This window comes from Saccostrea cucullata, unplaced genomic scaffold (genome assembly GCF_032062105.1).
Source record: "Saccostrea cucullata isolate Sc308-1 unplaced genomic scaffold, CSIRO_AGI_Scuc_v1 ctg938, whole genome shotgun sequence".
Taxonomy (NCBI): Eukaryota; Metazoa; Mollusca; class Bivalvia; order Ostreida; family Ostreidae; genus Saccostrea; species Saccostrea cuccullata.
In genome coordinates this window covers 285411-429589 of record NW_026931372.1, presented here as the reverse complement: position 1 = coordinate 429589, position 144179 = coordinate 285411, and the positions used below count along the sequence as shown (strand labels likewise).

General features: G+C 34.2%; 11 protein-coding genes across 16 annotated transcripts; 4 read left to right on the top strand and 7 right to left on the bottom strand.

Moving 5' to 3' along the window:
- Positions 1 to 11609: 11609 nt before the first annotated feature.
- LOC134232361 (piggyBac transposable element-derived protein 4-like) lies at positions 11610 to 13407 on the top strand. The gene is made up of 2 exons (XM_062714302.1): positions 11610 to 12927; positions 13058 to 13407. The coding sequence occupies exons 1-2, from the start codon at positions 11610 to 11612 to the stop codon at positions 13405 to 13407; spliced, it is 1668 nt and encodes a 555-aa protein (XP_062570286.1).
- A 30457-nt stretch (positions 13408 to 43864) lies between these two features.
- LOC134232374 (protein cereblon-like) lies at positions 43865 to 54009 on the bottom strand. Its single transcript, XM_062714320.1, has 9 exons — positions 53772 to 54009; positions 49862 to 49974; positions 49083 to 49285; positions 48703 to 48870; positions 48165 to 48348; positions 47879 to 47944; positions 47304 to 47504; positions 46418 to 46611; positions 43865 to 46094 (listed from the first exon to the last, which is right to left on the bottom strand). The coding sequence occupies exons 1-9, from the start codon at positions 54007 to 54009 to the stop codon at positions 45923 to 45925; spliced, it is 1539 nt and encodes a 512-aa protein (XP_062570304.1). The 3' UTR covers positions 43865 to 45922.
- Positions 53989 to 57756, top strand: LOC134232376 (dnaJ homolog subfamily B member 9-like). The gene is made up of 5 exons (XM_062714322.1): positions 53989 to 54059; positions 54814 to 54987; positions 55061 to 55130; positions 56345 to 56866; positions 57301 to 57756. The coding sequence occupies exons 2-5, from the start codon at positions 54841 to 54843 to the stop codon at positions 57369 to 57371; spliced, it is 810 nt and encodes a 269-aa protein (XP_062570306.1). The 5' UTR covers positions 53989 to 54059; positions 54814 to 54840; the 3' UTR covers positions 57372 to 57756.
- A 7329-nt stretch (positions 57757 to 65085) lies between these two features.
- Positions 65086 to 80699, bottom strand: LOC134232372 (proton myo-inositol cotransporter-like). Its single transcript, XM_062714319.1, has 10 exons — positions 80595 to 80699; positions 72506 to 72899; positions 69452 to 69611; positions 68952 to 69160; positions 68525 to 68636; positions 68224 to 68384; positions 67659 to 67770; positions 67095 to 67366; positions 66724 to 66876; positions 65086 to 65406 (listed from the first exon to the last, which is right to left on the bottom strand). The coding sequence occupies exons 1-10, from the start codon at positions 80661 to 80663 to the stop codon at positions 65204 to 65206; spliced, it is 1845 nt and encodes a 614-aa protein (XP_062570303.1). The 5' UTR covers positions 80664 to 80699; the 3' UTR covers positions 65086 to 65203.
- A 3483-nt stretch (positions 80700 to 84182) lies between these two features.
- On the bottom strand, positions 84183 to 88302 carry LOC134232371 (glutathione S-transferase Y1-like). Its single transcript, XM_062714318.1, has 7 exons — positions 88106 to 88302; positions 87604 to 87679; positions 87387 to 87451; positions 86702 to 86783; positions 86059 to 86159; positions 85349 to 85444; positions 84183 to 85019 (listed from the first exon to the last, which is right to left on the bottom strand). Exons 1-7 carry the CDS (start codon positions 88136 to 88138, stop codon positions 84825 to 84827), a joined length of 648 nt encoding a protein of 215 aa, XP_062570302.1. The 5' UTR covers positions 88139 to 88302; the 3' UTR covers positions 84183 to 84824.
- A 1915-nt stretch (positions 88303 to 90217) lies between these two features.
- LOC134232370 (proton myo-inositol cotransporter-like) lies at positions 90218 to 97294 on the top strand. The gene is made up of 9 exons (XM_062714317.1): positions 90218 to 90731; positions 91491 to 91650; positions 91996 to 92204; positions 92899 to 93010; positions 93554 to 93714; positions 94558 to 94669; positions 95580 to 95854; positions 96610 to 96762; positions 96966 to 97294. The coding sequence occupies exons 1-9, from the start codon at positions 90359 to 90361 to the stop codon at positions 97151 to 97153; spliced, it is 1743 nt and encodes a 580-aa protein (XP_062570301.1). The 5' UTR covers positions 90218 to 90358; the 3' UTR covers positions 97154 to 97294.
- Positions 97295 to 97365: 71 nt separating this feature from the next.
- Positions 97366 to 109618, bottom strand: LOC134232369 (striatin-interacting protein 1 homolog). Of its 2 annotated transcripts, XM_062714315.1 has the most exons (20): positions 109494 to 109618; positions 109236 to 109305; positions 108597 to 108674; positions 108249 to 108380; positions 107685 to 107805; positions 107407 to 107475; positions 107065 to 107171; positions 106762 to 106889; positions 106373 to 106561; positions 105111 to 105140; positions 104003 to 104175; positions 103715 to 103844; positions 103405 to 103476; positions 101981 to 102153; positions 101609 to 101735; positions 101154 to 101254; positions 100983 to 101049; positions 100574 to 100678; positions 98643 to 98847; positions 97366 to 97699 (listed from the first exon to the last, which is right to left on the bottom strand). In XM_062714315.1, the coding sequence occupies exons 1-20, from the start codon at positions 109572 to 109574 to the stop codon at positions 97449 to 97451; spliced, it is 2409 nt and encodes an 802-aa protein (XP_062570299.1). In that variant the 5' UTR covers positions 109575 to 109618; the 3' UTR covers positions 97366 to 97448. The 2 variants fall into 2 exon arrangements, with proteins under 2 accessions (XP_062570299.1, XP_062570300.1); XM_062714316.1 differs by lacking the exon at positions 105111 to 105140.
- A 2058-nt stretch (positions 109619 to 111676) lies between these two features.
- On the bottom strand, positions 111677 to 118513 carry LOC134232378 (BTB/POZ domain-containing protein 6-like). Its single transcript, XM_062714325.1, has 3 exons — positions 118495 to 118513; positions 113376 to 113636; positions 111677 to 113134 (listed from the first exon to the last, which is right to left on the bottom strand). Exons 2-3 carry the CDS (start codon positions 113630 to 113632, stop codon positions 112003 to 112005), a joined length of 1389 nt encoding a protein of 462 aa, XP_062570309.1. The 5' UTR covers positions 113633 to 113636; positions 118495 to 118513; the 3' UTR covers positions 111677 to 112002.
- A 263-nt stretch (positions 118514 to 118776) lies between these two features.
- Positions 118777 to 121334, top strand: LOC134232375 (alanine aminotransferase 2-like). The gene is made up of 3 exons (XM_062714321.1): positions 118777 to 118890; positions 119000 to 120565; positions 120958 to 121334. Exon 2 carries the CDS (start codon positions 119111 to 119113, stop codon positions 120554 to 120556), a length of 1446 nt encoding a protein of 481 aa, XP_062570305.1. The 5' UTR covers positions 118777 to 118890; positions 119000 to 119110; the 3' UTR covers positions 120557 to 120565; positions 120958 to 121334.
- A 4309-nt stretch (positions 121335 to 125643) lies between these two features.
- LOC134232368 (uncharacterized) lies at positions 125644 to 130889 on the bottom strand. The gene is made up of 5 exons (XM_062714314.1): positions 130761 to 130889; positions 129598 to 129692; positions 128283 to 129482; positions 126621 to 126663; positions 125644 to 126539 (listed from the first exon to the last, which is right to left on the bottom strand). Exons 3-5 carry the CDS (start codon positions 128961 to 128963, stop codon positions 126100 to 126102), a joined length of 1164 nt encoding a protein of 387 aa, XP_062570298.1. The 5' UTR covers positions 128964 to 129482; positions 129598 to 129692; positions 130761 to 130889; the 3' UTR covers positions 125644 to 126099.
- A 9-nt stretch (positions 130890 to 130898) lies between these two features.
- LOC134232367 (uncharacterized) lies at positions 130899 to 139724 on the bottom strand. Of its 5 annotated transcripts, none has more exons than XM_062714310.1 (9): positions 139632 to 139724; positions 134755 to 134817; positions 134558 to 134686; positions 134237 to 134421; positions 133799 to 134006; positions 133122 to 133164; positions 132331 to 132804; positions 131964 to 132213; positions 130899 to 131264 (listed from the first exon to the last, which is right to left on the bottom strand). In XM_062714310.1, exons 2-8 carry the CDS (start codon positions 134809 to 134811, stop codon positions 132116 to 132118), a joined length of 1194 nt encoding a protein of 397 aa, XP_062570294.1. In that variant the 5' UTR covers positions 134812 to 134817; positions 139632 to 139724; the 3' UTR covers positions 130899 to 131264; positions 131964 to 132115. The 5 variants fall into 5 exon arrangements, with proteins under 5 accessions (XP_062570294.1, XP_062570295.1, XP_062570297.1 ...); XM_062714311.1 differs by lacking the exon at positions 139632 to 139724 and adding an exon at positions 136483 to 136551; XM_062714313.1 differs by lacking the exon at positions 139632 to 139724 and adding an exon at positions 136434 to 136502.
- Positions 139725 to 144179: the final 4455 nt, after the last annotated feature.

Genomic DNA, 144179 nt, shown 5'->3' with positions numbered 1-144179 from the left:
CGTTGACTTGAAATTAAAGAAGTGGGAGGGTTCAACCTCATTGAGTTACTGGACGAGAAAAATAATGAGGAAGAAGGAGAAGACCATGTCCTTTGTTGAAGTTATAAAGAAGGAAAATGTTGTAGAAGATATTCATTAACACATATTGGTCGGCGTACTACTGCAGTCGTACTTTACCTTATTGATCGGGCCACTACTACAGTGGTAGTATACAAACATCGTCACTTTGATGCTTCGTATTATAGAAATGTAAGGGATACAGTATGTATTGAAAGAAAACCTTTGTATGACTAAGATTTAGTATATTTCCACTGCCCATGTGCATTGTATAGTGAAACTAGATATCTATTTATGAGGGGAAAATCCCAATTGAAACAAAGAAACTGAAGAATGCAAACAAAATATGGGAATAATGAGATTACCTACAAAAAACGATTATTGGAGAGAGTCCAAGTGGATGTTCACCACACAGTTTGGCAGAGTTATGCCCAGGGATAGATTTACCCAAATTTGCACGTACCTACATCTTCAAAACAATGAAGAACAGCCTCAACAACCTGACAAACTATGGAAAATAAGATGGTTTATTGAATTTCTTAACACAAAGTTTAAGGAACTCTATGTGCCACATTAAAATGTAACTATAGACAAAAGTATGATCAAGTTCAAGGGACGACTTGCCTTCCGACAATATCTGCCAGCCAAACCTATCAAGTGGGGCGTAAAAATCTGGACAATGGCAGAAAGTGAAACAGAATACATGCACAATTTCCAGATTTACACGGGTAAAGAAAATAATACTGAAAAAGGTCTTGTGCACAGAGTGGTTATGGATCTGTGTAGACAAATGTTTGGCACAAACTTAAATGTGTACATGGACAATTTCTATACCAGTCCTCAATTACTTCTGGACCTTCACGTCCGTGGAATTTTGGCTTTTGGTACTGTAAGATCAAACCGGAAAGGACTGCCAAAGGAACTCTTGCCAGCTAGAATCAATCTTGAATAAAGTGCCCCGCTACAGCATGATACGCCCGTCAAATATATTGTTAAATAATCATAAATTGGTTAAGCTAGGTGCAAGAAAATCAGATAACCTTGATTAACAGATTGACACAGATTTCAATGATCTAATTTCCATTTCTTATCATTTTTATAAAGTATTGTACATACATCTCTAAAAGACTTACAGTGTAGGGATTAATTATTACAAATAATACATCATATAATTCTAAACTGGTTGTGTTAGAACTTAACAAATATCCATCTGCAGCTTTAAATTGTTTATTGCATATTTTATGGAATAATGGAAATGCTACAGTCTAATAAAAAAATCAAAAATAAATCATTCTTTAGACTATAAAATTCTAAGTGAGACATGACTGCAATTTATTGCAAATATATAAAAATTGAAATGTAATTTTTTTTTCAATGAACACATGTATAATTAGTTTTAATTATATTATACAATACTAATTTAGTTTTAATCATACACTAAAACATAAATTTGTTTTAATTACATTACACAAACACAGACTACCAGTTACCTCCTGACAATAAACTCATTAATTTCTCTCTAATTTGACATGCAAATTTCTGCTATCAAAATTCTTCTTGACCAGTGCTTGATAATTATGCCCATGGGACAAACTGAATTCCTCTCAAAACATTAACATTTGTTACAGATTGCTGTTAAAGTATATGATGAAAAAATAAGTTTTTACTTAATTCACCATTTTTTTTATAAGGTTTACTTTTAATTATATTATACAATATTAATTAAGTTTTTATCATACACTGTATTTTAAAGCATCAATTTGTTTTAATTACATTACACCAATTGAAAGATCTTTTTCTGAACTAGCCATCATGAACTCTTAATTAACACAAGCAACTATGAGGCCATTTCTTTTTGCCCAACTCCCAAGAGATTAAAGATAAAGATAACAGCTGCATTATCAGAGATTTGCTCTACCAGTTTGCTCCTGACAATAAACTCATTAATTTCTCTCTAATTTGACATGCAAATTTCTGCTATCAAAATTCTTCTTGACCAGTGCTTGATAATTATGCCCATGGGACAAACTGAATTCCTCTCAAAACATTAACATTTGTTACAGATTGCTGTAAAGTATATGATGAAAAAATAAGTTTTTACTTGATTTAACATTTTTAAATAAGGATAAAACTATATTTTTACATTTTTTAGGATTATGAAATTTTTAAAAATTTTTAAAAACTTAGTTTTTTTTAAAAATTCACTTAAATTAAAGGTCACAGTGACCTTGAAATAGGCCGCGACACACCTTCTACCTAAGATGTATAATTTTGCCAAGTTTGAAAGCTCTAGGTCTAACAGTTTTCTAGTTATGAGCCGGACAGGATTTTTCCATATTTGGCCATAGCAGCTTTATTAAAGGTCAGAGCGACCTACTTTTTGTGCGCAACACACCGTCTACCCAAGAAGTATCAACTGTCAAAGTTTGATAATCCTAGGTCTAATAGTATTCAAGTTATGAGCCGGACATGAATGGACAGACGGACAGACGGATGGACGGACATGAAGCCTATAACATAATACGTCCCGTCTTAAGACGGGCGTATAAAAACGTCTATGAAGTGGCCCAAAATGACAGCCTCACTTTCTGTGTTTGGAAGGATACCAAGCCAGTCCTTGTCCTGTCAAATTTCCACGATTCGCAACACACTTGCCAAGTGACCCGCCAGGCAGCCACTGATACCATTGTGGAAGTTCCTTGTCTTCTTTCTGATTACCAGAAATATATGAAAGGTGTCGACTTGTGTGATCAAATGATCGGATAATATATACTTCACCACAGATCCAAGAAATGGTGGCGGCGCATATTTTTCTATTTGATGATGGTATCCGCACATAATGCCTATTTCATTGCGAAGGATACCCATCCGGAAATGAGCAAGGACAGGTGGCAAATATTCCAGGATTTTGTGGAGGAATTTCTCAAAAACTTGATTGGAGACACAAGATCTGGTCGTGAAGCTCCATAATTTGACTGTGGGGGACAGCAACGGAACACAGTATCAATCAAAGTACTGAAAGTACTCATGGGAGTTGAACAGTGTGTAAAATAAAATCTTTGATCGGGAGGTTAAGTGAGTGAACAATATTATATTTTTTCAAATACAGACAACTGTTTCAGATTTTTTGTGTTGCAACAATCTTGAGAAAGACATTCAGAGACATTGAATAGCAAAAAAAAAATGCATGGGCCATAATGCTTGCCTGCCTACAAAAGTCCTTTTTTTTAATACCCCCCTGCTTCACCCCTACTAATGTTATTGTGATTTAAATTCAAGACACGTGGTTTAGGTTGATCTATTCAAGAGTTATAGGATAGAACCGGTTTTATAAATAAAATTGGCAGTAAACAGGATATTGCTACAGCCTGTTTCTTTTGAAATGATGTCCTGTAATAAATGTTTCCAGACCTTTCTGAAAGACTTTCATGATTTTCAACAGAAAGGGGGTGGCTAAAGATGGGGGTGTTAAAATAACAATATCTTATACTTTTCGGCGAAAATAAGAGCTCACTAGTGACCGATTCGCTAGTAAAAAAATGTGTTTTATCATCTACACTGACAAACCTTTGTTTGCCTTATATGGCTATTGTTATAAATGCACACAGAGGATCTTAGAGCAACTGACCAATCGTTGGAATGAATAGCAAAGTTTACGCCAAATACATGTTTACATTTTACTTCGAACACGTGGTTCAGGTCAATCTATGATCATGTCAATGGAATACAAAATAATAAAAAAAATGTTCTTAAATACAAAATACAAAGATAAGAAACTATTAAAGATGTTACGGGCGTTTTTAATTTATTGTTTACTGGAAAAAATAGTTTGTGTCTAGTTCAGAACACCAGCGCTTCAAGGGTAAGGATCTCTTATGCATTTAAATGGACAAAACTTTGTTTAAGTTCGTGATCACGTGTTTGGCCAGGGAATCCACCTGGCAATTGTATTCACCGATAGTACAACAAAGGAATTAATACAAACGCAAATCGCTTTTGCAGTATGACTTTCAGAAACCTAGACCTCCACCGTTTATTGAACAAATGAATTGCTTATCATTATGAGCATGAACATAATATTTTTAAAAATGCTTTTTTATTTTAAATTTACAATAAGATATTCCTTTTTTTCAAGCGTAAAATTCCTGTAGTATTCGTAGTAACCCATAATGCAATACTCATTCAGCTGATTGGTCAGTTAAAATCATGCTGGTGCCTCATTTGCTAATCTGACGCCAAAAAATATAGTCCCGGTTCCCATGCAAAAATATTTTTCCAAAAAGAAATTTTAATTCATGACTGCAGAAAATTTTATTGTAGAGAATACTTATTTAAGTTTGAATGAATGTAAGAGAGATCGATTGATTGAAGTGCATTTCTACAGACATTATCAGCTGATTCTAGGGTGGTAAAAACTGAAACGCAACATAACTTTTCTGTTTACCATGTCTCCACGTGCTAGTCACTTCCTAGCCACATTTCCGTGAATAATTTACCCTATCTCGCTGAAGTCTTGCTAACTCTCGCCAGAACCACTGCCAGAGCTACTCTGAACTCATCGGGTCTTATAATTTGCAGAACACCGATAAATAAAAGGTTCCGAACGCATTACTAGGGCTGTGCTTGAAAAGCAGGAGGGTATTTATTAATCGGGATGTCCATCCATCTGTTTGTTACGGTTTAGGTATACCCATCTCTTATCCGCAACTCTTCTTACCCCACTGACTGAATTTTTCAAAGAATCTTTATTACATATCGCCATTGTGCATCTTCTATCACTTTTTCATCCTACACATATTTTGGGTTTCCCATTGCAAAACATGGACACTGTCATTATATTCATATTAGAGGCGGTTGATCATTTATATAATTCATTGCTCTTAGTACCTCTAGTTCATCTTCAAATTTGTAATATATTTTTCCTTGGCACCTTTACCCATGTGTTATTAAAATTTCAGTTTCACAGGAATAATATCAATGTTGATAAAATGTGGATTTCCAAACAGCATCCTTTTAAGAGCTACAAGGTTTGTTATATATAACTTCTGTGTGAATGTAAATGTATTTCAATTACACGAACATTATACACGTCAGAACTTATTGTGAAGAAAAAAAATCAATACAAAGTTAAAAACAAATATTTTTAAAATGACCAATCATTAAAACAGTGGTAGATGTGAGAGTTTGTGTGCGTACAAGTTATCTGGTATGTAAATGAGATTTTCTTTTTATTAAAAACTAGAACTGTCCAATAGGGACGAATACCCCCCGCTGGGTTTTTCAGAGAATGTGCCAATTCAAAAATACTTTATGGATCTAGAGGTGTTCACAATTTACTTACAAAAATTTGCAGTGAAATATAATTGCTCATGTTTCTTAATGAATAAAACAAAGGTGCAACCAAATGAAACATCAATACTAATACATTGTAATTCCATTGTAACATTATTTTTTTTTATTTAATTTGTTTATTTCTGCATTAAAAAAATATATCGCAATTATGTGTTATGTCACGCTGCAAACTGATTGTTGAAAAAAAATCATATTATACAAAATCAAATTAATCTTGATAACTTTATATCAAATTCATTTGAAAATAAAGAGCTGGTCATCCAGTAATGAAGTGCTTTGACAGACAATAAATTACAATTAAGAGAATAAGAGAAGAGAGATCTTTAATTCTTGTGCCTGATTCCCAGAAGATTACACATGGTTGATAATGAGATGCCCTAATGTTCAACTTCCCACACCAAACTCATTAATTTATCTTTAACTGGATGCATGTCCAGTCATTATTCCCAAGAGACAAATGAAATATTACATTATCCTCTGTGCAATGTAAAAACTGTTTTTAACACTTGATGATGTTTTTTTTTTTAAGTTTTATTATATGAGTAGTTTTAAGCTGTTAGTATTTTTGTACAGATATTCTAGATTCTATGTCTCAAACCTTATACATGAGCCCAAAATTAACAAGTCAATTAAAATAAAAAATAAAACCTGTAAAATGCAAAAAAATGAACAAAAAGAGTTGAAAATTCCAAATGCACACCTTCATATGGTGAATAATAAGTGTACAAATTTTCAGATTAATCCTTGCAATAGTTCCTGAGAAACGGTCCGGACAAAACCACAAAATAAAAATGAAAAAACACCTGTAAAATTCAAACTAATAATCGAATCAAGATGAAAATATCAGGTGCACAACTTCATATGGTGAATTATATTTGTACAAATTTTCAGACAAATCCTTCCAATAGTTTCTGAGTAATGGTCCGGACAAAATCTCGTCTACAGACAGACGGACATGGTGATTCCAATATACCCCCCCTAAACTTCGTTTACGGGGGGTATAAAAATATATATACTTCATTTTGTTGTTTTTAATCACGATTCTACGAAAACATCGGTATATTCATAAAAATGAGTTCCATTACCAAAAAAAACTTTTGAGGTTCTTTACAATTTAGTTTTTACTTTGAAAGAAATTCAATATTCAAAATAGGATTACTTTATTATTACATTTACTTACATTTCATATTATAAAAATTAGATCAATTCTGGAGAAAATGACATGAACTATTTGTGGCGGATGTTTATGCATGTTTTCTGTTATCATCGGAGTAAATTGGTTGACTCAGTAGCCTCGCTTTCGGCTCTATATAATCAACACAAATTACAGCACAGGCAAAATGTGTGATGACCATGGGCGATTGAACATAGTTCAATTCCCAAAAAACTGTATGAGAAAAATAAAGTGTGTCGCGAGTGTTCTTTGTCTGGGACTCCTGGACAAAGGAAAGGAGTTACTAAATTCGGATGCACCCAGTGCAATGTCCCAGTGCACCTTGAGTGCCAATCCAACCATATTATGAGGATGCTCAGAGAATAGGGACTTTAAATTAGTGAAAATTGATGTTATTACCATATAAGGTAAATATGGACTTTTCTTGAATTATCAAATGGGGAATAAAAGTATGGACAATGGCCAAAAGCGAGACAGGCTACATGCAGAGTTTTCAAGTGTACACTGGAAAAGAAAATCAACAGGAAAAGGGACTATCACTAGGGCTGTGTATTTAGCCAAAAATTTCGATACGATACGATACAATATTTTGTAAAGCGATATGCGATATATTGGATTCTAGAACAAGTCCATCGAAAAAGGCTTAGAAATCATTTTAATGCATAATTTTCATAACAACTAAGTGTTTTATTACCCATTTTAAAGTTCTTGTCTCATTGTTATTACAAATAACACTTCAAATTAAAACTTTTTGTGGCATTAAAATCAACATGTTCAAATTCAATTGTCTTTGTATTTTGTAACAGTTATAAAAACTGTGTTATTTCCTACAAATTATATTATTATTGAACAGTTTTATTTCAAAAAAGTGAAATATAATCTTTGGTGATTGAAATTCCCATCTTTTTAACAGAAATAGAAGAAAAACTATTTGTCCGATACGTATTGGAAGTTATTTTTCGATACGACATTTTTCTTGAATATCGATACGTATCGATATATCGATATATTGATACAGCCCTAACTATCACATAGAGTTGTCATGGACCTCAGTACCCCAATGTTTGGATCAAATCTCTCTGTGTACATGGATAACTTTTATAGGGGCCCAGATCTTCTTAGGGACCTGCACGTTCATGGGATAATGGCATGCGAAACTGTTTCGGGCCAACAGAAAAGGTCTTCCTAAAGACCTTCTTCCAAAACAAATACGACTGGAAAAACATGAGTACAGAGTCGCTCAGAATGATGTTCTTTCATTCTCTGTTTGGCAGGACACAAAACCTGTGCTAGTCCTGTCAAACTTTCATGATCCACAGCACACTGGACGGGTGACGAGAAGGACGGCTGAGGACAACGTAGTAGAGGTTCCACTTCAACTTGCTGATTGTCAGAAGTACATTAAGGGAGTGGACACTTGTGATCAAATGATTGGTTATTACATGCTGCATCATCGATCAAAGAAATGGTGGTGTAGACTTTTTTTTCTACATGATGATGGTTTCGGCACATAATTCTTATATACTTGCCAAAGACACTCATCCTGAAGTAACAAAGGATCGTTGCCCCAACTTTCAGGATTTTTTAGAGGAGATTGTGGAGGATTTAATCAGTGAAATTCGCTCTTCAAGAGAGCCACCCAAAGTTGATGTTGCAGGCAGGGCAACCGAGCATACAATTGAGAAACTATTTGAGAAAAACAATGTGTGCCGTGAATGTTCTTTAGGAGGAGCACCAGGACAAAGAAAAGGTGTAACAAAGTTTGGATGTACCAAGTGTAATGTACCAGTCCACTTAGAATGCCAATCAAAGGACATTATGTGAATGATACGACAGTAATTATAAAATTTGAGACTTCAGTAAATCTTTTTTTTTATATGATTTAACCATCATAATCATGACTACAGTTATTATTTTTTTCAACAAAGAGTGTGTAGGAGTCATACCCTCAAGGTCCGATATATGACCTATGCCACTGTACGATAACTCCTGCACATCTCCTCTCATGAGAAGTGCCTTTAGCACTCTCTACCTGGATCATGATTCTTGTGCCATAGCTTTTGTTCTCTGGTCAGGGATCATCAGGCTAGAGCTGACAAGCTGGAACAGGAGCTTGAAGCTTTGTAATCTTAATAAATTAACAGTTATGAAAAGTCTGTTTTATAAAATATTCGAGAGTCATAATAGGCATATTATTAATCAATCCTTTTTCTGTTTACAGATGAGAAAAGTTTCCCAGCCTTTGGCTCAAGGACAAGCACTGCATCAGTTGCACCCTGTGGAAGTTCGACAATGGCAGCATACACAGGTACAATTACATTAAAAATAATGAGCATCCTTAATTTTATCTTTCACCATTTTGCTAGTTAATACATATTAAACTACAATTCATTTTCTTTTTACAGATGAAACATTTCGTACTATGATTAAGCCAGGGATGACAGCTGGTAAGTTCAACCCTGGTACCCTAATGTGGCTCAAAATGACAGAATTCCAGAAGTCAGGAGTCACTGATCAGTTGATTTCAGGATAATTCTTAGGATTTTTATACTTCCTGAAATATTCCTGAGGTCAGGATAATGCATGAAATTATGATCTCAGGAACATCAAGAAATCTTGGGATTTTTACTCTTTAAAATCAAGTTCCTAAGGCCAGGATTAGGTCAGGATTCCTATGGCCAGGATTATGTCAGGATTGTAATCCCAGGAAATGTCATGACATTTCAGAATTTTTATACTACTGTGAAATATTCCTGAGGTCAGGACAAGGACAGGAATTCTGTATTCCCAGGAAATATCAGGATTTTTTGCTTTACCAGGATGTCCTGTGAAATCCTGAAAAATCCTTGTTCCAATTCCTCAGGTACCAGGATAATCTTGAGATTTCCTGGGATTTTTCACCAAGATATCTTGAGAAAATCTCAGGAAATCTTGGGATATCCTGGTCTTTTATCACAAGAAATAGTATAGAAAGGAATTTCTCATTAAATTTATTAGACACATTTACCCTTTAATTTTTATATTTGCATAACTCCCAATTCACAATGAGTTTTACTATTCTTTTACAAAGGAGAGGTTGTGAAACAGGGGAAATGTCATACAAGAGTGTATCCATTCAAAAATGTGCATGAATGGACCATTAGAACAACTACAGGTAGAGTACAATAATATAGTTCAATTTTTATTTTACACATTTGAGAAACAAAACAAGTAACATTGAAGTCGTTTATTTTGTTTATGGTTTTTAGAGTACATTTGTTAAATATCAAAATTTTATTTACTGAATAGGTCTCCTACAGAATGGACTGTTATCTATGGAGAGCGGAAATGTCGAAATGGGTATTAAAGGAGTATCTCCCTTACTTGGATTAGATTGGTTTGACATGGTACATGGAAATGTGCCTGATTACATGCACGGTTTGCTACTTGGAGTGACCAAAAAATTACTTTACTCTTCTGTTTTCTCTGTCAAATTCTAGCAAACCATACTTTGTTGGCAAAAACATCAAAAGTACAGACAAAATTTTTTAAAATATGAAACCAACGGATCATATTTCTCGCTTACCCAGAAAAGTTGAGAAAAATCTTCAACATTTTAAAGCTTCTGAACTACAAATGTGGCTGCTTTATTATTCATTACCATCTCTAATCAACTTTCTACCTCGGGAATACTTGCAACACTTGGGACTCCTTGTAGAGGGCAGCTATCTTCTTCTATCAGACAAGATAACAGACCGAGATTTGGACAGAGCTGACTGTCCTTGCCGAGATTTACAGGGAATTTGTAGTTTTATATGGTACAAACAATTGCATCTTTAATGTACATAATGTTGGCTGTCATCTAACAACCTATGTTCGAAAGTTTGGACCATTGTGGGCATGGTCCTGTATTCAATTTAAAGACATGAATGACTTCATCCTGGATTCCGTTCACAGTACAGGGGATGTTTGCTTGCAAAAAATGTGGATGGTGCAAGCCCAAAAATGACTTTCTGTGGATGCCTCACACATATCAAATCCTAGTTTCAAAACTTTTGTGGAGGACACGACGCATTCTAGTAGGAAGACAGTTACCATCAAGCAAAGAGCAGAGAATTGCCAAATAGTTGGGGGATTACAGACATTTCTATCGAAAATCTTCGCTTAGAAAATTATATCCGTGCATTGTTGGATATTGAAGGTGATTTAGGAAGGTTGTCAAAAGCAATCAGGATTGTTAGTGAAGATGTGGTGTTTTATAGAGTACATTACTTTCGCATGAAAAAGAGGATTGCATACACTGTATGTCGTCACAACAGACCCTGAAGCCTCTGGAATAAATCTTGCAGCAATTCAGTTTTTCATTCTCCACCATACAACTAAGAAAAGTCTTGCTGTTGTTCACCCTCTTCATATCCTTGAAGACAGTCCATATGTACATGGTGAAGTTCACCATCTCATTCGAGTTGAGAAGAGAGCCACCCAAGAGAAAGTGATCCTTGTCGAAAGCATTTGTGAAAAAGTGCTGTTTCTTAATGGAAACAAAGATTATGTTTGCATAGCCCGATTGCAAAATTTATATGGATTATGCTCTTAAAGAACTTCTATTTTTAAACGAGTATACTTTAAAGTAAAACTGTCTCTTGTGTTGTTAGTTGCTTGTTTTAAAGCATTGTAAGACATAAGTGTTCTTTATTCCAGAATATATGTACATGGAATTTGGCATTCTTAACCCTTGTAGTGCCGGTACGCGATAAAGCGACGACCCAGATAACACCATCACAGTGCCGGTCGTCGATATAGTGCAGTACGCCATGTTTTCCGTTCAGTGCCGGTCGTTGATATTTCGACTTTAGACACATGACGTTTTATTTCGTATTTTAGCCAATGAAAACTTGGGAATCCCTTCAGTTCATATAGAAATTCTAATAATAGAGACATTGAAGTTTGTTTCTAGGTATTTGATTGGTTAATTGGGGGAAATACTAATATTTATTATTGGAAAACAAAACTTGAAACGAGTTCTTTGTTACGATATGAAAACAATATGGAGGTTGTAGATGATGTGGTAGAAGGAAATGCGGTTTTAGACCAAGTAGATCCCGAGAACAGAGACCTATTTAGAGAAATTTTTCTCAATGAAAATTCGGACGATGAATTTGTCGGCTTTGATGCCGAAGATTTGGAAAATGACGAAGGAACAGTCGAGTTTGAAGACAAGTGGATTCAGGACGACCTCATAGTACACGCTCCTGTCTTCCGAGGCGAGAAGAAAATCAACGTGGATTTAGACGATGACTGTGAGATGATTGATTTTTTTAAATTGATAGTAACAGAACAGTTTCTAGAAGAAGTTTTAGTGCAAGAAACAAACAAATATGCGGCAGATTTCTTCAACTCGCCCCAAGGTAGGAACCTCAAGCCTCAATCGCGTTTCCGGAAATGGTCCGATGTTGATCTTGACAACATGAAAAGATTCATAGCTATTGTAATAGGAATGGGCCTAGTACAACATCAGGACTTACAAGATTATTGGAGTACAGATGAAATGTTGAGGACACCATTCTTCGGAAACACCATGACCAAGAACAGATTTCTCATGATCATGTCCTTATTCCATCTAAACAACAACGACAATCATGTGCCTCGTGGTCAAGATGGACATGATCCAATTTTTAAAGTCAGGAGGGCTTATGATCATTTTCGACTGAAATTTGAAGACCTTTATTCGCCAGGGGAAAATATTGCAATTGATGAAGGGATGATTGCTTGGAGAGGCAATTATTCCTTCCGTGTCTACATGCCGGACAAACCTGACAAGTTTGGAGTCAAACTATTTATGCTGTGTGACTCATCAAATGGATACTGTTCTCGTTTTGAGATGTATCATGGTACCCAGGAAAATGTGTCAAACAAAGGAAAAATATATGACCTGGTGATGAGACTTATGAATCCCTATCTAGGAAAAGGCCATAAACTTTACGTAGATAACTTCTACACATCACCTATTCTTTTTCACGACTTATTTCAGCGCCGGACAGGAGCCTGCGGAACCATGCGTGTCAACAGAAAGGGGGTCCCTGCAGATCTAAAAACAGTTAAACTCAAGAAGGGTGAAAGTGTGGCCATGACAAATTGGACCCTTCAACTGCTAAATTGCAAGAGGGATGTACACATGTGTACCACAGTGCACAATGCAGAGTTCATCAACGTTCCTGGCAGAGTAGACAGAACCACAGGACAGCCAATTCAACACCCCCGCTGCATCGTGGATTACGATAAATACATGGGAGCAGTTGACAGATGTGACCAAATAATCGCATATCCGGCTTTCAAACGAAGAACCTTGAAGTGGTGGATAAAAGGTTTTTTTCCACCTTCTTATGATGGCAACCCTAAATGCGTACTTGCTTTACAAGGAGCATTGCCTGCGACTTCGGAAAAAAACTGTGTTACATCGAGTCTTCAGAAGAGAAATCATAAAATCACTCGTAGGTGAGACCACCCCTCAACCCACTGTAGTCCGTGGAGCTGCCAATCCCAGAGACGTTGAGCGTTTAACTGGCCGTCACTTCCTATCAAAGATCGCGCAAAAGGAGGGACAGAAGTCAAAACCTCTTAGGACTTGTCCTGTATGTTCTACAACCACAGGAAAGCGAAAAACTGTGGGAGATGGGAGAAAAACTGTAAGATCGACATATGAATGCAAGGTTTGTGACTTTGGACTTTGTGTACATCCTTGCTTCATGCTTAACCACACAAAAAAGGACTATAAACAGGCCCACCAGCGTCTACAGGACCAAAATGAGACAGTAGTGACTCAGACTAAATTGAACATTCTTTGATGTATACTATTGACAATTATTGAAAGTGAATTTGAATTTGAAATATTATTGTTGTTGCTCTAACACAGGATGAAGAGTTTGCATTTTTTCTTGTTTATACCACTCTGTGTTTAATGTGTTTTATGGAAAGAATTATTCACTTTATGAAGGTAATTTATATAGAAATATCAGTTATAATGAATTAATGAAAATAATTCAAAATGGAAATGAAAATTTAAACAGAAATATTTAATTATGAATAAATGATTTGTATTTTAATTTTTTTTTTTAACAGAATTTGTATAGTTTTGCTCTATATCTTTTTAACAAAGCAATATATCAGAAAAAATTTCTTCACAGTCTTGTTCTTTGTTTCTTTCTGAAAAAAAGTTGCACAGATTGTTATCAGCAAAAAAGATAAGAAAACGGTGATAATTGAGATAATCTGCAGCATGTGTAATTTGAGAGAAATTTGCAAATCAGCCTGGCACAGTCAGCGGCTGGAGCTCCTTATCAGCTCGGCACTCACAGATGCTGTTATCTAAAGCATCACTGGCACTACAAGGGTTAATTTATAAGAATTGTTTTGACATCCATAATTTTTTCCAGTGTGCGAAATTAACGGTGGACCTGGACCGGTAGACAATGTCTATAGAAAATCTAGTCAGTCTATACCGATCGAAATATTAATAGACCGACTTGTCTATAGGAATTCTGAGTAAGAAACTGGTTCCCTGCTTGTCTCTAATAAACAAACCACAAAAAGGAGGACCAGTTTAAATAAAACGTCTGTATTACACTGATGTATTCCGTTCACCCCTTAGTTATAATAGTTTGTTCCACGATGTATGCAGAAATAATTCGAATCGGAATATTTTATTTTTAACATGAGGGGAGGTTAAGTTGTGATTACTTAATGGCAGCGGACACCAAAACAGTGCAGAAGAAACATGTCCTTCTTCGACCGTTTAAAGGATGTTGAGGGTGCACGCCCGGAAATTATTATTAAGCGGAAGGTAGCGAAGACAGCGAGTTCCAGCAAGACAGAAAAAGATGCTGAGTATGACAAAGTAAAGCGTAGTAGAAGCTTTCAATGTATGAACAAGTTTTCATGTATTATTTATTTTAATTTCAATATTTTAGCATTGAATGTAGTATTCTTAATTTCGGTCCATAGGAAGTTGCTGTGGTCTATAGAAAATGAGATGTCTATGGACCGAAAGTCTATAGGACTTTGAAGTTAGTTTCGCACACTGTTTTTCATGACAGTATTTGGAGAAATATACCATTTTCATACAAATTAATGATTTTTGCTTTGTAAGAAGTGTTTTGAGCCTGAAACAATATATGTCTCTGAATTTCAGATAAAGTCCTGAAAAGCAGAAGAAAGTCCTGCAAAAACCTGCAGCTGTGACAGTGGGATTTTACAGGGTGTTTGGGTAATGAACATGTCCTACAAATTTCTGTACAGTCACACTTGATGTAAGTGGGTTATTCCAGGACAAATGCAGGAGCATTAAGTCCTGTATTATCCCTTTTCATTAAGACATGGGAGAAGTTTCTAGGGATATCTTCAATCATTCCCAAAAGTGGGATTAGTTTTTTAGGTGCATTTAAAGTAAATTATTTAAATATTAATAATAATTACCATATTATCAAGTTCTTATGTTTAAACTATTTTTTTCTTATAGTGTAAGCACTAACTCCATATTATCCAGTTCTTATGTTTAAATTAATTTTTTCTTATAGTGTTAGCACTAACTTCTCATCAAAATGTGAGGATACACCCAAAAAAGAGAGATAAGCAATCATCTTCCTCATCATCACCAGAAAGGTAAATAATTCATTAAAATTACACCCTAAATTTCAAGCCAAAATTCATGTTTTCCTACAGAATGATCATGCGCACCATATTACCATTCAGATTGATTTTTTCCATTATTAAGAAAGAGGCATTTAATACAAGAATAAATTTCTTGACAATTCTTTATTTTATTTATATTTATTTTTAGTTTGAAAAGAATGGGACATGTTCAACCAAATAGATTGAACAAGTGTTCTACAAAAATCTCTAGATTGAATGACTCTTTCATTCTTTTTTCATGTTTTTAAAGGAAGAAGAGGTAGAGAATATTGTCTGCAAAGCACCTTGCTTGACATCTGCAGTAAGCAGGTGTTTTTGTACACACTCTCTATTCAGGAGTTACTAAACTCCTCCGTAATGGGACACAAGAATGTCAAGTCAGGAGACAAGAGAGGCCCCGACTCTACAAGGAGCTTCCAAATTGAAAGTAAGTTATTTACATCTCCATTCCATGTGTTTATACTTGTTTTCTTCTGAATCAGAAATTTTGCTTTTTTGGGGGCATCTTGGGTCAATTTTATCTCACAGCTGAAGTCTCATGGCTCAATGAAATTTTCTGATCAAAATTTGTCTGTTGTTGTAATTGTTCTAAATATTTCACAATTTCATCATCTTCTCCAGAAGTGAAATTGTCCCCCCCCCCCCTGGCAATTCTTTTAAGTAACCTTCACTGTAGTGTAAATGCCTGGCAGTTCATGGATATTGTTCATTCATCATAAGTTATACAAATGATAACTGATTGTCCATATTTTCTTCAAAGAACTCTATAAATGCAAGTTATGTAGAGTAATTGAAAATTAGTCCTTCATTTAATTTTTAAATGCAGAAAGTCTTAATTTTTTTTCCATTGTAGAGAGAATGCTTAACTGAAGAAGCTTTGTTTTATTTCACTTTATAGAAGCTCTGTGCAAACATTTCCATAAAGATTTGGCTGTGGTGAGGGGGAAAATAAGGGATAGACTAAAGTTAATTAGAAGGGCTTATAGTGGACTGGAGCAAGAGAAAGCCAATGTGTCTGTGTTCAACTGACTGTTGAAATATGATATATATTGATTATAATGAGATACAAATAGATTTTCCTTGCCTTACCTAAAGCCCTACATTTGTTTAGGCAATGGCAAAATATTCGTTTTGTTCTGTTCAGGACACTGCACCAACAAGGGAGGAAAAACAGAGGTTATTTGATGCAGGATTGGGTGAAAAGAAAATCAAATTCCCCCCAAAAAGGCAACCCTGTCTCTTTCAAAGACATCCTACTCTGTAGGGCAGAGGTGCGCTCTGTAGGGCAACATTCATGGCAGTTACTGTATAAGGGATTAAAAGTTCCGTCTTCTCTGATTACCTATGTTTTACCCAACAGTTCACTGTACACTATATATATTTTGTTGATTTGGATCAAAATATTACCAATGTTCAAGGACAGATTCTTGAAATATGATAATAAAATGGAAAGTTTATAAAATCTAGTTTTATTATGGTACATGTATATTGCTTTAGTTACTTTGATGCTAATTCACTGTATACAATAATCATAAAGATTAAAGGCTGCAAAGAATGAAAAGAAAGAAAAGCAACAAGAAGCAATCATAGAAACTATCAAAATGATGTCTGAAAGAATTGCTTGAGTCAACTTTTTTAACCCTTGTCCTGCCGGTACTCCCAGATAACACCATTACAGTGCCATCATCAATGCAGTGCAGTCTGCCATATTATCCATCACAAGACGAAAGACCACCTTTAAGCAATCGCTTAATGGTAGCTTAATGGTGGCTTAAAGAAGTTAATTCCTTTAAGCCACCATTAAGCCACCATTAAGCTAGACTTACAGGTGCTTAATGTCCAAACTTCATTAAGCTACCATTAAGCCACCATTAAGCTGAGCTTAATGGTGACTTAATGGTCAACCCTCATTAAACTTTTACGCATCTTATATAGAATCTTTGAACTAAGTTTTAGTTATTTTAATATCATTTACGCAAAATCTATTCCATCTCATAATTCTGTCTCGATCATAATTTCTACGAGTTTTTTGTCAACATGCATAAACTTGATCACTGGGAACGAAGTTAGCTAATAGCCACAGGGGCTTGCTCGAGGTGTCTAATCTTTTCTTAAAATCATTTACAATGATAATAAAACAAGACATCCTGTAACAGAACTGTATATTATTTTTATTTTTTAAATTAACCATTATTACATGCGTTGTTTTTATTTTTAGTGTATATGATTTTAAAAAATAAATAATTATTACACACCGTGAGCAAGTCCTTGTGAAATATCTTAAATTTACAATACCAAAAATCAGTTTGTTTTTAGAATTATCTATATTCATGAACACAAAATATATATTACTTTTTAAAAACAAAAGTGTCATTTTATTTCATATGTTAAAAGAAACATTCCGCTACAGAATTCACAGGAATATAACTATATAATCTCATGAAAAAAATCTTTGTCCTTTTTTTTTCGGGGGGGGGGGGGGCTACTGGTATACAAATGTTTAGTTTTCAAAGATTGACTTTTACCATGAAAAACTTTTTAATGGCTTTTACATCATGAATAATTCTAATTAATTAATTATATTTTTTTTTTTTAATAATGCAGCGGTAAGTATCTGTCAAAATCTAGTCGGTCTTCAATGTTTGTTATTTCAAAATCGATTTTCAGGGGAACGGCCGATCAGATTAAACATGACATCCGACCAGATGTATACACATTGAGAAACGGGGTAAGATTAACAGATAATCCGTGTACAGTAAACCGACTGGTCAGACAATAGACCTTAATTAGGTGTCCCCCTGTCCCCGGTTAACTAACAGGAAACTACACATACACAACACTGACAGATTTTAATGATCAATTATTTTAAAAAAAATTAAATTTGACGCAAGCATATAACAAATTAAAAATTATGATTCATCGTAAAAAGTCAATTATTTTGATACCCATTATGATACAAAAAGAATCTAAAAAAGGTTTTTGTAAACGTAATTAACCAGGTAACTCAAGATTACGCGAGGATTGTTACTAAATTGTTGACACAGAAACCGTTAATATCCGCAGTATATTAAAAAAAATAGTAGAATCTGTTTTTTTTCCCTCTTTCTTTTTCGATGTTAGACTTTTTTGTTTTATCTATAATTAATTTATCTTCAATCATGATTTTAATTCTTACATTTCGAAAATTTTCGAAGAACACTAACAGAGCAAAGAACTTAATCACATTACATCAAACTAAAATCCGAACTCAGTGTAGAAATATATATATTAATGTGTTAAGATCCACACATAAAATTGTTTATATTTTGTTTAATAAATCAATTCAAGACTTTTGGAAATGTTCAAAAAAATTCTAGTAAAAACCTTTACAAGTCCAAACAAATTTTGAAAAAAATAAAGGTTAAATATTTAATATTTTCCCTTATTACTTAGGAGCGGCGATAGCGTAATGGTTAAGGCGTTCGCCTTCCAAATCTAAGGTTATGGGTTCGCGCCCCCACTGAGGCGAATTTTTTTTTTTTTTTTTGGATTTTGAATTTCGTTCTTTTTCATTATTTTTACCAAATCAAGATACAAGCGAACTCTACATTTATAATAATGATAACAAATCACTATAAAAATAATTTTTCAACCATATAAACGATATAATCGACTGCGTAATGTGACTTAATGGTGGCTTAATGGTGGCTTAATGGTAGCTTAATGGAGTTTGGACATTAAGCACCTGTAAGTCTAGCTTAATGGTAGCTTAATGGTAGCTTAATGGTGACTTAATGGTGGTCTAAAAGTTACCATTAAGGATCTGTAAGCCACCATTAAGCTACCATGAAGCTACATTTAAGCACCCATTAAGGACTTGGAGTTGGCTTAATGGCAACTTAATGGTGGTGTAAATGTTACTTAAAGGTGCTTAATGGTGACTTAATGGTGACTTAAAGACAACCATTAAACCACCATTAAGGACCTATAAGCCACCATTAAGCCGGACTTAAAAGGGTGTGTTTCATCTTGTGCATTTATTGCCAATTGTAGATTAACTTTTTTTAACCCTAGTCCTGCAGGTCGTCGCTTTATCGACGACCCAGATAACACCATCACAGTGCCGGTCGTCGATAAAGTGAGAGCCGCCATGTTTTCCGTTCTGAGCCAGTCGTCACTATATCGACTTTGCACACATGACTTTTTCTTTCGTATTTTAACCAATGAAATAAAGGGAATCCATTCATTTCAATGTTATTTACTAAAAATAGATAGATTTTCCAGTAGTTTAATGATATGATTTGCTCTTGATGGGAAATTCCTTTATGTATTCTTAGAAAATGAAACACGTTGATCGCGTGCTTTGGGGAAAGTTTGAATACAAGATGGAGGTCGCGGAGAAGATGCTCGATTGAAATAAGCTTTTATAGTAATAGCAGGCAGATATAAATGGTTTATTTGGTAACATATATCAAAATTGAGCTTCCGATGAAGAATTCTAATGATTTGATTCCATGGACATGAATATTACGTTGGAGCAATGACTTTTTCGAGGACGCGTGGATCTAAAAACATTGATGCGGGTCACCAGTTTCAAAGGTGAAAAAAATCGATACAACTGTGTCAAATGATCGCACACTGATTGACAACTTAAGTTTATTATTTTTAATACCTGTTTTGAAGACGTTTTGGTTAAAAAAAAAAACTTTACGGCAGATATATTCAAGAAAGAAACGGAGCCACAAAATTGGATTTCCATGTCCATTAAACGGGTGTCAATAAAGGACTTGTAGCAGTCCTAATTTTATGTTTTAAAAATCTGAAAGTATAGCCAGTAGTTACATAAAGGACTCTCACAATATAGTAGTTGTAAAAAGCTAATTTGAAATGAATATTGACATTAAAATACCAATATTTTCTCATTTTAAATATTTTAAATGTAAAATTTTAGTTTAAAGCTTTTGTAGTTTTTTACTGAGTTGAAATATTAAAAAAATTTCTTCACAATTCTCTTCTTTTGTTTTTTATGAAAAAAAGTTGTTTAGATTGTTATCAGGAAAGTCAGTTATAAAATGGTGATAATTAAGATAATCTACAGCATATGCAATTTGAGAGAAATTTATAAATCAGCGTGGCACAGTCAGCGGCTGGAGCTCCTTATCAGGTCGGCACTCAGAGATGCTGTTATCTATAGAATCCCTGGCAGGACAAGGGTTAAATTGATAGTCATAGAACAGTTTTTAGAAGAAATTTTGCTGCAAAAAAAAAACTAATAGGCAGCAGATTTCTTTAACTTGTCCCAAGAACGAAACCTAAAGCCTCAATCGTGTTTCCCATAGTGGCCTGATGTTGATTTTGATAACATGAAAAGATTCTTAGCTATTGTTATAGGAATGGGACTATTTCAACATCAGGACTTACAAGATTATTGGATTAAGGACGAAATGTTAAGAACACCATTCTACGGAAACACCAAGACTAAGAACAGATTTCTCATGATCATGGCGTTATTCCATCTAAATAACAATGACAATCATATGCCCTGTGGTCAAGATGGACATGACCCAATTTTTTAAAATTTGGAGGGCTTTTGATCATTTAATTTGACAGAAACTTGAAGAGCTGTAATCAGATACATCTTTAGGAGTTTAATTAATTATCAGATATCGAGACCAAAGAAAAAATGACCCAAACTTCAAAGAAAAAGAAAGGCTTAGAAAAAAAATTGCCTGGCACCAAAGAACAGTTGAGCAGAAAGAAATGAACAGAGAACAGAATAGAAAGAATCAGCAAAGGTAAACTGAAGAAAGAGACTTTAAATAAGCTTAGATTACATCTTCAAATGTTTTGGGATTAATTTGTTTAAGTTTAATTTACATGTCATTATGAAATTCAATTCTAACAAATGTATCATATAATTGAAATTTAAAGAACAATTTTGAAAATTATAGATACCGTGAACGACAGAGAGAGAAGGGGGTTGACTTGAAAAGAAAGTCTCTAAAGTAATGACTAGAAATGAGAGAGAAAAGCTACAACAATTTTGGAGGGTAAAACAAAAAGAATCTTGAGATAGAAGGCATCCACGGAAAATTAGAAGAAAGAAGGAAAAAGACAGAGAGAGGCAAAGGAAGAAAAGACTAAATAATAAACTGAAAGCTATGGAAAAAAAGATTGAAAAGTCTCCACAAATAAAATCAAAATTAAACAAACAATTCTTGACAGCATCAAAGATAATGCAATAGCAAGAAAAAAAGCTGAAAAAAGCTAGCCTTTTTTAAAAAGTCACACTTAAACAAATATGCTAGTACATTTCTAGGAATCAGTCAGTACTACTTGAGCAAACTCTCTAGAACTGAAGAAAGCCCTACAGTAAAACTTGTTTATTACGAACACGGATACAACGAATTCACGGATATGGAAGTTTTCTGGAGTCCCGGCAGCTTCTTTAACATTTCCTTGTAAAATTTTGCGGTTATAGCAAATTCGGTTTTAAGGTATTTACGGATATAACGAATCATTTTTGTGTCCCGCAGCGGTAAAAAATAACGAAATTTACTATTTTTATAACAAATTCACTTTGGTCGAAGTTATTTAAAATTTAGAACATTTGATTTTTTTTTTCTAAAATTTAATACGTACATGCATTTTTTATAAACTTGTTTTATATGTGTAATACGTTTTTAATGTTTGATATCGTTATTTTATTCATCTTGTGTTTCTTTCCAAGTTTCTAGTAATTAAAATCAATTTAAAATTGGTATGTGTTAGGGTTTTTTGTTATGATTGTGAGTCTTTATTCACTGAACGATATGTAATCACTGAGCTGTCCTGATAATCAGTCTTGGTGGTAACGATGGATTCGCCATCATGCAAGAGAAAAGCGATTTCTCTTGAGACTAAATTTGAAATTATTAAATGTGAGGAGTCGAATATACCTAAAAAGGATGTGGCTGCCAAATTTGGGATTCTACCAAACACCCTCAGCACTATCTTAACAAGCAAATTCAAGGAATTGTGGTCCCCCGCTTTCGGTGTCATTGTGGGTGAGATGTCATTTTTATGACGTATTGTGTGTAATATGAACACCCTATCATATGTCATTTATTTAGAAATCATCACTGAACTCAAGGTCAAAGGGTTAAAGTACTTGGTATCCAATGGAAAGTCTTCTAATAAGGATTACATATTTGAAGCATGAAAGTCCTAGTCCTTACCATTCAAAAGTTATAGTCAAGATTTAAGTTTTATATTAGTACAAAAATGTCCAAGGTCAAGGTCAAAAAGTCAAGGTCGTTGGTATCAAATGAAAGGTCTTGCCAAAAAGAATGCATATGTGAAATATGAAAGTCCCAGTATCTACTGTTCCAAAATTGTGGCCAAGGTCAAAGTTTTAGAAAAGTAGGTCAAACTCCAAGGTCAAGGTCAAAGGATCAAAGGTCTTGGTATTTAATAAAAGGTCTTTTCACAAGGATTACAAATGTGAAGTATGAAAGCCCTAGCCCCTACCACTGAAAAGTTTTTGGTCAAGGTTAAAGTTTTTTCGTAAGTACACAAATCTCCAAGGTCAAGGTCAAAAGGTCCAAATTGTTGGTATCCAATGAAAGGTCTTGCCACAAAGAATACATATGTGAAATGTGAAAGTCCTAGTATCCATCGTTCAAAAGTTGTAACCAAGGTTATAGTTTTTAAAAAGTAGGTCAAACTCCAAGGTCAAGGTCAAAGGATCAAAGTTCTTGGTATTTAATGAAAGGTCTTCTCACAAGGATTACATATGTGTAGTATGAAAGCCCTAGCCCCTACCATTCAAAAGTTTTGGTCAAAGTTAAAGTTTTTTCATAAGTACATAAATCTCCAAGGTCAAGGTCAAAAGGTCAAAGTTGTTGGTATCCAATGAAAGGATGTGCTACAAACAATACATATATGAAATATAAAAGTCCTAGTACCTACCATTCAAAAGTTATGACCAACGTAAAAGTTTGGAATTTTTGTGTAAAGGTGGGTCAAACTCCAAGGTCAAGGTCAAAAGATCAAATTTATTGGTACCCAAAGAAAGGTCTTGTCACAAGGTTTACACATGTGAAATATGAAAGTCATAGCTCCACTAAATCAAAAGTTATGGGCAAGGTTAAAGTTTTTGTGACGGACGGACAGACTGACAGACAGACAGACGGAGAGATGGACAGACGAATGAGATTTAATGTCCCCTCGCTTTCGCGAAAGCGGGGGACAAAAAAGAGGGATGAAATATGCAAGAACTATGAAACATCAGACCTCAGCCCATCCAGAAAGCGGCACCGGTCTGGTAAACATGACGTTGACAGTGCGCTATTTAAGTGGTTCACTGAAAAGCGTGTCCACAATGTCCCCATCAGTGGCCCCATTCTTCTTAAAAAAGCTGAAGAATTTGTTGTAAAACTCGGCGATTCCGAGTTTACGGCCAACACAGGTTGGTTAGACCGATTTAAATCCCGTCACGGCATTGTGTGTCGATCAATTTGTGGTGAGAGTGGAGAAGTGGACGTAAACCTTGAACAAGACTGGAAAACAAATAAACTTCCGAAATTAATCAAAGGTTATAAACCTTGAGACATATTTAACGCGGACGAGACGGGTCTCTTCTATAAATTAACCCCAGAGAAAACTCTCCAATTGAAAGGCGTAAAATGTTCTGGAGGCAAAAAATCAAAGGATAGGTTGACTCTTTTAGTTGCCTCAAATATGGACGGCACTGAAAAATTGAAACTTCTTGTGATTGGCAAGTTTGAAAACCCACGTTGCTTTAAGGGTGTACATTCCCTACCAGTCACTTATCGCGCAAATAAAAAATCCTGGATGACCAGAAATCTATTTATGGAATGGATCAAATCTCTTGATAAAAAGTTCAGTGCTCAAAAAAGACAAGTACTTATGTTTGTTGACAATTGCTCAGCGCACCCCAAACTGCAAAACCTCAAATCAATCAATCTACATTTTTTTCCCCCAAACACAACCAGTGTACTTCAACCCATGAATCAGGGAGTCATCTTCAATCTTAAGACGAAATACAGGAATGATTGATTAAGTACATTCTTAAAGTAATTATGTGTTTCTCTTTTTTAAAATGTTTCTATTCATGTAATTAATTCTGGTAAATAATTTTGATAATTTTCCTCAATCTATTAAAAATAATTGAATTTAGTGCTAGACCTATCAATATTCGCCCGGAGGCTACACGACCTTCTACTGTAATAACACCCATGCTTTACAAGTGCATGTATAGGTGTGAACTCTATTAAAAACCCATTATATTTCAGTGCGATGACAGCAAGGTTGAGCCCCAGGTAAACATACTGAAAGCAATACGTACCATCTCTGCCGCATGGAATGACGTCAGCAGCTCCTGTATTGCTCATTGTTTTGGAAAGGCTGGATTTTACATGTCCGATTCAGATGATGTTTTTAATGCAGAAGATGACCTATCGCTATCAACTCCTATATCAACAGCAACACAAGCGGACGATTCTGATGATGATGATATACCGCTCTCATTACTTGCCGACAGAATGACCAAAGCATTAAATCATTTAATGTGTGTTGATTCATCGTTAAGAATTTACATATTTTTGTTACTTTTTGTATTTTAATCTTTGCATAATCCGGAAGATATAAGTTCTCCAATGTAGATTTGAACTTTTACATTTCAATGAGCATATCCGGTAGTCTTAAAGAGGAGGTTAAGAAAACATGTTTACTGCGAATTCGTTATATATTTTCTTACAAATTCGTTATACGGATATAACGAATTATGGATATAGCGAATTAAATTCTAAGGTCCCCAGGACTTCGCTATAACCGAGTTTTACTGTACAAGGAAGACAAGGAAAGACAAAACCTCAGCTGAGACTACAAAAAACATAGAAAATTTCTTAAGACAAGGAGATATCTCGACCAACTTACCAGATTCCAAAAGAATTAATTCCAATCTTGAGGAGAGAAGGGTGTTCAATAAAACTTTAAAAGAAACCTATAGAGAATTCAGAGAAAGCAACTTAGATGCGGTAAGTTTTGCCACATTCGCCAGGTTAAACCCTCCAATGTAGAAACCACTTGTAAAAGAAAATGGAATGCATGTTTGTGCGAGATGTGTACTAATGTTGACATGAAAATCAATGCCTTATCACAGTTGGCAGCAAAATTTAAAAGTAACATAAACATTGACAGCAAATACGAAGCAGTAGAAAAGACACTATGTGAAAGGGGCAATGACCAAAAAAAATCAAATTTATTAAGGGGATGAAGGACCTTTAGCTGAAAAAATACCTGTCATTTAATTTTTTTCATATTTTGTATATATCTTATTTTGTATGTCCTACATACTATAAAGCAGACATATCAATAGGTTTCTAGACTTATTTCCGAGATATTGAGTGACAAATACCATACCCCATAGTGTCTGAGCAGAGTTTTTATTCTCCGTGTTTCTGGGTCCAATACTCGGTTGATAATTCAAATTTTTCACCAAAGATAAAAAATATACCAGCGGAAATGTGTCTTTTAAAATATTTTAGAGTATGAATAGGGTTAAAAATCCGAAATAGCAAGATTTTTTTTTAACACCACATCTGGAGATGGAAATTTACGACTTTTTTAGGACAACTTAAACCATAAAAAAATTAATTTACAAAAAATCCTATCATTCAATATTTGAAAATTTACTTCAAAGTTCAAGGTCGTCATTGTATTGATTAACTGTAAAAATATCAATTGGTGAAGCTGAGCTCAATATTGCAAGGGGCAAAGTTAAACAGGTCTGGACGACTTCTAAATATGGAAGTCAAGAGAGATAACCGTGAATTGCTATTAATACAAAAAAATAAACAAGGCGCTAGCCCTTTTGACCAATCAGATAACAGCATTTAGACAAACCCATGAGAAAATATATAAAACACGTGGTTATTAAGTTTTTTGCTTAAAAGATTTTTTTAGAACAAACTTTTTGTAAACTTAAAGCGCATTTGGGAATAAAATGATATTTATGACAATTCTACCGTGAACAAACACGACTTGAAAGCTTAGAATACGTTTTAAGTGGGATAAAAAATTTGTCACTAGTGGGTAGCAATCCTAAAAGTTTAACGTACGTTAAAAGTTTGATATATATACGGAAAAATTTAGTTTTTATAGACTGACATAAAATCTTATCGAAATTATATCAGTCTTTATTATTTCCGAGTGTTTTGTTTAACAAAATAGTCCATGCTTTTTCTGATATGCAAGGTAAGATATTGGGATAAAACGCATTCATGTACATATTTACATTTTCTCCACTTTTTAAGCCTTTTCCTATATCCATTGAAAGTCTGCATAGCTTAGTATTCGGCGCTCATGAAACCGGTGATAATTTAAAACTGCATGTATAGCCCATATGAAAACATTTGTGTGAGTTGATCTAAACACATGCTATTTAAGTAAATATCCATGAAAATCGGATGGATAAGCAAAATTATATTTACCAACATATGTATTCTGGTAAATGTTATAATTGAACTTGATAGGAACTTGCTGGTGCGATCTTTACCTGCGTACTAAACGATTAGATTCTATCATACATTATTTTTTCTTTACCGAAAAAAAAATGTCTAGGTTGTTCACGGTAAAAATGTGGGGAATACTTTATTCTTCAAAAATTTCATCTTACTTCTACAGATGTTTTGTTGAAAAATCTTTTTGAGGAAAAAAACAGAAGCACGTGTTATCTTTTTGTTCTTTTAAAATATGCTTTGGGGTGTGTAAAAATGCTGTTGTCTGATTGGACAGAAAAATAACTACGTGTACGTGATGTCCATTTATAGCAACTTTCGGTTATCGTTCTTGACTTCCATAATTAGAAATTGTCCAGACCTGTTAAACGAGTCATGATCATGAGGAAAACGTGTCATGTTTACATTTCTCGAGTACGGGAAAACACAACTATGACGTCACACATTCCTGAAATAAGCGAAATAAGACAAACCCACAGAACTTTTCCGTCAACAACCATGTAAAAATATTTTTTGCGTTCTGAAATTTACAAAATACCCTACCATGTACATATTATGATTTTATGATTTTATACTACCCGTTTTTACCGTGTATGATCTTATTGAACTAAGAGATCCACTATGACGTCAAAGACGCACTGGACGCGCAGAGTAGGGAAACGGCAGAGTGAATCAATCTATTCCGCAATTTGATAATATTTGCAAGAAATTTTGAATGTTTTTAGATATTTTTATACTAGATGGTGAACACAAACAAACAGTCCAAAAAATTATACAAGTACTGTGCTTTCAATCTCGTTTTGTACATATTTTATCAGAGATTATGACGTAAATCAACTGAGTCACGTGACCATACATCCTTCATCCCCTTAAGTGGGAAAGAATGTCAAAAAAAAATCAAAGGCCTGAAGGGCCTGCGAGTTGACTTGCCGGTGTTAATTTAGCTTTTTCATACATCTGGACACCATACTTTATATTCATTTTATTTTGCATCTGAAGCGCTTGAATATTATAAGTCTCCATGTTTGGTTCAAAAATAAAATGTATACTGCATTTCCTTTATATATACAGGTTGGCACTAATGGGCTTCCATACATATTTTATACTTTGAAAAGCAGCACTACAAACCTGGATTTTATAACATTTGAATTTAAGCACACTAGCTGCAGTGGTCAGTGTTATGGAGTAATTAGTTTAGATTCCCACAGCAAATCTGGGTTCTAAAAATAGATTTTTCAAGCACACTATAGCTGCAGCTAATGAGAACAGCAGGTGTTTGTGTAAGGGAGTATTCTTGGTCAATTATAAATAAACTTCAGATGGGAAGATTAAATCCGCCTAACATGAACATATATTCATACGCAGTAATTGTACATTGTACAGATATTTAACATATTTAATCAAAAATTTCTTTAAAAGCATGAACACATAAATAATGTAACAGTATGAAATTTTCTACATCCTTTACATCTTAAGTTTATACAACAGCTCAAGCAAAAGCAATTTTTGCTAGAACTTTAATATTTGGCATATGGATCACCTTGATTAATGTGTGAAAAATTTTACTGCTCTGAAATGCCGGTGTTAACAGGGAGTAGCTCCCTACGCGAGCCAACTCAAAAACTGTAAACTAGTAACACAGATTATCCTAAAAACGCATGAAAAAAGTCCCACTGAGGTTTTCGAAAATCTGGCTGAAGAGCTGGAAAAACTAGCAGCTCATTTGTTTGTTGCTTCATGGCAGCAACATCAATTTTCGCAACTTTTAAAGAAAGTGCCGCCAAAATGGGCCATTCTTAACCTGGATTTCGCAGAAATCTATGCATGTATTAACCAAAATGAAGTCCAAAGTGCCCACTGGGGTCATAATAATATCACCATACACCCAGAAGTGTCGTATTATAAATGTCAGAAAGAAATCTGCGATGATGTTCTTCCGGAAGCCCTTATATTTGTTTCAGATGATCTCTTACACCATGCACATGCGGTTGCCACATTTATCAATAGAGCAAATAATGAACATTTGCAAAATGAAACAGGATTAGTCATAGAAAAAGAGATCCAGTTTACAGATGGCTGTGCAGCACAATACAAGTCAAAAACACCTTTTACAGACATAACGTTCAGTAAGGGGGACTATGGATTTAACGTCGAAAGGCATTATTATGGTTCACGCCATGGGAAAGGGCCTTCTGATGGGGCAGGTGCTGTTGTCAAAACTGTTGCAAAGAGAGCAGTGATGGGTATGAAGTCCATAAATAAAAATGAGAGAAATTTAACATCAATGTAACAGGCATCATTTTTTTAACACTCAACTTTAAAGATGAATAATTTTATAAATGTGCTTGAAATTATCTTTTCCTTGCAATTTTCATAAAATTAAGGTTTTCTTTTATTGCAAACAAGCATAATAAGATTAATCTGTGGTCATTTAAATTAAAAAAAAAAAATTCCTGATATCTGAGAGAAACCCATATTTACATTCAAAGATTTTAGGCTGTAGCATCACATTCAAGTTATAAATTTTAAAAAAAATTACATGCCAACAGACGTTACAGGAAAAAAGATGGGTCAGCACCCAGAGGGAAAGGGAGGAGGATGCGTGGCCGCAATGACGTCAGTGCACAATTTAATGAGAGACGGGCTAAAATTACCCAGAAAAGGACATTTAATACAAGAAAGAAGACATTTCTTGATAATTCTTTATTTATCATTTGTTTTTGCTTTAATGGAACACATTCAACACTGCAGTACCTTAAACCATATTGGTCAGTGTACTACTGCAGTCCTACCTTATTGATCGTGCCACTACTACAGTGGTAGTATAAAAACATCGTCACTTTGACGCTTCGTATTATAGAAAAGTAAGGGTTATGAAAGAAAACTTTTGTGTGACTAAGATCTAGTATATTTCCACTGCCCATGTGCATTGTCAAGTGAAAATAGATATCTATTTATAAGGGGAGAATCCCCATTGAAACAAAAAAACCGAAGCTTGAAAACTACGAATGCAAACTAAATTGCGACGAAAGATGTGGAGTTCAGTGATTGAAGTGATATTGAGGCAGATAATGACGATGTAGGGAAGAAGAAAATGAAGAGAATGGAGACATATTAGGAGGAATAGATGGAGAAGTACAACATGGCAATGTAAATGACTGGATTTGGGATATATTCGATGAAGATTCAGGCGACGAAGAGGAGTTCCTCGGATTTCAAAATTGCTTGGTGACCGAGAATTTTACTGGCTACATTCGTCCACGCTACAAAAATGTAGGCGGTTCCACGATAGAGCATCCAGAAGAAGCTTCTGCTGGTCAATATTTTGAACTGATTTGGACCGACGAAATGCAAGATAAACTGGCCCAGGAAACTAATACCAATGCGGAACAAGAACGGAAAAAAAATCCATCACCCCCATATGCCCCAAAATGGACGCAGGTCACCAAAGCAGATTTGAAAGCATTCATTGGACTTAGCTTCGCCATGAGAATGATGAGATTACCTACAAAAAAAAGATTATTGGAGACAGTTTAAGTGTTTGGCAGAGGTATGCCCAGGGATAAAGACTTTACCCAAATCTGGAGATACCTACATCATCAAAACAATGAAGAACAGCCTCAACAACCTGACATATTATTGAAAATAAGATGGTTTATTAAATTTATTAAAACAAAGTTTAAGAAACTCTATGTTCCACATGAAAATGTAACTATAGACGAAAGCAATGGGTTAATGTGGTTCAAAATGACAGAATTCCAGAAGTCAGGAGTCAGTGACAACAGGAATATATATAACTTCAATTATTTATACTTTTGGTTGTTTTTGAGAGGAAATGCCTCCAACGACGATTCTAATAAGGCGACATTCATTGGTTGGGAAGAATATCTTACTGGTATTGAAACAAGAGGCCCACGGGCCTTACAGGTCACCTGAGCATCATGCAACAACTTTCAAATGATTGAATTTGTTTCATGTTTTAAGCTAGATGCTAATAGGCATTCACAATTTTGGAAGAGGCACTCTTGCTCAACATAACTATGTACTTAGTTAGTTTATTTAAAACCTAGGAGCAGAGAAGAAGATTTTCAAAGAAATAATGCATTTTCACTATATAATCAATAGAGCCCCACCCTAACACCAGAACCCCTGACCCTGGGGCCATAAAATTCACAATTTTGGTAGAGGCACTCTTGCTCATCATAACTATGTACTTAGTTAGTTAATTTAAAACCTAGGAGCAGAGAAGAAGATTTTCAAAGAAATAATGCATTTTCACTATATAATCAATAGAGCCCCGCCCTAACACCAGAACCCCTGACCCTGGGGCCATGAGTTTCACAATTTTGGTAGAGGCACTCTTGTTCATCATAACTATTTACTTACTTAGTTTATTTAAAACCTAGGAGCAGAGAAGAAGATTTTCAAATATTTAATACATTTTCACTATATAAACAATAGAGCCCCGCCCTAACACCAGAACCCCTGACCCTGGGGCCATGAATTTCACAATTTTGGTAGAGGCACTCTTGTTCATCATAACTATTTACTGAATTAGTGTATTTAATACCTAGGAGCAGAGAAGAAGATTTTCAAAGATTTAATGCATTTTCATTATATAATCAATATAGAGCCCCGCCCTAACACCAGAACCCCTGACCCTGGGGCCATAAAATTCACAATTTATGTAGAGACACTCTTGCTCATTATAACTATGTGCTTAATTAGTTTATTTAATACTCGGGAACAGAGAAGAAGATTTTCAAAGAAATAATGCATTTTCACTATATAATCAATAGAGCCCCGCCTTAACACCAGAACCCCTTACCCTGGGGCCATGAATTACACAATTTTGGTAGAGGACTCAATGCTGATTACAATCATACCAACAGTTTGACTGCTTGATGTCCGGGAGTAAAGAAGAAGATTTTTAAAGATTGCACTAATTTTAGTGGTTTTTGCCCCACCCCCCAGGCCCCAGGGGGGCGGGGACCACGAAATTCACAATTTTTGTTCCCCTTCACCCATAGATGCTATATGCCAAATTTGGTTGAAATTGGTTCAGTGGTTTCAGAGAAGAAGCTGAAAATGTTTAAATGTTAACGCACGACGGACGACGGACGACAGACGACGGACGACGACGGACAAAAACGGATAGCAATAGGTCACCTGAGTTTACTCAGGTGACCTAAAAAGTAAAAAATCATGCTGGTCAAAGACTGCACTGGGCGAAACTCAATAATGCCAAAGCTGAATATGCACAAAAAATCAAACATTTGACAAACGAGAAGGCCGCTCATATACTGGAGCTGACCTTAAAAGAGATCTCCACAGAGAATGCAAAAGCAAATTTTCTTTTGTTTAAAATTAAGGTGAAAAAATAAATATTATGTATAACTAAACTTTCAAGGGTCCTTTACATCTTAAGGTTACTTATTTTTTCCCAATTGAAGCACATCCTTGAAAATGACAGCCAGGATCCTTTACAAAAATAAGTTAAAATTTTCCCCAATTATAGAACATCCTTGAAAATGACGGCAAGGTACCCTCAGTTTATACCGAGGTGATTGAGGGACAACCCTCCTGGTGCCAATTCCCTAGTTAAGTGACACCCAGTGGACTTTCAAAAAAAAACCAAATCCTGTGCTTTCAAATTGATGCTGAATGGGGCTTTCCAACCACAGGATGTGTTGAATTAAATCAATTTAGCCCTAATGACAAAGAACAGGGAAGAACTGAAGCAGTTTACTGCTGGGAGTAATTTTGTATTAAATGAAAATTGTAAGCTTGAGGCCGAGGCTAAAGATTTAAATGAAAAAAATGACAACCATCAATAGATGGAAATATGCATTTCTTATAAATTTTTCATATTACTTTTAAAGACATCTAGAGAGGACAACCAAATCGGTGCTGTATACAGCCATTTAGGTTGTAGCATCACATTCAAGTTTTTAAAGTTTACAAAAATTACATGCTTAACGGTTTCCTTAAAACTTTTATAAGTGTCAAGTTATTCAAGTTAATGTATTTGTAAAACCTTCACTGAAGACTGTTACCTTCCCAGTGATTCAAATCAGTTGTTCATTGAATTGATAAAAGTTGGCCTTTTTCATTTTATAGGTTAACTGAAAGTCGGTACAAATTTATATTCAGAAAGTGTGTAGAAGGTATATGTGCAATACAAATGATAAATTACTAGGTACTTGAGTTGTGTAGAATGAATTTGATTTTTACAACCACTCAATGATTTCTTCAAGTTATTATTTCAGCCATCATACAAGAAAAGTTTCCAGAAATGGCATTAAAAGATATAAGAAACAAGATGAGGGATAGGCTGAAGCTATTTTGCAGGAGCCACCTTCCCCCACCAACAGATAAGACCAGACCAACTGATAAGACCAGACCAACAGATAAGACTAACTAAATCTTGGACATTCTATTAACACGTACTGTATATATTTAAAACAGTTTTTTGCTGTTTATTTGTGGTGCCTTTTACCACTATTTTCAGAATATGTGTTGCCGCACATATGCTTCATGCAGATTGGAGAGAACACAACATTTTTTGTATAGCAAATTGTGATGTTATATCATTAGCATTCTGGATTTGTTGTGTGAACAGTTACTGTGGAACAGCTTCTGTGCTGCCAACCTTAGGCTTTATAATCAGACTCAAACGATCACATCATCACCATCAATGTCATGCTCCAAGAACAGAGTTAAACTATGGACGGTGAACATTTCTGGCCTCAAAGAAGCTTCTGGAAAGATATGACATTCCTATGCCATAACCCATAACAAGGTACATCTCTAATACCCTTCATAGATCAATGTCTGCTTTATGCTATGTTTACTTTAAGGGGTTCATTTAAGAGGTTCAGTTTGCATAATATTATGACAAAGATTTTTGTGTTCATCATTGATCATCTAGATCACACTATTAACATGCAGCATTACCGGCAGATATCAGACATTCTAGAGAGAATTAAAGAAGCAAAACTACTTTTGATACAAGATCTGAACAAGTGGTTCACAAATATAAGGGAAAACAACTAAAAGACATCCAAATCAATGGTTAGAACATGTAATAAGTTCGAACAAAATCAAGACATCAATATCGTCATACAATAAATTAAAACATAAGCTTTAACAAGAGGCCCATGGGCCACATCGCTCACCTGAGAAGCCTTGACCATTTTGTTCTTTACCAGATTTCCCCCTTGTAATACATATTCCAACCCCACCCTACCCACTGATCATAATTTAGACATTTTGAAATCTATACTACCCCAGAATGCTTTCATGTGCACAAGTTTCAGCTTTTCAGGCCAAGTGTTCTTGAGAAGATTTTCAAAGATTTTTCCTATATATTTCTATGTAAAACTTTGATTCCCCATTGTGGCCCTACCCTACCCCAGGGGTCGTGAATTGAACAATTTAAAATCTACACTACCCCAGGATGCTTCCAGGTAAGTTTCAGCTTTTCTGGCCCATTGGTTCTTGAGTGGAAGATTTTTTAATGACCCCACCATATTTTTGTCTTTTCTTGATTATCTTCCCTTGTAAGGGGACTCGGTCCTTCATCTTAACAATTTAAATTCCCCTTCACCCAAGGATGCTTTGTGTCAATTTGGTCAAAATTGGCCTAGTGGTTCTTGAGAAGAAGTCAAAAATGTGAAACGGACGGACAGACAGACGGACGACGGACAAAATGTGATCAGAAAAGCTCACTTGAGCCTTCGGCTCAGGTGAGCTAAAAATCAGCATTTTCATTAAAAAAAAAATGTATTGTACTTTTTTAAAAAAAAAAATTTAGTACTGTAAGAGACATTTAACTCCTGCCTTCTCCTGAGAATGAGGAAGACATTCCAGACCTTACTTACTGTAAAATCACATATTTACGTGTGGTCAAATTTTTGTGCTTTGAGGAAAAACCTTTTGTTCCTGGGAATTTGATTTCATGGATGAAGAATTCTTCAGTAGTGTTTTATGTAACATTTTATATTTTGTGATGGACTTAAAGGAGTATATATGGTAAGGGCCAATTTTGGCCCCCTAAAAATCAACATTTTAGAATGACATTCAGATATGTTTAATTGATATTTATTTTGAAGAAGAGATTATATTAGAACTATTTCTAATATATTTTTTCACATTTGTATGCACTCTCTAGCTGTAAATGACATGAGAAATGATGCTATTTTTGCTATCTAACAAAAAAGCCCAAAATATACCTTTTTCTTGAAGTTTTTTCTTATGGGAAACATAGAGCGCAATGTAGAACATGAATAATTTTTCTGTCACTTATCAGTATTGGATAGCTACATCTTTGGTAAAAATATAAATCTTGTTCTAGGCTGAGCTCTATATTTTCTGGAAGAAAAACTGCTTGAAAATGAGCATTTTTAAGGTCTTCCGTTTCCAACGGAAGACCTTCTACTGATTCTGATGATTAACCCATTTCCTTCGTGGTACGACTGTTATCGTCATGTGTGCTATCTTCGGCGTACCACTACAGTCGTTGTTTTCATACAAGCGTCTTAGAGGCCCTTGAATTACTATGTAAAAGCCCCGTATGAATAAAACGTTTGCATGATTTAGACAGTGGGAATTTCCCTTGCTCATGCGCATTAAAAATGAAACTAGATACCTCTTTTTTGGGGGAAATTTTGGTTAAAACAAAGGAAATCCGAGTCACTGACGCGATCGTAGTTTCAAAATGGCGGACAGAGAAGAAGGACTGAGCGATGGTAGTGATATTGAGGGAGATTATGAGGAACAAGAGGAGAATATTGCAGATGTAGAAAGAGAGATCATTCGTGGAGATGTTGATGATTGGATACACAACATTTTTCAGGAGGACAGCAATGACGAAGCCGATTTTTTAGGCTTTCAGAGCGAGTGGACATATGAAAATTTTCATCCACGTATTGGAAATGTCTTCAGAAAAATCGGTGGCGCAACAGTTGAACATCCGGAAGAGGCGTCAGCCGGCCAGTACTTCGAGTTATTTTGGACTAACGAACTTCTAGACAGGTTAGTTCAAGAAACGAACAATTATGCACAACAAGAGCGCGAGAAAACCCCACCCCCTCCGTTTGCTCCAAAATGGACGCCCGTTGACAAGTCAGACATCAAGGCGTTTTTAGCCCTATGTTTTGCTATGGGCATCCTCAGATTGCCAGCCAAAGCTGACTACTGGAGGCAAAACAAATGGATGTTTGTAACAAATTTCAACAGAGTGATGTCCAGGGACAGATTTTTTTTGATCTGGAGATACCTCCATGTACAGAATAACGAAATTCAGCCAGACACACCCGACAAATTGTGGAAGATCCGTTATTTACTGTAAACCAATTATTATACGCGTCATTTTTTATTCGCGAATGACCGCCAGAGAACATATCCGCGACGATTTATTTCCGCGAATGAGTGGTCACATTTTTTTTTCAAAGAGTCTTTTTGAATCAAAGAAAAATTTTTATATCCGCCCATAAACTAGGTAAAATGATAGCCTGGGGTCTGCTTACGCATTATTCAAGACATTCTGTGCATTAGGTCCATTTAAAATCTTATATCCGCCCCTAAAGTAGGTAAAATGTTTACCATGAGTATACTTTATACGCATTTTCACAACGCTTGAACAAAAATCGGGGAAAAATCTAGGAGATTAAATTGTTTTTAAACTCTCAATTGTAAAAGTGCTTCATACTAATTGAATAATTGACGCTTTCTTAGATATACACAGCCAATGGGCAATTATTATAAATGGTTGGGACAGAGCAGGACTTGGCCATAATTAGCCATAATTAACCAGGCTATCTCTGACTCGTCTGTAACAATAAATGAACAATAATAACACAAGCTGAAATGATTATTGACATTTTAATCATTTTTAGAAAAATGGTTTTAGATTTGCCATTCGTTTTTATTATTTTTTTTTTGAATGTTTTTAATGAAATTTCAACTGCTTCTTGTGTACACTAAATGTCAAGTTCTTCCGTGATTGCTTGTTGAACCGTCGGGATCGGTATTTTAAAAAGGGCAAATAACTCTAAATAAATCATGAGTTGGGAATATAATGCACAACTGGTTCGCGACGATAAATATCCGCGAGCAGAGGTTACTCGCGGAACTCGCGGATATTTATCGCTCGCGTATAATACTTGGTTTACAGTATTGGACTTTCTAAATAAAAAGTTTGAAGAAATGTATGTGCCCTATGGGAATGCGACGGTAAATGAAAGTATGATCAAATTTAAGGGCAGATTATCGTTTCGGCAATACCTACCCGCAAAGCCAGTAAAATGGGGAGTGAAAGTCTGGGCACTTGCTGAAAGCGATACCGGATACTTGAGCAAGTTTCAAGTATACACAGGGAAAGAAAATAACCAAGAAAAAGGACTTACTCATAGAGTTGTAATGGACCTGTGCCATCATTATTTTGGATCCAACTTGTGTGTCTACATGGACAATTTTTACACAAGTCCTGAACTTCTGAACGACCTTCACATCAGGGGAATCATGGCTTGTGGAACAGTACGTGTGAATAGAAAAGGTCTTCCTAAACACCTACTACCAAGCAAAGTTGGTCTTCAGAAACATGAATTCAAGGTTGCCCAGAAAGACAACCTGACTTACTGTGTATGGCAGGACACTAAACCAGTGACGGTACTTTCCAACTTCCATGATCCAACCCACCGTGGTCAAGTTTCAAGGAGAGCAGCTGAGAATCGTGTCGTTCAAGTCCCACTCATGCTGGCTGATTATCAAAAGAACATGAAAGGAGTGGATCTCTGTGATCAAATGGTGGGGTATTACCAGCTAAACCACAGGTCAAAGAAATGGTGGCGCCGCATATTTTTTTACTTGATGATGGCATCGGCCCATAACGCATACATTGTCGCCAAGGACATTCACACCCACGCCGCGAGGGAGAGGTGGCCAGGATTCCAGGACTTTATCGAGGAACTGGTGGAAGATCTGATTGGTGACACCAGGGCTAGAAGGGAGCCACCAAAAGTTGACTGTGGGGGCAGGGCTACTGCCCACGACATTGTGAAAATGTTCCCAAAGAACAAGGTGTGCCGTGAGTGTTCACTTTCTGGGCCGCAGGGACAGAGAAAAGGAGTAACAAAATTTGGGTGCCAGCAGTGTGGTGTTCCAGTGCACTTAGAGTGCAGCTCAAAACATATTATGAGAATGTTGAACAAGTGAATTGTGCTTAGGAATGTTTGTTCAAATGGATAATTCTGAGGACTTAGTGTTGTTTTTTTTTTCATAAATTTTATGTAAGTACATTGAAGTTTGAACTTTTTAAAATAGATATTTCTTTTTATTCATTATCTTACAATATAAATACTTTAAAAACAGATTGTTATAGTTAAAATTTGTTGTTAAAATAATTTTTTTCTTGGCTATAGTAAATTTGAAGCAAAGCAAATAAATGATGTTTATGTCAAGAAATACTCCATTTTCAAGAAATGTAATAACTTTTTTATTTTTCAAGATATTTTTATTCTGTGAACTGTATTTGAAGCAGAAATATTTGTTTTATGAATTTATGCAAAAAAAATGTGCTGTTTACATTCACTTTATTTGAGTAAAATGCATGTAAATAAAAATAATTTAAAACAAAAAATTGTGTTTACAAATTTTCTTTTATTTACTCAAAGTATTATTGAGGATAATATTGCTTCTGCATTCTGAAATTTATATTGTAAGAAGCAGAATTTTAAGAGCTTTTAGAAAATATATACTTTATTATGTCTTTATACAGTAGTCATCTAATTATCCGGCAGAATGTAAGCATGGTGCTTAAATTGACTTAGCATTCTCAGCAGCAGCTCTGTTATCCTCCGTACTACTGATAAGCCCAGCTGAATTGGCTGCAGAAGGAAATGGGTTAAGATTATTCTTATTATTCTTTTTTTTTTCCTTTTCCTAGATGCCAACTTTGAGGCCTCATATTTCACTCATTTCTCGATGGATTTTGCTCAAATTTTCAGAGTTGATAGACGTTACTAAATTCTTTCAAAATGCTATCTAAAATTTCAAAAAGTCACTTCCGGTTTTGAGTTATTTCCCTTTAAACGAAAATTTATAGGCTTTCGTTTCCAGACAAAGGCTCAGAGACGGCTAAAGCTGGAGCAAAAATTCTACTGATTTTAGATAATAGAAGGATTGAAGTTGTGCATAGTGGTTTTTGTTTTTCGATTTCTCTATTCAAAATGGTGCTATATAGGGGTAAAAAATTAGAACGCCTTAAAGAGCGAAAATTTACACATATTTTTCTTTTTATATTATAAACTAAAAATATTTTGTTAAAACATATAGAACAAAATTTGTGCAGAATTACAAGATCTTTTAAATGATATCTCGAAAAAAGGGCTGACCCCTAAATAAAGGGATCTTGAGGGACCAAAAGTATTTTTCAGATATCTCAAAAAGTATTGAGAATTTGTAATACATCCAAGAAGCAATGTTGTTCAAAATGTCAAGCTTAATCTAATGAAGTCGTCAAAATGCGTCTGACGATGCACTTCCGGTCAAACCGGAAGTAGTCAGAAAATGCATATTTTTGCTGTTATTGACAAGTTTTGGGTAACATATCTCACAGGAAGCACAAAACTTAATTTTCCGTCCATCGACATCACTTCCGGCTTTTCAGAGAATGAAGTAGAATCAGATTTTGAAAGTCAATCTAAACTGCACAAGAGATGTTTGTAAAACTCTTATGCCCCCTCCACAAAATTGGAATATTTCCAAGTCCAAGGGGCATAACTCTATCAAAATTGGCCCAAACATACCCAAAAAAGAACTTCACCTAGATATTCAACTGATAAATCTTTAAATACCAAATTTCATTTCAGTATGTGCAACTTCTACTAGAGCTGGGTATCGCGGCTGAAAATGTATCGGATATATTGCAATATTATATTTTGTATTGCAATATATCACAATATAAAATTTTTAATAAATTTTGCTTTTCATCAATGTTAAAAGAAAACAAAAACTCAAATTCCATGTATTCTCAGTTATATTACAACTGCCTGATCGCGTTGTGTGTACGCAAGTGGCAAGCTAAGTTTTTGTGGCACAACTTTAAGAATCAAAATGTAATATTCAAATTCTGCTTTAACATGAAGGGCTTTCATGTAGCAGTTGCCGTCTTGTCGTTTCTGATAGACATGTCTCTGGTTTCATCAAACTTCACGTTGTGCATATTTTACCTTGAAAGGGGCAAAAACTTGTAACAATTTATAGGATATTTACCGGTATTCACAAAAAAATACCGCGATACGTATTGTGAAGAATGAAATCGTGATACACCGGTTAACCGGTAATATCGCACAGCACTAACTTCTACGAAGAAAATGAAGGGAAACTGCAAATAAGTGGAATTTTTTTTAAGTCCAAGGGGCATAACTCTAACAAAAATGGTGCAATCATACCCAAAACAGAACTTGACCTAGATATTCTTATGATAAATATTGTATGGAGTATACCAAATTTCATTTCGAAATGTGCAATCTCTGCGAAGATAATGAAGGGAAACTGCAAATAATTGGAACTTTTCTCAGTCAAAGGGGCATAACTCTGTCCAAAATGGCATCAGCAAAGCAAATGCCCTCCTATTCATCTGATATATCTGTATACCAAATTTCATTTCAGTATGTGCAATGGTTGTGAAGAAAATATGTGTAAAAAAAAATGAAAAAAAATTTAGGAACAGACAAGCAGCAAAGCAATATGCCCTTCCTTCTCAAGGGGGTAATCAAATACATGTATTGGTACATGTGCTAAAAAAAAATTGATAAAAAAAAATATTAAGATTACAAGATAAACGTCTAGCATATCAAGTTCAATTTGGTAATCAAATACATGTATTTTCTTATTTCTAGATGCCTCCTCGGACTGTCTTAAAGCAAAGACACCCTCTGCAGCAGAAAGATTTGTTCCCCATCATCAAAGAGCTGAGAGGGTTACAACAGCCGGTGAAGCAGTTTGCGCGTTACAAAATCAACACGCCGCTTGAAGACATGGACTAGGAGGAAGCGATTAACACCTTTAGGGAGCTGACCGGGGAATATGAAAAAGAGTGCTGATGGCTGGTAAAGAGATGACAGAACAAAACCTAAAGATGCTTCATCATCTTGTGATCTTAATGTAAAATGAGACTTACCAGCTGGCCAAGATGGTGAAAACATCCAGGGCCAGAGCAAATTAATGTAATTATTCCTCCCCAGCCTCCCAGGCAGCAAAAATCTGCAGAGAAATTCTCTTGGAGTTGAAGAACATGAATCCCACCACCATCCCCAGCAAATTGTAGTGTACATTTTAAATTATCAGTAATTTCATGCCCAGGATTACCTGTGTACTGAGACAACCAGTGATGCTTCACCAGACTTGGGGGAATTTTCACCACCAAACATTGATGCAGGTTCAAGCATGTCTGCAGGAGATGTGGAGGCAAGTACCCAGCTAAAAGCTGATCAACCAACAAGTCATCTTCATAAATTGATCATGACGTTTATTAAATTAGACAAAATTATTCTCTATGCACAAAATTAACCAGATCATCTTTTTTGAAGGGAAGGTTTTCAACATGGTTTTAAACTACAATATTCTGGTCTTAGAACACCTAGGTTTTCAATCAACAACATCTGGCTCACCAAGTTCTCCGATGCTGTACTACACTCGGCCCGAAACAGACAAAGATAGAGCTGACATTAGGAGATAAAAGACCCTAGATCAAATAAGAATTCAACTATTAGAGAGTTTACACAGGCTTTACAAAAGCACAATTATGAATTTTTTTGTAGACATAGACAAGAGCTAGATTTATACGAGCGCGACATTATAGATATGGCCATCTTATATGCAGGCTCTGTGTTTTACGAGTACCACGAACAGTTCAGTGCTAGGGCAGCTGCTTACCCTAAGTACCAGAACATACCAATAGACTGGTCAGTCCGTAACAACACTTTATTCTGTAACATCTTTGCTAATGAAAAGCCGGTCACATGCACTCCCTGCAACAGTATCAGTTAGGCTATCTAAATTTAATTCCCTGGTTCTCAGGCCAATTTTCTCCAAAACAGATGCGGGAGGGCGGCATTTTATTTTTCATTTTATTGGCAATAAAGTAGATGAGGGAGGTATTTTTTTTAATTTTAATTTCCGAATTTTCTTTAACATAAAGATAATTTTTTTAATCACAGATATACTTTCCATTTCTGGTCAAAATTTCTGCTTTATCCATTGCTTAACAGGGTGTAAACATCGTAGGTAATGTCCTCGAATGTATTTTCAAACGAAGTAGCCAAAATCTCATTGTAAATGGCTACCGGAAGTGATATTTGAATACTAAACTACGAAACAAATGAGGTCGGAATTTTTTTTCCCGGATTGGTCTCCGCAACTCCAACTTTTTATTTTATCAAAAATACAATAAAATCGGCAATGCGGCCACCTCAAAACGGATGCGCGCGGGCCTGAGAACCAAGATTTCAATTTTAAATGGCCTTATACTGCTCCCTTCTGTCATAAAAACCTAGAGAAAGGTGCCAAGCCTTACCACTCATCTCAAACTTACCGTCAATATTCAAACGCATTACAAAGCGGGTTTAGAAATAGTTAGCAATTATAATGACATAGGACGCAATCGAAAAAGATGTAACAACTTGCATGTTTGTAAGACTCATAAACAAACTGGGCATCCACAATCTCAGTGCCATTTAAAAAAATGAAGTAAAGCCCCGGAGGAAAGGGTCACCAGAGCGGGAGAACCAGTGAATAGTATAACCATTTCAAGTTTTACCAGTTAACATAGTACAGTTAATTCTCAATAAAGCGCCACCTTTTGTAATTTAGAAATCATGGCGGTATAACGAATTTGGCGATGAATTGAATTTTCCATCTTTTAGGAAATAAGACATTATAGAGTTATCGTTCTTAGAAATACCATTTAGCGTTTCTATTCTTATTATCACATGTACATGTGTATATATAAACATATTTCTATATTTGAAAATACTTCAAGTAAGTTTTTTAATGTACAATTTTGCTAAAACAAAATATTCAGTTATGAAATTAAGACAAGTACATGTGTGTGTATGTAAATCTGCACGTTTGATATTGAAAAAAAAAAATGCTGGGTCGATCGTCGTGATATATTGCCTATAGTACGCAAAATAAGTTCTTGAATAAATTCATTGTTTATGAAATCATTGTTAATGAAACGTTCACAATTTCTGACTTATAATTATTTTTTTAAGCAAACTTTGAATTGTTTTTAAAAGCAGAGATCATCAAAATGATATCGTTATCGGCGTACTTTGCAACGACCGCTTTCTTGGCGAAGCGTTGAATTATAAATGATTTTATTAAACAGAAAACAAAATTATTCTAACAGTTCATGTTAAAATTATTGTTTATTTAATTAATTTACTTAATTGCATGAACCTTGACTGGCTTTGCATGCTTTACAACAGGGATAGCGTCAACCAATTAGTCGCGCTTCACTGACCACATGCACCTGTGGCGGTATTATCGAGATAATTGACACTTAAAAATAAACGTTTGTTGTGAAAACAGGGTGGCGGATGGCGGTATGCGAATTTGGCGTTATAAAGAGAATTTTATATAGCAGGAAAAACGTTCTTGGGAAATCATGGCGGTATTGCGAAAATGGCGATGAATCGAATGGCGATAATTCGAGAATTGACTGTACTCTTTGTATGAGAAAAACAACTTTAAGTCTATCGCGAGTGTTCTCAGTCTGGGACTCCTGGACAAAGAAAAGGTGTCACCAAGTTTGGATGCACCCAATGCAATATGCTAGTTCATCTTGAGTGTCAATCAAATCATATAATAAGGATGCTGAGACAGTAGGGGCTTTAAATCAGTGAAGTTTGATTTGGTCAAAATCGTCTGATAATTTTTCTCCAATGTGTGGTAATAATGGCAGAAAATGGAGTTTAAGAGGTTATCATTTATTACATCTTAAACTAGGTAAGAAGAAAAGAACAGGGACCGGAAAAGAATTTTAAGATTTAGAAGCAAGACTTGCCAGTCAAGAAGAGGAAATAGTGGAGTATTTGTTCTTTTTTTCTTTTAAAGGTTTTCATTGCAAATGCATTCATTCTGATCTGTGAATTACCAGATCACATACCGAGGACAAAGCCAAACAAACCAGGGCATATTTTAGACATGACGAACGGAGCTGATGGAATAGCTCTTTACCCAAGATATTTTTTCAACATTCTAAGATGTAATCCACCTATACAACAGCTAAATATGTCTAATCTGACTGGGAAACACATTTTGTGTCACAATAGGTAGGATTACAGTGTAAACCACATGGGAATATACTACCAAACGGGACTGATCACTGAAAATAAATGTCAGAAATCACAGTGAAATAGCTTGCACAGGTCGCAGATTACAACCTAATCCTGTACATATATATACTTTTATGCTTACTTTTTTTTATTAACAGTGTATCCTTTCCAGTTTTTCTTCCTATATATTAGGGATTTTTTTTATAAAAAATTTCTCTCTTTCTACAACTTAGAACAGTGCAATGTTATAATTTTATTTTTATTATTTATTTTGTGATATTTTCAATTGTACTGTTTAATTACAGTAATTATAAATCAGTTTACATGAGTTCAAATGAATTCTCACTTTTAAATAACTGGGTTTAAATGATGGTTGATGAATATTGGTGTTTTACAAATTCATGATGAAGATGAAATATTTACAAGAAAACTTTTATGCAATCAAAAACTTGAAAATATGCCTACAGTAAATTATTCCTCAAATAAACATGTTCTCAGTTCAAAGTTCTAGCATACTGAATGTGGTGAAGGTAATTTGAGGAGAATGCCACTGAATTTTTTTTTTTTTTACAATTTCAATGGCATCATACCCATATGCAGGCATTTCTGTTTTAAAATAGCCCATTCTTTAAAAGAATATATATATACATTATGTTTTATATACACATGGTTCTTGATGCTTGTCCTTAGTGTGATGATCGAAACTTTTCGGGAGAAATTGGCATTGAAAATTTTAAACTTTCAATGGTCACCCACATACATACACAGTGTACCCATTTTTTAATATATACTGTATACAAAGTTATATTGCCATGTGTTAGATTTGCCCTTTTCCACTAGAGAACAAATTTCCCCATTTTAAATTCACCCTGTCAAAGTTCAGTTTAAGATTTTATGCTGTGTTCATTGAATTCATTCCATTTTTAAATTCTCAAAACCTTGAAATGGGCAAAAAGGGCGAAAATAAAACAGGGACAAACATTTCCCTGTATACAGTATATAAACATATGTATGTTTAAAGTTATAATTTAAGCAAAATAAATTTGAAGATTCAGACTGCTCAGATGACAGAATGAATCGTCAAATCTTCTAAGATAACATGTCATGTGTATACTCAACTGTAACTCGGAATTCAAGACATGAAATATAGCATAAAGAAGAAAATCAAAAAGAAAAGGTTTAGCAAAAAAAAAATGTGAGTTCAAAATCTCAATATTCTGAGAAATTATCTTTCAAATTTCTCAGCAAATGTTTATAATTTCAAGAAAATATGCACAATTTTGCTTTTTAGTGACCTAAAGTTATAGTTGAGTACTTATGCATATAATGTGACTTTTCTTAATAGTCTACCTATAAATAATATTATACTTGATTTTTGAAAGACAAAAAGCAAGCACTTGGCACAAGACATGAATGTAAAAATAAAAGTTCGAAAGCCGACAATTGTCAACTTTCGGAGAACAATATAATCCTTATACAAGTGTACATGTATGATTTAATAGCTTTGTTGATGTTGACAAGTTGCTTGCTTTCACTTCATGAAAATTAATACATGTCTGATGTTTAAGAATTACATCATTCTTAGTGGTTGATGCAAGATTTTTTTCCAAAATTAGGTACTTTGGAAAATTTGCATAATCTTAAATACAAATCCATACACAAACTCACTTAAATTTAACATGATTAAAACATCCACTCACTCGTACTATTTTTGTACATTTAAATAAAATTTATCACATGCAATGAGAACTTGGCACAATAAAATGGAATTCAGTATTAATGGAAATATTGCTGAAATAATCACAGACCAGGAACAGGAAGTGACATCACATGACTGGTACCCATCCCTCATTCTCCTCTGTTTGGTGCAGACCTGGTATAACAGATGCTCTAGTCAGGCCAAAAAATTTCTGAGGAGTTAGCTCTTTACGTGTTGCTGTAAATTTCCAGCCAATGTGAAAAGCACACCTCCTGCACTGGGCTATAGTCCAAGCATAGCTGAAAAATAAGATTTCATTAAAGGTTCACATCACATTGTCAGAAAAAAATGTCATTGAATACCGAAATGTCACATACATTACACTTTAATAAAGCTTGTAGCATTTTGGATTTTGCAAATTCTCAACAGGACAAAACATATCATATTGTCAGAAAACATTTTAGTGAACACTAATATTTTTATTTTTTATATTTTTATCAAACTAAAAGACTTAAGTTGCAAAGAACTTTCAAAACGCTAGTAATTTTAAACACGCATACTCTTTTCTTGACCTTTTCAATTTAAACAAGACATAAAAATAACCCCCTGACAGGATCCATACCCTGGGAACCAGCTATGTTCTTTTGTGGCTCTTCCAATGAGATTCAGATTCTGGGCCTTGTAGACGGTCATGGTCTCATGGACATACCCCTGGGGGTTCACGTACGCCCCCAGGGGCCCCTCAACAGAGAGACAGAAGACATCATTCTTGTTGGCTATGTTTGTGTTACACTCTTTACAACACAGGGTTGAACACTGAAATAGAAAGATACTCAGGAGTTATAAAACAAGGCAATGTATCTTACAAGTGGTAAAAAGAATACAAAGAGAAAGTCAAGTAAAACCAATCATTTCTACATTGTCTTCAAATATCACGTTTATAATTCCTCTACATAAACAAACATTTAAAACCTCAGAATTTCTCTGTTTTTCAAATAGAATGGAAAAATATGCGATACAAAATCAGATATAAATTTTCCAATTTTATAGACAAGTGGTTGTCAATGTCTAAGGTGCATCTTTTCTAAAGCATCATATGATTCCACTAAATGTCTGTAGAGATTACCTACACATTTTATCCTGTATTCGTTGTTTGGTAATGTATGTCTACAGGGCTAATATATATCTGTACATTCTCAGTTTTTGAACGATACTCAGTGAACACCTCAGTCTCTGTATCACACTGTCTATTGTTTGTACATTCTCTGTATCGCTGTGTCTATTGTTTGTACATTCTTACCTTCTGTACTCGGTGAACACCTCAGTTTCTGTATCACGCTGTCTATTGTTTGTACATTCTCTGTATCGCTGTGTCTATTGTTTGTACATTCTTACCTTCTGTACTCGGTGAACACCTCAGTCTCTGTATCACGCTGTCTATTGTTTGTACATTCTCTGTATTGCTGTGTCTATTGTTTGTACGCTGTCTATTGTTTGTACATTCTTACCTTTTGTACGATACTCAGTGAACACCTCAGTCTTTGTATCGCGCTGTCTATTCCCAGCAGATTGAGTCGGAGGTTGTCATCGAGCGGAAGGTTTTGTATTAACCAGTAGGATAACTCCACAGGGTGACTAGGTAACTTCTCAGGCGTGTAAGACGTGTTCCACTTAAACAACTCCCTCTTCACATTTTTGACCACCAATTCCTGTTCATAAGAAAAGATTCATATGAATGTATAACAAGGACTCAAATTGGATGGCTCCATCTTCTGGGAATGTAATGAATGAAGATTCTAAATGAGTGGCATTGATCCCTAAATTTGTCAATGAACTGTAGATTACTTTATTTTCGCGACATCTTGTTTTCGAGAGATAGTCATTGACTCTTGATTAGCGAGACAAAATTTTCACGAATTGTGGTTTTTGCTCTATATAATCTTAAGGAATACTATTATATGTGAGAATAAAATTTTCACGAGCACACTGTCTCGCATAATTATGCGAAAAAAAAGTTCTCGCAGATAAAAAATGATTTACAGTATTGTATTTGGAAATAGGGGTTATTAGTTAGGATACATACAGGATCATACATCTTGTATACCCACGGAGGCCACCACGTCAAGTATGCTGCAGAAAAACGGTTCACCTGCAAAACAAAATATTTATTTTCATGATTCTTTCTGTATTAAGGATTTCTACCCGTAATAGGACAAAATTCTCTACCCTTAAATATACGTCGCTTTAAATAAATCAGAAGTTCACATTGATTAATCCGATATGGAAGACTTTTGCATAAAATTTTGTCAGTCTTGCATTAAAATTACATTACTGCAGTACTGCACAATACAATACTTTGATATCATTACCTGTGGAGTATTGAACATGGTTACACTGGACAGTATGTTTCCCTGTCTGTCTACAGCGGTCTTTGTAGATGTACCCTGGTCCAGAGGCTCACAACAAAACTTACAATGGGAGCTGGGCCGAGCGTCGCTCAATATGTCCCCCAGAACTCTCTCCTCCAGGATCTTCACTGTGCACATCAAAATCCTACAATGGATGAAGTAGAAAATATGTAATCCTACAATGGATGAAGTAGAATATGCAATCTTATATAGGAAGAAAAATAATGAATGACCCTACACTCCACTTACATGTACACTGAAGATAATCAACTTAACCTTTGCATTAACTGCAACATAGATCCAAATATCTGGACTATTCACTCTTTAACTCGCCAGTCATATCTGTAAAGTGTATTTCTTCTGAACTTGTTACATTCACTTGGGAGGGGGAGGGGAATGCTTTGAAGAAATTTGACTTTCAGTAAAATAAAAGTTGAACAACTCTTAAAAATTTTACCTATTGAGATAAAATAGAAAAGCCTGATAACTCTGACTTTACCCAGTTGCTGTTCTTCTGGACTCCATGACCTTGAACCTCTGACGACCTTTGGCCTTTACTCTGATGGAAGCTAGTCCGGTTCTATCATCAGTCTCGTCTTTGACAGAGAATATTTCTGCTGTGGTTCCAATGTTTGCAATAATATGGCCACCATCATCTTCAGAGAACCTGACAATTTAGAAATTTCAAATGTTGCTTGTAATTATAATAATGTAACACCTGTTTAAATTATTATCTATAGATTTAATGTCAGATAATTGACAAACTGTTACATTTTATCATAACATATGATAGAAATATCTCCTTTGTATTAAAACTATTATGAAGTATATTTAAAGTAGTAAAGTTTTAACATTGTTGAGTTTTAATCTGTTTTGAACCTGTAAGCTACAATGCCGAATGTGTTGTCTTTATCCATCACTCCTTTCAGCATGGCTACTGTGTGCTGGTGGAACAGGTGTAGAGGAATGGTTTGATCGGGGACCAGCACCATCCCTGGGAGTTGAATGACAGGGATAGAAATCGTGGACCCCTCCTCGTAAAACGTACGGCCTCGCACATCCTCCAAATCATCCCCCAGGTACTAGAAAATACAAGGTTAGGATGAGTGCATACATCTTTATGAACACAACCAAACCAGTACTGTAAAGAAGCTGCAATATTTGTAAATGGGCCTAAATTTGGGCAAAAATTGTCTTTGGTAACAAAAATACACATATCTTCCAATAATCTCTGAATGAAATAAAACCTATTATTTCTGCAATTAAAAATTATGGACTTTATATAAATTTTACAAGTAGCCATAGACTTGATCATATTAAAGCTATATTTTTGATAAATTATACTCATGATATGGTATCATAAACTATCTTTTTGTGAAGCTTGAACTTCCAATAGAGATCAGTCTAGAACTTGAGCCTTTTCCCTGCCAGTGACCTTGAACTTGTCAGAATTAACATGATCAAGGTCAAGATATAACAAAGGCTTATCTTAATTAGATAAAATACCAAAATGAATCTATTTAAAACATTTTTTTTTTCTAGTGTGAGAGAGAGAGGAAGTGATCAAATTTAATGGATTCTTGACTTATCAACCAACTAACCAAGTGAGACAGGTAGTGACTCATCAAATGTAATGGACACCTGTGTTTATGACTTACTGAGTGAGAAATGGGTAGTGACTGATCAAATGTAATGGACTCTTGTCTTATCAGTTGACTGCTGTCAGTTTCCTCTTCAGAACTCTCACTTTCCTCGCTACCACTTGAGGAATCTGTAGAAAAACATTGAACCCAGTTAGTATATTATTGGCCTTCTGAACAATGGTTTCAGTACTTTAATAAATTTAAATTTTCTTCCTCACTAAATAATAACTAATAAATATACATTGACATGTTCAGATGTTTAAGATGAAAAAAAGCATGAAGAAACAGTAAAAATTATGAGATTGAGATGTTTCCTGTCCATTTTAGCACAGAACATCCTGATGAAAATATTAAGTCACCACAAAACCATTTCAAGGTGAAACAGAACTGGGGTGAAACATCCCAGGTTCTAGGTTTCCTCCTTGTTCATCCCTCTGTCCATGTGTCATTGTCACTTAATTTTCCGCATTTTCCAATGCTTGCAGAAATTGCACCTCTTTGCTGAGCTAGTGTGTCTTGCAAGGACTTGTCGAAATTTTTTAATCACTGTCAGACATTTGGTCTGACAAAGTTGAAAGTTCTGTCGGACCAGTCAAACTTTTGTCAGACCAGATGCTTGTACCTTACTTTGGCGCTGAGAAAGTCAAATCAATAACAGCACCAAAATGCCCCTTCAATCTAACAAGTTTCCTTTCTTGGGATAGAGAGTCTTTAACATAGACATAAATGACATGTTTTATGACTTTGTTATTGCCTGACGTCACGGCGTCAGGCTGTATAAGGATTGATATTTCCGAGGTGCGAAGAGAAGAGGTCAGAGTTAGCCAGCAAAATTTTGTGCATGCTGATTATCACTGGAATTTGTTACCTCCGTTTCAACAAAACATTTAGCAGAAAAAAATAACAGTCTAATACTGATACAATATATTGATGTGTTTATTTCCTTTACTTTTTTTGCATGCAGCTGTTTATTTCATGCGATTTCATATACAGAGATGTCCGTTTAACCTTTTTTCTGCGTTTCTGTACTATTGGATGAGTCCATTAATCTGTCTTCTAGGTAAGGGGTGTCACAATCATTTTGCGCCAAATGTCACGTGTATATCTTCGCGCCCTTTTCCTGAATGATTCTACTGCACTGAATGGAAATGAAAACTTCAAGTCTGTTCTTTTCATCGGAATTTCGAACTTTGGGAAAAAACATATCAGTGATATTGTGAAAGAAGTTAGAAGTTACATCATTTAAAGTAAATAAAACGAAACGGAAAAAAATGTTCTTAAGAGGAAAACTTGCCAAATATACATTGTATTTCTGATCATATCTCGCCCGAACTCGCAGCCCCCCCTCCCTCCCAGTTTTCAGAGATAAAATTCTTCCTCCTATGAAACACAGAAAATAGACTTCCTAAAGGAAAAGTGTCCCTCCTATTCCAGGAATGATGAATAGAATGTAAGGAATTACCGTCAAGTTCGCTGGGTCATTTATGCATAACGGGCTGTTTCCAACAATCGTTGATGCTCTGGCATACCCAATGCATGTTTAATCATAACGATTCATTTATTTCTTGTAGTTATCATATTCTCAGCTGTCTTCCTGGTAGTCTATGCAGTTGAATCTAATTCTAAATTTTAATTTTAAAATTAATTTATAACCGGACCTTTACATAGGTACGGCTTTCCAGCATAATATTAATTCATTAGTTCATTTCCCTTATTTAATTACTACATCTAAAACCATTTATATAAATAAATTATAATGATTATAGGTTCCATAGATATTGATTGCATTAGTCAGGCAAGCTTTTTTGAAAAGCTATTACTTGTAACAAATTTACTTGGCTCAGTGCTCCAAGTTGCGACTAAAACGGTCGCATATGCGACCAAAAAATTAGTTTTGCGACTAGAAATTAAAACTAAGTCGCATTTTCGCGACTGAGAAAATTTGGGCTGGGAACGTCCATCTTTTTATGATCGGGATCGAGATTTACGTTTTCAAGATTCTCTATCAAGACAATTAATGTTTGAAGATATATACTTAAACACACTTTATAAAGCGTCGTATGGAATTGGATCACGTAATGTTATGACAGCATGCTGTAATAGTAAAGTTTGATAGAACCAGAAACATATATACATAACGTCTCTGAGAGAATGGCATCCAAACGTCGTAAACTTTCTAGAGTTTCTCTTTATTAAAGTATTTGATCAATGGTTTGCATATCACAATTAATTAAGTGTGTTTTGGCGGCATTGATAACGACTGCGACATGGGTAAGATACGTAGTAGTAAGTAAACAAGTAAACATGATAAACAATTGGCAAAGTCCTGTCTCAACAACTGTCAAAGTTTTATTTTCTTTTGATTATACTTTAATTCTTAAGGATCAGATTATGTGTGTTCTTCTGTATACCATACAAAGGGTGGTTGTATTTAATAAAAATATATCCTTCAACTAGCAAAAGATTTCTAGTCACAGTAATCAATAATCTTTGATTTAATAAAAACATAACACAAGTGGATGTTAGTTCATTGTTTTAATTGTTATTCACGTTTTCATCATGGCGAGTGAAAAATTTGTTAATGGCGACCAGAAATTCTGAAATGGCGACCAAAAAAAGTTTTAGGTCGCCATTTAGCGACCTAAAAGTAAGTGCGACTTGGAGCACTGTGGCTGTCGTCAACACGCCGCGTATGCAGCCATTTTTTCTGTGTCTGTGACCTTTAACTACGCATCCCGATCCCGACCTTTATTAAATTTTGATTACGCTCAAGTATTTTTCAAAAGGTCATCTGGACCGATGTTTTCTTAAATGTTATCGGTCAAGAAAAATTTTTACCGGCCTTGCCGACAGGACAGACAGATTTCGACAAGTCTGCTTGCAGTTTGCACTTTATTCCACTTTAATAAATTCCCCCTTTACATTTTTATTGGGGAACCAGATCACATTTGTTGATAAAGGTCTATTACATGTGTAACTTTTCCGTAATTTTGCAAAACTCTCATAAATGTTTGCTTAACTCCCCCCTTGACTAAATCCTGGTTTAAAGGTTGATTATTTTTTAAAGAAAATATTTTTTGTTAATTGTTTAAGTGCTTCTTCTTCATACTTGTATCTTCTACCAACCCAGTCTATTTTGAATCTGTAGAGTAATAACTTCAAAGTTTTCTGAGTAATAATAATTTGAACTGTTGAATTTTAAAACTGTGACTTTACTTCACTTTCTTTTGTGTGTTTGTTGTTAATGTCTGACTCTCTGTCTTGACACATGACGATGCCAACACTTGAAGGTGTAGTGCTGCAAATATTGACCTTTGCTTCGCAATCAGGTTAATTGAGCAGTGAGGGATCTTTTACTTGCTAGCACCAACTGCAACATGGACCTTGTTTCATACAGTCTCATATGAACATGATGAAGGACCTGTGTCTCCACGTTTCACAGTGGGATTCGCACCTGCGACGCAATGATCAACTCCTTACTCCATGATTCTTAATATAGACACTCTACCTCTGTGGCATGTGAGCAACCCACTTCCCTTTGAAAGAAGAAATTACAACAGACAACAAATACACATGTAACGTTAACGTTACACTTTTTATGCTGGAGGTATCACTCAAGAAACTTCATTTAAAAAAATAAATATTTACTTTCATGCACAATGTTCAGATACATTGAAATTTATTAATCTTTTCTTAATGTTCGACAGTGTTTTCAATCATTAACATGTATCAGACCCATTCTCCTTAGAATGCCCAGCCTTGAATATTGTAATGGCGATGAGCGCCAAAACAACAGGCTCTGCAATCTCAGATGCTGGGCCTATATGGAGATAGTCGAGAAAATTCAGATTACCCACAATTGTGTGCATTTTTTCATGGTCTTACTTTAAAATGCAATGTTGCATCATTTTAAAACTATACACACCATCCTCTTCCCCATCTGGTTCAACAATGCCAATGCCTAAAAGAGGTAGCAAGTCATCATCCATTTCGCGGTTCTTCGCATCAGAAATATTCGGAATCAATTGATCTTCAGAAGATTCCAGAGGATTTACGAAAATAAAAGTAAGTTGCACGTGACATGAATTCACCAATGAAAAACCATGTCGTGTCTTTTGCTGAATTTTGTACTTCCGGTTCACAAAATACGAGTCATCTGTCATAAATATTCAGCACATTTAGTACGTCTTAGAGCGAAAACGAAAACAGAAAGGTAGGTAAATGAAACGTTTTTCTATTTCTTTTGACCTATGGTTATGGACATTTTACTTAATTTAGGTGAAATTTTGTCATTGAAAGAATACGGTTAATCTAAAGATTTTTACCTAATCATGCTGTTGTGGTCCAAAATTCATGGCCATCATCTCCTCAAGTTTCAGTATTAGGACTTAATTCTGGAGACATATACAATGCAGTGGGTTTTTTAATTTAATGTTTTATATATTGCTAAGGGTATGATAATCCAATTTAATTTTTGATTTAACTTTCACTGTCAGATTTTTTGAAAAGGTAACTTATGATGCAATATTTTGTAAATATAGCAGGTGAAAAAGTTACAACAGCTGTTTTCTTCAAATGGACTAAAAATTATAATCTCTTCTGTCCCTGAAAGTAAACTTTCAAGATAAACCAACTATGATCTCATTCTCTTGATCTCTTAATAAATGTAAAGACATCCCTTTGTGTGGACGTCTTGCACTTTGTTTATTTATACATATATTTCCCTGTTCCCTCATCAAAAGATGTGTCAGAAAAGATAGGTGGGGAAAAGCTTTCACCCAGACAGTCATACTGACAAGACGAGCATCATGCACATTATAATGCTATAACATTGCAAGCTGACTTCCTCTGATGCATCCTATTTAATAGACATTAAGAAAATATGATGTGAGGTTTGCATTACTTACACTGAAAACATTCGTCGAGGTGAGCTTCGTAATCTTTGATTACCTATGTTTTATTTCCAGATCGAGTAGAGTTACTTCTGTGAGGATATGAATTGTGATAACCTCATTTTACTGACTGCCCTATGTGGCATCTGGACAGTGAGCATATCACTGGCAAAGAAGGACTATTATGAGATTCTGGGGGTTAAGAAGAACGCCACAGACAAACAGATCAAGAGGGCCTTCACATTGCAAGCTGACTTCACTCTGATGCATCCTATTTAATAGACATTAAGAAAATATGATGTGAGGTTTGCATTACTTACAGGCCGTTAAATACCACCCTGATAAAAACAAAGACAAGGATGCACAGGAAAAATTTGTAGAAATAGCTAAAGGTTAGTCTAAAAATAGTGGGCAGGATAATTTGTAAATTAATAGAAGAAAAGAAACATCAACATTTCAAATACTAGTGATGGAACGATTGTCACCGACAATCGATTGTCGGCCGTCAGAAGCTCTTCGGTGCTACTAATCGATTATAAAATAAATGTCGCCAACATCGCTAACAAAAAATAAAATTGTCATGCTTTAATTTTATTACCAAATCCAAGTGTAAAAAGCATAAAAGTAGTGATGAATGTTCAAAACAAGGAAGGATTCCTTGTCTTGTTGATACTTTTACCGCCATGATTAAATATGGGGTCAGACTAAAACCAGGAAACGGTGATTTTGCAAGGTTTTTACTATACAAAGGAAAACATGATTAGTCTAGTCAATCTTTAAACGTAATTATAATCAGAAATACAAGTCTTACTTCTGGAGAACTACTTTTAAAACTTGCAATTTTAACTAATTAAAACTAATTTTAAGAAATAAATTTTATACATTTATTAAATGAAAGGTGGGACTAATATTAGTAAAATACCCATTGCATATTAAAAAAAAATTCCATTCTGTTTTTAATAGTCCTATATTGTTTAAAGTAAACAAATTATTATTTTCCACTTTTTAAAAAAGAAATTTCAATTAACATTTAAAATATTTAATGTAAGTAAATGATTTTTTTGTAAAAGTCTGACAGAAATCTGAATAAGTTTCAACCTTTCTATATTAATTTCATTCAAGTTCAAAATTTCGATTATAATCGATTATTAATCGATTATGCTCAGCCAATTATTACCGATAATCGATTCTGATTTTTTTCCGATTCCCCATCACTATCAAATACCGTAGAGCAAGGATAATTAAATTGTTTTAATTGATTATGTTGATTGATAAATTTCATATTTTCAATATTGTTTTAAATGATCTATCTACTTCCTCAGTTAAGGAAATGTATCGTCCATTCATTAGAAATGTGAGTATCCTTCAATGCCCTTTGACAATCAAGGATATTGGCATTTTTTATATAATGAACAAAATTTGTCTAAATTGAGGAAGTAAAAAAAATCATTAATTTTGAAACAATTAAAATTATGTGAATTTCATTCAACATTCAAAAGTCAGGTAATTCTTTTTAAGTTAAACCACATTTTCAAGACTGAAAATTGTCAATAATGTGACATAAATTGATATTTTGATGCTAACAAAATTTCAATTTAATTTACAGCCTATGAAACCTTGAGTGATCCTGAGAAGAGGAAGAAATATGATCAGTTTGGTGACGAAGCAGAAAACCTCAATGGAGGAGGAGGAGGGGGCGGTCAACCGTTCACGTTCAACATGAATGACTTTTTCCGTGGATTCGACGAAGCGTTCAATGCTCACCAGGATGGGCACCATCGTCATCAGGAAGGATTTAAATTTCACTTTGGAGGAAATGGTGGACAGCAAAACACCAGATTTTTTAATTTTGATGATTTATTTGAGGACGATGATGATGACGATGGTGATTTCTTCTCCTTTGGTGGGAGTCCATTCGGTCATCACAGCATGTTCTCCTTTGACGACGACGAAGAGGACATGTTCGGACATCAAGGTCAAGGTCATTATTCCCGCTCCCACAACCACAATCACCGCGCTCACCACACACACCACAGAAACCTACACCATAACTTACATCACATGCACAACAACATGCATGGTAACTTTGGTAACATGAGAATGCACTCTTCTGGTTTTCATAGTACAGGTAACAGCCTCTGCTTGCTTCTCTGATCTCTCTTTTATTATAGATCTTTAACGTATTGTGGATTTTTTTTAATGCTAGTTTTCAATTCAAATCTTTTGCAATGTTTCTCTTGTTTTATCACAGATCCAAGGTACTGTTTTCTATTTATTTATTTCATTTTTATTTATTTCAAATTATCTTCTTTTTTTTTTTTGGAAAATAAAAAAAATGAATGTCTGCAAATATATATTATTTTTCTTTTTCTTAAAGTTGCACTAATGCTTGCACACTCTGAGTCTCTTACTCAACCATTGTCTTGCAACTTATTATACTTTAAACACAACCTTAGCCTAGCTGATACCCAATGTCCCATAAAATATTCAGGGACTGTTTTAGTGTCAGTTGTGTACCGGTATTTGTTATCACGACTTAATATGATTTATTTTATTTTACAGGAGGTCGGACGTGTCGCACTGTGACTCAAAGAGTAGGAAACATGGTAACGACCCACACGGAGTGTTCATAATGTGTACCCCTAAACTGATAACCTTTACTGTGATATTATTCGCGACCTCGTGGTGCTTGGATTATCTATATTTAACTCCCCCTGACAAAGTCGGGAGGAGCCTATATCAGCAGGTGATTGTTAATCGTAATTTTCCGTAATTTATAAACAGACCTCGCACAGTTTCATAAAAACATTTGTTGGATCCTGTGGGGTGGCTGTTTTTTGATCCTCAGACACAAGGAATGAAAGTGTACATACAAGTGTTTAGACTGCTTGTTGGTAATATCAAAAAGTGCTGTGTGAAAGTTGATTGCTGATGACAGAAAATTATTGTTGAAATTAAGCACACAAATGACAAATTAATTTTCACTTTTGTTTTCCTGTTTTTTTTTTTTCAATGTTTGATTTTAAAAGTAGATATGATAAGAGATTTCCATATTGTGTTTTGTAAATTTTTTTTTGTTTCAAAAATCCGTTCAAGAATTTCAGTCTGTCTCTTAGCATAGATTAATTATGGTACATGGATGGCAGTAGCGGATAGAGTACCATGGATAGCATTATTTAGCAATATTTAATTTTTCATGGATAAATGTTCTTGATTACGGACATTCTGTGTTAGGCCATAATAAATAAATTGCTAGATTCTCATCCGAATTTTTTTAAAAATGGAGGCGGGCGGGCGGCTTTTATTTTATATTTTTTATTCAATTTTGTAGATTTTTTATTGACCTGGTCAATCGGTGTAATTTTATCTACAATGCCCGAATAAAAGTCATAGTAAAGAGTCAATTATCTCTTACTTCACATCTTCACCGATCAACCAATGACCCCTGTTTAAAATATATAGGCATGTATTACAGCAATTACCGTCTTTTCAGCTGTCAAAATCAAACTGTTTAAAACGAAAGTAGAATGGTATTACCGGACATTAAGACTAAAAAAAATCGTGTTATATTTTTATTATGGCCTTATTGAAATCAGAATGTAAGTAAAAACTGTGTTCATTGTAATATTATTTGTTCATGATGTTTTAAATTCATGTACTTTGTGTTGAAATGAATCATAGTTTTTCCCATGCCTACAGCAATTTTACTTATATTTGAACATTATTCATTTAATTCTTCAAGAAAGAATTCTTCTTTTTCCCAGATCATTAGATGCCTTCTACCTGGTATATATGTTCGATTTTATGAATAATGCTCAATTAATGACACTGTCTATAAAGATAGTATAATTTGCAGAATGTAAAATCAGAAATTTCGTAGAAAACATAGCAGGTTTTTCAGTACCAGAATGCTTTCTAGGTTGATATTGTTTGTATTTGTTGATTTGCTTTAATTTCAAGCCAAACAAATAAGAATGAATAGATAATTTCCCACAAGAATTTTATATACCTCTATGTTAACCTCTACAAGTATATTTTGATCTTCATTAAGATGATGTGTGAACTTTTTGGACTGAAAAAAAAAATATTCATAATATTTTAAATAGTCATATGAAAATCTTTCACTTCAGTAAAATGGAAAACACTTTGGAAAAATATTTTTGTATTCCTTCCTTATATCTGTAGTAAAAATATCAGTAGCTATCAATGATCAGAATTTTTTTTTTTAAGTTTAAAATTGATGAAAGCTTTGAATATTCATATTGGTTATAGATGTTTCATTCAAATTGCTATTCAGTAATTGTAGATGTAAATCATAATATTTGGGTATTGTATGTAATATTATAAGTGCAAGACTTTAAAACCTCTCTTCCTCATTCTAGAGGAAATGGTCCCTTGTGGCTTCAAGATTAAACAGTATATGCATTATTAATATTAAGTACAGGTTTAAGTTGTTATTGAATATTGTTATCATTAATATTTTGTTGATTGAATTACCCACTGTCTTTCAATTATGGGAAATAAAGTTTTGTGCTCATAAGGATTTTGTCTTCTTCGTGTATGTTGGAGTTGAAAGATTATACAACACATATATACATTGGATATTTTGATTATTTTCTCCTTTATTTTTTAAAAAAACCACTGCCGTTTATCTGTTCATGAATAACACTAGGCAAATCATCTGTACATATTTTTTGTCCCCTCTTTCGTGAAAGGGAGAGGAAATTAAATCTCATTCGTCTGTCCATCTGTCAGTCCGTCCGTCACAAAAACTTTAACCTTGCCCATAACTTTTGATTCTGTGGAGCTATGATATCTTAGGTTTATTCCTTAAGACAAGACCTTTCTTTGGGTACCACCAAATTTGACCTTGACCTTAGAGTTTGACCCACTTTTACACAACAATTTTTAACTTTTAACTTGGCCATAACTTTTTAACGGTAGATCTATGCTGGGACTTTTATATTTCACACTTATTCTTTGTGGCAAGACTTTTCATTGGTTACCAACAACTTTGACCTTGAAGATTTCCCTACTTAGGAAAACTTTGGCCATTACTTTTGAACGGTAAGGGCTAGGGCTTCCATACATCACATACGTAATCCGTGTGAAAAGACCTTTTATTGGATACCAAGAACTTTGACCTTAACCTTGGAGTTTGACCTACTTTCAAAAAACAAACATTGACCTTAATTTTTGAAGGGCTAGGGCTTTCATACTTCATATATTTTATCCTTATGACAAGACCTTTCATTGGATATTAAGAACTTAGAATCTTTGACCATGACCTTGGAGTTTGACCTACTTTTTTGAAAAACTTTAACCTTGGCAATAACTTTTGAACGGTTAGGGCTAGGGCTTTCATACTTCACATATGTAATACTTGTGACAAGATTTTTCTTAAGAAACCAAACACTTAGACCCTTTGACCTTGGAGTTTGAATAATCTTTCATAAACTTATCCTTGGCCATAACCTTTGAACAGGTGGTGCTAGTACTTTTATGTTTCACAATCGCATTCCTTGTGAGAATACCCTACTTTGGGTACCAAAGTTTGGGTATAATTAATTTGCATTTAAGAAAAGTTTAATTTTCGCTATGTTGCCATACGGGGGCATCAGTGTCTCACAAACACATCTTGTTTCTTACCCCCCGTTCACACATAGACGCCGCTTTTACTAAGATCAAAGCGTTGCAGAAAGCGTGGCCGATCGTGAAAAATCGCAAGAGAAACGTCGTGGAGTCGTCATAAGCGTAGTATGATCGCAGTAGGGTCTTCATGATCGGAGAGCTCCACGCTCTCACCACGCTTATTTTGAACATGTTCAAAACAAGCGTAGCGGGATCGTGGCCAACAAGAATCGGGGTTAAGTCGTAAAAGGAGCGTAGTAGAAGCGCCATAATCGTACAAGCAGCGCGGAAACATCTTAGAGAGATCTTTGTGATCACAGTAAAAGCGCCGTAAGAGCGTAGGAACTTAAAAGCACGCTCATACAATGCTCCCTCTACGTTTGTACTACGTTCTCAATACGATCTCTCTACGTTCCTGAAGATCCTACGATGACCTTCAATGACCTTACGCCGATCATATCACGACCTATCAGACAGGCGTTTGTTCTTATAGCGGTAATATTTGACCAATCATCATCTGTAAACTACATGTAAAGGGTGACACTATACTTGACGATCATTTGCAATTGAGAATTTTCACATCTTGTTACAGTTAAAATTGAAAATGCCCTTAAACCATATGGTAAAGACCGCAAAAAAAAAATGCGGTCGCAAGATATGTATCATCGCTAAAGTCGTGGTACAAAAATCTGCGGTTGCAAGATATATAGATTTACATCATTGTCAAAATCGTACTAGAAGCGTAATGCAATCGTAATATGATCGGCACCACCGTAGCGACATCGCCGTGCAGTCATCTAGGTCTGCATAGCGTCGTAGTATGGTCTTAATGTCGTAGTGGCAGCGTAGCGTAAACGCAGTAAACACGGCCGCTTGTCGGCAACGGTCTGCGTAACATCGTACTAGAAGCGTGTTAGCATCGCGTTTGACGTAGCGACATCGTAGTACGGTCGTCGCGAAGACCATAATTTGCGAAAATTGCTCTATTTAGACGCCGATCGGTTGCGATCTGCCCCGATCCAGAAAAAATTCAGATCGTGGCTTGGTCGGGATGATCGCCGTAGAGTCGCAGCTCTGTGTGAACGGGGGCTTACAGCTTTTGATTGAGAAGAGATAGTCACTTCTTACCAAACATTAACATTTTGAAAAGATGTACGAAAAGTTATATGTGTTTCATGTCAACAATTTAGCCCTTTTTTAGCTCCCCTGAGCTAGTTGAAAGCACAAAAGAGCTATAATGATCTCAATTTGTCTATAGTCCGTCTAGCTCTAGCTGTCTGTTTGTCCGTCCGTTTGTCTATAAACTTTTCAACTTCTTCTCCACAAAAACTGGGCCAATTTCAACCAGCCTATTCCAAATTGTGGACTTCATGGACCCAAGGTTAGGGGTTCTGTGTCATAAGCGATTATTATGTCATTTTTTAATGCGTCCGTCGTCCGTCCGTCTGTCTGTCCGTCTGTAAACAATTTTTCAAAATGCTACTCCTCCTACAGTTTTGGTCTGATTTCAATATAACTTGGCACACAAGTAGAATACACTAAGATACATAATTCTGACAATTGATGTGAAATTTCGATGAACGGTGTCGCCGTGGTTACTAAAAATAGATTTTTTGTAAAATACTTTTAAAATGCTACTCCTCCTTCAGTTTTGGTCTGATTTCAATATAACTTGGCACACAAGTAGACTACATTAAGATACAAAATTCTGTATATCGGTTTTTTTTATTTCGATGAACGGTGTTGCCATGGTTACTAAAAATAGAACTTTTTGTAAAATACTTTTAAAATGCTACTCCTCTTACAGTTTTGGTCTGATTTCAATATAACTTCACACACAAGTAGACTACGCTATGATACATAATTCTGTGTATCGGTTTTTAATTTCGATGAATGGTGTTGCCATGGTTACTAAAAAATAGAAATTTCTTTGAAATACTTTCAAAATGCTACTCCAAATACAGTTTTAGTCTGATTATAATATAATTTGGCATGCAAGTAGACTACACTGAGATACATAGTTATCAGCTTTGTGTTTTGATTTTCGATGAACGATGTTGCCATGGTAACTAAAATTGAAAATTCTGTAAAATTTTATTTAAAAAAGGCTACTCCCACAGTTGTAGTCTTATTGCAATCTTACCACAAAAAGAGACTTAATCAAGGATCATTATTCTATTTATTGCTTTTGTAAAGTTTATGTCCAAACTGCTGCTTTTCTCTTCCTTTATTATAAGTACAAACCAGTAGAGCTACAGTCTCGACAGAGACTTCTGGTTACACATTGGAATGTCTATGGACTTGTCCTTTTAACCATGACAGCAGCATACCATCGACAGGGTGTTTTTACTCCCTCAGGGCACTAAACTTGCCACAAAGTATCCTTCCGTGAAAGGGATTTAAGTTTGTTCAAATGAAGGGCCACGCCCTCAATCAAGGGGAGATAGTTAGAAATAGTGAAAATTTGGTGGCATGTTTTAAAAATGTTCTCAAAAACCACTTAGTCGAGAAAGATGAAGCTAATGTGGAAGGATCCTCAGGTAGTGTAGATTCAAGTTTGTTCAAATCCTGACCCGGCCCCGGGTATGGTGGGGACACAATGAACGATCAAAATTTTAGATAGCAATATATGGAGAAAAAAATCTTTAAAAATCTTTTCAAGAATAACAAAGCCATGATTAGTGATATTTATATAGAAGCATCCTCATGTAGTGTAGATTCAAGTTTGTACAAATCATGACCCCCGGGGGTAGGGTGGGGGCACAATGGACGATCAAAGTTTATCATACAAATATATAGGGTTTTTTTTTTTAAATCTTCTCAAGAACAACAAAGTCATGATTGTTCATATTTATATAGAAGCATCCTCAGGTAGTGTAGATTCAAGTTTGTTCATATCAGTATCCTCGAGGGTAGCTATAGGGTGGGGCCAAAATTAAAGTTCAAACTTATAGGGAAAAAAAGCCACATAAAGTCAAAGAAATATGTCATCCTTAGTAAGGGCCACATCGCTCACCTGAGCAACTAGCTAGGTATAAGCAAAAATTTTCCTATATATTTCTATGTAAAACTTTGGTCGGCCATTTTGGCCCCGCCCTACCCCCGGGTATCATAATTTTAACAAACTTTAATCTATACTACCAGAGGATGCTCCCATATAACTATGAACAATCACAACTTTGCTGTTCTCAAGGGAAGATTTTAAAAGATTTTTTTCCCCATATATTGCTATCTAAAATTTTGATCGCTTATTATGGCCTTACCATATCCGGGGGTCAGGATTTGAACAAACTTGAATCTACAGTACCTTTCTATGTAATCCTACTTTGATCACCCATAATGGCCCCAGCCTTGCCCCAGGGGTCATAATTTGAACAAACTTGAATCCTCATTACGAGAGTTTCATCCTTCTTGCCCCAGTGGTTCTGAGAAGATTTTTTAAAGATTTTGGATATGTATTCCTATGTTAAACTTTGAAACCACATTGTAGCCCCACCCTACACCCGGGGTGCAAAATTTCAATATACTTGAATCTTCACTACCAGAGGATGCTTTGCTGGCCCAGTGGTTCTTGAAAAGGAAGATTTTCAAAAGGTACCATTAATTTATCACTAATTCATAATTATCTCCCCTTGGAAGAGGGCGTGGCCCTTCATTTGAACATTTAAATCCCCTTCACCCATGTCACTTTGTGGCAAGTTTGGTTGAAATTGGCCCAGTGGTTCGTGAGAAGATGAAAATATGAAAAGTTTACGACAACGACGACAACAACCGTTACGACGACAACGACGAAGACAGACAAAGGACAAATTTTGATCAGAAAAGCTCACTTGAGCCTTCGGCTCAGGTGAGCTAAAAATTAGTGAGTTTAAAAATTAAATTCCAGTGTTAAATATTGCAGTGAGTATAAGAAATTGCTAAGGTGTGATTTTTCTTGAAAACATTAAACGACGTTTAATCGATGTAATTTTAGAATTTAAACCAATCAATGCGGGATTAGCACATACCGTTTCATGGTTGACTTCAACTTTTCCACTTGGCAAGCAGAGTTTTGATGCTGTTTACAGATACTATAGAAAATAAAGACAAGCATCTCCTTTTGAAGAGGATAAATGAGCTATAAGAAATTTCAAATTTAATCAGAAGTGTTGATAAAATCCTTGAAAAATAGAAATACTAGAAAACTGATTCAAAATATTTAAGTTGTACAAACACTATCGAAACTATGATACGGGAACAACCCTATCCTAGATAAATATTTCAAAGCACATCATTTTATTTGATTATTATGGATTTTATTCGGTATATTCATAATATAAAACACTTTCTATTCTATGTAATTATATACAAAACAATATAACAACTTGATTATGCATACCTATATATTTCTACATATATCGACATATTTCGATAATTATGCTAAGAACAGTACGTTGTATATAAAGGAACGTTATCTCCATCGTTGTGAAAGACAACTCAGATTGTCCCAATATTAGGTAATTTCAGAATGAAAAAATAGTTATGATGTAAACAGTAAATATTCTTTTATGATGTAATTTTCAAGAAGATACTAATTCGAAGAATGCAACTACTAACGCATATTTACACAAATTTTCCTCGTAAAGCAATGCATATGTATATTATTTTTAAAATCGTTCTTTTTTTTAAAGAAATATAAATATATAATAGTTCATACGTTAGTGACAATATACAATGTATACTAATATTAAAGAAATAGTGAAATTCAGCAGTCAAAAGATCGGAAGTATAATTATTCTCAAAATTAATGCCATCTGAAAGACATAACTTCCGGTCCAAAGCATTTCCGGTTCGGCTACATTTTAGAGTTCTCTGCCATGTAGCCATTGTTGTCTACGGCGTATTTCTCTTTGTGTTCTCGATCCCGTTTTTCTTTGTACTCTTTAGACATGAAGAGTTCTTCCACTTCCTCTAGCGTCTTATTTTTGGTTTCCGGCAAGATGAAGAACAGGATGACCAGACCCAGGAAGGAGATTCCACAGAAAAGGTAAAAGGTACCTGAAATAGATAGCGATGGTGTATAAGCTTATTACAAACTTTTATATGAAAGAAAATGTGTTCTGATCCAAATTTTAAAAAAGGCTATTTAATTCTATTCATTTATTCACAGTGAATATCTCTGTTTTCGCTTTATCCTGCATGGATTTTAAAGATCAGTAAACTGTAGATATATAAATGCCCCTTTGGTTTATTAGGTAAACAGAAGAAATCCAATCGACAATATGCAGGCAAAAAAAACCCAACAAACAAACAAACAAAAAAAAACCAAACAAATTAAAAAAAATAATTAAAGTTATAGTTTTGGTGCCATAACAGACATTTTAATATAATTACGGCAATAATTAGTTGGTTCTCCATCTTATCGTTATATTCCAATAACACTGTGGATTCGAGTGCTCGTGAAAGAAACGTGATCACAGCAGGCTACCTGTACACGTCACAGACAGACGGTATGGCGATCACGTTTCTTTCACGATCATGCACCTGGTTCTAGATTTGCCAGTGTCCGTGACCGCTCAAAAGCCACCCAAAAGTGTTTCCTGATCAACTTATTGGAACCTTGGTTGTATCACCAGTTTTGTTGGAATCTTGAAACAGAGTAAACCACAAGTCAGCTAATGTAGCCTTGGAATGTGTTCAATGAATTGGTGAAAACAATCCACAGCTCAGGTAATATTAATTCTTCAGAAATGTTCAGAATCTCTTGCAAACATTTTAACCGTAAGTGGCTTTCAACATGTTATTAATCACTGTACGACGACAGGCAAATTCAAGATTTGGCCTTGGAAAAGCACTGTTTGTAGTTCCAGCACCAGATTTAGAATGTGACAATTTTATTTGTTTACAAATTAATATTGTAAGTTACAGTTCAGTCTTATTGGACCTGTTGATAAAAATGTCAAGGATTGTTCATTTGTCTTGCATTAGTATTGACAACAATCCATTAAATCTCTCCAATTTTTACATTTGATAGGCATTGTGGACACTAACAGAAAAACCTTCCAAATCATTTGACCAATGCCTAATTTCTAAGTAAAAGAATCCTCATGAGTTTGACAAGGAAATCTCCCTGTCCATTGCTTTCGAAAAAGCATGGTGCTATTTATATAGATTTTATATACAAAAAAGTCAGAATTTTACATTTATTAGAAGAACGGAAAAGTTTTATTATTGTTCATTTAGGCAAAATTTCCTGGAAAGAAAAAGTATGCTGCTACTTATATAGAGTTTATATACAACGTATAGTATTGTGTCAAATTGATTCAAATTGTTACGTAAAATACAATCAGATATTGGGACCAAGGACCAACTTACCGTACGTTGTTATATTTTTTAACAGTATAAGGAAGGTGAATGACACTATGAGGTTCCCAATCCAGTTGACACAGGTTGCTAGTGATGTGCCCGTCCCCCGGGCCCAGAGGGGATAAATCTCTGAATTAATGGTCCATGGATTGGGCCCAAGACCTGTAATAAATTATATATCATCATCAAAGAACAATTAAGAACATAAATGCCTTTTCTCCTTTACTCCCCATACATTCGTGCAATTTCAAGAAGCATGAAATTCTGAGACAAATAAAAGGTTTTTCTAGATCTTTTGAAAGTGTTGTCCAGATGGTACAAGTTTCTGCATTCAGTAATATAACAAATTAACAATACTTATTTTTACTCTGCATACATACCTGGTGCGAATGCGATGACGAACAGTGCTAGTCCGAGTACGGCCATCCAAGAGTAGTCGGTGGGACAGAAGTCGTTGGCCCAGTCGTATTTTTCCGTGTCGTAGTTTGTCGCGTTACAGAAGGACTCGTTATAGTGCGTGGTATTTACCTCGGGCACGGCATACCGTTCTGGGTGGTCCTTGTACACGTGCAGGCACTTCCCGGTGGTGGCCTCCTTTCCATCTTCCCAACAGAACCCACAATTGTCATCCTTTATACATCCATTACAAGAGCTGGAATGAGAGAAAGAGTGGGTTTCACATGTATTAAACATGATTGTAAATATGTTACCCAAACTATCATCTCTGACCAGTATTTTTTATTAGTAGGAAAAAGTTTATGAGGAAATATTACTTTTTTTGCCAAATTTAATTTAATTTTAATAGAATCTATAACATATATTTACATGTATATTTACTAGACGTATTTAATATATCTAGATACATGAACATGATTGGATGACATCTCTACATGCTTTCCTACTTTAACAACTATTTTCTTCACTTAAAAATTTAAGTTTCTTACTCATATTTAACATGGCATGATGAGGAATTGTCAAGATGTAGAGAGACCGGTGGCGAGTTTTTCTCCGACAACTGAAATCCAGCACCAAGTACAATCAGGGCGATGATGATACCTTTATAATAGAGAAAAATCATTTGCGTAATTTAAAGCACTGTTTACAAAAAATCGCCATGAAGAGTAAAGACTGAGCAAGTCATTTCGATTATTAGTTTTGTGATTGGCTACTTCGCACTTTTTTATTAACAAACAAAACAATTAAAGAAGTCATTAAAAGTTATTTTAGAAAAAATATCTTTGTTATTAATACTACAATGTATTTATCGGTAAATTTATATTAGTTTTATAATTAGTTATGCTAATTCTGTTTTGGAATTAAAAAAAAAATACTTAAAATACATGGGAACACAAAGCTTATGTCAAAATATAACAACAAATACAAATAACCCTATCGTTTTACTGATCAAGTTCCTGAAAGAGATCATGATTTCATTCGTTTACTTTTTTCATATTTGTGTTTTTAAAAACCAGTAAACCGCGTAAGCTATACATATGTACGACTACTCACCTACAAAACTAAGTAATGTTAGAACCCTTCTTCCTGCTTTCTCTACTGCGTAGATTCCAATAAAGGTACACAGGAAGTTCACCGAAAACGGAATACAGGACAACCAGATAGCCAGACTTGATGGAAAACCGGAAACACGGAGAATACTTCCGCTGTAGTAACTATAAATAGAAACAAGTATTCGATTATTATCTCTCTGTTTCTTAAGTTCTCTATTTAATTTTACTTACTTTTCGGGCAATTCAAAAGGAATAAAATTTTATAATAGATATTGGTACTTAACGCCATTAAATTATCTTACATGACAGTGTTTATTCCGCAGAGTTGTTGGAATAATTGAAGAAGACATCCCAAAACTAAAGCTCGCCTGACAGGCTGTGTCTTCAACATTAAAACAAAACACTGGAACATGTCTAAAATAAAAGTAAACAGATAGCATTATTGATCGAAAATGGGGTTAAACAAAATTTGACTGATTTTCAATGAAAAGTTCTTGTGAATAAACAAAACTCTGACAGTTTGAAAGACGTGCACAACAGTCAGGGCTCTTTTTTCCCTATAATTTGGGCCTTTCAAAAACCCCATTCCCAATTGAAAAAAGGTACCCTTTCCCCAATTGAACATGTTAATTTTCCCAATTTGTCACTTCCTAAAATATTTAAGAACATTTAGTAAAATATGTACTTAGTGAACTTCATGAATTACTAACTCAAAACATGTAACCTTACTATATTTGTTTTCCTCCCTAGTTTCCTCCACTGACTTCTCGATCTCTGACAACTCGACGTCGACATTGTCCAGTTCTCTGATCTTCTGTAGCGCCTTCCTGGCCTCCTCTACTCTACCCTTCCCCACCAGCCACCTGGGACTCTCAGGTAAGAAGAAGAATCCAAAGAACTGAATGACACTGGGGACACCGGCGATCCCTAACATGTACCTATGTACAAGTGAAAAGGTACTGGTAGAAGCATTAACACTGACGATTTTCTATTTAATATATGCTATGATAAGTTATAAAATCATGTGTAGTACAAACAGAAAAAGAAACCCCTTAAATAGACGAGAAAAAGATGAATAATACTTTTAATTTTTTTAATGAAATATATTTGTAATTCCTCACTATACACTGTGTAGTGTGTACAAGTAGTTTTCAACACAAGAACATATTGCTCTACTGGTGGTCATCCACCTGTTACTCTAACTCTCCATCATTGTATTATTTACTAACCTCCACCCATTTTCTTTGTCAGTGCTGAATGCACCGGCGATGATACTAGACAGAAGGATTCCTACGGTAATGAAGAGCTGATTGACGGTGACTAGAGATCCACGGATGTGAGAAGGAGCTGCCTCAGCAACATAAACAGGAACGGACATAGAGGCAAACCCTGTAGGACACCAGTAATATAATTAGTAACAAAATTAAGAAAAATGTATTAGATTGACATTTTTAAAAGTATTTTAGATGAAGCATCATTTTGTAAACAAATTCTACAAAATTAATTAATACCAGGATCGTTTCTAGTTGTTGTTGAACTTTAGCAAAACAAATATTTCTGAACATTTTCACATGCTAGCATTTACAACAAACCCGTAATAACAATGAAAGAAACCAAGTTTAAACGTATAATAATTATTAGATTCATAAACATCATGACAATTTATCTACATGTCTCATGTAGATAATTTAATATTAAAATGATGCTTAAAAAGGTTTTTGTTTTTCTCATCAAAATCAGTGTCGAAGAATCGATAATTGACAAGATAAGAAAATATACAACAAAATTTTCTACATTTTAAGAAACAATGAATGGATATAGATGACGGCCCCGCAGTAAATATTAGTATATGACAATTTTGTTTTATTATTATTTTTTGAAAGTACGGTTTGTTAAAAATTGGTTTCGTGAAAGGTTATGCTTTGACTAACAATATGTAAAGAACCAATAAAAAGCCGAATACTAACACCTCCCTACAAAAATCCGAAGAATTTTATTGTACCCTATTTCATTTTTCCCGCTGCATTAAATCAACAAAATTATTTATTGGATATTAAGAAACAAAAACATGAATTCTGTATGTGTGAAGTCTTTTAATCGTGAATACATCAATCTCTTTGGGTTGACGTTTTAATAAGATAAAAGTAAGTAATTTATCTGTCAAATAGGTACTCTACTTGACGTTCAAAATTTATTTTGCTAATTTGGCATACTTCTGTATCTAAGTGGACAATGCTTCCTCAGCGATATTCTCTGTTAAGTTTGTTTACACGTACTTTAAATTAAACTCTTACCTATATAAATCTCAGAGTTTATTTTTTCAAAGTACATGTACATAAATACATGAGATGGTAATATATATGGCTAAAATAATTTTCAATATTTCTTATAAATGCTTCTATTCCTTTAATTGTCGTCTTTGATTATTACATATTTATATCTAAATCATGATATTAGCAAGGTGACACAGAACAAAAAAAGTTTTCTCAAGATTTTTAAAAATCCGTATCATGCAATTAGAAACAGGACTGAACAAGAAAAAGACATGCCTTCTTTGATTATAGGACATACTTTGGTAACCTATCACCATTCCCCTGTCGTTTTTGATGTATTTACTTATAAAACAAACGGTATTTTCCATCCACCGGTATTTAGACAGAGAGATCCGCGAGTTTCAGGCATTCAACTGAAGTTCTCAGTCCAAAACGATAAGACAGTCATGATGTTCTAATCCACGATAGACGGTCACTTTGTATAAGCATGCAGGAAAAATGAAATATTCCCTTGAAATAAAGCGAAATACCAGCTACATGTATTTACGAGGCTTAAGTTTAATTTCAAAGATCTGATTGGTTTCGGAAGGTCAAATTCATTTCGTCTGATTTTTAAAATTAAAAGAATTTTTTTTAATTTTTATCATATAAGGATACTTTGGAATGTAGCACTGTCAATATCATTAAATATAATTAATCATAAAGTACTTCTTTCTTCTTAGCTTAATTAGGTTTGACAGAAGATCAATATCAATGGAATCATAGGAAAATTATTAAATGGTTTATCATAAAGACTTAATGTTGAAGGGAAATAATGAACCCTCTAAATCGTATAATATTTTACAGAGGTAATTAAGAAGTAGTTGTGCAGTTCACTGGTCAATACCTATAAATAGAATACCGATATTAGTACTTTCTTTTCAGATCTTGCATCATCTCTTTCCCTTGACATATTTAATGTTTCGGTTCAGTCACATTTGTCGTTATGAATGTCCTTCATTATACATTTTTGGGGGTGGTAAAAATGAGTTTATTTCTTCATCTTTCAAATAATTAGGTGGATTATTAGTTTTCTTATCGTCACAGCTGGGGATACGTGTTCGAGTGGTTTTCGTGATGACAGCTGTTATCTATAAATAATAATCTCTGTACACAGTAAATTATAGGGGATACTGATAAGCACATCCCCCCACTTAACGACGGCTTTGCTTACACAGTTGGGACTCTGTGGCTCTTTTAATCCCGTCTTTGATAATCCAACCAAGATACGAGCAGTGCCATAGAAAACAAAGATGTGTGTTAGTAGAGCAATGAAGAATTCTGACATAACGATGCTTCTTCGAACACTTGTTTTTTTCTAATTTTGAAAGGTTATTTGATAGAAAACTAAAAGAACTTCCTTAATACTCCTACCCAATGTTAAATGTTATAATTAATGTTATACTAGTAATTAGCAAAAGTTTTTTGTGAAAATAGGAGAAAATAAGTAGGAAACCTTTTTAATTTTTTTTTATGTGGAAGTCTTCTGAATTTCTTTTTTTTTCATATTTAGTAATATATTACTACTGGTATTCATTGTTTTTATTTATAAAATTGTCTACACCGTAAAGTGTGGTCAAATAAAGGTTGTGTATGGAAAAATGGTTATGAAAGAAGTCGAAACCTACCACCAAACACCCTAAAATGTTCCTTTTCCGACTCTCCCTTTTGAAAAACGATACTTAGTCCTGGAGTATGCGTTTCCTAATTATCCAAATAACTTTAATAAAAAAACAACCTGTTTGCGGGCAAAATCTTTGCGTTTTTGAACGAAAAATTGTTACAAGTCGAACATGTTTTTCTTGTCTTTTCAGAGAAGGGATTGACATACTTTCTTTCAAATGTACATGTAGTGTCTTATTTAGAAATTAACATGGGGAAAACGTTGCCAACTTCTGATTTTAATGTTTGCAAAGGGGAAAAATAGCAACAAAAAAAAATAAATAAATAAAATTCAAAGAGCTTGATTACCAATTCCGGCACCCACAATTAACCGTCCCACAAGTAGAACTTCCTTTTTATCAACAGGAGAAATGGCCATTACGACTGCTCCGATAGTGAACACAAAGCTAGCCAGCATGATGACCTTCTTTCGGCCAATTTTGTCCACAAGGACTCCGGCAATGAGGGCGAACACGGCTGCTGCACCAATTGTAGAACTGACAATCGCACTCTGCCAAATTTCAGTTAATTGAAAATCATCCCGAATGAGAAGCATAGATCCGGAAATAATTCCCGTATCATATCCGAATAATAGTCCTCCAATGGTTGCAAAAACAGTTAGAACTATTACATAAAATTTGGAACCCGATTCGTCAGGTCGTTTTTCCTCCAGTGAGAAGTCCTCTGCCATTTTTGTTTTAGTCTGAAAGAAATTGATTTCGTTGTATGTTTTTGTTTTTGTTCGTAAAAAAAAAAATATGCAGAAATAAAAACAATAAAAACACAACTAGAAAACCCAAACTTTTTGGATCCCAAATTATTAGAAGTCTTCCTTAATCCATTAACTCGGCGGCACTGTCAAGAATTTTAGTTCTTCCTGTCAAAACTTGGTGGCTTTAAAAAAGAGCAGGAATCGGAAAAGATCGATAATAATATCCGAAGAACTCCTACAAAAAATGCCTATATCAGGAGATGAAATTAAGCCCAGAAACAATCCCCCTGATGCCGAGTCGAATGGGGTCATCTCATAAGAAAACGGGTCTTTTATCTGTGACGGGTTTACTTATATACCCAAATGTGATACCCGTTATCTATAAGTTTACTAGATCAGCCGCAATGTAAAATTTACTTTACCGAATTAACTGTTTGCTTTAGATTTAATTTTCTAACTTACTTTTAATCTTTTGTTTCACCTTAATCTAATTATCTAATTCTAATTATTTTTCCTCCTTAAAAAGTTGTTTTAATGTTTTTGCGTATGAAACTTAAATATTTTCATAACTGAATTTATGGTTTTATATTTCAGAATTTCAGAGTTGAATTTTATTCATATCTCAGAGTAAGAGAATTTTATCTTTTTAACAGTAAATGCAAATGGAACAACGCTTAACTTCGAGATGGACCCTTTTCACTTTCATTCATGAATATGATACTTCCTCCATCAATGATGCATGGATATTACCTGAAAATTACTAAATATAGATAAGGATAACAAAATAATTAATAAAAATTATAAAGGTGTGAACATGTTACATGTACGTTTCGTGAAGGAAGTGTGGCGTGTTGTAGATTTGTACTTTGGTTGATCGTCTGTATCGGTTTCGTCACTGAGTTTTTCGTTATCTCGATGCTTTTTAAGTGCAATTTTGTGACTAATATGTCAATATTAAAACTGCATGGTACTCACTGCACAAATGTCATCAATGATTAAAATGACGTGTTTCATGGACGTAATTTGGAGACAAAACATCATGTCAGTTATACCCTAAGACTAAAAAAAAGTACTTTAATTTAATATAAAAAAAAGTACATGTACAACTTGTAAGATTTTGCTCGCAAACGAAAGTTTTACACACAAATTTTAAACTTATCATGCAAAAGGATTTTTTTTTGGCTGTGGGAATCTGGTGTAAAATTGCTTATGAAAGACCTCTGAAGAAATCATTTGAAAATGAAGTTATCACACAGAAACAGAATCATGATTATATATGGATTTGTTTTTGACTTTTGAGGTCTTTTATAGGTCATAGTGAGTTGTGGTATAAAATGTAAATGAAAAGCTCTAATGCACTGGTGATATCGCACAGAAAAGAAAGTGTACAGTGTAACAGACAGACAGAAATCCAGCTAGACAGACCCGGATTTTTCTTTGTTTTGTTTTTGTTTTTTGTTTTTAATCTCGGTACATAAACAAAGTCAAATAAAATAAAAGACAACAGACATGGAAACAAACAAACGAACACAATAATTTCCAGAGAAGAAATTATATATCAATGTGCAAAGAATACAGGTACATTTGTATGTGTAAATGCTCTCATTATAGATTTTTACCACATATTTTATTAAAAAAAAATATTGAAATGTTTTCCAATTTGAAGGACAGCTATTTTGCTTAATTATCACATCTTCTCAGTCTGAGTGTATTGTCAACATCAAAGGTTTTTACGAAATCTGAAATTCCTATTTGTTGAGTGTTCTTTAACAATTAAACTCAATTTGAATTTCAAAACACAGTTTGTATCAACCAGCAGGTACGCAACAATTTTGACTACCGAGTTTTTTTCCTGTCAAAGCAAACCAACAAAAATTATGTAATGTGGTACATTTTAAAACATATACAGGACGTCTCTTACATGGAATTAATCCACGAAACATGTCAATCAAATGGAACACGACGGGTCGGTTTCAGGGACCCAAACGGTTTAAAGACTCGTAACTGGGTCAGCCAGTGTAAACGAGAGTCGGGGTGAGATATCTCAGAAAAAGGACCCCGATAAACACTCCAGCAACGGAAGTATTTTCTCTCTCCCCCGGTTGTCTGTATATAAATTTTTGGGACCGGTCTTACAAAAGCTAAGTATAAACCTGAAATTCTTGCACCAGGAAGTAATAGGCTGACCTCTGTATCAGTGATGACTGACCAATCAGAACACAGGTATCCACCGAGTTATCAGGGTCAACTGACCAATCAAAATTCAGGTATACACTAAGTTAGCAAGGTCAACTGGCCAATTAAAATTCAGGTTTACTGAGATGTTATCAAGAGCAACTTTTCAATTAATATATCAAACTTTAAACAATGATGAAGTTTTCCAGGTCAGCCGACGATAAAAAAAAAACAAGGGGCCCATGGGCCACATCGCTCACCTGAGAAGCTTTGACCATTCTGCTTTTTACCAGACTTCCCCCTTGTAATACATAATGCATCCCCACTCTACCCAACTGATCATAATTAAGACATTTTGAAATCTACACTACCAAAGGATCCTTCCATGTGCACATAAGTTTCAGCTTTTCTTGCCAAGTGGCTCTTGAGAAGAAGATTTTCAAAGATTTTCCCTACATATTTCGATGTAAAACTTTGATTCCCCATTGTGGGCCCGGCCTTCCCCCGGGGGTCATGATTTTAATAATTTAGAATATACACTATACCAGGATGCTTCCACATAAGTTTCAGCTTTTCTGGTCCAGTGGTTCTTGAGAAGAAGATTTTCAAAGATTTTTCCTATATATTTCTATGTAAAACTTTGATTCCCCATTGTGGGCCCGGCCTTCCCCCGGGGGTCATGATTTTAACAATTTAGAATATACACTTTACCAGGATGCTTCCACGTAAGTTTCAGCTTTTCTGGTCTAGTGGGTCTTGAGAAGAAGATTTTCAAAGATTTTTCCTATATATTTCTATGTAAAACTTTGATTCCCCATTGTGGCCCCACCCTTCCCCCGGGGGTCATGATTTTAACAATTTAGAATATACACTATACCAGGATGCTTCCACATAAGTTTCAGCTTTTCTGGTCTAGTGGTTCTTGAGAAGAAGATTTTCAAAGATTTTTCCTATATATTTCTATGTAAAACTTTGATTCCCCATTGTGGCCCCGCCCTTCCCCCGGGGGTCATGATTTTAACAAATTAGAATCTACACTATACCAGGATGCTTCCACATAAGTTTCAGCATTTCTGGCCCAGTGGTTCTTGAGAAGAAGATTTTCAAAGATTTTTCCTATATATTTCTATGTAAAACTTTGATTCCCCATTGTGGGCCCGCCCTTCCCCCGGGGGTCATGATTTTAACAATTTAGAATCTACACTATACCAGGATGCTTCCACATAAGTTTCAGCTTTTCTGGTCCAGTGGTTCTTGAGAAGAAGATTTTCAAAGATTTTTCCTATATTTCTATGTAAAACTTTGATTCCCCATTGTGGGCCCGCCCTTCCCCAGGGGGTCATGATTTTAACAATTTAGAATATACACTATACCAGGATGCTTCCACGTAAGTTTCAGCTTTTCTGGCCCAGGGTTCTTGAGAAGAAGATTTTCAAAGATTTTCCCTATATAATTCTATGTAAAACTTTGATTCCCTATTGTGGCCCCGCCCTACCCCGGGGGTCATGATTTTAACAATTTAGAATCTACACTACCCTAGGATGCTTCCACATAAGCTTCAGCTTTTCTGACCCAATGGTTCTTGAGAAGAAGATTTTTTAATGACCCCACCCTATTTTTGTCTTTTCTTGATTATCTCCCCTTGTGAGAGGACTTGGCCCTTTATTTTAACAATTTAAATTCCCCTTCACCCAAGGATGCTTTGTACCAAGTTTGGTCAAAATTGGTCCAGTGGTTCTTGAGAAGAAGTCGAAAATATGAAAAGTTTACAGACGGACAGACAGACAGACAGACAGACGGACAGACGGACGGACGACGGACAAAATGTGATCAGAAAAGCTCACTAGAGCCTTCGGCTCAGGTGAGCTAAAAATAGTTATGGTATTCTACTGATTGGTGCGAGGATGAAATTATTGATTAGTGTACAGATAAAGATCTTTTTTAATCTCTTAACTTCTTTTACTCATTAAGAAAACTAAAGTGAAATGATAAAAATTGGGAATATGCTTAATCCAACTCATAATTTTGATAATCTTGAGGAAGAGGTTGTTCAAAATTGTAAAACCTGTTTTTAACTTTTGTTCCCATTAATGTTTTTTGATGCCTTTAAAACCACAAAGCTTGTGCATGTAGTATATTGCAGGGTTTTGTTGAGGGGCAGAAGCAAACAGGTCGTGACAACAAAAAAATAGGTAGATAGGTTTTATTGAAATTCTTTTCGAAGTGTATCATACTGTTTCCTAACTTTGTGCATGGTAACGAAGATGAATGGGAAGATAAAGGGGGCGGATTGCCGTCAAGTTTTTAGGTTTCCATCGAACAAAGATACGTCTAATTTTGATACAACTGTGTGAAAAAGAATTAAATCAGTGAATGACCTTCTCATCAATTTTGTTCTCTCCTACATTAACTGTCATTTACAATGAAGCGCATTGAAGTGGTAAAATTTTCCGTTCGAATGGAAAAAGAACGTTTATTGTCATCTTATGACACGCCCATTTCTTTAGAAATGGATTAAACGGTCATTTTTATTCCAATACCTGTAGAATTTTCCATAAATATAATAGCCAATCAAATTGACGGTCTAAATAAACGCCGAGTAAAAACATGTGTTGTCGTAACTTCAATAGACATGATAAGTTCAAAGATATGTACATATTCCAATTTACCGCATTGAAGTGGTAAATTTTTTCCTGGAACGTTTTGAGCTATCTTTAGAACGCTGATTGTCATACAATGACACGCCCATATCCTTAGAAAAGAAAACATCGGTCAAATTGATCATTCGAATACCTGTAGAACAGGTATTCCATAAATATAGTAGCCAATCAAATTGACGGTCTGCATAAACACCGAATAAGCACGTGTTCGACCGATACATGTGCTATGGCAACTCCAATAAACATGATAAATTCATAATTTTGGACAAAACCGTTGCAGTATATTTTTTTACAGAAGCGGGAACTCTCTAACTCTCTCTTTCTCATATCTTTAGAAGTCTCCATTTTGGTGTAATCCATGTTGCTTGTCACGAAGAGTGGAGTGTTATCAACACTACGACGTTTCGTTTCTAACGAAATGGGCGTGTCATTATGTTATAATTGGCGTTCAAAATATGACTCAGAACGTTTCATTCAAACGAAAAATTTTACCACTTCAATGCGCTTCATTGTATGTTTTACAGAAGCGGGGAGTCTTTAACTCTCTCTTCTTATTTTTTTCAAGCTCCATTTCAGTGTAACTCATATTGCTTGTCGCGAAGATTGGGGTGTCCTAAAACATTACGACGAATATTTCTTTCTCGTTTCTAAAAATATGGGCGTGTCATTATGTTTTAATTGACGTTCAAAACATGACTCAGAACGTTTCGTCCAAACGGAAAATTTTTACCACTTCAGTGCGCTTCATTGTACATGCATGAAGGCTTGAAAAATTTGGAAATTAAATCATTTTAATGAAATATTTAGTAATAAATAGTCAAAAAAAAAAAAATCGACCCCCCCCCCCCCGAAAAAAAAGGAAAAAGAAAATAAAAATCTGCATGCGCAGCAGGGCTCCTGAAATTTTAATGGTGGGATCAGGTGCCCAGGGGATGAAAGCACCCCCTGTCGACCGGTACATCTGATATGAGCTATTTGACTCAAAATACTTACAAGAATATTATAAAGACCATAGAATTTCCGAAATGCTGACTTGAAATCCATGTATCATCAACTAAGTTGTCAATAGGCAACATCAGTTTAATTGTATATACTCAGATCGAGCATTATCTAGAATATCGATTAGGTTGGGAGACATAAAAGCCATAAACAGGTGAATGCGAATTTTTACTTCATTAATAAATTTGATAATGGAAAAGCTGAAATATCATCTCGCTTGTCATATACATGTAGTTTAGTTGTAAGTTGGTTCTAAAAGAGTAACTTCCATCGATTCCAATCTTGGGGTATGTCATTAAGTTATTGACGGCGAATACCACAAAATAAAAATAATGAAGGATTCCTTTCTTGATATTAAATCCGTAAACTTTGAATTTGCTACTGTGTCAATACAAATCTTTAACTAGAGGGATTGTTTCCAAGCAGAATGTGTATGAGAAAACGATTCATTTATCAAACTCATAGTCTGAAAGCCAAGGTAGTCATAATGCTTAAGATGTCGGTATTGGTAGAGTAGGACAGACTTTTTGCTCTGCCTATTTATAAATGAAACATACCTTAAACTAACTTTTAGTCGCGGCGATTTTATTTCGCGATTTACCGGGACTAATTCGATTAATTTTCGCGATCAAGCCTTTTCGGATCTGTTGTTGATAGACACAGAATCTGTGAGGACCGGTTCGCGGCGAGAAACATTCGCGGTGACGAAGCTCTCACGCAAATTTCTCGCACGCGAATAAATGTTGGTTTATATACACTGTATACAGGGAAATTCTCGCCTCCGTACTTTCGCCATTGACGCAAGTGGGCAAATGTAAGACATGGCGAATTCAAAGAAAATAGTAAAATGTCTTAAAAACAGAACTGTGACTGGACGACTTTAAAACGAGACAAAACTGTTTGCAGGAGTGAAAGGGCGTAAATTGCACGGGGCGAAAATAACCCTGCATATATACAGTAGTGTAGTGTAAAATGTGAAGATAAAGAACAATGATTAGTCTTACAGAACAAGTAAAGAAAAACGAATCCAGAACTAGGGCAAAACATGAAGAGATGATCAGGTGCCTATAGAGGAAGAAACATCCTCCGCTGGCCGGACAACCTCGCCGTAATTAGCCTTGTGTATTAATTGATTAGGTACACCTTGTTAATCAGTGATTTTATATAAATATAGATATCACGAATATTGTCTTCTAGAATTGCAAAGTGTCCAAAGTCCCACATTAAAATTAATCATATGGTGTTATGCCACATCCATGCAAGCTATGGTTCAAATAGTTCTTTTAAGTTACTTAGGAATGGACCTAGCTACTCTAAAACTTTATGCCGGTCGTTCATCAAGAATGTGTAAAGGTCAGATCCAGCATATGTGGAAAGTTTGCTCTTCAAATGCAATGTCGCACTATGATTGGTCATATTAAGTGGGAATCCCCGGAATAGACCAGAACAGCTACAAAGATAACAGACACGTACACTGTAGAGAAATGGCCAGGTCCTGAACCCGTTGGCCAAACTTAGAGTACGCGTAATGGATAATAGGAGTACCAGGACCCGAGATATCAGTGTTACCAACCTAAGAATCGGAATAAAAGGACTTTGATGGGGTTTGACAGTGTTGGCAAGATCACTAAAATTATTATTACATAGTAATTCATTGACGTTTACCTTAAATATTTCACATAGCGTTTTTCTTATAATCTAATCTATTGTGTAAAATATTTTCTTCAGACAAAAAAGGACATCTTCAGAATAATACTATAGTATTATAAGCATGCCATATTTATCATTTTAAAAAATATCTTGAAATTCAAAACAAGATGACTTGTGCTGTTATCAAAGAACTTTTATTTACCTTTGATTTCCCTCTATGTGATACAAGCTGCTTTTTTTCCGTCTTTTCTTCTTTCCTCCAGAAAACCATTTTTGCATTTTATAGATAGAAATGGCATACCTGCAGACAAGGGTCAAAATTTCACTTAACCAGAAAATATACTGCGTATAGGTCTCGTACTATAACTATAAGAGGATATTACATATCATATAACAAACAACTGTGTATGTATGTATGTAAGTAATTTTTGTCTTTCTCTCTTATACATAAGGGTAAAGGGCTTAATGTATTTGGATACATGCATCAATTTATATATGTTCTAACACATGTGTGTAAGTTTTGAAATTTTGTCTTTCTTTTTCACTCATATCCGCTTGCCGTTTACATATATTTTCGTACACACATTTTTACCCTACTGCGACACGGGGACTCAGTTTATACAGTACCGAAGGACTGTACATCCCACAGGATGACTACCTGACCTGTACTCTTCTTCTATCATAAAGATATCATTTGACATTAAGTATTATTAGTTTACATATGTCTTTTCAGTTTCATTGTGATAAGCAAAACAAGGGTATTATTATAAATGAATGGTACACAGTCAGTTAGTGACCTAAATACGGATTCATACAGGGTGTGAAATGGAAATCCGTATGTATCATTGACTTTAAGACACATAGCAAATTTAATAGACATTATTTCGGCACTGTTTTTAAGGTTTGACGGTTAAAAAAAAAGCTAACTGACTGTGTTTGTGGTTATCCACGTTTGTTTAATATTCAAACAAATAATGGAAGTTGAATCTATTGCTTAAAAAAAGATAATGGAAGTTGAACCTATTGCTTAAAACACTCAAAACAAAATTAACCATAAGATGTACTTGATAAAAACAGCGAAGGTCTGACAAGAGCAAAGAATTGCAAGAGCACAAAGACAGATTTATATGCAATTTTCTTAAATATTAGTGGTATTGTTGTTCAAATTTGTATTCAGCCAATTTGATAAGTTTTTTACAAAAAAATCGGTTGTGTTTTATAAGCTTATATATTATAGGACACATTAACAATATTCGACCTCATATAATACCATTCATTTCATTTTCCAGCTCGCCTAGAAATTGGATAAACAATGTTACGGACTTGTGTTTGAATTAAAAGAGATTAATAAGTTAAATCATAAAGACTAAAGCATTGAAAAGCGTCTTTTGCTTCTTTCCGAGCATCCAGGACATTATTTATTGAACAGCCCTCGTAGGTACATATACCTATCCTCACTGCACATACTGTCGTCTATCAACGCATATTGTCCAGCAGCCTGAAATACATATTGGTGCTGGTGACATATTGAGCTTACCCTCAGTGTACATATTGTTGTGCCACCTCATTTGATGTTGCTTTAGGATTTTTTTTTGGGGGGGGGGGGGTTGGGTTACTTTGTTTATGTAATTGTTGTGTAAATCTAAATTTCCATAGATCTTACAAGGCAGGTATATTTCATGTATGCTATAGTGCACCTTTATACAAAACTAGTCTATTTCCAAGATCTTACAAGGCAGATATATTTCATGTAAATATCTATATGGATACTAAGTGCACCTATACAGTAGTCTTACAAAGTATGAGAAAAATCTATTCTTAGAAGCTGAATGAAGTGCTTATCCTTCTGTAACCATGACAATATACACAATCCATGCAGATGCTCTCAAAACCGCACGTGCAAAAGTTAACATTGTTTATATGTTAATTAATGTTTTTGCCTACTATCATATGCTTACTGGTCCTTTTTTCCCAATTTGATCATAAGCCTCAATCTTCAATGAATTTTTCTGAATTCCAGTAATCTACGTAAAAACAGTCATTTTTTCTACTTGCCCACATACCTTATCCCAGTACAGTCTTGTTCTATTGCTTCTTTGCCTATAATTGTTCTGCGGTCAGAAACTAATATACAATCTTGACATCATATAATATAAATATCTGAGGTATGGAATATAGTCATACTGACAGTTTACATCTGTTGTATATACTAAAAATTTAATTTGGGACAGGCAATACACATACAAGTACAGTTGAGTCAAGATCCCTCGGACTTAGTGACGTTTTTTATTTAAAAAAAAGTTTGATTATGTTACGCAATGTAGTTATATTTTCATTATGTACGTGTGCTTAAAACTCACATCTAGAGAGGATGTTAATGTCTAATAATGAGTAAGTAACAACTCATATGGGAATTAAATAATTTAATTGAAAGTTTTACATAAAAATTTATTTACTTACGATTTCCACAATTGATATCCTTTATCCTTATTAACTACATGTAATATCCTTCACCCACGTTTCCTTATTTCAGACAATGTAACTACAAACAAGTCTTTCCATCATCAACCTATAGTCACGGTGCATCATACAGAAAACTATATCAACATGATCGATGCTATTGATTGCGCTTCTTAGTATCAATTAGTAACAGATTGGGACGCATTTATTGACAGTTTATTTGTATTGTAGTCTTCTTTTTTAATGATGTAAATAATTAATTTGCAAGGAAAGGCAGTTTAATGTTCATGTTCGTAGTGCACGTATAGTGGTAGACTGTTTTCCACTAGATATAAAGATCAATGTTTAAGATAAAATTATTATTGAGCCTGATGCAAATCATAACACTTCCGTTTTGCACAAAGACAAACTAGCACACACACACACCCTTACACACAACAGGAAAATACCCTCGCAAAGTTCATGTCTAAAAATCAAGAAAGCATTCGACATTGATCCTGATGCAAATCATAACACTTCAGTTTTGCACAAGGACAAACTAGCACACACCCTTACACACAACAGTGTTACAAACTAGCACACACACACACCCTTACACACAACAGTGTTACAAACTAGCACACACACACACCCTTACACACAACAGTGTTACAAACTAGCACACACACACACCCTTACACACAACAGTGTTACAAACTAGCACACACACACCCTTACACACAACAGTGTTACTTTATCTCCTTTCCTAAAAATCCGAGGTGGGATAAATCAGCTTCCTTTTCCTCCAGGTGCCCTTTCTAACACATGTAACACAACAATAAATATTTCATAGATTCCCCCGTGGTCGTCTGTCGATAATAAAAAATAAAATCGCAGTCACCAACAACCAATCTCAAAGTTGAAAAACAAATGATACCCTGGTCAACACTCGTTATTATGGAATGAATTCATTTGACGAATCCTTGTTCAGTTTGAACTGTTAAAGGGCAGATTTTAAGTTTTATTTTAAGTAAATATAAATTAAACAAATGCACTCGACCCAACAGTAGTACGGTCAACATATAACTTATTCCAGCACAACTACCAGATGCCTTCTATCTTGTCTACAGTCATATAGACTTCATCTTAATTGTCTTATGTGCGAGTTTTATAATGCTGCTGCAATTTTCTACAATGCTATATATGTTTAACTGTAGAAGTTCCAATAAATATTGTACAACTGCATTCATCTGAATATTGGAGCTTCAAATTGCGTTGACTTGCCAGAAGTGCTTCAGTTGATTCATTCATTTCACTGCTTAGTATTAAAGTAATGAATGACAAGACAAAATTCATGGAAGACGGGATTGTTTATTTAATGATTAATTAAACTGGTCCTGAAAACTTTTCATTACCCTTCACCACACTTTTTCAGGTTTAATGGTATTCTGTACTGAGAATTTTTAGCACTCTGAAACTGACAAGACAATAATAATGGTGTCCATGGAAAATGTCTTATTTTCATGCATTTAACAAACAGGATCACTCAAAAATTAAAATTCATACCAGCAAAGGTTATTTCTCATTAAACAAATATTAGTGGATTAAAGGTAAACTGTAAACTGTGTATGTTTGAAACATAAAATTAGTATAAATTCAAAATAATTGTCAGAAAATTATATAACAAATCAGTAAATGCAACAACCTTTTTCAAGTACTGATTAGAAAAGTAATTAAGAGGCATTCCTTGTACTAAATACTTCAAATTACAACCTTTATCAAAACAAAAAAATTTGGAAAATAAAAAGTAACAACTACATAGCACCTATTATTTTGTTTCCGTATATAATGTGCAAAAGGACTAAAATACTTATTTCTGTGTCAAACAGAACAAATATTTCTGATTTATGGCTTACTACTGGTTATAATGAATCCAATGCAGTGCATTACTACGTCGCTATAAATCTACGGTTAGTCAATAGAAACAGAAATATCACTTGAATCCTGCGACTTTGTTGTTGACAGGTCTCCTCATGAATTTGTCCGACGCCATGTAGGCCTTGATTTTCGGGAGAGCCTCGAACCTCTCGGTGAACTTGACGAGGTTCGGGAAGTCGTCCAAAATTCCTGGCTTCATCAGTTTGTGTTGGTCCAACAGCTCGTACATAGGGAAGTCGCAGATCGTTATCTGAAAGTTAGATGATATTACCGAAACTTTCAGACTTTTGGAAATCTTTCACACTAAAATGCACCTTTATAAACATTGTAATTTTTCACAAAAGAAACTTTAATAACGTTTGTTTCTGCATTGTGAAATGTAATTCTTTTCCTGTAAAATGTGTTCATGTTATGTACATAAACAAATCGATATGTAAATGAACATTGCTTAAAATTTTTTTTTAAAAGCTTTTCATTTCAAAACAATGAAGTTATTAATAAAATAATTTTAGAATCAACATAAAGAGAGGCAACTCTTTTTGCAACCACTTCAATCACTCATACAGTGGGATCACTTACATTTTCTCCAGCAAACCAAGGTTTACTTCCGAGGAATGATTCGAACGATTTGAGTTTGTCCTTGACATTGTTAAAGTAATCTTCTTTAAGCTTCTCCTGTACAAAAGAGAAATGAAAGAGATTTGTATTCATATAAATTCATAAAATACATATTTTACGGTACACTGTATCATATAATCCCTATTATATGGTATTTTAAAGTGGGACAAAAACTTTAGGTCAGCCAATAATGCTATAATATGTCCATTATTCCTTACATTAAATGTTAATAAATTTATTATTCTTAATGTCAAACACATTTTGACATGGTTCTAGGCTGTGTTAGATACATACAGTCAAACCATGATCAATCTATTAAATCTACATATATATACTCATATTCAATTTGATGGGGCAAGGAAAAACATACTTCGAGATATCAGAGGAATAAGGTATTTGAGATATCAGTCTTTTAGATATCCAAGTTTGACTAATATGTATGTTTTACCAGGTACATTATTTAAACACATCTAAATATAATTGTACAAGCCTTTATCATGTTTATAGAATAATTAAATCACTTTAATGAATATAAAAGGAAAAGAATAACTGTCATTGATTTTTAGCTTTCTCAAATATTTATTCCTAAAAATGACAGATGTATAAAATTGTAAAATAAAATGTTTATTCTCTGCTTATCAATTCAATTTAAATTGTTAAATATTACTCACATAGTCCCTGTTGTAACACAGTCGTACGACCCCGTTCCTGAAGTCCATAGCATTCTCTACCATCATATCACAGTCCACTTTCTCATGGGCAGACTTACCCACTGTTATCAAAGCAGAAAAATTGTAATAAATGTTGGGGGCTAGCTTACCCAGTGTAGTAATTAAAACAGAAAAAATTGTAATCAAGTCTTTGGACGAGCTTACCCACTAAGGATAATATAAACTTATTTACAAAACAGCCCAACTGTTTTAGCATGCGTGACATTTTGCAAAAGGGACTAGAATTTCAGCTTCTATGAATCTTTACTTTATGTAATGAACAGACATATGCTATTATACAGTAAAACTTGTCAAATGCAGACCCCAATGATTCCACAGAAATTGGTCAGATAAGACAACATTTTGGATTAGCCAAGATTTTAAACAATTTAAGATAGAACTTATTGAAAGGGACTTAAAAAATAACATCATATTAGCCAAGATCTCAAAAAATTAAGATAGAACTTATTGAAAGGAACTAAAAAATTATGGTAAATCATGCTAAACAAGATTTCGGAATGCATAACATCCAAATTAAACAAGTTTTACAGTAATTTCTTGAATTCTTTACCTTGATTTATTATAAGACGTGTACTTTACTTACAGAGATTGTGCTTATCCCCAATGTACCTAAGGATTGTGTTACTCTGGGTGATTTTGATGTCCCCATCAATGTAGTATGGAAGCTGAAACATAGTAAATAAATCATTTGTCTTTTATATTTTAGAAATTCACTCAAGGATTGGACCCATATCATTATTAATGGCAAATGAGGGTCTCGGCGACTATTTGATATATACAGTGAGACCTGTTTTATCAGACCTGCACTGGGAGACAAATTTTGTGTCGGAATAGACAGGGTGTCAGATTGCACAGTGTAAAACACATGAGAAAATGGTGAAATAGGAAAGAAATTTAAGGTCAAAATTCACAGTGTGACTGCATGATAAGGGATTAGACAGTTTTCACTGTATACAGTAAAACTTGATTCACACGAACACAGATTTTGTGAATTTTCGGATATAGCGAAGTTATCTTGGATCCCCAGCTGTATATATTTCACAAATTCATTATACGGATATAACGGATTACATATATAGTGAAAGAATTCCATAGGTCCCAGTGACTTCTTTATAACCGAGTTTTATACCACATACATGTACATCATCTGTCATCATGTATTTTCTTTATATTATTCTCAGTTATGGGTATGTATTCCCCCCCCCCAAAAAAAATTCAACCGATTGAATAAAGACAAGCAAATGTGAAAAAAAACACTATATACTCACATTAGGAAAAGCTAGTCCTAGCGTGTCTTTAACAGACAACCAGGCATCCCGGCTGTACTCTGGTGCTGAAATTATCAGAAAAAAAATATTAAGTTCATGTTCAGTTCACTCAAAACTTGATTTATAAACTTTGAAATAAGACTCAACAGACTTGTTTGAACTTTTTTTTTTTTATTGAAGCTAAATATCGCATTAAAACTAAGATGAGGTTACAAACCATCGCCCTGCTCATACTGGACATCATCAAATTCTTCTCCAACATAATTTAACAACAATCTAATAGGTTGTGCAAGCTGAAATTAAGAGAAATAGGAAAAAGTAAGTCTAATGCATAGACATGTTCAATAATCAAGAAGAAAATCTGCAGTTTTCACTCTATAAAGTTAGACCATTGTACATGTTGTAGGAACATAATCATGGACCCAATAAGCTTGGTGGCGATTAAGGGTATACACCGTCGGTCTCACAAAAAGGCAGAGGGTTTTTATTTTCATAATTTGGTCAAAAGATCAGATTTTTGGCAAAGCTTATGGTTTTTTTACTTAAAATATTTTCAAAACGCACACTGACGGGGTTACTTCATAATAAAACTACCGGCACGATAGCATATTACGTAACTTGCTGATAATCAAAGGTGCATCGCGCACTTGCAAGTTGACCTGCGTACGTTTTACTTCATTTTGTATGAAAACTAATTTCAGATTATGAATTTAATTTACCCCTCTAATTTTCCAGTATCCAAGGGACGGCATGATGAAAAAGGTATCTTTTACTCCTCTAAACAAAGCTGAAAGCGGCTGCACAGTGCACCTATCGGAATTCCTTCTCCGAGCCCGATGGATATTTAAACTTCTAAAGAGGTTAACAAAGCCTTCAAGATAAGATGCAGGGGCATATAATTTGCGATATGTACACTTACAGAGATTAAATAAAACCGAGTTAAACTAGCACAAACAAATGATAATTGATTTTATGCAGGATTTTCAATCTGGTGTGTCCTTATATGGGTGCAAGAATGCAGTGAGAGAGCGCGCGCGGTTTTCAATATTGTTAAAAATGATGCCATTCCATAAATTTAGCATGCACGAACTGTAACTACATCATATAGTTTATGTCAATGACCTATAGTATACTAGTTTTAAAATCAGCCACGTAGCATCGTTTTTGAAAGTGGGGGGAGGGGGGGGCAGACAGAGAAAATTTTTTTACTTACCTGAATCAGGGACCTATGTACTAATATAGGTCCCTGCCTGAATAAGTTGACAAGCAAAAACAAAAAAAGGGGGTGGGGGAAAGAAAACTGCCAAAATCGAAAATTCTATTTCGGAGGGGGGGGGGGGGGGCACCAGCTTTCAAGGGACCTTTCCTATAGTATAAGTAATGTTGGAAAAAAAGTGGGGTTGCCCCCCCCCCCCAACTTTATGTTATCTAAGAAAAACGTAGTATACATGTAAAAAAAAATGGTACTGTAAAAAATTGGCCTCTAACCCACCCCCATCCCCCGAAATAGGAATTTCGACTTAGGCAACTTTTCTTTTTTTTCATTTTTTTTTTTTTGCTTGTCAACTTACTCAGGTAAGTAAAAAAAAAATTCTCTGGCTAACCCCCCCCCCCCCACTTTCAAAAACGATGCTTAGTGGCTGATGGCTAAAATGATCAAAAACTAACGCCCGTCTTTTATAGTGTTACCAGAGACCTATATACTAGTGCATATAGTATATACCGGTATGTCCCTGGTGTTACAAGAACGATTTTAAACACCAATGTCTGAATACCCGTTTTACTCCCGGAAATATATACAATCAATACTATAGTACAAAAGGATAAGTGGTGTTTATTTAAAAGCAAAATTTATCAATACGGTAATATTTTATATCTACGTAGTATATTATGGTAAGTACGTGTAAAACTGATGGTCCGATTAGGGCATCAGTGGTGTATGGCCACAGAAATGAGTCGATAGACTCACTCACTGGAAAGAGAGAATTACAAGTAGAAGATGACAGGGGACTTTTATTTATGTACAATGAAAGAGAAAGGATAAAGAAAACGTCCTGTAATCGATGTGATTAAAATCTTTAAACAATGAAAAATCTTTGAAGAGGATAATTATACTTTAGTCTCTTTTTTGGAAAGATTAATTGCAATCAAACTAAAACTGTAGAAGGGGTGTCCTATTGAATTGATTGATTGATTGTATGTTGTTTAACGTCTCTCTCGAGAATTTTTCACTCATATGGAGACGCTACAAATCTTTAAACAATGAAAACTCTTTGAAGAGGACACACACAAGGACCCCCTGGAAATTCCAGTATAAGGATTAGGTGCCTAGGAGGAGTAAGCATTCCTAAAACGTTTGGTTGACGTTACGGCTAAAAATAAGGAGCTTGCAAAATATGTATTGAAAAAAATGCATTATTGTATTCTATACGTAAAAAAAAGAAAAACAACAACAACAACAACAACAAAAACCAACGATACCCCCCCCCAAAAAAAAAAACCCACTAAATAAATAAATTATAATAAATAAATAAAATTATAAAAAGGGGGATCCAAACTCGACGTCCTGGTATGTTCCATATATACATCCACGACCGATACTTTCGCAAAAAAAAAAAAAAATTCTTTAATTAAAAAAAATGACCCAAATTGCTTCTATATATCTTAGTATTAACATGCTAAAGTGGAAATCATCACAAAGAAAATCGTTTTAGTTCTTCCAAATGCAAAAAGGTGAGCGCTGAATCACGTGATAAGATGGGAGTTTTTGTTCAGTCACAAGATTTATAAATTTGATTTTTATCAGCGTATATAGATGTAAAAATCAAAGCACAAGTAAATTATCGGAGGAGAACACTAATTGTACTTTGGGATGTAACATAAATGTTTTAGGTATTCAAAGAGGATTTAATATTTTCAAAAAGAGATATATACAAAGGCTTGTTTGTAAAAGTGTCGTATAGTTATTCGACATGGAAGTTGAGTCAACACCTCTCATAAATCAATCAGATTCGAAATGTTTCGTTATATTTCTGACTTGTATGGCGGCACTGGGTGGACTCCTCTTTGGATATGATACTGGAATAGTCTCCGGATCCATGTTGTTGATCAAGGATGACTTCCAGTTGTCGTCTGTATGGCAGGAAGCAATCGTCAGCGCCACCATTGGAGCCGCCGCCATTTTTGCTCTTATTTCAGGAACTCTGGTAGACAAGCTAGGCAGAAAAGTGGTGATTATGCTCGCCAGCTTCGTGTTCACTGTTGGCGCGGTGGTTATGGCAGTTTCACCCACTGATACGAAAGAGGTTTTGCTCGTTGGAAGACTTATAGTTGGAGCAGGAATAGGTAAAAATAAATTTAGTAGTAAAAAAAAGAGAGCTTTGTGCAAGCATTTCTCAAATAACTTGCTACAAGTCTAAAATCCTTTATCAAATTCCCTTGATATACTAGTAAAGGCAAAAAAATTATTTTTTTTTTTCTAAAAATGTAAATTTCAAACAACATGTATGACTTGATTCGAAAAATTGTGAATAAAAAGTTATTTAAAAAAACTAAAATTAAAATGGTTAGAGGGGATTAATCCTGACATACGAGTACTTTATAGAGGATTTCAGATCATCCTTTTTAAATACTCATTCTAAATTCATCTTGGTACCGAACAATAACATTTACACTATATAAGTTATGTAACGTTTAAAATGAATGTACATTTTTCTAATTTGATAGAATATGCCATTCAAATTAGATAAAAATCCGCTGATTATTTTTTGTTATTATTATTTTTTCAAGTACATGTATATTCTCTGCACCTAAAAGTCGTACACGTGAACTAGAAATAGATAAATGTACATAATCAGTAATCACATATTACGTAAAAAAGATACCGGTATGATTATAAGAAAAAATGCATACAATATGACCAAATTGATAAACAATTTCCCTTGGCATTATTTCAAAAACTCAATTTGCATTTATTATTCCTTTTACGTTATTTATTTTACACCAAACCACTAAGGAAAATCATATTAAATCTATAAACGTGTAGTTATTTTATCACTAATATTGAGAACTTTGTATATATTTTGATATATTGGTATACTACAGGGTTTGCTTCTATGTCTGTACCTGTTTACATTGCTGAAGCCGCACCAACGAATATCCGGGGATCTCTGGTTACAATGAACCAGCTTTTCATCACTATAGGGATTCTTCTGTCCAGTATTGTGGCTGGAGCTTTCAGTACTGATAAAGAAAACGGATGGAGGTACATGATTGTACAGTTACCAATCTCTTAGTTCAACTTTGAATGTTTATTCGTATCTACATAGTCGCAGTTTACGGTGCCGCATGTACATGTATAACTTACTAAGGTTTAAATTTAAAATGCACAAAAAGTACAAAAATAATCACGAGAAATATTTCATTTTCACTCTTTCCTTTTAAAGTTTTATTCAGGTATTTGTTCTTATAGGCTTAAATCCCAGCACAATGTATTGTACGTAGTATTTAACAAAACTTAACGTCTGATCTTCATTTCGTATGAAAATAGAAATCGAGTAAGTACTGTATATTATTTAAAATTTCCTTCTAAAGCCTACAATATTTTAAGGTACATGTTGGGACTAGCCGCTGTGCCCAGTGTGATTCAGTTTTTTGGATTCTTCTTCCTTCCCGAAAGTCCTCGATGGTTGATTGCCAAAAGACGCGAAAAAGAAGCAAGATCCGCCCTAGAAAGAATACGTGGATCAGGGGACGTGACCCTTGAACTTAATCATATTCAACAATCTGTGAGAGAAATGGAAGAGGAAAACAAATATAGTGAGTATATATAAAATAATGAAAGAAAATTTCTGCATCACCAGTACCATTGCCTATGACTTTCAATTCAGGACGTTCAAAAATATACCAGCATTCCATGAATAAAATTGGTGGGACTATAAATCAAAAACTTCTACATACAGCAGATAGTACGCAGTCTATGAAGCAGAAAATGGCGAAGTAAAGGAATACTGTAGAACAATGTATTTTCGCGATGCCTTATTTTTGCGAGATATCATTTGATATTTATAAGCCAAACAAAATTTTCGAAACAAGAAGTTTTTGTAAAAACATTTATACATGCCATACTGTGTATAGAGAAAGTTTCGCCCCGTTTTATTTTCGCCCCTTTCACCCTCATCAGAATTTAAGTGAGCGAATTTTTAAAATGGGACGAATATAGCATAAAAACAGTATAATTTCTTCAACAGAAATCTCTCTGGGAAAATTTAAAACGGGGCACACTTGTTTCAAAAAATGTGAAAAGGGCGAAAATATAACCTTGTTTACAGTACACGCGAGAATGAAATTTTCGCGAGAATTATACGAAAATAAAGTTCTCGCGAATAAAAGGTGATCGATTTACAGCACATGTAAAAATGAGTTACGGATTTTAACAAAATGTTCCATAAGCTGAAGCTCTCATCAATGTTTCAGAATTATTGACCTATTTATTCTCTTCATTATACAACAGACTTCTTTCAAGCCTTCCTGTTGATCTGGAAGACCCAACCGGTCAGACGCGCCTTGTTGGTGGGATGTCTACTACAACTGTTTGGACAACTCAGTGGAATCAACACTGTCATGTAGGAATACGAGTACTAGTCTTTTATTTTTGGAAAGCTTAAACAAGCTATAAATAAAGAACATTGTATATAAATTGTTATTATTTAGATATTCACCATGGCCTTTCAACTGCTAAATGAGTTCGTTGTTCCAATCAAGGATGAATCAACTACTATATAGTAACCTCAATCGCATTCGAAAAAAATTCTCTCCTTTTGCGACCTTTCCTATACTCGCGAATATAGCTCGCCACGGACTATTAATTACATTGAGTATTTCTGTAAAATAATTCCCCAGCTTAGAAAATTAATCTTAAATTTGCAGTTCGATTTCAAACCGACAAACCATGAATAATAGTTGTTTTACAGTAGAAATCTAAAGTACCAGTTCTAATTATTCAAGCACGAGTTGTAGCGTCTAGGATACCAACAAACTTTTAAAAAAAATGTCTATTCCTCAAACTGCCAAGAATTGTCTTTTGTAGCAGCTACATGTAACATATGTAGTTATGTACGTATAATAAAAACTGCTTTAGCTTTTAATTATTTTTTTTTGGATTTTAGTTACTACAGTGGGACTATTTTGCGAATGTCTGGATTTCCTTCAGATCTAGCTATCTGGTTGGTTTGTATTCCGTTTGCGGTTAACTTCCTGTTCACTTTTATTGGCATCTACGCAGTGGAGAGGGCGGGTCGACGAATTCTCACTCTTGCCAGCTTTATTGGTAGGTAAAGAGGGACAATTTTCTGATGAATGTCATTAATTGCAAATTTGCGGTAAACACAACAGGAATTAAGACAGCCTTTGCATGAACTCACCATGTTTTCAGGGACATTGCAAGAAACATATGCACACCAATTTGTTTTTGGCAGTAATTCGCAGGAAACATTTAAAAAATTGAATGTAAGAAAGTTCCCAAGAGCAGTAAACAAGTCAAATCACCAAAACATGTAGGAGGCAGTCTGTTAAAAACGGTTTTCTTTTAAAAAAAAAAAAAAAGAAGAATATGCTTTATAAATAAAACCATATGCAAATATTCTTTAATTTTCTGTTTATGTCAGAAATAAACATTTTATATTACACTTTAATATGTACACCTGATTACCTCTTGTTAAATACACTTTGATTTTGAATAGGATGGGAACATTGTCAAGCAATATAAAGATCATAAAATTATCAACACTTCAGAAACTTACATCATTTGAAACAAATGGTTTCTCTGTATGAATTATGGTCAAGGAATGTTTTCTGCAAACTTGCAGCTAGCAGCAATGTAGGCAACAGGCTTGCAGCAATGTTGGCTGTAAGTGTGCAGCAAGGTTTCTTTGAAAAATAGACACACAGCAAAATTCATTTGCATGGTGTAAAAATGTTTCCTGTAAGATTGCTGCATACTTGCTGCAAAATCACGTGACGCGTTATATATTTAATCACACTGCTCTTTTCAAGAAAGTTTCCAGAAAAATTTTCACGAATTTTTCATCTTTTACGTTCTTTTTATGAGACAAACTACCAAACAGGTGAATTCATATACATGTACAGTATGAGAATATTTTTTCTTTGTCAGGAATCATCGTGGCATTGATTGTTCTGGGACTTGGATTTTGGTTTTCAGATAAACATTCTCCAACTATTGCTCACCATCTTGACAATTCGTCCATCTGTCACACCAAGTATCTGTAATTATCATTTTACAGTTTTCAACTGTAATAGATACATGTGCATTTTGTCAAAACACAGTATACCTTTTACTTTTGAAACATTTTATAATTGGAAAGTCATACAAAATCAACTTCTTTTACTTTTGAACCATTTTATAGTTGGAAAGTCACACGTGATCAATAGTTCACTCTTCAATCTATGGAATCCAGATAGGAATATGTAGTTCACTTTCGCTTCATCACTCCTTCAAGGTTTGGGTTGATCGATAGATCAAGCTATAGAATGATAATGCAATGACGATGATGCGATGACATGTATTTAGCGATGGCGAGTTGATGCAATGACGATGGTGCATGGAACGATCAGGTAAAGCAACTGTTCATTTGTTCACTAGAACGCTCAACCGTCATCATCATCATCGCGCTTTCGCATTGAACTTGTCATGGCGCCATCGTTTAATTCATCGGTATTCCCCTTTACCAGGGGTGGGGGGGGGGGGTCATCGTTTTACAGGGGGGTCCATGGTAACTTTTTTCGTGTTTTAGTATATACATTTTTTTACGATAAATTCCAAAATACGTTTCATGCATATCCGGATTCTATACATATCATATCAATTCGCTGACGATGTATTGCAATATGATCAACAATTATTTTCAGTATTACAACCATGTGTCTATTCTAAGTTTACCTGAGTTACTTTGGTGACCTATATATTGCTATTCGTCCTTTTCGTCAGTTGTATCCATCGTAAACTTGAGCATTTTAAGTTCCTTCAATGAACCTCAGAACCATGATTATATCATCAATGGGTGAAGGGGAACAAAACTTGTACATTACACTCGGATGACTGTTAAGGCCCTTGGTCCTCTTTGAAATAATTATTGTCCTTCTAACAAACATAAAATTTATCTGCTGGTATTTCAGATCATGTAGTACTTGCATAAAGGATGACAACTGCGGCTTCTGTTGGGAGAAGGATCACCCAGACACGTCTGGATTCTGCCTCCACGTGAACAAGGATAATCCGGAGCGGTATGCCGATCCCGGAGTGAATTCCTCTACTCATTACAATGAGTCTCTGTGTAACCAGACTAACTACCACACCAAACACTATGGCTGGGCCAATGACTTCTGTCCAACGGATTACTCATGGATGGCCGTTCTGGGACTTGCACTTTTTGTCATGTCGTTCGCGCCAGGTGATATATTAGTATCCGTATGTTTAAAAGTTAACCTGTAATCAAAGCCAATTCGGGGATATATTGTTTTTGCCCTGTCCGTCTGTTCAGTTGGTCTGCAAAAACTTTAACTTTGCCTTTAACTTTAAATTGGTTGCACCTATGGCTTTCATTTTTCACATGTGTTTTCATTGTGAAAAGGCCTTCCTTATATCTGACCTCTTCAGAGAGATACCAACATATCTAACCTCTTGACTGAAGTTTGACCAACTTTTGCATAAATTTTTTTCAAATTAATTAAACCTCAGTCATAACATTCAAACAGTGGTGCTAGAGCTTTCATATTTCATCATATTGTATCCAGATATGTTCTCCCCATGGGTATATGCATTTTTGTCCTTTTTACCTCGACCTTATAGTTTGACCCATTAAAAACTTTAACCTTGGTTATTACTTTGAAAAGTAAGCATTATGCGTCTGAGATTTCACAAGTATATTTCTTGTGACAAGACCTTCCAGTGAATATTAATAGTTTTGAGTTTGACCCACTTTTGAAAATCTTTAACCTTTGCCATAACTTTTAGAACAGTTGCATGTGCATTTCGGATGACAAGGTCTTCACCTACGTAAAATGAATATATTTTGACCTTTGACCTTGGCGTTTGAACCACTTTTAGAAAACATTAACCTTGACCATAACTCTTGAATCGTTGGTGATTGGACCTTCATATTTACCAGATGTATTATACTAATAAAATTTGCCTTTCATATTACAGGACTTGGTCCAAATCCCTGGACAATAAATTCAGAGATTTACCCGTTATGGGCGAGAGGAACAGGAATTTCCATAGCAACAGCAGTCAACTGGGTGGCGAATCTGGGAGTCTCGTTTTCATTTTTGACACTTCTTGAAGCCATCACTCCTTATGGTAAAATTGTATACATAATTGTAATAGTGAAATATTACTTTGAGGAACAAATTAAGATATTTAAGAGGAAAATGTAAAGAAAAGTTTCATTAATTGATAATTACATACTGTATGTAAAGCACTTAATGCATTTAATTATGTATTTGTACGACTTTTTAAGCCACTGAAAGACTACTGAAAATAATATCGAATTCAATTTCCAGGTACATTTTTCCTGTATTCAGGAATTTCGTTTGTTGGAATGATTACACTTTTTTGCCTGCTGCCGGAGACTAAAAATAAATCCCTGGAGGAGATAGAAATATTATTCATGACTGAAGAGTACCGAGTCAGAAGGAATTCACAGAGACAATGCACTGTACAGAGGAGGGATGTTGAACAAATGGAGTAAAAACAAACTGTAACGTTCATGTGAACACCTGATAGAAAGTTTATAGTCATGTGCTTTCATTAATCATAACACTTATTATTATCATCCTTTGTATGTTCACCTTTAATGATGTATGCAAACCATGGTTATTTTTTTTAAATGCTAGTACCATGTAGTACTTCACCAATAAATATCAAGAATATTAAATTTCAAATAAATAAATGAACACTGTGTCATATAACAACATAATTTATTCCATCCTATAAACATTCAATAAATAAGTTCTGTATTCAGTATAAAAACCGTCCAATCATGATCAACAATTAATAATTTGATCCCAATCTATATAATTGGAATACACCTCCATTTCTAGCCATCGTTCGTAGTTCTGTTTGAATTCCTCTGTTAGGTCCACTTCTTCTCCTAGCACACTAAGTAAACAATTGTCTACAGGTTTAAAGTCAGGGTCAGCGCTGTGAGGGTTATACCGTCTCTGATTGAATCTGTCCACACAGGCTCGTAGAGCACATTCCTCCGCCTGGAAATCCCATGGTCTAGCATCCATGTCTACAAGGAATAAATATTATGTGCAAACATTCCTTTACATTCATGTCGTACATATACAGTTGCACTTTACTATTTCAGTATACTGATTTGGAAGTCCCAACCATTTGTTTTTTAATTTTTTTACCCCGATATTTCATATCCAATGCTGTCTCAAAGTTTTTAATAGGTCCCATGAAGTATGAGAAAACATGGTTTGACTGTATATCACTCTCTCACGTAAATTACCGTATATCAGGTTTTTTCTGTGTGTATTCAATTTTCGCTTTGTTCGCGATGAGTTCTGAACCGTGGAAAATAAATCAGCGTAAATTTAATACAAAGTTTTCTTCTTGTACAGAGTTATTTCTATGCTTGAAAAGTAAAGGGCAGAAATAGCGGGATCAGAGAACAAGCTCTTGATTACATGTATAAGCCCTATTGTTTGTGTACTAATTGACAAGTTAATTATATTACATTTACCCCTGATAGTAGCAGTCCTCGCGAGAACCTATATCTAAGCTGCTAGTCAGTTTGGAGCAGTACATTATCAAAAATTGTTTAAATTTTAAAAATAATATCGGGGGTTTTGAGAGTTGGTATGAAACACAGGTGTGTAAACAGCTGAAAGGGTCTTCTAAAATTAACGAGGTGAATGTCAATCTCTTCATTTCTCGTCCATTTGAAGTAACTTAATGACTTACATTTTACATCCCATTCCTTAATAGGCTTAAAAAATACTAGAATTTTGATATAGTGAAAATTTGATTCGTGTAAATTAAATATACTGATTAAGGTTATGATTCACGGAAAAAACATGACGCGGAAAAAAACTGAAATACAGTATTATTTTTTTTCCATCTCTTTGGTCAAATTATTTAAATAATATTCTTCTAACAAAACCTAATGCAACAGTAACAAAGAATCAACACATAAAATCACAAACAACCGAAATAATACTCTGTACCATTGCCGTAAGCCCAGTCGTCATTGAGTCGATGTCGTACTTTCTGGTAGATGGCGGACATTGTCTTCATGTTACTCTTCCTCCACTGACGGCCGAGGTACTTTGTCTGCATCTTCAGTAACTTCAGGACGTACAGCTGCATCATCGCCTGCTTCACCTTCAGAGACCGCTTCAGGATCGGGGCCGACTTAAACACCACCAACATCTAAACAGGGAGATATTGAAGAGTGGGTTAAAATGTCCACAAATAAGACCTTCATGAATATAACCATGTTCAAACTATACTTAATTAATCTAGGTATATATTAAAGAATTTTCATTTTTATTTGCTTCAAAGGTTTATTCCCACTTAGCCAACATTTTGAAAAAACTTATTCCCACATAGCCAACATTTTGATTTTTACACCTGAGTGACCAACAGGTTATAGTGTGTTTTCGGGTGGACATATATATGGATTACCTGAGAAAAACTACCAATGAAAAGTGTACAAAAAAAATACATAAATCAAAATTAAAATTTTAATCAAAATAATTATAAAATTAGAGTTTCAAATATTTAAATTTTTTTCATATAAATGTACTAAACTAAACACATATCTGCATTTAAAAAAAAAGAAATAGAGTATTTTATGATAAAACAAAAAAAAGTTAAAGAATTTTGAATGCTCTAATATAATTAACATTTGGGATTAGAAATATTTATCCGAGTATGTAATAATATTTGATCATGGTAATGCATGAACAACAGTAACAGAAGCCGATACAAAGTGATTTATTATCTGATGAAGAAATCAATTTACATGTTACTGTATTCATTTAATACTTGATGTACACAACCCTTCTTTAAGATTTAATTATATATTTAATTATATATTGAGTTCCATTTTGGTCCTCAAAATTTAACTTTTTTTAAAAAATTCCTGTCATTTTGTTTCATCTGTACAGTTTTACTTTACTATCGAAAATGCACAAAAATTATTATATTTCTTTTAATAATAATACAGTAAAAAAAGACATGTTGCAGCATATTATGTGTTTTTCATTTTTAGGAAAGATTTTAAACAATTTATGAAATTTATCTATTTTTATACATTTTTATTTTATAAGAATTATATCTAAATTTATATGTTTATACATGTATGACATATCTAGTAAGCTAAAATATGAAAAGATATTAAGTGTATATGAACATGTGAATGTAAATAACATTTATCAAGTGTATATGTACATGATAAATGTTATTTACATTCAAATATCAATTCTCATCAATTTTCAACTTGTAAAACCTTGTGTTTCTAAGATTTAATTGACTTAATTTTACTCTTTTTACTAAATATAAAGTCGAAAAATAATTTGGTTATTTTTTTTTCAATTCTTGATATCCATAATTTACAAAAAAAAAACCCTTTCTTTACATAAAATAATTAGAAAGACCTTTTTAATTTTGATTATCTGATGTAACTATTCTTCAAACATGCCTCAAAATAATATAGACTAAAATTCATAAATATTTTATTCATCTTAAAACAGACTATAGTCTACCTGTAATTAATTTCTTTTGTTCTCCACCTGTACCCCATTCCCACTTAGCCAACATAGATTTACCTGTGTTTTACCTGTATTTTTTCAAAATGTTGGCTAAGTGGGAAGACACCGCTTCAAATACATTTCAGATGGAATAATAATTAAATTATTCAAAACTATTGGGAGGAAAACAATTTTTTTTTGTGTTCCATATGTGAAGATTATCTCAATTATACCAGTAATTCATTACTTTACTCCTCCCAAATCTGTTCTAATACTTTCAACTATAAATAATCACTATCAAAATTAAGAATTATGAGGGAATATCAAAATGGTAAATTACTATAGTTGGCCTTGATATTGACAATAGACACAGGGTGAGGTATTCTTGTTTAAGTAAGCTTTACCATAGTCCTAGAGTGTTTCCACTTGGTGAGTTTGTTGAGTATCCTTAACAGGTTGATACAGGAGAAGAGATTTCTCCAACAGAAGGCCTGGTTGTCACCGCTCTCCTGTAAAGGAAATACAACATCTTGGTCAATGTTTACATGTGAAGCAAAAGAATTATTTTTTTTTTTACAACTGAAGCAACATCTTTAGGTATTGTTGGATAAATATTTAATCTAGGTAGATATCAACACTGTACTCATGTACTTGTCTCTGTGCCATCAAAAGATTCTCAAACATACTGATTTTGAACAATCAACTCGACATTCTGAATGAAAAGAAACAGCTTCCAGTATGTTTCTTTGATCTGTCCCATTATGTAAAACAGACTAGTGTACATACAATCTATCTATCAGGTATTTTACTTACCAAAGCTTCTGCTGTAAGCTCTGGTTGTTCCCCAATCACAGATCCTGGGTAGTCCAAGCATGGGATACTGTAATACAAAATGATGAAATTTGATAAAAGATCAGATGGAGGAGGGAGAGGATTGTTGGATTTAGTATGTATGTATTTCTGTTATTCATATTCAAAACTTACCTGTTTTTGGCAGTAACATAGGACAGTATGTTTTGATTGAAAAATTTCAGCACCAGTGGTATACAGTTGGCAAATACAAGATGCTGGCTCATAAATTCAAACTGAAAGTAAAATGCACATGGAAATTTTAAATGAAGTAGACTTGCTAAGTTAGCCTGGGTTTTTAGTCACTTTGTATGAAAAAAGAAAAATTCTTGATTCTTTTGCTTGGATTAACCTCCCTTGCAACAAAATGAAAAACTTGCTTGATAGACATTGTTGAGTTTGAAGTGTTTGAGCAGTAACAACAGAAGACCTGAGATTTTATATACTCACTTGATAGACATGGTTGAGTTTGAAGTGTTTGAGTAGTAACAACAGGAGGCCTGAGATTTTATATACTCACTTGATAGACATGGTTGAGTTTGAAGTGTTTGAGTAGTAACAACAGAAGACCTGAGATTTTATATACTCACTTGATAGACATGGTTGAGTTTGAAGTGTTTGAGTAGTAACAACAGAAGGCCTGAGATTGCCTTCACAATGATCTCTTTGTGTCGATTCACATCAATACCAAGCTTCATTGACTGTAGAACTGTTAACCTGACAGACATAATTGAAAACATTTTTAATGTAAGATTACAGATAAAATTAAAATACCCCCCCCCCCCCCAATCTTAAACGCTCAGTTTGTACATGTAAATTTCAGAACAATACCACAAAGTTTGACAGTTATGTACTGTAAACGCTGCTAAAATGCATATCTGTAAACTTAGAAAGCATCAACCTTAAACAAGTGACCTAAAAAAGAGAGTAAATTTTCTCCATAATATCAATGCGACACATACGGCATGACCTCTGGGAGAACATCAGACAGGATGTTGATGGAGTCAGTCTTGGTTTTGGAGGTTGGGGCGGCAGCCAGTAGAATCTTGAGGAGGGCTATCATGTACTGGGGGAGATTGGGGAGGATGGCCTGAAACAGGACCTCAACAGGGGTGTTCTGTACGTCTGTCTCAGGCTGTCAAAGAAAAATCCCATTATATAAATGGTGCCTGTTTTGGAGGGTAACAGTTGAAATTGACACCCCAAGGAAAACCATTGTCAACCGACGCATCAGCGGAGGTTGACAACGGTTTTCCGAGGGGTGGCAATTTCAACTGTTACCCTCCAAAACAGGCACCATTTATTTTATTATACTGAATGTCTTCTTAAATTAAGTCAGCAAAAAAAAAATCGTCGATCATCTTTATGTTAACGTTTAGAAAGCTTTCAAACTCCTCGCTACTTCTAAAAAGATTTACTGACTTTTTTATTGTTTGTCTGATACTCTAAGAGTCTTTTATCATATAAAGTTTCATTATTTCTGCACTCGCAAGCATGTTTCGTCTGTCGTTTGTTGTTTTCAAGTAAGCTACATCGGACGCAAGCTTTTATTGACGTCAAGTTTATTCCAGTTCTCTCAAACGCGCAACTGACGTTTTGAGAATTCTACAGTGAACCGTACGCGCATAATATCCACACATGTGGCATTACCGTTGTGTTACCCATTGTCACATGCGTTGCTAAGGCTGAGGGTAATAGAACGGATTGTTAACTGCTTCTAAACCAATCAGATTTTAGTATTTAACATGAAAGTATAAAAAAATATAATATTGCACAGTTATTATTAGTATCAGGAGTGTCTTTCTTAAATAATATGTTGATGGTGTCACCGTGTGACTGTTAGGGCAAGCGCAGAAACTTTTCAGCATCCTGAGGTAGTGTAGATTCTAAATTGTTGAAATCATGGCTCACATGCTGGGGGACGGTTGCAGTTTTAATTTAGATAGGGCTTGTCAAAGCATGGGTGACATTTGGTGTGCATAGACTCTGACGTAGTATGTCCTGGTATGTACCCCCGGTATGTTGAAAATTGCTGATTTTACTAAAGAACCATTTTCTTGACTATTTGTCTGCAATATATTCATTAAATCAAGGCAAATTCATTATTTATTCTCCCGAGAAAGTAGCTTTACCAATTATTTACGAAGCAATGCACTGCGAGTCCAAAGTTACTGTGGAAAAAAAAATTTATGGAATGAAAGTTCACAGTCTTAATGGATTTTAACCTCAATATCTGAAACACTCCGATTTCTTACAATGGGGGATGGGAGGGTTAAAATAATACAGTTTGCCTGTATGTGCTTTATGTGTACATGTACCTACATGTTAGGTATTTCCTAATCAAAATTAAATGCATCCATATATTTTTTTTCTCTACTTTTTTTACCTTTGAAAAAGGATTTTTGGCAATTTCCTCTTCTCTTTTGATCTGGATTTCTGTGAGTGATATGTACAAGTGCTGAAACAAAAAAGTGGCATGTTTATGAATCCTAAAAAGACTTAAAAGTATTATTAAAATTTGATTGAATAATTAAGTGCACTCTCTTTTTCTTATCAGCAGAGGGCATCTTATCAAACATGCACTATGAAAATATCATGAACATATCTGCATCTAGAACAACATGTGATTACACTCCATGCAATACCTTGTGCTCTGATCAATAAGATAAAAATTTAAGTTTTGTTGACTTGCTTACTTCTTTCAAGACCTTGACCCCTTCATGGATGGGGTGTGGAAGTCCCGCTAGGGAGGCCAAATCATTTTTCACTTGAAATCCAACAAACTTCATCCTTGTGGCATCCAAAAACTGCTCCAAATCTTTCTGCCTGTTTAAGTACATGTACAGGTTATAAAAAGTAATCCAATTCAATTTTGCTGGATTCTTCATTTGAAAAATATATACAAACACATTAATATCATTTCATTCTGTAAACTTGGCTTAAAAATTGAATTTTTCCTTGTTATATTGTTATATAATTTTTACCTGACTTTTGGTTTCCATGGTAAGATTTTCTGCTGCATCACCGTGGGGGTCGCGGGTCGGGGTGGGGTGGGGGGCATCTCGTCGTCACTGCTCTGTCTGGCATTCCCGTCCACGTCGTTAAATATATTGTCCTCTCCATTGGAGTTCTCGAAGGGGTCGTTGTCAAGGCTACTCTGTTTAACCAAAGTCTTGTATAAGGCGAGTCGAAGGCCGATAGAGAGATAAGTAGAGAGGCAGGCACAAAGAGAGTTAGAAAGCAAGCATACATTAGCCAGGATGCACTTATTAGTATATACTGAATATATATATTGTACATCACATGTATTATACAAACAGTCCAATCACCTCAAAGCATTAAGTGTGCTATTCATTTCAAACAGTGCTTGAATTAAAATTGAAAAAAAGAAAGAAACCCCAATTGCTTACTGCTTTTATTTCAGATAAGGAGTCGTATATAAATTACTGTCTATCTAATTTTGACAAAATTTTCTACAAGTTTTGTGTTAGGTGTTAATTGAATTAAAACAATCTCCAAGCACTATCTAAAATCTCTCTACATTCTGCTGATTAATTACTGAGCATACAGTGTCTACTTCATAGATATACATGTTGATATCATAAATAACTGTTTATTTCCATCGCAAGCATTGTTAAACAAATCAAAATTTCAAATGGAAGCAAAAATTTAAATTATTCTAAATCAGGATAATTGAAAAAAAAAAATTGTCAATTATTATAGAGATATTGATGTTTTAATCATGTATCAAATATTTCAAAATCTACATTCTATTATATGCAGCATAATATTTCACTTTCACAGCTACAATGTAGATTCATGCATTATCATACAAAACAGGGGATTTTCTCTTCCATGCAAAAGAGTGCAACCTACTTCTAAGAAATACTTCTGATTCAATACCTCCATTTCCTGTATAATTTTTCAAGCACCCCCACTACAATGACTACATAACAGAGTGTTAAACTGAGGATGGGGTTACATGATGTGGCCAAGGTTTCATGCGTTCATTGCCGAGAGAATAAAGAGCTCGTTCCTTTCTAAGCTGCGTTTTCTCTGTTTATAATGCTATTGTACCATAATATATGTTACCTTCAAGTTGAAAAAGCTAAAGGAGTCCATCTTGAATAAACAACTTTATACATATGTAATTTTGTCATTTTTAGTGTATTTGTTCTGGTTGAATAATTAAGCATTATACCATTCATATACAATGGGCTCTTCTTCACAGTTTAAACAGGTACACCAATGACTTATGAAAATACTCTTCGAAAGTTTTTTAAACACAAAAAGTATACAAAAAGTTGACTAACTCATACATGTATGTACTTATTTATATATTTCAGGGAATAGCAGTTAAATGTTATACACAAGAAATTAAAAAGAAGAACTGGCATAGTTAAGCATTGTGAGAAGAAAGATAAACAACTGGATATTGATTCTGTATTCTAAACTATATGGTATATTAATTTACTGTTAGTACAAGTAAATCTATTCAAAGGCACAGAAACTCAAATGAAAAGACTCATGTAATTTAGTACATCTACATCTGTACATCTGTACATGGAAAATATTAGAGTCACTTGATTTTGAAATAAAACTCAATGCACCAAGTACATGTTTTAATGATCACTATAATTCATATAAAGCTCTTGTTCTCATAAGATCTTAATATATTTAGGACAACTCAAATATATGCAGTTCAAACCTTTGTAAAAACAACATAAGACACCCATGCTTGTTAGTATACAGAACAATGGTCTAGTGATTTCTTTCATGTCAATTCTGACAACAATCATGCCATTTTCAAGTATGTCACATTTTCCATGCATATATCAAAACAAATTTTACTTATCAATAGCTATTGAGTTGCAAATTAACCTCTCTTTCAAGAAAAACAAAATTGGTAAGACAAAGCACATTTAATGAAAATTCACATTTCAAGAAAAAATAGACAGAAAAACTTGGATTAGCAGTTTCATAATCTCTTAATTTCTAGCCGAGCTTGGTTTCACCAAGTCAAGTGTATGTTGAGTGCAGACAAAGTTCAGAGAAATTCATATGTGAAATAATATATCTACACCGTGAACTCAATATCACACACACTTTTGTTCAGAAAGCAGTTTTGATTTCTCAAATTGCATTCACAGTGTTATACATGTATTAACATAATGAATTAAAAACATTCAGGTGTAGATATAAGGTGAAGGAAGTTAATCTGCAGAGAACTTGGCCTACTTGTGTAATAATAAAAAACTGCTCTAACAGAAAAAAGGGGACTTTTGACGAGAAAAAGGTATTAAAAATTGGCTAAAATAGTGTGAATGAAAAAGAACCAAAACACCTATGCTTACCCGCTTGCCTCCCCTGAAAGCCCTCCGCGGCATCTGTTGTTCTATGAGGTCCGCTGCTGAGGTGGGAGGGGATGAGGCCCTCATACTCTTACAGACTTCATATGTATCCTCAGGGAGGGGTGGGAGGCCGTATTTCTCCCGAACCTCATTTTTCTTACTTTGTAATTCTCTCAGTCCTCCAACGGAAACCTATTTATCAGGATTGAGATGGTTGAAAGAACAACGCAATAATGTGAAATTCATCCCCCAAAAGAGTTTTATAAAGTTAGCTTGTTGCAAGTTTCTCCTTCAACAATTAAAATTAAATGATTATTTGGCACATTTGGTATGTTCTTGACAGTGATATAGAAATACAAAACTCTCTGTAACATGGACAATCAGTAACTTACAAGCACTACTTTCCACAACAAAAGCAGGACTTTCTTCATGGGGAAGTGTGGGGCACTACCACTACAGAACTTGGTGATCATGCTGAACAATATCACAGGTAGAATATCCTCCCCAACTAGCGGAGTCACTGTAAAAAAATAACAGGTCACGGTTAACAGGTGATTATATACTTGTATTATGATACATATTAAAACATGACTTTGAGCTTCACTGGAAACAGATTAAAAATATATTGGACCATATACTAAAGATTGATAATGCAATTTTATGGTACTGAACTCCTTGCAAGCAGGGTTAAATACCTAGATCTTCTATGAAGATACTTCTGTTGTGTCTTTGTTCATCAGATTCTGTATCCAGTGGACATCTCATCACCTCCACCATAATGTACAAGACATTCAGGATCAACCTGTCAATACAATGTAGTATGTTAATACCTACACACAGGGTTAGGCATTTTAATGATTTCTTTTTGTCAATTTTGCCATTAAAAATATTTTGGGATCTTTTTTATCATAGCATTAACATTTTGTACTATTGTTATGAGTAAAGTCATCCATTTGCACACACTTGTTACATGTACAAATTTCTATCTTGGTAATTTAACTGTTTCTGGTTGCTGATATACAGCCTTTTGTCTGTACCTTAAGTCACTGCTATCTGCTACAGAAACAGCCAGTTTTCTCATCGCTATAGAGGCTGCTGATGTATTCCTAAATGTCAGATAAATACAATGAGCAATCATTTGATGACATGTCACAAACCATTACAAATTGAGGCAGGACAATATACAGGTACACTGTATTTCCTGCTAAGATATGATTTACAGCACATTCCTTGTACTATCAGAACAAAACATAAAATCAAAAACATGAAAACAATATATGAATGAGACTATGTCTGAATTGTAGACAGAACTTACTCCATCTCCATGGAGAGGAGCTCCACGAAGGAGACAAACAGGCCTTGCTCGTACAACAGGTGGACGTTTCTGTGTGTCCAGTCTCTGTGTTCCTCCTCCGAGATACACTCCCCATACACACCTACAATAATAAATACACTCCACATACAACACAGCAGTGTAATGTAATACACACCTACAAAACAGCAATGTAATGTAATACAGCAAAACTCGCTTATTACGAAGTCACATGGACCTATGAAATTACTTCGCTATATCCGTAATTCGTTATAACCGTACAAGAAATTCATTAAATTTACATAGCTGGGGATCCAAGAACACTTCGCTATATCCGTAAATTCACAATATCCGTGTTCGTACTAAATGAGTTTTACTGTAATGTAGTACAATTAATACCCTCCCCATACACTTCTAAAATAATTTAAAAGCAGTGTAAGGAAAAACAACCAACAAATTCGTCACACGCCCATACACATGCACCTCAAACTTTTATTATAATTATAAGTGTTAATATTTGCATTGAACACAGAATATTATAAAACCAAAAAGGATCCCAGACCTTACCTTGTACGAGATATAACAGAGACCACATGGCATTAATTCTGCGTTCCTTGTCTGCGACTTCTAGTTCATTCTGTAGGAACACAATGTGTTTCCTCTGTATAGCCTCATCAGACTTCGTCCATTTATTGTCACCTATTGAATCATCACAGATTTATATGTGTAAAACTTACAGATCTTAATCTCAGAACAAAACAATAACATGTATGATCTAATAAACATATTTCTGTAAATTTAGTATCTCTGTGTCAAACGATGTTATTGTGATTTTCTCTTGTGCGGCAGTGCCATAACATTTTCTTCTCGAAATATTTCATAAATGCCTGACACATGATACAAGCCCTTTCTTACATTCTGTGTTTATAAACCCCTCTTCAAACTTCTTTCTTGATGATTCAAATTCTGAGTCCTCAGTGTAACTGAAGAGTTCTGAAAATATTCACAAAGAAGAAAATATAATAATATGATCTTGTGTGGAGGTGTAAATAATACAAAATATATTCAAATATGCAATCTAAGAAAAATCTGATGTAAGATTCTCTCACATACTCACTACAATAACGTCTAATAACATCCCAAAGAGGGTTACTTCAGGGGTCATTTGAAACAACTCTAGACTTACATGTATCATGTGTATTGCTTCAACAAATATATGATGATTTTACATGCAACAATTTGATTGCTTGATTGAATTTGACCTCTGATGTGACCCTCTATGGGATGTGTGTTAAATGTTAGTGTAGTGAGAATGGGAGCAGATCTAACATCTAAATTTAATTAGATTGTCAAATATATAAATTAAACATGTTAGAATATAAAATTCTATGTAAAACATCTGTACGACTTAACAGCATTCATATACATCAATACATTTAATTTGTTTTCAATTTTGGAAAGATATGGAAATCTTATCTATTTGGAAAACTTGCATTTTTCTGCATTTTATTATCAGTAGAAACTTAAACATGTGTTAAAGGTGTAAATACATACCTGCTAATTCTGCATTGTAGGTGTCTGCATCGTCATAAATAAATTCTATATCTGGGCATTCTGTCATACTCTACATGAACAAAACAAAACTAATGAGTATATTATAATATCAGAACGATAAAACAGAGATTGAAGTATCTTTTTCAAGATATCATCAGTGATCATATTCGTCATATAAATTACTATTTTTTTCCCAAAACGCGAGGGAAGATTTAAATAACAAGCCATCCCACTTCTTTAAAATTAAATATACATTACCTCTGAAAGTGAATCATCTCGCTGTCTCCGTAAAATGTCTCGTAATTTTGGCAGACCTTCTTTCTTATTTCCAGCCTCCATCTTGAATTTGTTTGCTGAAGAGTTCCTACAAAGGGACGCAACCTCGGTGACACAAAATCGAAGTACTGAAGGTACTTAAAGCTCACACAACTGAGGCAGATATAGAACATGTGTAATGACCAAGATATCTAGCCAATGGTAAATGAAAAAATGCTTATTATAATTAACTACCGTATACAGTGTGTTCGTACTATTTTTCTTTATCAATTTTCAGCACAGGGGCTTGTGTAGAGAAAATAAATCAGTTTAAAAAATTAGTACCTCGGAGAGAAAAATGTATTTTTCTCTCCGAGGTACTAATTTTTTAAACTGATTTATTTTCTCTACACAAGCCCCTGTGTTTTCAGTTTGTCTATCGCTCTTCACACTTTTTTTTACTGCAAAATATTAAGACTGCATGGGTTTTACTTACTGTTTCTCTTTAAATTCACTTAACCTATTCTTTTGAATTTTAATTATTATATGTCTTTATAAGAATTATCACCTTTCTGGGTGCTCCTTATACTTAGGAGGGAATTCCTAGACTGAACTAAACCTATAGCTCGTAAGCAAAATTAAACTTTAGCATATATTATTATGTACTTTGTGTGGTTTATATAGCAATCTTAGAATTATAATACCCCCTGCTTAAAAAGCAGGAGGGTATATAGTAATCGGTATGTCCATCCATTTGTCTAGCTGTATGTCCGTCCATCTGTCTGTTACGCTTTGAGGTACCCATCTCTTATCCGCAACTGATCCTCTTCTACCACTCAGTCCACCGAGTGAAACTAAATGAAATTCAAACTTTAATTCACAGAATCTTTATTACATATTGCCATTGTGACCTCCTATTTTACTTTTTGATCTGGCACATATTTTAATGGGTTTCTCGGCCACAGCAAAACATGGACTTTGCCAATACATGTATAACCATATGGGAGGCAGGGGTTATCATTTAGTGAGCTCATTTGCTCACAATACCTCTAGTTATTATATGTTAGATCTTTTGTACTGCTCTTAGGAAATTTATTTGGCAATTTACTAAGAACAAGATGAAAACATGGACCTATATACTATATACAATGTATATAGTATATAGGTCCACGTTTTCATGTATATTATACATGTATATAAGTCTCAGTCTGATGAAAGTTCTAATTTTGATTAAATTGGGGGTTCAGACTTCAATATTTGAAATTCTATTCAATGAAACCAGTGGCTTTATGTGCATTAACACCTTGTTCCAAAACTCAAAGATTTTTAAAAAGATTTTTATTCCATATAAGTATCATGATCTTACAATAAATTTAATTTGATGACAATACTTTGCATAAAATTAGGCAATTACAGTATAATTTGCAAGTTAAAAAAAGTACACAAAAGAGGTATTATCATGATAATTCACAACCAAAATAAAATAAAATATGATACTCCAAAAACGATAAATATTTGTAACAATATATTTGGTTCAAATGGCAATTAAAAACTTAAAATATGACTAGAAGAATTGAACTGATAACGAGACTTGATCTGCATAGTATTTCTAAAACATATTTGGAAGACACTATCTGATCAAACCATCTCTTAATTAACACTTTTATCAACACTGAAGCTAATTAACTGTGTATGAAATAAAAAATGTTTAAAACCACTTGACAATGCATTTGAATTTAAAAAGTTTGAAATAAATTTTGATGAGGAATTGTTTTGTTTCCTTACATTACATGTTAGAAAATTATATGCAATTATTCATGGTAACTGGAAATATATACCAATTAACATCTTCTCAATGACAATCATTAAAAAAAATAATACCATGCAGGTAGTACATAATTACTAGTACATTATGGTTCATGTATTTCATGTACAGTACATTGTACAGTGTACAGACAATTTAATATATTTTATATGTATTTTGTGATCAAAGGAATATGAGGAATGACACAACCATGTTTTTATTAACATAAAACTCCAGGCAAACAATACCAATGCAAAGTTTGTTTTACTACACATAAATAGAAGCAAGGTAAACAGATGAGAAAAGATACCTAAAAGTAACGTAGAATGTCCTATTTATACAAAAATTTTCTAGTAAAACAGTGCAGTGCAGTGAATAGAATTTATATACAATTGTATAATTTTCAGGTTATGCAAATAATATCTGTTCAATAAAAGGACATGTATTATTTTACTGAAGTACACAAATACAAAACTGTTTTCAGTAAATGCAATGTATAGTAAAGGGCATAAAAAGTAAATACAAGTGTATAATTTACTACATTTGTACTTATAATTTAAGCAATTTTCACATAGATTATTAATGTATAGTCTACTATTAAATAATTTCTGATTATGCTGATTAAGATTGTATAGTACATGTATGACATTTATACAATTTGCAGTTTGGTTACTAGTACAAAGAATTCCTGAACAGTGTACAAAATAATTATGTGGAGTCATATTCGTCTGAGAAGTCCTTGTTAGTTGTAAACAAGATGCCAGGAATTTGTCCAATCTTCACGTCCGTTCCATTGCGACTGAACTTAGATTTACTGAAGCTGAAGCGCACACCTGAACAGGTGACCGTGCTGAGCCCATTCTTCCCTTGATAAGTGTCCAGCCCGTCAGAGCTAATTAGTTTCACCACTAACGAGTGCTTCTTTCCTGGTCCAATATCTATGGGCGTCTCTAAGAGGATTGGATATGTGTGCTGGCTCTCGCTGGTTTTTAACCTGGTTTTTCGGGTGACCTTTTCTGTTTCCATCGTATCGTAAATGGAGCAGGTCACATCGTACACTCCTTCACCAATGTACGATCCATAGACAAGAATACCATGCAGGGAGATCTTCTCATTGCAGGTGAAGGAAATGGCATCTGGTTCACCACCACAGTACCACGAACCGTCCTCGTAAACCGTTTGATACCGGATACAGGTTTGTATGGGCCGACTGTCGTTTACATCCGAGTGGAAAGATGTCGTCATGGAGGTAGGAGAATCCAGTCCAGAGTATCTGTTTATTGCACTGAACTTACACTTTTTACTTCTCTCCTTCTTAAAGAAGAACTTGAAGAGTTCCACTTTTTCGGCATCAGTGAGAATGTCCATATCTGCAACAACCTCAGTGAAATATTGATCCCCGAGTAATGGGAACCTTACCAGATAGATAATGTCCCCCAGAACCTTCCTTTGGTTCTCTGCATTGATGTCCAAACCTTTCACCTCACATTGAGCAAGTGCCCACTTCAGGGCAGCATCTAGAACTGATTTCTCATCAATCTGTAATTCATCACTGGATAAAATAACTTCAAGACATTTGGAGGAGAGGTTCAGAAAATCTTCTGAATGTAATACCTCTTTAGTGTGACGACAGATGTAGCTCATGCATTTCCTCTGAAGTTCATGTTCATCATACAAATGTGATTGTTCAAGAATAGCACAGATGTTCTCTGTGGTTTGATCCAGTTCAAGATACTGAATGCACTGTTTCACCAGAGCCTGGATGGAATACTTCTTGGCAGCATACAGCAATGGCAGAACAATATCTGGCTGTGGGTCTACAGAGTCAGTGTAGAGGAACCTGTAACACAGAGAATAAATTCATACAAAATGGAAAAGAATTCATCAGTAAAGAATTTCTCCACATAAGTCTTTAATTCTGTTTTCAATTTTTAAAACTTTTTTTCATCATATATACCAGAATCAACACTTTGTTCACATTGATTGATCAACTACTATAAAGCCCTATATGGACTAAAAAAATGTAGAATGTAGAAATTAAGTGAATACATGTATTGATATTTGTATGTACAAACACTTACTCTAGGAGCGCCTTAAAAACAGGAGGCTCAATATCAGGTAGAGTTATTTCCCTTTGTGTTTCAGCAAGGGGTCCACAGAACATGGAGAAGAAAACACAACTCCTGCTAACCAGAACGTACTTGTGAGCCGACACCCTCTCCTTGTTCTCTCCCACCAGGAACTCTATGTCACATGCAATCTGATTGGTCCACATGTATTTATTACAGTACTGTATGTTCCTGCAGGACTGCCAGTCATCAATGATGGAGGCCGCCATTCTCCTGAGAGAAAAAAGAAAAACTTGATCAACACAAATTCTCTCCCTTCGTAGATTAAGGTTTAGAACTATATATATATGCTGCAAAAACTGAGAATTCAATGGTGGAGATTGCCATTCTCCTAACCTAGCTCCTGAGAGAAACAAGAATAAACTGAATAACTTTGGCAGCACAAATTCTCTCAAAAAATAAATGTACCTTGGTAATTTTAAGGGTTATCTGCTGCAGAGGCAGAACTTTCTGTCTGAAATGATATTGTCTTACAGACATGTTTTGTGGGCTTATCCCAAGACAAGACAGTTACTGAGTTAGAAACAGGTCATGAACAATCTCTTGATTAAGGTATAAAGCTTTATTTAGCTATTTAGCTTTATTAAGCTATTTGGAATAGCTTGATACGGCTGTTTTATCAAACTTTTTTCTCAAATGTGTTGGTCATGTTAGTCAGGACAATCCCTCACAACAGTTAGAATACCTCCCATACACTCGCAATGTAGCAAAAAATTGCAGAATCGCTCCAAAACGATTTTGAAGAATACAAAAGAATCTGCACTGAAAATAACTTCCAAATTAATTGTAACAAACCTTTCTGAGATTTTTAAATGCCTTTCATCCCCCAAAAAAATCCATAAAAAGAGGCAAATTCAACTAATTTTCTTAACGTTTTTTCTTGCTTCAAATTTACATGCCATTTTTCCATTCGGAACTCTCGGGATTGTTTGTAGTAAATGCACTGAGTACAAGTTATCGCCTGTGTTTATTTTGTTACATTGAGAATACACGGAACGAATTCTATCGTTAAACCGGGTGTGTATGACATTTATCATTTTAACGATAGAACATTCTATCTATGGTCATGTCAGTGCAGTGATTATAGCGAGCGCAGCTAGCATCGCGAAGCGACACTTGCAAAGCGAGCTCAAGAGACTAACGTGTGAGAACAGAGGAAATTCGGATTGAAATCTATACATACGTCAGCCAAATTTCTCTGTGAAACATTCCCAGAATTCCTGCACTACCCAATGTCCTTTGCGCAAATAAATAAATAAATAATAACGTAAAGCAGAAAAGGCTATCAGTTTGTAGAAATCTTTCAAAGAAACAAAAAATAACTCTTCAAAGTTTTTCAACCAAAATTGCACTATAGGTATATAGTTTCAAACAGATGCTCCGCTGTCTCCGTAAGCTCCAACGAGCTCCGTGATGTCGTGTGACGTCACATCTAGTCGAGATGTCTCGTGCAGCTTGATGTTTGAAGCACAGGTACTTATGGACAGGATCCCCCCCCCCCGAAATTCAACCCCGGGGCTTGTTGGACAATTTTATTCAAAAATTATTTTTTAATTATTACACTTATTCATCATGTGTACAATATGAAAAAATCGTCAAAACCCCAAAACAATCGCTCTACAAAAAAATACCCCACTATACATTTTAAGGGAGAAAGGTATGCCACTCCGGTTTGTTTACGTTGTACCCCCACTGGTCTTTCTGGGTTTAAAAACATGTATTTATTTTATTTCAACCTAAAATGTCGATTCACATCGTCTCTGCATATATTTCTGTCTTCGTGCATGCTTTCGGATTAACTCTGCATCTCGTAATAATCCCACATTATCTGATTATCTCCGTAAACTGTTTTCCAGATAGAACGCTGAAATTTCCCTAGGTTATCGCAACAGAGTGCATAGAGAATGTTTTACTTATTAGGATAACGTCCGAGAGTTTTGTATGACGTAATAATCTCTCTCGGGTTTTATCATATATTCTCTATGCACTTCCGTTGCTTTCACTTAGGGAAATTTCAAACCGCAGTGGCATACCTTTCTCCCTTATAATGTATAGTGTGGTATTTTTTTTGTAGAGCGATTGTTTTGGGGTTTTGACGATTTTTTTCATATTGTACACATAATGAATAAGTGTAATAAATATAATTTTTGAAAAAAATGTCCAATAAGCCCTGGGGTTGAATATCGGGGGGGGGGGGGAAGGGTCTTGTCCACAAGTACCTGTGGTTTGAAGTGGCTGATAAAGTTTTAGAGTGTTTTTGATGGTACAACTGCACTTGCCCCAACGGTCACACCGTAAAACATATTACAGGTTGGGACCAATCGCCCAAATGGGATATAATAGTCTGTTTGGGATATAATATCCCAAATGGGCTATAAATTTACAGTGCAAAAATTGAAAATTTTTATTTTGGAAATAAATATTATAAATCCGCATCAAGACACTAAAAAAGGAATAACTTTTGGTTGACAAGTTTTCCTGTATGCCCATTGTTTAGGAGATTGATCCCTCGGAAGTTCCTTAACTTCTTGGGGATCAATCTTACAAACTGTAGGGTTGCAGAAAAACTTGCTTACCAAAAGTTATTCCTTTTTAAGTGTTTTGATGCGGATTTATGATATTTATTGCCAAAATAAAAATTTTCAATTTTTGCACTGTAAATTTATAGCCCATTTGGGATATTATATCCCAAACGGACTATTATATCCCATTTGGGCGATTGGTCCCAACCTGTATTATTCAACTTTGAACTCTTCTGAATTATTCAGTGAATACAATGCATGTAAAAAATCAATCATCAAATTGACTTTGAAATCAAAGTTCCAAAAGAGTGACCACACAGTTATGCAGAAACATCTATGATTTAGGTTGTATAATTGATAGCCCATAGTACGAATACTTGTGACTTTTTTGTTTACTTCTAACAGAAAACGTTTTCATGAAAAACTTTGTATTTAGCTTAATCAGGCTATTCTGAATAGTTTAATAAATATATGTAGATATTTAAAGCTACATAACTTAATGAAGAGATGATGCTGGACCTGAGATTCTCAGTGAGAAACTACCTGACTGAGTGACTGTCCGTACACATCTCTGCTTGGGCAGAGAAATACGAAAAATTGCCATGTTCTTTAATTGTAGTATTAATAGCCATTCTCTGTAACCACTTAAACTTCGTTGCCACGCATGGTCACCGATTTTGATGAAACTTCACCCATGCTTAGTTCTTGACACCAGAAACAAATATCAAACAAAATTTCGTTGCTAAGTGTCTCGGTTGCTATGGCAACAGCCGGAAAAGTTTGAAAAATCGAGATTTTCAACCACTTTAAATCTTGACTGTGGCTTAATAAAAACTAGAAAAAGCAAACAAACCATTCTCACAAAAACATGACACCTTGATGTTACTTATACTGTAAAGAAACTGTTTTGAATATATCTCTAAGTAAGTGGTAACCAAGGGTACATTTGGAATACATTTAAAATGCTGAAATATGCTGAAAAACACTCCATATTCACTAATGGTAGGTGTTACATGCTCAAACTCAATCAACGACTTAAGAAAAACAATGAAAATGTTTGACCTTAAGTATATAAGTATAAGCAATATTATTCTATAAATAACTTTAATGGTTGCCATGGTAACATAGTGTAACAATGCAAAACCTGTAACTAAGATTGGGTTAATGCTACTGTCTTGAGGAAAAACATGAAAATTTAAGACTGGCAAATATACATCCTTAGGACCTTGCAACACCAAAACCATAAGAAATATTGGGTATAATTGCTACTTTGCAGTGTTACCATGGAAACAAAGTACCAGTGCTTAAAAGTGAATTATTATTCGCTGCATTAAGAATCAAATTGCCACATAATCAAGAAACAAATTAAAGGACTCAGCTTGAATAGAACTTATCTGTTAGAACTGAAGTTGAATATCATATATTGATAAAACTTGACGAAGAAAACAACACTGTTGCTATGGTTACCAAGAAGGGAAAATGTTCGATTTTGTGAACTTTATATCAATATTAAACCCTGTGTGCCAGCTTCTTGCATCCAGTTAGAGATTGGATGATAGTCAAAATTAAAAATCAGGTCAGCTGTTAATAAATATCAATCATAAAAGTTTTGGGAATCTACATTTGAGGGTACGTATCCAAGGTAACAAAATATTTTTCAGATTTTTAAGCATATTTTTTCTGCTTATTTCCATAGCAACGCTCTATTTAAAGAATCCGATCTAAATTTTTTTAAATGGGGAAATAAGGACCACACCAACATCTTTAAAAATTGATCATTATTTATGAGGAAATGTGTTTTCTAAAAAGATAGGATCAGATTTAAACATACAGAGTGTAAATTTGAAGGCTCTCTGTTCTATAAAAACCTTGGCAACCATTGCCAACCAAACTGAAATATCATAATTTGTTCTTGGTATATGTTTCAAGGCTCTTTTCTCTATTATTTGATCACATTTCATCATATAATTGCTTTTTATTTTTACGTGTATGACTTTATAAAATTCAATGAATATTTTTTTTACTTTCTAATAATTTGTTACCATAGTAACGTATGTAATAGTTGATTTACCAAACCTGTTTATCATGCATTTGAGGCAACAGGCCTTCAACCTTTTGGAAACAGTCAATGCCAATTGTTTGCTTTGCCGCAAATGTTAATTATGGGGCTCTAAACATGGTAAAAAATGTCATTTTTTAAACTTTTAGACATGTTGCCATGGTAACTATAACACATAGCAACCAATTTTTGCCTGATTTTAGTTAAGGGTATCAAAGACTTTTATCATAGAGAGTTTGGAGAAATTCTGAGACTATGCGTGCCACAACTCCTATATAAAATTTCAAGTCATTACAGAGAATGGCTCTTAATTGATATGTTTTTTTTACTTCATAATTTCTTTTAAGTCCGATTATATGGTTGATTTTATCGTTATCCGTTGATAATTCGATAAAAATGAAATGTTTACCTTTCACCTAGACTGGCCTGCCTGTCTGATATCCGATATATATTTTCCTGCGTACGGTAAAGACAGGCAATACCAGTCTACCTTTCACCTCTTTCATGGGCCTATTCGGTACTGCATAACTTGTACGCTAAATATTTCGTTTTTCCCCCTTTTACTAGTTTTATCAATAATTATTGATTGTAAATAATCTCTGATATATCTTTGCTAAAAAAATAACAAATAAAACTTTTAAAAACAAATAATGAAAAAATATAGCAACATAGGGCATTTTTACATAAATCATTAATATGGTGGAATAAAATACGTATGCATGATGCAAGTATTTTTTCTGTGTTTATCAAACGTTTTCCTCCTTACTCCCCATTTTCCCTGTTTCAAACGTTTACTTGTCGTGGTTTAAAATAACTTCCCGAACTGCCTCCTGCCATTTAGTGTCAGTCCTGCTTTTTCTAACTTAGGATTTTTGTTTTTCGGCCGGTTTGTGATTAATCAACAATAACAACACGTTGATGTTTCAGTTTTTGTACATATGAAACGGAAAAGTGTGTTGTTTTTAAAGATCTAACTGTTATTTATTATCTTGTAGATTTATGCAAGCTGCTGGTTAAGCAACTGTTTGACCCTGAGACGTGACACATTGCATAACCAAAACACAAAAGGCTATCAGCAGCCAGCCACCAACTCTACAAGAACAAAGATGGCAGATAAAGTTCTCACCATGGATGCTGTGAATCCCAATATAAGGGACATGGAATATGCAGTCAGAGGCCCCATAGTAGCTAGGGCTACTGAGTTAGAAAAGGACCTAGCCAAAGGTGCCAACAAACCTTTCACATCCGTGATGAAGGCCAACATTGGTGACTGTCATGCTACAGGCCAGACACCCATTACCTTCATCCGTCAGGTTTTGTCACTGTGTGCATATCCGGATATGATGGACACTTGCGGATTTCCTGATGATGTCAAAGAAAGGGCCAAGCGATTGTTAGGGGGCTGTAAAGGGGGCAGTGTTGGGTCCTATTCGGCCAGTCCAGGTATAGATGTAATAAGAGAGGATATTGCTAAATACATATCTGATAGAGATGGAATTCCTAGCAAACCGGAAGATGTCATGTTGTGTACAGGAGCTAGTGACGGAATAAAGACAATTCTAGCCATGCTAATGACTGGGAAATTGGGGAAGGAGAGAGCTGGTATCTTGATTCCTGTCCCTCAGTACCCCCTGTACTCAGCAACCCTCACAGAATTTAATGCCTATCCAATCCCTTATTACATGGATGAAGAGAATCATTGGGGGCTTGATGTAAAGGAGTTAAAAAGAGCCATTAATGAAGCTAAATCAAAATGTGTCCCCCGGGCTATTTGTGTCATTAATCCTGGAAATCCCACTGGACAAGTTCTTACCAGACAAAACATTGAAGATGTTATCAAGTTCGCAAAGCAGGAGAAACTTATGATACTGGCTGATGAGGTATACCAACATAATATATGGGGAGAAGGCTGCCAGTTTTTCTCCTTTAAGAAAGTCCTGTCAGAAATGGGCCCTGAGTACAATACAATGGAGCTGGCCTCTTTCATGTCTGCATCAAAAGGGTTTATGGGGGAGTGTGGTGCTAGGGGAGGATATGCAGAGGTGGTCAATTTACTTCCTGATGTCAAGGCTTGCCTCATGAAGTCCATATCAGCCAAACTATGCCCACCAATTATAGGACAAATCGTCATGGACTGCATCACAAATCCTCCAAAATCAGGAGACCCTTCCTATGAAAAATTCAAACAAGAAAAAGACAATGTTCTGGCTCTACTGAAGAAAAAAGCAAGTATGGTCACCAGTTTATTCAACTCTATAGAGGGCATTAAATGCAATGAAGTCCAAGGAGCTATGTATGCATTTCCCAGAATCTTTCTACCTCCAGCTGCGATAGAAGAAGCCAAGAAAAGAAACCAGACCCCTGATGCCTTCTACTGCTTCCAGCTATTGGAGACTACTGGAATCTGTGTGGTGCCGGGGAGTGGGTTTGGAGAGAAGGAAGGAACTTACCATTTTAGGATCACTATACTCCCTAAAATAGAGGAGATGACATCAGCTCTGGAGCGCTTCAAGGAATTTCACCTGGCCTTCTTGGCACGCTACAAAAACTAACTAGTTCAGGTAAGTTCTAACTTCTAAATGAAATTAATACTGAACATGCTGAATGCGTACATGTGTATCATAATGATAATCATGATAATCATGATTAATATGTACCTTGAATTTTATGCCAAAATTTAATTATTACTGCCTGCATGTGATTTTTATGTAATATAAGAAATATTTAAATTTTTCAGAAATAAATATGGTAATACTTTTTTGAATTGAAAGTTTCAGCCTAAGATCGTGAGAGTAAAACACGCTTATAATGAAATGCTAGGGACCAACAATTTTGCTTCATTGTATGCATGATTCATCATATCCTTTAATTTTGTAATACATTTTATCTCGATCAAGTCCAATTTCCTTTGAAATATTAGTGTGATTATTCAATATTTTCTTTCCCTTTACAGGGATAAGAAGTGAAGTTCTAGAAATACAGGACAAAAATTGAATGTGGCTGCATTTAAAATATGACTATTGTTTGTTGACATTGTTGTTGTAAATAGTACATGGCACTGAGTGAAATGATGCTCTTCAGTGCAGTATTTAACCAAATTTTTATCCTTGAATTTTATCTGATTTCCCAGAAAATAATTTTTTTTTTACTATTATTTTAGTGCATTTTTAAATTTACTTTTTAAAATTGCTTCAGGAAAGTTTTTAAATCTTGTTTATGTCTCATGTCCATAAACTGAATGGAAGTCATTGGTAATTTTTCCCTAGTTGTTGTACATGCTTGTTATTTTTTCTCAGAAATACATTGTATTATCTCTGATTACAAGAATGCTTCTACTGATTACAAGAATGCTTCTTCTCTAGTGAACATGTATTTTTGAATTTTATCTTTAACATCTTTATCATGATGTTTATACAAGGTAGTATGTACCTTACCCAAAGAGCTTTTGTTTTTATATGAAAATGTCACAGACACTTGATTTTGCAATAAAAATGTTAACCCATAGTATAATATCTACATGTTATTATTATAGTACCATAGGTTAAAATATTATTACAGAATCAAAGTGCCTGTGGAAAATATCTGTGTATGTTTTTCAACATGATAAGTATATGTGGGGATTGATGCCCCAATCACTAGATGTAGTTTGGTGCTTTTTATTGTTTTTTTCAATGTTCCAGCTGAGCTGAGATTGTTGCTTAAGTTTCATCATTCTCCTGGTCACCCACGTAAAATTTGCCTGTATACAATAGAAAACTGTACTTTTTAAAGAATCAAAATGCAAACATGTCATGCAAGTGTTCAAATCCAATTAAACAACTTATGATTTACATCGTGGACTGTTCTTTTCGAATGTACCCATGGAATAAATATAAAAAGGTTTTTTTTCACTTTATTAATATTAAAGATCCAAAGATTAAAGAGACTGGATTCCTTCTAACTCACAGACTTACACCGAATGTACCAATGGAATAAATATCCAATTTTTTTTTTTCAATTTATTACTATTAAAGATCCAAAGATTATAGAGACTGCATGGACTCATTCAAAGTCACAGAGTTACACATTTGTGCCATATTGTTGAACTGTGAATGATTGCTTTTTTTTTTATTTGTCATAGAGTTGAATATTTTGAGGTTTGACCTTTGATTTTAAAGAATATATATATTAAAAGTATTTACTTTGTATATATGTGTCTGCCTTAAGATTTAGAAAAAAAGTTTATTTTGACCAACAACTTCAATATATATGTATACTATGTAGATTTTTATCTTGTTTTAAATATTTTCAGATTTATGTTCAAATGCAAAATCTAAATTGATGCAATATTAAACAATTAGTTCTTTGGGAAATGTTTTTGTGCAGTAGTACTTAGTCTACACCACTGTAGATAACCATTGCATACATGTTTGTTTCATTTGATCTTTGTTCAATTCTTTGAGCATCTGAGATACAGTTTTATTGAATGCGATAAAAGTAATGAATCTAGTATTATAAAGATAGAGAATTTTTATTACAAGAGTCCAGAGTTCTAGAGTTATGTGAGAATGAAGTGGTCATTGCCTTAGAAAACATGAAAATTAGACTGTTGAGGAGATGGACCTTGTTTTATAAGTTACTAGTATTGAACACATTTTGCTTTTATTAATTTATTTTGTCTTTTAAACCCAAAATTGAGTGTGTTTATAACTATTCCTTTTGTATAATTATTGTAATAATATGATAATTTTTAGCTCTAATGGTCGGAGACCAGAAGAGCTTATGCGATAGTAATGCATCCGTCTGTCTGTCTGTCTAGCTGTCTGTCTGTAAACAATTTTTCAAAATGCTCCTCCTACAGTTTTGGTCTGATTTCAATATAACTTGGCACACAAGTAGACTACTCTAAGATACATAATTTTTTTTATTTAAGGAATAACTGCCTTATTTTTCGATTTCATGATGTGATCAATCGATTGGGTTTGCATGATAATTATCACACAAGCCAATCGATTGATCATCGTCATGAAATTGAAAAATCTGACAGTTATTCCTTATATTTACATGCTTTGATTCCGCCAATCCACGTTCTCCAAGCCCTGCTTCTGTCTAGCTGTTTCTTACGCCCTGCACGTGGTTTTTTTTGGAACCGCGCCAATACATTGATGGGAAAAAAAGTACATTTACATTTGGTAATTTTATCTCGGACAAAGACATTGGAAATGTAAATATTGGTTTTTGAATTTGATGAACGGTGTTGCCGTGGTTACTAAAAATAGAAATTTCTGTAAAATGCATTCAAAATACTACGTCTCCTACAGTTTTGGTCTGATTTGAATATATAACTTGGCACACAAGTAGACTACACCAAGATACATAATTCTATGTATCGGTTTTTGATTTCATGAACAGTGTTGCCATGGTTACTAAAAATAAATTTTTGTGAAATTCTTTCAAAATGCTACATATCCTACAGTTTTGGTCTGATTTCACTCTAACTTGGCAGTTGGCACACAAGTAGCATGAGTAGACTTCACTAAGATACACAATTCTGTATATCAGTTTTTGACTTCTATGAACATTATTGCCGTGCTGATGAGAAATAGAAATTTCTGTTAAATACTCTCAAAATGCTACTCCAAATACAGTTTTAGTCTGATTATAATATAATGTGGCATGCAAGTAAGACTACACTAAGAATATTAAGAGATTTAATCAAGGATCAATTCATATGTATTCTATTTATTACTGTTGTAAAGTTTCAATACCCAACTGCTTAAGTACTTTTCTCTTCCTTTGCTATGAGTACAAACCAGTAGAGCTTCAGTCTCTACAGAGACTTCTGGTTCTTTAGAGACTGATTATTACTGCTGCATGTTATCTTAGCTTTTAAATTCAGAACAGATAATGGTAAATATCCTTCAAGTTTAATTAACATAAGATAAAAATATTGAACATATGATAAAATTTCCCATTTTTGTAAAACACACATTTTGTACAAGGTATTGTTTGTACAGTTTGTTCATATGAAACCAGAATTGGTGATACAGTTGTAACAGGAAAGGAGAAAATGTATGGCTGGACCGGGAATCGAACCCGGGACCCCTGCATCTCTAGTCAGGTGCTCTACCAACTGAGCTATCCAGGCCGATATCCACGGCCCTAACCATTACATTCCTCCCTCCTTAAATGGTCTTCGCCCTCGAAGACACAACCCAAGTTCTTATTGCCCCTGGCAGGACTTTCACCTGCAATTCCAGGGGTGGTCAACGGCACCAGATCTGTAACAGGAAAGGAGAAAATGTATGGCTGGACCGGGAATCGAACCCGGGACCCCTGCATCTCTAGTCAGGTGCTCTACCGACTGAGCTATCCAGGCCAATATCCACGGCCAGAACCATCACATTCCTCCCTCCTTAAATGGTCTTCGCCCTCGAAGACACAACCCAGGCTCATCCCTGGCAGGTCTTTCACCTGTCAAATCCTGGTCACGGCACCAAATCTGTAACAGGAAAGGAGAAAATGCAGCGGACTGGACCGGGAATCGAACCCGGGACCCCTGCATCTCTAGTCAGGTGCTCTACCAACTGAGCTATCCAGGCCGATATCCACGGCCCTAACCATTACACAGTAAATGGAAGAGCCAACCTAAAAGCTGGTCAATGTTAGCGTGATTTTTGATTTTCGCTTATGCCGTTGCAGTTCCTCGGATTTTCAACAATTGTGACATCAAAATAATTAATAAAACGTATGCTTTAACCTTTTGACTCCCTTTCCATGTAATGGTGTTTTGAATCCCATAGATTCCCATTCATTTTACATGCAAAAACGTGTAATATAAATATTATGAGGTATATTACATTGTATTTTCATGATTGATTTGCATTAGGAATGTCAAAATTGTCAATCATTGATATTCGAGTATTCGATAGGAGTATTCGAATATATTCGAATATTAGATGAAATAAATATATCTTGCATTATAAAATATATATCTTCACTCTCTTTCCTTCAAGCAGTATAGGTTTTATGCCATTATTTTTGGAATACAAACTCAATGGACATGTAGAGTTTGGTAAATACACCGAAATTATATACTTTTATTTAAACTATCAAATATATGAAGAGTATACATCCAAAATGTAATTTTTATTTTGAAAATTCAAAGATTCTTAAGTATTTTCCAGATTAATTTATCGTCTTACTAAAGTCTACACTCATAACCCTACAAATTTATACCTTGCAGAACAATTATTAAACGGAGAAAAATTAAAAGCAATTACCTTTTGCTAATTAATTTCCTGATAATTATTTTATTGATATTTACATAAACAAGGGATCAATATGTTTACTGTAAAGCTGTATCCTAACAACTATACAAGCTGATTTTAAGTACTGGGCACTATTATACCACTAATCAAGTGAAGAAATGAGTTAATTACTCAAATATATACACTCTTCACACCTTTAACGTAATCCAAGAGGAGTCTTCTTTAAATTTTGTACAAATTTGATGCAATATCTAATAAAACTTGCAAGGGTTTTCTCTCTTTTAAATGATTGTACACTTAAAAACGAATATTCGAATCATAAATTTATATTCGAATATCAACTCATCGAATGAATATTCGAATATTCGAATATTCGTTGACATCCCTAATTTGCATGTATAAACTAAAATAAAATCAGCAGGTTTGACCAGTGAGTCTTGTAGTGATGATTTTTGGAAATGACTTGTCATTTTGTTGGAAATAGTACACCTAGTCGATGTAAGTATCCCTGATAGGCTTTATTTGGATGTATACCAAAAACTAAAAGTTGTGCCTCCCCTCTTAACTTGCTTGTTTGCACAAGGAACCACTATAATTTTCAAAGTATAGTGAATTGTATATGCTTGTTGTAACCTACATATGTTTACACCAACAAACAATTTTTGGGATAAAGCTATCTTTTAATATGGATGATTGTAAAAATTGTAACCATTCAGTGTAATTGCATTAACTGTCTAGGATTTATTCCACAGAGTGGTAAGTCTTTTAACAACATCCACTCTTCCCACGAAATACAAGCTATTGACTAGCTCTTGACGACTCACTGTCCGAAATTCTAGAGCTTTCTACATTTTTGTTTGAACAGACTTTGGATGGTTTATATCGATATTTCTCAGTTGCTGAGGTGACAAACCCAAGAATATTCCAATTTTATGGTAAGCGACTGCTGCATCTTCTACAATTTTGTTGATATCTTCCCTTCTAATTCCCCGCTGAGGAGAAGTAACAGGATAGTTCACGAAGTCTGTAAGTTCGATATGATTAATATTCTCCGCAATATCACATCTTCCTATCTGTTGGAGTACTTCAGTGAGCTTTTCCATGTACATAATATCAGGATTCAATTCCACCCATTTTACTAATATTTCGAAAACATCCCTCTCCAAATCTCGAATACCACAAGATTCCATTATGTTGTCATCTTCAAGAAGTTTGATGCTGAGCTCTATGGCCTGGAACTGTGTTTTGATCTTCATTGCAATCAAGTAGAATTTAAGATAGAGCTCTGAAATTGAGAATTATCCATTATGAAAAAAAGTCATTGTCAAATAAAGTACACAAAGTATGATTTAAGACCAAAAAATACCTCTTTTTCTTTTCATATCACTATCTTCCATTATTTCATTGACCTAGAATTAAATAAAATAAAATTTGAAAGCAAAATAAGGTATAGATAACGTGTATGAATAATAATTTAAAACAACTAGTACAAATGCCACGAAATGTAACAAATTTGATATTATGTATTTGTATGAAGTTTTGAACACATGGGTGAAATATTTAATCAGAGAAATTTCAACATTAACTATTTTATTTTGTAATTTAATATTATTTCAAATAAAAGGTAATTATCATTTTCCTATACATATATATCAGGCGCGTAGCTGCCTATACGCAAGTACGCAAGTGCGTACACATCATTTTCCAAAAAAGAAAGAAAGAAAGAGGGATAAAAGAAAAGAAGGAAAAAAAGAAAGAGAATTTTATTCGGGGAAAAGAGGCACTACCCATGTTTCAAATTATTTTGCGTCTTATTGTTTCGATTCAATTATTTTTTCAGCATGTCTGCACATTCAAATTTAGTCCTTTATAAAATTAATTCCAAAAACATCTTCAACATTCTTGAGGGAAAAGAATTGTTGAACCAAAATGTTCAACTGTTAATCCGCGTAATCATGATTATCCAGACAAATATTTGATAAGGAAAGCGATCTAAGGGACTTTGATCGAAAGAAAAAGTTACAAAGGTCTTGGACGACTATCCAAGATATTTAATGTCCGTAGAGGTAATGAATAAATGTCGTTAAACAATTTAAATTATGGCGAACAAAATAAATAATAATATAGCTTCTTTTACTGATGTTACCAATTTAAAGAATTATATTATAATTGAAGCATTCTCGAATCGTTTCAGCTATCAAATACATGTATGAAGGTAATCAAAAGACAACAACACCCCCGTTTATATTTTGTAATATCTAAACTCCAACTGATGATAACGATATTGAAATTGCTACTCTGTTTTATCTTGATACACTTGGAAACTTTTTTCTAATACCTATATGTGCCTAAATTAATTTGATAAATTATCGTTCTCTTCCCGAAGTATCAATGGAAGCAGTATAACTTATAGCTAAGTGTTTGCTCGAGAAAAGTGATATAATCGTGATTTCTTTTACGAGAAAATGACTGAAAATTTTCTTAAAATCCAGGAGCTTCCGGGGGCTTCGCCCCCTGGGCCCCCACCAGGCCTTTGCCCTGGACCCACTGGGGGCCTCAGGGCGGCCCCCAGACCCCCGACCGTTTTCTGAGTACACTTCATTTCCATGCTGGCTACGCGCCTGGATATAGCAAACTTGCTTCACTTTAAATATGTATGTTACAGTGTACAAGGCAATTAAAATCAATTCGGAAGAAATGTAACAGGCATTACAGTATTTTAATAACTGAAACATTTTCATGTATGTCATATTGCATGTATGTATTTCCTTCATCATAAAGCTTTGATTTTAAGTATATAAATCTTTAGTAAAGCAGCAAATTTATACTATTGATAACCAATAATTCTAACCATTAATGCTAAGTGTAATTGTGTACACTGTAAAAAAAGGCACGTACAATTCAGAGAATGTAAAATCAATGTAAAACGATTACATGATTACTTTTTACGAGTAACAACGTGAAAGGGCTACGCAGACAACGACGTGAAGAGAGAGAGAGAGAGAGAGAAAGAGAGAGAGAGACTTACATCAATCCAATATGATAACAATGCCCTTGAATTTATCATATGAGGTTGACCAACAGCACAATTTTTGCACAGAAATATGTCATTCTTCTCACAGGCTTTCAGTAACTGTTCCTTAGATATGCCCTTCAAAAGGAATTGATCGGTAATCGAGGATCGGTCGCACAGGAGGCCCTCTTTGAATTCAATATTTAAACCAAAGATAGTTTTCAACTCTTCGACCTCTTCTGAAACTTTCTTCAGTATTTCTCTTGAAATATTTTTGTCCAAATCGGTCTTTGACAAAACCTGGACCTGGATAGAGGTTTCGCACCTCCCAACGAGGACTATATGGGTATCCTCATGATGATAAAGAGCACATACAGTTTGGTAAATGCATTTCTGGTCCCCATTTGAAACGATTTCTCCAAGAGAATGATCTGCTAACACTTTTGACACCAGTCTATGGTACAAGATATCGGGGAGAAAATCCGCGATAAAGCAGTAAATAGAGGACTTTTTATAGTCCGCGAAGTACTTGGAAGGGAATCGAGATTTATTCATATACGGTACATACCATGTTTTCCTCACCAAGGCAGCATCAGTGATATTTACCATTAGTCCAATATGAGACATGTATTGAAAAAACATTTCTTTATCCTTTTCTTTCAAATCGTTTACTTCTTTTAAAATTTCTACGCACATCTCCTCATCCAACAATCCATTAACTGCAAATCTTTTCCATTTGTTTCCAAAACGTCTAGCTATCTTTCCACGAAACTGCACATCTGTTTTTATAATACATTTGAATAGCTCAAGGAAAAAGTCAATATCTAGTATAACAAAATTTCCCAAACCTTTATCTGAAAAGTGGATGATTTCTCCGATATCATGCTAAAATTTCAACATCCATATCAATTGTTTCCTATCAATTTGTAGCTTGTCTAATTTTGTGTCTAGTAAAGATGATATATCACGCAGAGAGATAATTTTCAATGATTCTTTTAAATCTTGCAAGAATTTCTCACATAGAGACCATTTTTGAGGTATTTTTTGCCCCCATGTGGCAAGTAATACTGATTGTTTTGCCAAGCAATTTTTAAGCTCAGCAATATTTCTATCATCGTTTAGAGTGACAGTAAATTTTCTGTCTTCGTTTAGATGTCCCTTGAGTTTCTCATTGTCAAATATATTCCAAACTTCAACAAAATATTCTTCAATATCCTGCAAAAAATAGATTTTTCAACATGAATATAGTCATTTTGAATATGTCCATAAATATATAAAACGTTTCTTTAGGAGTATATTGACTAAATGATAGAAAAGGTATTAGCCTTACCTGCTTTGTCTTGCCTTCTGCATGGGTTGCAACCAATACTACAGGGGCTGTTGGTGAATTTTTGTGAATTGAACTCATCCAGTATTTTAAAAAATCTATAAAAAAGAATTTAATTTCAATTTTCATAATTAAACTAGTATATCACTGAAATCTACTAACCACCTTTGCGGAAATATATCACATACATAATACATACATGTATCTTGTAAAATCTTATTCACAATTGCCTGCTTTCTATTATGTCAAATTAAATCAAACTTTACAGGTCAGCAAAATTTGAACACGAATATTTTTTGTGCAAACAATTGTGGTAATAACTCAACGACACAGTTTTTGAGACAACTTTTTAAATCCTTTCACAATTATTATATACTATTATCCAATAAACATGATAAATAAAGGTGAAAAGTAAGAAAGTTCCTGATTTTTACCCAACCGCTCATCTTTAATTGAAGGTCAAAATTACGACAAGTGGGGCAACATATTCATAAAACCCTAGATGCACTTTTTGATTCTGTTAAGTCTCATAGTTGCACGTGAGAAGTAATCCCACTTTCAATATTTCATCTTACCACTCATGCAGATAATCAAACATGTAAAACCCAGAGCAACATTGAAAATAACATTCAAAATACTTCAACCATGCAAAGTCGGTTCATAGAGGCACATATATATTATGTTTGAAAAGGAATTTCTTGACAACACTAATCTGGCAAATCATCCAGAAAAAAATGATTATATCAATTAGACATCAGACCGTATATCTTGAATCATTTAAATTGAATTTAATTGAATCAATCTTGAATTGGATTATTCCTCCATGCAAGGCTGGTTGAGGTACGTTTTGTTTCTTCTGGAAATGGGAGATCAAAACAAACTTTTACACAACAATGACCTAGCATCAATGCTGTATACATAAAATAATCTTTCCCGAAAGTCAACAAATAAGAGAACTGCATGAACTTAAAAGTATACATGTACATCATTCCAGATAAAATACTAGTAGTCATTTCCCCATTCTTTCAAATACATCATTACCCAACATCTTACAGAAAGATGCTTTTCGTCAAATTATTTCAAAATCTTTAAACTTTCAGGCTACTATTATATCTGAGCAATTGTGCCTTGAAAAAAATGAAAAACATTTCAAAACATCAGAATACCTTTGTTTGTCCATCCATTGAACATCATACTGTTTCCTACTGTCTTGGATGGAATATCATCGAACCTCTCTGCCATATTAAGGACAAGAATAAAGCCAGCTTGTGGACGTAGAAATATTTGATGGGAGGCATAATGTCGAGAGTTTTTCTGTTTGAATGCATGCTTTATCTTATTAGATAAAAATGGAAGAAGCTTATGAAGAGGATCACTATCAACCTCTGAGTAGCTGGTTACAGTGGTAGGAATCTCCTTTTCTTGAAAAGAATTTGGCTCTGCTGCTGCCTGTGCTTCAGATAAAACTGGTTTCATTCTGCTATTCTCTACATCTGAAGTCGTATGTATGATTCTTTGCCTTTCGGTTCTTGAATTCATGACTACATTATTTGCTTTGGGTGTAGCTTTTGATGATGGTGTAATCTGATGCATTACATGTTTGTTTATGGCATTCCCAGTCGATTGCCCTAACGTTATCCCAACGGGAGAAATGTTCTCATCTGTCACATCTACATGTATTGATAAAGAGAACATATTACACATGAAAGACAAAGATATATTTTATATACAAATAAAGTTCCTTTTTACATCGATCTTACCCTTGTTTTTTTTTAGATCGTTAAACTTGTCAAGATATCAAAAAGTCTTTTACTGCTTGTTATTCAGTTTTGCCAAAAACCTCTTATCTCTGGGTCACTAAGAAAACTGTTTTAACAAGTCTTTACACACATGTATTCCAGTATTTCCAACAATACTGCAAATTCTAGAAATACGCGAGGTATTATTGTTGCGTAATTTCACAAGAAGCACCATCCCAAAAATAAAATTACTGTTATAATAATACTGAAATACATGTAACTCTCCTGATCAACTTTCCACTCGCCAGTACATGTTCTCGCAATTTGACGTCTCCTAGTCATTTAGTAAATTACGTATTCGAGTATAAAAAAGGCATCTACAATGCATTCTGATATATTTTTCCAAATCATACAAAATAATCTTATCCAAATTTTGTTCATCTTAATCATGTTAATGTTAACTATAATATCCCTATCCAAACAAATTTCTTGACCAAATAAGAAAAAAGGTTGCTTGTTTCATGCTCATATAATCCATATACACGTATTAATTTATAAAGTGCTTGTGTTTTTTCCCCTAGGATATAAAAACATTTGTTTGGAAAGATAATGGGCTGAATATATATTTACCCTGAAGACTGTTTCCAGTAACCTCGAAAATTCGATTATGCATTTCTACCCCTTCTGTTGGGACTGTGTGTAATACTTCATCCATGCTTAAACCACGAATTTTCTTCAGCAGTGTGGTTTTTCCGACCCCAGCGCATCCTAAAATCATCCATCTAGCGTGGAAGATATCCTCCGTACCTTCCTGTATGCTTTGTAAAAAGGACTTTTTTTCCATCTTCATTCCAACTCAAGATCACTTCAGGTATTTTGACTAAATGCATGAACAAAATAGTCTATACAGAGCGTAGATATTATATTTTTGGCTTATAAAATCACAATATTAAGCGTATTTTATGGTGAAATGATTTCATCTGCATGCAATACTTACGAGTTTCAGAAACAGTTTTGTGGATTGATTTATCCTTGATCACCGGGTGTGAGAGGATGTCGTATTTCATTCTTTCTGCAAGTTTTCTTAGTTGATCATTACTGAGTGCAAATGCAGGTTTTGAGGTACTTTGAGAAGAGGTTACACAGTATTCACGCAATCCCTTATTACTGGCATGCTGAACAAAATATTCAACATAATTTTCCTTTGTTGATATAAACTGTATAACTTTGCCTGGAATTTGTTTAGACTTAAAAGCTAAATTCTGATTTTTGAAAAAGATATAATTTTCCAATTTATCACTCTCAAGTGTTTTACGAAGAATATAATCTGGCTTTTCCGGTTGTTGAAAATCAACATTAACGCGGTTCAATGTTTTCACCCAATCGTCGCTTTCAAGGCTAAACTGGTTGTTTTCCTCCATTAATAGAGCAAACAATACTAAAAGATGTTTCAATTCCATGTCTTGTAAACCTGTTAAATAGAGCAAATGAAAACAAACACAACGCTACGAGAGAGAGAGAGAGAGAGAGAGAGAGAGAGAGAGAGAGAGAGAGAGAGAGAGATTATATGTTAAATATCATTTTACAAAGAAGTAATTAATGTTAAGACAAATTTAAAAAGATTTAAAAAGGTGGTAAACTTTCCTCTTTTAATTGAGATATAATCATTAAACCACATATATATATCATTCTGATCATTGCGTAAAGATTATGGAATAAATAAAATCCATCACAGTCAATGGAATATTAATTGTTAATTGCAATTATAAAGGTAAATAATGAACATACAGTTTTTACCAAGTTCTTTGCTTTCTACGCTAGTAACTTCCTCCTATGACAAACAAATGTGAAAAGAATGAAAAGAATACAACAGAAAATTTATGCAAAGTTCAATTTCAAGACGAATAGTACATTCTTGCAATTTAAAAAAAGGTCTAAACTTTATAGCATCTTTAAAAGGGAATACAAAGGCTGAAATTGTTCCATTCAGTTTAAAATGGATACCGATTGACCACAGAATGGCCACTAAATAAATGGTCATTTAGTCTTTCAGTGATATTTACTGGTTTTTAATCTAATAAATTACTAAAAATCAAGAACATGTACGTTTAAGTGGTCTTTCAGTGAGATTTTAGTTACCCAAGTTTATCTGAAAAATTCAAAAATCAAAAAAATAATCCCGACATAGATTTTAATTACTATACAATTACAACTTCTTGCTATTGAAAGGGAACAATAATGATAAGTCTGTAGCAGTGTTATCTAAAACAGTCACCTAGCTGTTAATACCCAAACAAAAATTAATACCCACAGGTTCACATTTTTATAGACTCTTTCTACCCCTATAAAAATTAATGCCAAGGGATTAACGTATCTGTTGACTCTTTCTACCGATGGTGCACACATTTACAACCGACTTTTCGAAATTTAGCTATAAAGGTACATAAGTATATGTATATACTAACAATATCATATGCCATAAACTTTTTCTGACCATCCACATCTCTGGTTTTCATGGGAGCGGTTTTGTAGTGTGATTTGACATCATAATATTGATATCGTTTTAATTTTCTGATGATTTCTTCTTTTTTTGTGTAGTTTCCACTTAGATTTATTCGTACAGGTTTTACATAAAGATAATCTGTAGAAGCCTCAGCGTCGAAAATAATTTCTCTTGAAAGAAAAATCAGAAATCAAAGGAGTAGCATTAAGCTTAATATTTCCATGTATTTACTTGTAATTTTTATGGCACCCTTCCAAAAAATATTTCTTTTTATCTAGTGATCAATGGAATTAAAATTTGAGCTTTTAATTAGTACTTTTAATTTATAATTCATTCTTGTTCACATAATTGTCATTTTTTTTAATCAAGAGCCAGACAACATTATGAACAGATAGCTTACCCTTCAACATTTACTAAGTCATCATCCATAAGCCCTGCTAATGGAACAGCAAGTTCTTTGCAAATGTGTCCTACAATGTCCCATTCTGGACATGAGGGTCGTGGACAACATTCTATGGCGTTAGAATCTTCAGAATTATCTGGATTTCTTCGCAGACATATCTTGCTTCCAGTTGAAACAGAGTTCTTAAACAAAAGGGGGTATCATAAAAAAGCAGTGTATATTTCTGTAAGAATAATTGCTTTACGTTATACAAATAAAAAACATTAAATGAAAAATGCATTTTTTAAATAATTTCAAACTTTTTAATTTATGATTTACCTTTCCTTTGTAGTGTTGTATTCCTACTATGTATGTACGAATGACGCATATTCTTTGCAAGTTTTCTTTATCCCTGTTTGTTTCGTGTATGTTTTCTTTCTTTTGCCTATTGAATGGACTCGTTGTGCCCTAAACATAAGATATATTTTATATCCTACAAAATTATTTAATAAGAGGATGTTGGGAAAAATATTTACCTGCTTTTCACTCAGTGACCTGGTAGCCTCAACCTTCTTTCTCTTTCTAGGAAACATCTTGTCCTGAGAAAGAGAATACATGAAACTATAAGTATGAATAGAAAACTAAGAAATGTTAAAGGAAAAGGTAATGTACTCTAAAATCACATATTTTCGTGGATCAAATTTTCTTGTTTTGACGAAAAAAGATTGATTTATGGGGATATCGTGTATGGAGATCTGCTTGCGTGGTGGACATAAATTTGTGGGTCTCTTCGTACCTCGAAAGCAACGAAAATTTGTGATATCACAGTAAATATATCAGTGAAGCTTAAGGCCTTTTATTCTATCTTTTGAAGTTTTTCAACTTAAGAAAACAGTTGTAGGATAGTAAATTAAAGTTTCACAATGATGATTATGTTGAGTAAATGATGATGTAATGGTGAACAGTTGAGTTTTTCCACACGTCAAGTCACACCATCGTATTCCATGTCAAGATCTTCTTTTGAACAATTACATTAAATTACTCTGGCCTCTGAACAGTCCACATTCATCTGTTTTACTCACTGAACTAACAAAAATGAACATTCTTACTACAATTGCAAATTTAATAAGTTACTGTGTAAAGTCATGTTTACAAGGTCTGATTTGTGATTATAAGATCTGACCCACAACCACCGACATTCTTATTTGTTCAAATTGAACACAGCTGCTCATATTAGAAAATGAACATGTAGAATGCAATTGTCATTTTATATTGTTCTTCGTTGTTTAATTGTACCCCCCCCCCCCCCCCCAAGAGAATCGGTACATGTCTGACATTAATTATACAGTGCAAATGAAACATTACATTCCGTTCTTAAAAGTTAGAGAGTATGCGTGTAAACTTTAAAGAAAGCTGATTTTTGACTTCCACTTTGGAGAAACAGTGGCTTGATGCGTCATTTTTCAACATATATATTATATATCATTTTAAAGTTGCAATAAATACAAATTTAATATGCGATCAAAACTGTTTACACAAAATGTATATAGATGACAAGTAATGTTCCCCATTTACGAAATTAAGTTTTATGATTAACTTTTGCATCCGCTGTCAAACTAAAATCTTTAAGGGATTACTGCACTCAGTTAATCTGTTTAACGTTCTTTAAATTCTGCCTCCATTACTGTAACTCAATTTTTAAAATGTAAACCGATAATTTTTATCGACAGAGGCAATGTGAAAGTGTAAAGGACAGTTTGCTTACACAGAAACAGTTAACTTGACATTCAACAATTAAGTCTTTTTCTCTCATATTTTCTCATATTCATTGGACCCCAATATCACTCCAATTTTGAGATTTGTTATATTCAGTCCGAATGTTTTGAAAAAATCAAATAAAATCAATAGCATCAACTCGATCATACGACTTTTTAATAATCACCATGTTGTTGTATTCAACAACGTATCCCAACTTTAATGTTTTAGAGGACAACGTATCCCAACTTTAATGTTTTTAGAGGTCTGTGATACCCTCTGCATCCCAACTTGTTAAAATGGAGGGGTCTTAACCAAATCACGTCCCTATAAGTTAAATCAACAAGAGTCATCATTACTAGTAAGCATATAAATTTGCAAGTTTTAATTAAATAACATAAATACTTTGAGCTGTTTATTCACCTATTGCTGTTAGCATGCTGGAACAGTACAGTTTTACCTGAAACGTCTGTGAATATTCATATTTATATCATAATGATTGATCTTACGTTGAGAATGTTAATTTTTTCTTTCGCTGTATTTTCTGTAGTAAACACTGCGTCTCAATGTGTGTTTATGCACATGCACTCTAACTGCAAGTGCAATCTATATATAGAATCTTATCTTAAAATAAACATTGGGACTTTCTGACTAAAAATAGAATTTAGCATGTTGTTTACTAGTGCTATCTGTGTAAGGGATGAGCCAGCTGTTTTACATACTTCATACTATCTCAACAACCACTTGGGGAGCATGTAACTTAAATGAGCATTCTTTTATTAGGGCAAAGGTTTTTAGCGATTTTTTTTTTAAAAAGTTTATTTTTTAATCATAGAAAAAGGTGTTTTGATCTGAATATGTTTAAAATTTTTCTAATAATACCAATTATGCATTCTTAAAAAAAAAAGAAATTTTTATTGATGATACTTGATCTAGATCTAAATTTTCTCGATTTTTAGCATAATAATAAATCTACCGTTTTAGAAAGTTTATAGTGCATAACTTTGTATTCGATATGAAATTTTCTCCTTATGATTATTTCCCTGTGCCATAGGGTGAAGAATGTCCCAAAATGATGTTATTATATCCATACATAAATTGTTTATTATAAAGATATTCTGTCCAAATACAGCATGTCTTTTCAGCAAGATAAGATGCAATGAAATTATTTTGATAAATTTTGTAATTTGATTAAATATAGTACACTTTCAAATAAATAATATTAAAAATAATTATTCCTCATTCTGTCAATTATGATTATATTTTTAAAAATGAAATTATTTTTTGAATGTGAAATATGGAATAGTAAACCATAGTCAAATTCAAACATGGAAGTCCATGGCAACATTACAAATTTAGATTAGAGCAAACACAGACCTCCAAAAATACAGGGGTGGGATCAGATGCCATGGACGAGTTAGTATCTCCTGTCGACCGGTCACACCCGCCGTGTGGTCCTTGTCATTCAGTGTTTACCAAATAATGGCCTAATCAATAGTATGAAAAACGTCGGTCAGGATTCTACTTAATGATAGATTTTTTTGCTGACAATGTCTTTGTATCGTCCCGCGAAGTTGCAGGATGTTGACTTCAAACGAGACAACTGATATCCTTTTTGCTTTCACTTGTTTGTAAATAGCTTGCCTCGTTTTGAAATAGTAAGTACATAGAGCCTCTCCTCTTGCAAATCCACAGAGAGACATAAATTCCATCTGCAGGTGTTAAAGGAAGTTGAAAATAGAAAAAGATGAAATCATCACGTTTATCAAACTAATCTTTGTCTAGTTACCATTAATGTCTTTTTTTTTTTGCAAAATATCTAACAATAAACACACTCTATGAACTCTTTCATTTCCAATTCATTAGTCTATATCGAATTACTATATCAATGGAAATAACTATTGTTAATTGACAATACTTCGTTGATCTAAATGACGAGTAGAATGCCATAGTAATTGTTCTCTCCTTCTCATATATAATTAAAAAGAAATCATCTCCGCATGAACATTATAATCTGATTTTTTATCTTATCAAAAGTTTCTGGTGTGTGTGTTTGGGGGCTCTTTTAATTATATAGTGAAAATGCATTAATTCTTCAAAAATATTCTCCTCTGCTCATGGGTATTAAATTAACTATCTAAGTATATAGTTATAATAAGGAAGAGTGCCTCAACCAAACCAAATTTGTGAATTTCATGGCCCATGCATCAGAGGTTTTGGTGTTTAGGTCTCTTTCGATTATATAGTGAAAGTACATTAATTCTTCGAAAATCTTCTTTGCTCCTTGGTATTAAACAAACGCAAACAAACTAAGTATATAGTTATGATGAGCAAAAATGCTTCTTCCAAAATTGTGAATTTTGTAGTCTCTGGGTTGGGGGTTGTGATGTTAGCGCAAGGCTCTATTGATTATTTAGCGAAAATACATTGATTCTTTAAAAATCTTCTTTGCTGCACCTGGGTAATAAACCAAAAAACTATGTCATTGGTTATGATGAGGAAGGATGTTTATTCCAAACGTTTATGGCCCCTGAGCCAGGGGTTTTGGTGTTAGGGCGGGGCTCTAATGATTATATAGTCAAAATGCATGAATTCTTTGAAAATCTTTTCCATGGCTTCTGGGTATTATGCCAATGATCTTAGTATATATATTTTTGATGAAGAGAGGTGCATCTAGCAAAGTGGTTAATTTCATGCCCCCTGGGTCAGGGGTATCGAGGGAGGAGGGCATAGTCTGAAAATAAATTAATGCTTTGAAATCTGCTCTTTGGTATTAATCAATCATTAATGATGAAATTAGATTTATAAAATTTCCAAAATTTTGAAATATGTTGCCCCAGGGTCAGTGGTTCCTGTGGAGTAGGGTGCACAACTGGTTATAAAGTTGAAATTTTCTCTTTGTTACTCTGATCAACATCTGGGTATTAAATAACTAGAGTAAGCATGATAAGTACTAGTATATGATTATGATAAGCGATGCTTCAATGGTGCCTCTTTCAAAATTGTGAATTTCATGACCTCTGGTTTAAAACATGAACAAAATTCAATTGTTGGAAAGTTGTAACTTGCTACTCAGCTGACCTATATGACCAGTGGGCCTCTTGTATTAATGAAGCAGATGTTTATGATAAAAAAACTGGGAAAACATGATCGACATAAATCAACCTATGTTATGTTAATACAAGTCAAATTACATGGAGATTACCTGTGAACATGAAGAGTACTTGTGTAAAGTTATAGCAAATGTGGGGCTTTAAAAATGATAGCCTATATACGGATGATATATACATGTACGCACTGGAAATGTGATACAAAGGATTATTCTAGAGTTTGATTATTACTTGAAATAATTGCAATTACAAAAAAATCCCATCTTGATTGTTGATATTTTGTCAACAGGATTTGGAATATAAAGTGTCTCTTGATCAACTGTGCATTCTTTTAATTTAAATGCGAATCAATTATTCGTAAGGTGAATCACTCAATAAACAAAAATATGGCACGAACTCTCACGCAAAGCTAAAAAGATGATATTTATGTCACACCAGTTGCGTGGGTTAGATAAAAAATCCCCTGAAAGTTCAAAAAGATAACCGCGTAACAAATACATGATATATGCACAATGTATTATATAACGAAGAAAAGATAAAGTTCTCACCTAAAAATTCAGTTCAAAAATTGTGAAACAGTACATTACTTTTAAGTAGATATGAATGTAAACTTGATGAACGATAAACAGCCATGATTGTTTTAGCGGCAAGAGTTAATTTGAATAATAAATGAGAGAATCTATTGACCGAAATTTTATTCCGGATTCTTCTGAACTTCGTTCTTTAAATTTAAAAATTTTAATTATCAAATGTTCTTTCGATTACTTGAGTCTTGAAGAAAGCGTCTGATTTACTTAGTATTTCATTTTTGATTTATTTTTACATTTTGCAATTCAATAATTTAAAAATATCCTTAAAATAAGGTTTATTTTCAAATAAAGCGATTTATTTTAAAAATTTCATGTAATTATGTATTTTTGTGGATGTCAATGTGTTTATCTTTTTGTAATTTTACAAAACCTTTAATTTGTAAACCTGGTTCTTTCAGTGACCCAGTTTTACCGCGTCCATAAATTTTGTCAAAGCCTTAGCTGTTTTCAGCCAATCAGATTGCCGCACAAGGCTTTTTTTTATATACTTCTTGTTTACTCGGAGTGCTGCCGCGTAATTTTTGTGAACAAAAAAGCAACCACCACCTCCACTCCATCCACCACATTTGTTTAATTAACCACATAATTTTTATTTGTGTGTCCTGAGGCGCTTTTTATGCACCACTTTTGTTTCCAATAAAGTTTGATGTTGTATTTTACCGCATTATCACATATGTATGTTGTAACAATATTGTGCCTGGGAGACCACTGTTTTGTAATCATTTATTGAATTGCATTTATGGTCAAGCTTTCCATGATTCTGTTATGTCTCCCAGCCAAATTCTTTAGTAATTGTTTTTATAAATGGATTTCATTTTTTGTCATTTAAATAAATGACAAGATTTTTACACTTAACATGTCTTCTGTTATGTATTTTGGAAACAACAGAGCTGCGATGTTGCCTTGGTCTGCCAGTAAAGTTTTAACATAAAAAAGTTTGCAGGATTTCGAGTTCAAATTCATTAATTTCCACGCATTAAATAAATTGTTGGCTGGTAGGAACATGGTATGGACTAATAAAAAAAATCTTGGTCACGGAATAAAATATCGAGAGAAAAAAACAACCAAATAACCCCCAACAGAATATATTTATTGACTCCAATGTAATTACATGTACAATAACTGATTAATCATACAATTGTGTATTCCTTTGTGTATTTTATCTGAGTGCAACAGCTGCGGCATTAATTTCCAAACAAACAACCAAAGAAAGCATTTTTTGTTTAAATTTTGTATAATTTGAAGTCATTGTTAAGGGAATTCATCTAATTGACTACTTAAAATGAGTGAAAATTAAATTAAAAGGAATACATATAAAAGCTACCCAATTTTATTGTTTAAACAGGGTTACAATATTAATATACACTTTTAAAAAAAAGTAAACTGCCTCAACCCACTTTATACCGTATAAATTGGGTAGCTATTATATTCATCCTTAATTGAAACGAATCATTTAATTTTGAATATTAGACACATTTGATATGTTTCTTCCGTAAAGCCTTCGCCATGCGCTAGGTACTTTGAAGTGAAAGTTGCGGGTCCTTCGGATGAGACCTTAAAAACCGAGGCCCCGTGTCAGCGACAGGCGTTGGCACGATAAAGATCGCTCACTGCTCAATAGCCCTGAGTGCCGAGTAAAGATCAAAATTTGAAGCCCTTCACCGGCATATGGTGACGTCTCCATATGAGTGAAAAATTTTCGAGAGGGACGTTAAACAATATACAATCAATCAATCAATCTTCCTTAAAGACAATCCCCGGGGTTTCTTTGAAAAACGACCCTATGATTATTGTATTTTTTGACAACTGAACAGACAATGAAATTCATCTTCAAACGTTCCTGTGTTACAAATATTGCATAATGAATAGTTTATCCATTGATAGAGACAAGTGTCTTCCTTTTTCTGTGGCACGATTATGTGAACTTTGTCTCAATCTGCTAATATTTTAATCTCAATGTTGTCTGAGCATATCAGTGTAACGTTTTAAAGTATCAAAAATAACTTTGTTTACCGCTTTGTAGACATTCATGTGTAATTATGAATATACATGTTTATACAATGGATAATTTGACATTTAAAAAAGTTGACGCCCTCTGTGGAAAAGACTATTTTCATGTTTAAAATTCGGGTCCAATCATATTACTTTTTAGAGATTCAATACAAAGCCACTTAAAATCTATAAAGCACAAACTATTGGAATAAGATTTTTTTTTTTCATTTTCAACATTCATTAAAAGGAAATTCAATAAAAGTGCTTCTGAGACATATAAAACAAAGGATATCATTTTAATGATTACAAAAAAGTATGTACAAAACTTAATAATTCAACAAAACCAAAATTTTATCAAGGATATTTTTAAATACACACAAACATTCATACAACCACTCACACATATCAGATTAAACCTACATTGTCCGGAAGGAATTTTAAGGCTGCTTTAGAGATGGCAGGAAAGAATTCATCAACTGTTCACATAAAATACAGTTATCAAAAACAAGCATAAAACATTCAATAATATTCAAACTGGCTTTAAACAAAAACAAAACAAACCTGTCGAACGGATTAAAACATTAGTTTAGATTTATTAAATGATAGACTTCTCTGATTGTTATATTTCATTCTCAAATTATTTAATAGACCAAATAGTTTATATATATATATATATATATATATATATATATATATATATATATATATATATATATATATATATATATATATATATATATATATATATATATATATATATATATCCAAAGTCTCTTTTTGTCAATATAATAAAAAACTTTAAAACACTTTTCGAAATATTTCAAGTGTTTTTGATGTTGGATATGTTGAATTCTCCTCTTGTGCTTAAAATTTAACTATTAACATTTCTTATGTACTCAAATCAAAAATTTTTAGATGAAAAAAAGTGTTAATTTCAACATTTCATAATTTTTTTTACTGTGATCAATTCTTTTTGCTTTTTATGTGATCTCAACTACCCTCAACCACTACCCGAGTAAATCCTTATGGAGTAGGATTAATTCTTTAAATTATTTATAATATAATTATTAATTGAATAAATTAGAATTTCCTTTGAAATCAAAACCTGTGCAGCTTATCTGACCTGAAATATATAAAGTCAGACCTCGTTATCCCGAATTTGATGTGATTGAGGTAAAAGAATTCGAGGTACCGAGTTTAAAATAAATAAAAAAAGAGGTGGGGTTCCCAACAGGAGTGGGTTCGATTACTTTAAAAAATAATCAATTAAAATACGATAACATAAGATTTTTAAAAAGTATATATGTAATCGATTACAAGCTGATAACTAATTTTTAAAATAAAACTTTATCAATTGCATCTGATCATTTTTCCATCATGTAATCATGATTACTTCTGATTACTTAAGATTAAACATTAATTTTAAAAAAATTCATGAGATGTTTAAAATTTCCTGAAATCATCGGATTTAATCTTTAGTGTTATATATATACAGTGATATATCTGTGTTATTGTTGAGAAAAAAAAAGAAAACAAGCAATTTATAAAATAAATTGGACATGATAAAGGGATTCAACAGAGAACTGTCAAATGAGTAATTTACCATGAGTGATGAGCTTTCAATTTAAGTACCAATTATTAGATATTTTTATTAGAATTAACACATCGACTTGACAAGCATGGATATTTCAATAATTGTTTTAACCAAGCTGACCCAATTTTTAGTACACACGTGTGTTTTATTATTAATTAATTTATATTTATTTGCTTTGCACACTTTGAATTAAACAAATATTTAAAAAAAAAAGTACACGTACCTCAAATCACTTGACTCGATACTAATCTATTGTCTCGGTGATGTGATATATACGAGGTTTAAGATTTTGATTGTAGATCAATTAGCTGCAAATCCGCCATTATCAGGAATCTATGTGCACATTTGTTATACAGATTATCAAATTATTTAGGAGATGAGCATATCACCAAGATTTGTACTGTGTTTAATAACACAATAATTTATTCTGGGAAAATTATATTGCCTGACTTAGAACCTATCGCATATTCAATTATTTGTTTAAACATTTGCATGGAATTCGAATATATTTATTTTCTAGGATAAATCTAAGTAAACGATTTAGGTCTGCCGAAGGCTGTGTTTAAACTGAGAATTTCTCTGTAAGCCGTATCAACAGAAGCCATTAGCTTCTCCAATTGCAAATTTGTGTGAAGTGATGTTACATCACAGCTGACCAGCTAAGATATGATATAAAATAAATATGAGGTCTATTATAACCGAATCAGTACAAGCATTGTTAACATTGTAGTATGACAAGAACTTACTATTTGCATTATTTATTTTACAATCATTAAGTAAACAAATATTTTTTGTTCAACAATATATACTATCTAAACGCAATAAACAAGCATCTTACAGTATATTATTAAATGCAGTAGAACTTTGGATCCATAAATTGTAAAAGGCTGACACATTTGGAAACATAAATGTATAAAAGA

Excerpts from the sequence above, each read along its gene's own strand:
- LOC134232361 (XM_062714302.1), top strand. The coding sequence starts at position 11,610 with ATGGAGGTTGTAGATGATGTGGTAGAAGGAAATGCGGTTTTAGACCAA. Across the intron at positions 12,928-13,057 it reads CTTGAAGTGGTGGATAAAAG|GTGAGACCACCCCTCAACCC; the intron begins GTTTTTTTCCAC and ends AATCACTCGTAG.
- LOC134232374 (XM_062714320.1), bottom strand. The coding sequence starts at position 54,009 with ATGACAGATGACTCGTATTTTGTGAACCGGAAGTACAAAATTCAGCAA. Across the intron at positions 47,505-47,878 it reads TATACAAGATGTATGATCCT|GAATTGGTGGTCAAAAATGT; the intron begins GTATGTATCCTA and ends TCTTATGAACAG. Across the intron at positions 46,095-46,417 it reads GAACATAGCTGGTTCCCAGG|CTATGCTTGGACTATAGCCC; the intron begins GTATGGATCCTG and ends CTTATTTTTCAG.
- LOC134232376 (XM_062714322.1), top strand. The coding sequence starts at position 54,841 with ATGAATTGTGATAACCTCATTTTACTGACTGCCCTATGTGGCATCTGG. Across the intron at positions 54,988-55,060 it reads AGAGGGCCTTCACATTGCAA|GCCGTTAAATACCACCCTGA; the intron begins GCTGACTTCACT and ends CATTACTTACAG. Across the intron at positions 55,131-56,344 it reads ATTTGTAGAAATAGCTAAAG|CCTATGAAACCTTGAGTGAT; the intron begins GTTAGTCTAAAA and ends TTTAATTTACAG.
- LOC134232372 (XM_062714319.1), bottom strand. The coding sequence starts at position 80,663 with ATGGTTTTCTGGAGGAAAGAAGAAAAGACGGAAAAAAAGCAGCTTGTA. Across the intron at positions 72,900-80,594 it reads CACATAGAGGGAAATCAAAG|ACTAAAACAAAAATGGCAGA; the intron begins GTAAATAAAAGT and ends AATTTCTTTCAG. Across the intron at positions 69,161-69,451 it reads GACAAAGAAAATGGGTGGAG|GTACATGTTAGGGATCGCCG; the intron begins GTTAGTAAATAA and ends ACTTGTACATAG.
- LOC134232371 (XM_062714318.1), bottom strand. The coding sequence starts at position 88,138 with ATGCCGTCCCTTGGATACTGGAAAATTAGAGGG. Across the intron at positions 87,680-88,105 it reads GATACTGGAAAATTAGAGGG|CTTGCACAACCTATTAGATT; the intron begins GTAAATTAAATT and ends TCTTAATTTCAG. Across the intron at positions 86,160-86,701 it reads TGGGGATAAGCACAATCTCT|TGGGTAAGTCTGCCCATGAG; the intron begins GTAAGTAAAGTA and ends CTTTGATAACAG.
- LOC134232370 (XM_062714317.1), top strand. The coding sequence starts at position 90,359 with ATGGAAGTTGAGTCAACACCTCTCATAAATCAATCAGATTCGAAATGT. Across the intron at positions 93,011-93,553 it reads AGTGGAATCAACACTGTCAT|TTACTACAGTGGGACTATTT; the intron begins GTAGGAATACGA and ends TTTGGATTTTAG. Across the intron at positions 94,670-95,579 it reads ATCTGTCACACCAAGTATCT|ATCATGTAGTACTTGCATAA; the intron begins GTAATTATCATT and ends CTGGTATTTCAG.
- LOC134232369 (XM_062714315.1), bottom strand. The coding sequence starts at position 109,574 with ATGGAGGCTGGAAATAAGAAAGAAGGTCTGCCAAAATTACGAGACATT. Across the intron at positions 101,050-101,153 it reads TATGTTACTGCCAAAAACAG|TATCCCATGCTTGGACTACC; the intron begins GTAAGTTTTGAA and ends TTTGTATTACAG. Across the intron at positions 100,679-100,982 it reads AGCTTACAGCAGAAGCTTTG|GAGAGCGGTGACAACCAGGC; the intron begins GTAAGTAAAATA and ends TTTCCTTTACAG.
- LOC134232378 (XM_062714325.1), bottom strand. The coding sequence starts at position 113,632 with ATGGCGGCCTCCATCATTGATGACTGGCAGTCCTGCAGGAACATACAG. Across the intron at positions 113,135-113,375 it reads GTTTTTAAGGCGCTCCTAGA|GTTCCTCTACACTGACTCTG; the intron begins GTAAGTGTTTGT and ends TCTGTGTTACAG.
- LOC134232375 (XM_062714321.1), top strand. The coding sequence starts at position 119,111 with ATGGCAGATAAAGTTCTCACCATGGATGCTGTGAATCCCAATATAAGG.
- LOC134232368 (XM_062714314.1), bottom strand. The coding sequence starts at position 128,963 with ATGTGCGTAGAAATTTTAAAAGAAGTAAACGATTTGAAAGAAAAGGAT. Across the intron at positions 126,664-128,282 it reads TGTTATCATATTGGATTGAT|GTCAATGAAATAATGGAAGA; the intron begins GTAAGTCTCTCT and ends ATTTAATTCTAG. Across the intron at positions 126,540-126,620 it reads TGATATGAAAAGAAAAAGAG|AGCTCTATCTTAAATTCTAC; the intron begins GTATTTTTTGGT and ends TCTCAATTTCAG.
- LOC134232367 (XM_062714308.1), bottom strand. The coding sequence starts at position 135,287 with ATGAATGTGGACTGTTCAGAGGCCAGA. Across the intron at positions 134,812-135,260 it reads TGGACTGTTCAGAGGCCAGA|ATGTTTCCTAGAAAGAGAAA; the intron begins GTAATTTAATGT and ends TCTCAGGACAAG. Across the intron at positions 132,214-132,330 it reads CAAAACTGTTTCTGAAACTC|TCAAAATACCTGAAGTGATC; the intron begins GTAAGTATTGCA and ends TCATGCATTTAG.